This window comes from Takifugu flavidus, chromosome 14 (assembly GCF_003711565.1).
Source record: "Takifugu flavidus isolate HTHZ2018 chromosome 14, ASM371156v2, whole genome shotgun sequence".
NCBI lineage: Eukaryota > Metazoa > Chordata > Actinopteri > Tetraodontiformes > Tetraodontidae > Takifugu > Takifugu flavidus.
In genome coordinates this window covers 10,118,648-10,262,826 of record NC_079533.1, presented here as the reverse complement: position 1 = coordinate 10,262,826, position 144,179 = coordinate 10,118,648, and the positions used below count along the sequence as shown (strand labels likewise).

At 43.4% G+C, this 144,179-nt stretch overlaps 1 protein-coding gene and 1 long non-coding RNA gene across 2 annotated transcripts; one reads left to right on the top strand and one right to left on the bottom strand.

Annotated features, from left to right (window-relative positions):
- Window positions 1-38,588: 38,588 nt before the first annotated feature.
- On the bottom strand, window positions 38,589-41,446 carry LOC130538049 (uncharacterized). Its single transcript, XR_008953756.1, has 3 exons — window positions 41,305-41,446; window positions 40,932-41,117; window positions 38,589-40,062 (listed from the first exon to the last, which is right to left on the bottom strand). It is a non-coding gene; the product is annotated as an uncharacterized LOC130538049 (long non-coding RNA).
- A 26,854-nt stretch (window positions 41,447-68,300) lies between these two features.
- pcdh1a (protocadherin 1a) lies at window positions 68,301-138,179 on the top strand. The gene is made up of 5 exons (XM_057054317.1): window positions 68,301-69,227; window positions 74,686-75,506; window positions 76,175-78,358; window positions 119,480-119,699; window positions 134,367-138,179. The coding sequence occupies exons 2-5, from the start codon at window positions 74,706-74,708 to the stop codon at window positions 134,735-134,737; spliced, it is 3,576 nt and encodes a 1,191-aa protein (XP_056910297.1). The 5' UTR covers window positions 68,301-69,227; window positions 74,686-74,705; the 3' UTR covers window positions 134,738-138,179.
- The last annotated feature ends 6,000 nt before the right edge of the window (window positions 138,180-144,179 follow it).

The window sequence follows — 144,179 nt, the reverse complement described above, 5'->3', positions numbered from 1 at the left end:
GCAGCCGTCCTCATGAGACTGACGTGCAGCTCAGAAGTAAGATGGGATGGATGAGAACACATCCCGACCGGAGCTCCGAGCTTGCAGGGTTCAGCGCTGAGCAGTGGGCTGAGAGACGCAGCAGGCCGGGGGGCTGGCTGGCTGGGCGGACAGGTACCTGGAAGACAGACAGAGTCGGCACGGATGGAGGACGTCCACCTCCCACAAATCCTCCGACAGTGAATCGCCTGGGTGGGCAGTGTCGGAGCCAATCTCCCCTGCCCTGCTCTGAGCTCTTAGGTGACTGCTCTGCAGGCCGGGCGACCGCGGAGCGGTGACCCTTTCAGCTGGATGACACACTCCACTTCTTTCCCAGGCAGAGCTGGAGGACACAGAGCCGCGGCGGATGGCAGAGGATACAGGCACGCTCGCTGGCGGAGCGTTGTCTAGAGATGTGAAGCCTTCTCATAAGTTTATCCTCCGTATTTGGTGCAGATACAAAAACCGCCCTTCTTTATGAAGCTGAGACGATGGTCCACCACTGCACGTTGGGTTCCTCGCCGCAGGTTGGCTGGATAGCGCAGCTGCACGAGGACCAATCGGTGGACGAACCCACCTTCGTCGCCGCGTGCACACAAATGAAGCAACCCGTCATTTCCTGTGAGACGCCCCGAGAGCCGGAACTGATAGAAAAGGAGAAAGCGTGTCACCCATGTGCAATTATCACGTCATCACGTCTGACGGCGGAGGGGTTTCGGTGATCTAAGGACCGTCCAGCCGTGTCGAATTTGCCCCTCATCTGTCATGGTCGGAGGCCGAAGTGCGGCTGAGGAATCCCAACAAAGAAGAAAATCTAATCTGTGATCGGCCCTGAATAAACTCTGTTTTCGTCATTCCAGCAAGCTTACAAATTCCATTTTACCTCACAGCTTGTTGCGAGTTTATAGTGTTTTGCCACAATAAATCACAGTTTTGTTCTGAAGAGCCGACATTGTTTCAGTGGTTCCTTTTTTCTTTCTTATTCATCTGTTTATTAGGATCGTTCAGCTTATTTCACACTTTCTCACAAACACATTATTCAGTTTATTCAGATTTATTCCCACCTGCCAACAGTATGTTCGGTGCACTGTCATGATCCAAAGGTTGTGTTTTTTTGCCGAGTGCTTGCTTTTCTTTTATTTGCTTTTTCATTTCGAAAATGATTTGTCCTTGTCTGCGTCCAACGTAAATTGACATTAGCACGTAGCATTCCAGAGAGCTTTTGTAGGCAACCATAGGCATTTCAGGCATGGACCGAGATGGAGATTGAAACAGGAGAACAAGCGCAGGACGCCTGTCTCTTAAATTGGGGTATTTTTGCACATGGAGCCGTTTTTCTGTGTATGGTGCTGCTGTCCCATTTAATCCCCCTTCCTGCACACACGTTTATAAATTAGGCCCAAGAAGCGTTGCTAATTCTACTGGATATTTCTCTGTTTACAGTCTCAAAAGCTAATTCAGACAGAGGAGAAGTTCACACAACTTAAGTGAAGCTAATGATGCCTAATGAAAAAAATGCTGTAGATCTGTTCAAAACACAAAAGCAATAATTAGTATTCAATAAACCAGCTGAGAAGTTAGCGCAGGGAGCAGATTGGAGCCCTCCACGGTGCCGTTACGCAAACGTAATTTTTTGAAATGCAACGCGAAAACGTTATTCTGGAACTAATTTCTCCGCCGCTCAGCTACTCCAGCCAATTAAAACACAGCGCTGATGAGGAAAATCTCACACGCCCGGGACACTGAGATGCACTCTGGAATCAGCAATATTGTGCGGAATGTTTTGATCCATACCGCAAATATTTCTGGACCTGTGGGTATTCAGAGATTAGCGATCCAGCGCTAAGCTGTTGTGTCTGTTTTGGAGACACTGTAAGATAAATCCATTAAGATGTAGCTGGCATTATCATCTCTTGGCTGTTGCCACTGATTGGCGAGTAATTTGTTTTTAGTAGCTCATATAAAACACACACACACACACACACACACACACACACACACACACACACACACACACACACACAGAGGCCACTTTATTGGGTACACCTTACGAGTAAAAAGCTGGACCCCCTTTTGCCTTCAGAACTGGATTAATTCCTCATGGCATACCTTCATCAAGGTTTTGGAAACATTCCTAAGAGACTTTGGTCCATCCATTTTGGTCCTTCACATCCCATACCATCACACCACCAGCAGCCTGAAGCGTTGATCCAAGGCAGGATGGATCCATGCTTTCCTGTTCTTTACCCCAAATTCTGACCTGACCATCTTAAACGGCGCAGCTGGAACTTTAGACCAGGAAATGTTTGGCTCAATCTTCTGTTGTCCGGGTTTGGTGAGCCTCACTTTCCTGTTCGTAGCTGACAGGAGCAGCACCGTTGTGGTCTTCTGCTGCTGGAGCCCATCTTCTTCAAGGTCTGACGTGTTGCGGGGTGGTTTTCTGCATTTCTTGGTGGTAGCGAGAGGTTATTTGAGTTACTGTTGCCTTTCTATCATCTGGAACCAGTCTGCCCATTCTCCTCTGACTTCTCATATCAACAACACACTTTCATCCACACAACTGCTGCTCACTGGGTACTTTTCAGCTATTTCTCTGTGAACCCTGGAGATGGTTGAAATCCCAGTAGATCAGCAGTTTCTAAAATACTCAGACCAGCCCGTCTGGCACCACCAACCATGCCACATTCAAAGTCATTTAAATCCCCTTTAAATCCCCTCATTCTGAAATTCAGCACGTTGTCTTGACCACGGCTACATGCCCAAATACATTGAGTTGCTGTATATGATTTGTTGATTAGCTATTTGTGTTAACAAGCTATTGAACGGTACCCATCAAAGTGGCTGGTGAGTATTAATCTGTATATTAATATTAATCTGTAGTGTGCTTGTGTTTCACTAAAACCAAAAATAAAAGGCTTGCAAAGATGCTATTGTGCTAATTAGCATGTTCTCCATGATGCACAAATCAGCAGTGTTGCCCTCAGGCGTATTTGCCTCTTTTCCCTTGTTAGCTCATGCTAAAAAGCTCATGCTAACAAGGGAAACATAACAAATTAAGTGGCTTTTGTGGAAGCACTGATGTTCAGTTGTGCTGCTTTTAAATCTGCAATTATGATTGAATTTGTATTAAATGTCACCTCATGACAAATATTACATCTTCTTCTTAAAATAGCTTAAATATGAGCCACTGAACGGGAAACACCATGAAGGTAAGATCACTTAAGTGTATTTAAACATAGATATTACTTTTACATCGTATTAGTTGCATTACTGCGACTACATTTTCATGCGGGCACTTTGGATCTAAAGCTATCAAATCCACGTTTGACTTTCCCCCGCGCAAACGCGTGAGTGGGCCGCCGTTTGACAGCAGCTCGGAACTTAGTTCCTTCGATTCTCTGCGAAGGCGACGTGCGGAGGATTATCTACGGGCTCTTGATGAGATTAGAAGTCAACCTCTCCGTAACAGTCCTCATTTCAAATTACTCACTCTCCGTGTGCTTCGTTCCTAGCATTAAGTGACTTCATGGTAAGTCTCAGACAGACGAGCGCGACTCAAGTCTCGTGCTTCAAGTGTGCGTCTAACACTCGCAGTTTTATGGACCAAAGCTATTCTCTATCTCTCTCTCTCACATACACACACACACACACACATGCTGGTGCAGTTACAACTTGATCAACAGGTAAACAAACACAGTCATAGTAATGAGGCCTTCAGATAATGAGTTTAGCTTCTCCGCTAACCCGAAGGTTGAAATCAAAAGAAGCGGCTCCGAGGGCTGAATCAATACTTAACACTCACCCTGATTGGGCAATAATAAGGTGACCTATATTAAGGAGGGGGCAGGGGGGTTACCTCAATTTGTCTGCACCATTCATGCTGTAATTCCTGTTTATGAGGCGCATCTACGCCGAGCAAAAACCCCAGACAGGCAGCAGTGGAGTCAGTTGCCGTCTCTGAAACAGCGGCGACGCTGTCGTCAGGTGCGACTCGCTCTTGATGATGATCTCCGGCTTCTGTAAATGGCGCACAGCCCTCAGCCTTGAAGGCGCTATCAAGTAAGCGCCCATCTGTCGAATGGTGAACATCTGACAGCTCATCAATAGTGATGCATTAATAGTGCACGTGTTGCACAACAGCCCAGGGAGGGAGCCCGAGGGGTCGAAACGCTCATCTGCTAAAACAAGTGAGTCTGTGGTCTCACATGAAATAGGTAGATGCAATTAAAAGACATTATATTGAAGCAATGGGATTTTTTTGTGCTATAGGAGTGTGTATTTAATGGTTTTAAACCTAAACCCGGACTGTTATTAATTATTCAGAGGTATGAAACCCTCCCAAAGGTTTCCCTTGATTGCTATGATTTTGAGCCTGACCTTTATGTGGGTCTAAATCCCTCCATTTATTCGGTCGTCTTATTGCTTTTTCCTCAGTTGTCTGACTCAACGGTGATGTTAAGATAACGTTCAGTGTCTCAAGAAAGTGGTCAAAGAGGGGGTGAAGACAGCAACAAGAAGATGACCGGATCAAGGTTTTCTTTCATTCACAGCACCACAGAGACATGGATGGAGCAAATAGAGCAAAATCGGTGTGATAATTAGGTAAAAATAAACCTAAACAAGCAGAATAACTGAAAACAGAATCCAGAGTACATTCCATTTAAAGATGACTCTTCTCACCAGCTTCTCATCAACGTTCTTCCTAAATGCTTCTTGAAAGAGCCCAGCAATTAGAGCAGCATTAATGCATGTCAAGTTTTAAATAATGGCTAAACTGGAGCTGCTGTAAATGCACAGACGTCTCTCAGCGGGGGGGCGCTGGTTCCCGATTCTGCAGGGAACGCCGCAGCTAATATTATCCTCACTTGTGACATGTTAATTCATCATCTGCATGATTAACAGAATGATTGTTGTGACCCAGCATTTCCGAAACACCAGTTCATTTGCTGTGTACCTACCACTATCAGCACTGCCCATCAAACCTCAGCAGTCTCTCTCTCCCTCCCTCACTATGTCTCTCTCTCATTTGAGACTGATTATGATGACATCAGGCCTCCCCTAATGTTATTCTTGCAGTCTCGGTCTCGAAATAACAATAATTCAGAAGCCATTTTAAGGATGCACTCATGCAAAGTGAGAAAGGCTTCAAAATAAAAAGACGGAATGAAAGCTAAAGCTGAGAGCGGCTGCCGTACGCACCGACCGTGGCGCAGCCTCCTATTCGACTCCCCGTGCTTCTGTCTGGCTTGTAAATTGACTGGGTGGGCGATGATGTAATTCGCCACCACATTTGTTTGGAGCGTTTTGATGAGCTTTCCGCGTTTCCATCAAACCTCCTCCGCATGCAACCCATTCACTGAACCCGGGATCAGAACAAATTAAAATGTGGCGTCTCGTGTTGAAATTTTGCTGCCTATCAAAAAAGTGAAGTGTGCATCCCTCGCCAGGTGTGAGGTCCCTGTGTAATAAAAGGGGGGGGGGGGGGGGGGGGCACATTGTGCTCATAAAATACTGCTGTTTGAAAGTAATGAAGCAGAATTGAAATCCTAAAATGAAAACACAACTGTCTACTTCCCGCATTGATTCATCTTTATCTTGAAAATTGCTGCATTATCTGTCACCGCGGCACCTCGTGTCGGACTTTTCAGCCAAATTATGTCATGAAATCAAGATGAAACGATGGCGGTTCGCCTGGAACCAGCCTGTGTTCTTTGGAAGTATCAACGCCAAACTTCCACCAAACACCATATTACTTTTAGGAGATATTTTCCCGGCGGTATCTGCTGTGAAACAGACAGCTGGTGCTAATGCCTTCTTGACCCCTGGAGTCAACACTTTTTTTCTTAATGAATTCAGCAGCGTTGGTCTGCAACTTGTACAGAAACAGACCCTGACCCTGGCCCTGCCGTGCCTGGGGAACAGATTCATCCACAGATTGGAAACCTATCTAATATACATGGCTTACAGAGGGATCCAGTGCCTTTTTTGGCTGTGAGGAGTCAGTGTTTAATGAATAAGCTGACGATTTATCTGCATTTCCTGGTTTTAAAAATGGCCTAGCCGAACTTCTAATTGAATAGCCCTGCTCTCACAGACCAGGAGTTTAATGAGTTCCATCTCTAACAGGATAAAAAGGTAATCTTAAAAAAGGAAAGCCATTATATATTTGTTTTCAAAGTAGATGATTAAATTTGAAATCTTTGTACAACAGGCGGCACTCACGCATACATTTTTGGCAAATAGGAGTAGCTTTTTATCACAGCTAATGTATGCGCGATGCGGCCTGAAATGCTGCCCCAATAAAACTGCTGCGCATTTTTAATGGCCGCGGGTCAGTTTGCTCGGTTATAATCGAGGCTCTTACAGTAATTCGAAGCTAATTTAGCTAGGAAACGCAGCTCACTCCCGTATGTAGGCTCAAAGAGCCAAATACAAAACACACATGCTCAGATGAGCTTGAGCGCAGCCGTATTCCTCCGCATCCGAATATGTGATTTATGACCTCCTCGGATTTGACCTGCAATGTTTCTCTTTGCACTCGGATGCTTTTTTTTGCCTCCGCTCGGACTCGTATTTTTCACTTTAAGGAAGGAAAAGAGAATGCCGGCTTCCTGTGCTGATGTCATGTCAGAGTAACACGAGCTGGCTTCCTAACTGTTGTAAGGGTGCCTTTTCATGCCAACTGATCTGATGATATCGCCGGGTAACGCTGCTCTCTCTCCATTGTTTGCTTGAATGCGAGAATTGAATTCTCAAGTGATGCAATTCCCAGCAATGTCCTAAAACTGCTGCAAAAAATTATGTCAAAATGTGCTCACTGTTTTGTAGTACAAAGCTCGGATTTAAAATGCACTTTTAAGGCATTTCAAAGCGATTTGGCATTTCCCCCAAGTACACATCCGGTGGGACGTTTATAAAAATGATGAACACATATAAGCTAATCGGGTTTTCTGCCACCATTTAACCGTGCGCAGTCTTCACCTTTTGCCCCCTTCTGAGTTGGATTCTGATCATTTCTACAACAGGGCCAGTATGTACTAGCAAATAAACCAATACATTCCAATCCAAGTAATTGGTGTTGGAGGTCTTGCTTTTCATGTAGCCCTTGCCCCCTTGTTAATTGGAACTTTTGCATCATTCATGTGCGCGTGCACGTCTACCACTGGAGTTCCTGCGGTTGTGGTGAGTGTATGTTCACGTTCATGTAAAAAAATAAAATTCTTACAGTCACATATGTACAAGTATGATTAAAACATTTATCCTCCTAAAAAGCGGACACCCACAGAGGATGGGTGGAGGTTTCTGCGTGCCCACACCTCCGGCTTCGACCCAGAGGTCAGCCTACATAAATAAAAGAAGAAGAAAGCAGTGACAAAGGAACCTGCACGTCATAACTCATTCTGGCCACAGATGGAGTTTATGCAGTCCAAACTTGTTTGTCAGTTTCTTCCCCTCACACCCCATAATGCCTCTGACACGTAACTGAGGAATATAGAATACCGTGTGGAACATTGTCATCGAAAGCATCATCCCTTTCGCTGTTCCCACCCTTAACATGTAGCCCCCCCCCCCCCCCCCGCCTTTTTTTCTGAGTCAGAGGCATCATTTTGTGTTATCCCCTCAAAGAATATGTAAACTCTGACACAGGCTTTGATAGGAAGGCCATGTGAGCCGCTGTAGTCTGGGTAATTAAAGGGAAACACCAGTGGGCTTTGTTAGTCTGCAGATACGCAGGTTTTATCTCGCACACCAACGGCTGATATTTTTATCCTTAGCCTGAGGTATAAAAACAAAATAACAAGCCAGTATCCTTCAAAACCACAACAGATATGTATGCAGACACTTTGTTTCACCCCTAGAAGAATATGGACCGCATGTGTGTTTATTAGAATTGCTCAGATTTTAACAACAGCGCTGCCAGATGAAGGAGCGCTGTTTCTTTTTTATGCACTGGGCCCTTTTTGAAATGACCCTGAATGTGCTGGAGCAGGTATCCTCGCAGAAGTGTGACACTCGTGTTTGACGCCCCTGGGGAAATCCAGCCTAATGTCACCTACAAACGGGTAAATGCTCTTTCTCCTCGGGGCACTCCAGCATTCAGGAACTGTCAGCTATAGAGTATTAAATGGCAGTCAGTCAAATGTTGAGGGCACTTGATGCCTGATTGTCGAAGCAAATTGTCGACAGTTGTTCAATCACATTGCTGACAGTGAATAAATAAGAGAGTCGGTGAATCTCTGTTCTGAGTCAGGGGGAGCCTTTGACCCTCTGCTAAATTAATCCTACAGTTTCTCCTCTTAGATATGTTTTTTTTTGCCAATATTAGACTCAGTAGTATTATTTTTATGGTGTTTAAAGGCCCCACTGACAAGAGCTTTCCTGCCACATCTATTAGACGGGATTTACTCCTCTACAACGGACCTCGCGGCCTTACTTTATTTAATTGTGTCTTCGTGCGTTGGGATATAACTGAAGTTGAGAACAGAAGTGATACGGACATTATTCATCCCCCTTTGGAACAAACAGGGACAAAGATTTACCCATAAACAAAGAGTTCTTTGTGTGGCAGCAGTCACTGTTGTGGCAGAAGAACGATGTGGTCCATCAGCTAATGAAGCATTAATTAGCTGCATTGCGATAATAGGATTTGAGGATCCAGCAGCCTCTTTAAGTATACTTAATGCACAGTGTAAACTACGAAGTTTATTGAGGTAATTAGCTGATATTGTCTTCCTGTCAATATGTGTACTCAAATGTTTAATATATATTTAGTGAGTAAAGGTCACAGGAATTCATCATCTTGGTATTGGTTATTGGAAAATGGCCGAGTCGGTGATGAAAGGAGAGTCATTTGTTGTACTTGATAGCAGGATTAATGCAGTGATTGGTTTGATTAATTTACTTCTTTAACCGTCACAGCCCGGGACTCAACGGCGAGGAGACCTGTTTCCAATATTCAAAGAGGAGAATGTCCTCGCGATGCACCTATTAATCACAGAGATTTTGGCCGCACAGATGGATTGCGACGTCGGCTCTCTCGCCACAGACTCATTAGCTTCCTGCAGTCGCTCGAGCCAGAATAGACACGGAGGATAATCAGCGTCCGTAATGGACACGCTTCGTAATTGTCAGCCTTTCGGTTACGGTAAGCAGACCCACGCTGGAGACATCAGGAGAAACGACGGCAGCTCTGATTGAGGGAGCCGATGACGGGCCTATCGACTCATTATTTTACCTCAACGCTTGTATCTGAGGAACACAAAGGACTTTCAGCATTTAATCCCGCGCTATTTTTAAAAGTACAAATGTCATCCTATTCTTATACTTACTGAAGTGAAGTGAGTTCCCTAATTAAGGCAACTTTATAGGCGCCTTTCCCAGGCGAGCGTATGTACAAGTACCTGTGTTAGATGTTTCATCTTTATTAGCCAGTGCATGGTAAGCCGAGCTCTTCATGCGCTAATCCCCAGCTAAAGAAACAGCTTTCAAGGAATTAACATCAAAAGTAAAGCTTTGCGTGCCGGCGGGGGAGCTTTCAACAGAGCCTGCCTCAACTATCTCCTAAGTATTTTCAGAGCCTCGGGGATGAGGTGGAAGTTAAGTTTAACTTGCTCTGTCTTCCTGTGCAAGTCTTTGACCTTGTTCTCAGGTCTGTAAATAATCCCTGATATGTTAGAGGCTGTACAGAGTCCGGAACATTTCCGTGGGGCCATACCAGAGAGTGAAGGGGCTTTTTTTTCCAGCGTGCCCCGTTGGCCGTTCTTCACTCCACTGATTTCTGCGCTCGGCCGGCTGGTCCACATGATTTTCAGAAACACGGGCTTCCCGGGGTGCTCTGGAGCTGAATTCCTGGATTTCTGCGCTCGTCCGGCTGGTCTACATGATTTTCAGAAACACGGGCTTCCCAGGGTGCTCTGGAACTGAATTCCTCTTTTCCAACGGCTCAGTGTGTCATTCATCACATCAATGGGGCGCATCTGTCCAAAGAAATGTTTTTAAATGGCTCCTAAACGCTGCGCAGAGCTTACATCAAGATTTAATGTCTTCGTCTCCTCCAGGATGTTGCAACAGGTGCGCAAAGGCATCGATCGAGCCGTTCGTTACCCTCGATAATCTGTTGCCATCTCGCTTCATTCGCATGGTAACAATTCAGCCATCAAGCTGTGCTTCTTTAGCCAGCGATGATTGCTCTCCAGCGCGTGCCCTTGCTTATGTTCCAACAACTCATTTACTCTTTCATAGACAGTGACAGGTTGGAACGAGCTGAGGGACAGTGATGACTGATCCGCCATGTCTTTCGAGTGCAGATGGCGTAAACCACGGTGACAGGCACTTTTGCTTTGTAGCTAAGAGCAAAAACAAACTGTACGTCTCCCGTTCTGTGAGGTCTGGGACGAATTCTCAGCGGTACAATAAATCACTTGTCTACCTAATGTGAACGGCCCATCAGGCAATCATCAAACCATCTTCTCGCCCGTCTTTAAATCTATTTATATCCCTTTCACCGAAGAGGCGCCGTAAGATTTATTTGTCACGTGCTGCACGAGCTGTGGGATTCTGAGATGGGCTGAACTGGAGGCCACATCACAGTGTTTTCATTAAACATTCATGACAAGGTGAGCTTGTTGGACTGGGACGCTGCATTATGAATACCTTTGATAACATGCAAAAGTCTCAGACAAAGAGTTTTTGAGCCCGAACAAGAAAAAGAATTTTCACGGGGGGAAACACGATACTGCTGAATCCACAAATTATGTAATCTGCCACGGTGTTTTATTAATAGAAAATGCAGCACTCGGGGAAAACGTAAAGGAACTCACCAGGCCTGTGCATCTGAAAGTCCCACACTCGGATCTACAAACAGATAAAATGTGATAAGACTGGACTCAATTTTTAATGGGCTTGCATCTGGATGCGACGGCGGCGAGGAAGCACGACCTGGAACGCTCGCTTCTGCTTCGACACGCACCAGAGTGACGGTTCAAAATGGGGGGAACAACCTCACTGGAGAACCTGGAGCTTTGGCGGCGGTTCAAGTTCCTTACTGTCGTCAAGAGTTTTAGAACCACAAACGTATATTTCAAGGCTATTTGCAACAGCACTTGGATACTTCTAATATCCTGTATTTGCACTTAATACAACTCATCACAATTTGTTCCACTGCTAATCCATTTGTCTGCAGTACAAATGCACGAGTGCATTAATTCCAGACTGAGGATCAAATAACCCAGGCTGTCCTCCCTGCAATCAATATAGCTGCTGTGAAAAGGTCTTTTACTCTGTAGGCTGTCTTAATCCTGCTCTCATACTCAAGCCTAATGAAAAAAAGGAAATAAAAGAAAGAAAATAAATAAATTAATACGATCCAATTAGGTGATTGCGATTGAATAACATTGCCCTGAATATGGGAGCAACCTGTAACTGGTGGATGCGCCTTTCCTCTTCAGGCCGGAGGTGGTCTGGCTGGTTTAAAGCTCACACCCAAATGCTTTTCCTGCAAAGACTCTTGCTGAATGGACTCTTGAAACAGAGCCTGGTAATCCATGACAGATGCACCGCCGACGTCATATCCCATCCAATACACCAGTCACCGCACTCTATAAAACTCAATCTGGGTTGAGCACCTTGCTGTGTGATTGACAGGCATATTGCTTTGACCTTGTGCCCTTTTGCTGTTGTGCAGACATGGAGGAGGATTGATTTTTTTTTTTGGGGGGGGGGCACTATTACTGAAGTGGGCAAAGGGTGAGTGCCCACTGGGCTCACAATGAGATAATTTGGAATGACTCTCAATGATCATAGTTAGGGCTTCTTTGTCCTCCGTCACTGTGCTCCACAGGTGGGAGGATGTGACTACTAACAAGCTGAGTGTGAGTATTGCGTCATCATAATCTGCCTTCAAATTGTATTTTTTTATTGGTGTGTCCGCTCCCAGAAAATTTGGAAGTTTGTCTTTTTCCATTTTTTTCCCCCCACGTGTCCGTCTGTAGATAGAGTTCACGTTGAATGGGAATGACCTCATGACCTTCCCCAGATTGATGGGAGATTGAAAATGACGGAAGATAATTTCTGATGCTTTCTTCCTATTTTGCCGCTGCATCGGAACATCTGAAGGCTCAGAATCCACACGCCGCTAAAACGTGGACTCGGTCCCACCCACTGATAAACAAGATTATTTGCAGTAATGGGTTAGCAGCGCCTAGCGACGGATGGTGTGTTCTGGATAATTTCCTCATCCGTGTGTCTAAGCCTTTGTCCTTGATTATAGATAGATTATTTTAGATCTAAGGAAGGAGATCTATTGGGCCTGATCTTTATATAAATGACACAAGCTCGCCAGTCCGGTCCATGTTGTGCCCTGCCTCTCGCCTGGAGGCAGCTGGGAAAGTCTCCACTCTGCTCATAAAAGGAACCGATGGATGGATGATGGATGGATGGGTGGATGATGGATGGATGGATGATGGATGCACGCGTCAGCTTTGCCTCTGCTATCAATCAGTTAGAAATGTCCCTATTTTTTCTCCTGTGATTACAATGTTGATGTGATTGTTTAATGACTGCACTGGGACTGAATGTATGTTGGATATTTATTGCATGCGTGACAAGACTCGTCTAAGCTGCTGCACCCTCCTCCTCCCCCCCCCCCCCCCCACCGCTAATTATTGATTTTTATTGAGATCTCGTTTCATGACTGTGCACTGTCTCATCATTACCACTTCAAGGAAAAGTGAGGCACAAATATATCTAATGATCTCTCCATCCCCACATCTGTCAGCTGGGGTTGGGGGGGGGCTGTTTGATACGGCTGCGCTTGATTTCGGATTTAAGAAGTCGCGGCACCAAAAGTATAATCCACGTGCAGTTTAAGATGATGACAAGTGAGTCAAGGAAACTTTTCTTTCCCCATCTGCTTTGCTGGATTTTGAGAGAGAGAGAGGAAAATACAAATTGTGATTTGAAATAGGACACTGAGGAATTTCATGATGTCTCGGTTCTTTTGGTTTTGTTTCAGAAAGGAACACAGGGACCAAAGGTTGCTTTTATTGCTCCACAGCATAGCAGAGAAAATAATGGCGTAAAGAGTGTGAGGAGAGTGTTCGGAGAAAGCTGTCCTCAAAGTCATCTTTTGAAAGCTCAGAGGTCCGACTGTTTTCACAGGGAAGACTGAGAACTTATCGGCCTCTTCTCGCAGGACACAAGCCTAATGGGGACTTTTGCTGGTTTTGGTGTTGATCATTCAAAAGTTGGCCATTTGTGTAAAAAATCTCCTTAAATCTTGCAAATTTCCGTACAATTCGAAATGAATTGTCAACTGAAGCTGCAAAAATGTACTTGCATTCAATGATTCTTAGTCCCATCAACTATTACCTAACTAGTTGGTCCCCGGCTGGTCAGAGTGAAAAAAACCAACCCGTTGGAAGTCTTGTACAAACAAGCAATTAAGGTTATGGATAAAAAACCTAGACACTATCATCACTGTGCAATTTCTAAAAACTACAGTCTTTTCAACTGGAACAGTCTTCACATATTTGCAGATTTCAGCTTTGATTTCTAAAGTACTGCATCATTTGGCTCCAGAGCCTCTGGCAGAGTTCCTCAGCCAAAGAAAGAGCTCTGAGCGGGTCACCCGAGGCTCTGTCAGAGGTGACTGTTTCATCCCTCTGCGGAGGAGCACTTTCAGTAAGTCGGCTTGGTCGGTCAGGAGCGCTTGTGAGTGGAACTCAGTACCCGAGGAGGTTAAACTCCTCACAACATACAAGGCCTTCACCCAAATATCAAAATGTGGCTTATCAACAACTATATCTGCCAACACTGATAGACAGGCCTGCTGCAATGTTTTGATATTGTGATGGAGTGATATGTCGTGTTGTCTTATTTGCATAGTGAGTGTTTGAATGTGTGTTGTATTGTGTGTGTCGTATATTCTGTGCTCCTTTAGCAGTTTGTTGTGTCTATGTTGTTTGTTGTATTGGTGCCGTATCAGCTGTCGAACCATGTTTTCCCCCTGTAGTTGCATTTTATTGGTTTTAACATCATGGCTAGGGGACTGCAGATGAAAACTAGCCTTTTGGCTAATTCTGGCTTTTTTTTTAAAACCATGTGAATTCATGTGTTTTATGAAATTGTACTGTCCCCTTTCAAATAAATAAAGACAAAGTCAGACAGTTTCTTTTTTTCTCAGGTTAAGCGGTCCCAAACTTAAAGCAGCAAAAGCAAACTGTCAAATTGAACAGTGGTGAAAGCTTTGAGATTCCTCTTTCTATCCCACATTGAATTCCATATAACAGATAACGTGGGCTTTATGATGCTGTTTTTGTGCATTTGTTGGATTGAAACCTTGTAATATTGTGCAGGAAATGGCATCCATGGGAGCCGACATCACACACAGAAGCAGCGTCATTTGCGGCGCTTCAGTGTTGTTGATTTAGCATTATGGCCCATTGGGCAGATGGAATCCATTAAAGACTAAACTGCTCTTCCAGCATGGCCATGGTATCCTAGTAGAGGCGGTAAACATTGATGTGGCTGTTGCATTTATTTATTTATTTATTTATTTACCGAGCCGGTCAAATCCATTTGAATTAACTCATGTGGTAGCTCCGGAGACTTTTTTTAATTTTTTTTTGGGTGGATTGTGACTCCGCATGTTCATTAGTTTATGATGTTGGGCGAACCTGTCGTTGCTGTGGTTTATGGGAATGAGGGTTAAACGTGCACCTCCAGATAAAAACCAGGTAAAAAGGAGCGAATGACTCATCCTGCGAGTGTCTCGGGGACCGATTCAGACCCTCTCTTCCCGCAGCCCTTTTCCCCCTCTGTAAGTAATTTATTTATAATGACACTAGTGAAAATTTAAACAATTCAATCCGCCACATGTTCCATTGCTCTTCCGTGGCCGGACAGTGTGCCCACTTTTCAAATGCCATATTTTTACAGCCATTTCTTATTCACCCATCCTTGCTCGCAGTCATTCAGTGCTCCCATTTGTCTTCTCTACTGTCTAAACAGGGCTGGTGAAGCAGAGCACTGGCATTTCAAGTCGCTGACGGCTGCTTGATGATTCCACATTGGGATTTAATGCATAATGAGCTGATTTTTTTTAAACATGAAAGTTGGATATTCAGTGTATGACCCATATGATGGCTCAATATAGTCCTGTCTCCATAATCTCTTTAACAACCTGTCAGAAAATTTGTTTCAATCCCCCTCTCCTGAGTTTCTTATATCGCTGCCATGCCAGCAGCTGTCTTCACCCTGTCTTAACATGCATCTTATTGCTGCTCTTTCCACTCTGCCACTCTGGTCTTCTCATCTCAGCTGTGCTTTACCTGCTTTTGTTGAGGGGTGGCGGCTTTTCTGCTGAAAACGCACCTCTTCAACAGACGCCGCTGCTGTATTGATCTCGTGGGGGAAATATAGCAGATTGCGGGTTCGGCGGCTGATGTGTGATTCTTTGTCAAAGCAAGTATACATATTCTATTTGAAAAGCATCCTGAAAGCAGCGAGCTGACTGAAGCAAGGAGGAGAGCGAGGGGAAACTTCTTTTTTTAGGGTGTGCCTTTTCAGCACGATAACATCACACACTTCCATACCTAGACCGATTTTCTGAACCATTTAATTACCTTTAGCGACAGTGTTGCTTAAGTAATATGTGCCATGTGCAATATAAACAATTCTCTTTCACATTCTTACTTATTTCCCATTTTTTGGGAGAATATTTTCAAAATTCTAATCTTTTTAGAGTCTCTGACACAAGTGGTCCAAATACCCTCCAAGTGACATTTGTGATTGGCTGCTCCAACGGAGCAGAAATGAAATGTGTTGCCTTCAAAGTTCCAGGCCTGATACTGATTATCAGAGTATTGATGTTTGTGTTTAACGGGGTTCCTAAGGTCCTGTTTACATCCTCATTAAGGTTTGCCAACTGTGAAGGAAATCTAGCATTTCAAGCTGCCACGATACATTTTCTAGCTATCTGCAGTTGTGGGGGAAGACAGAGAACTTTCTGGGAGAGTGCTGAGAACAAACAAGAGCAAGCGGGAGAGTTTTTTAAGAGCAGCACATATCAGAGAGATGCTCTCGTACCTTCGTGCTGAGGGGAATAAAAGCGGGCCCAAAACACTGATTTATTGAGTGTGCGGCGGGTCCTGATGGCCGCAGTTCTTATTAGACAGACTTTTAATGAGCGGAAGCACGGCAGCAATGCAGGTGTTTATATTTTGCTACAAAAACTATGCCAAGAGCACGGGGGCCGACGCTATCAAAGATAGAAGAGCATTGGAGGGATCCCACCAGATGCTGTCTTGTTCTGTCACGCATGCTGCCTCAGTTCCCAACAGCAGCTTTTCCGGAGCACAACATTCGTGATTTCGGATGGATTTAGTCTTGATTTTTCCACTCCCACAGCAAAGTGAACAGTCAGTATAAAAAGTTTGTGGTCTTTGTGAGTTTTAATTGTGTTTGTCAATCTTACAGGCTGTTGAAACAGTCAGGGACTTCCTGTCTGCTCTCTGCAGCCAGACACAACTTCCATCACATCTAAACGCGGTGCACAGGATGCCAGGCAGCTTCGGCGCTGCACCTGGAGCGCACCTGAAGCCTCCTGCAGCATTATTGTTTGAAACATCGTGTCAGATGGCTGGAAAATCCTCTCAGTAGCAACAGCTCCTCCATCTACACTGCAGTACAACTCTGGTCTGGTCTGATCACAGTTAGGTGGTCTCTGTTGCTACTTCCTGGTTCCCTGTTTTCTGTGCTTAGAAGTGATTGTGAATAAATAAATGGAATTAAAATAAACTCTAAATATATAAATGTTGTACGGCTCCCTTCATTCTTTTCCTTCTCCTACTTGGCAACAGTGGCCGTGGACCAGTCAGTCCACTGGTACGCTGATGACGTCTGAGTTTACATAAAATCATAGATATGATCAAACCTCCTTCGACTAAACTACAAAAACAAGCAGACTTAATGCCTATTTCCCCCAAACCTCTCAGAAGAACCACCCACAACAGCCTCTCTTCCAACAGCACCTCCCTCACCTTGTCTTCACACCTCCGCAACCTGAGTATAATTTTGGATTCTCGCCTCTTCCTGGAACACCACACCAAAAGCATCACCACAAAGATCCTCTTTCACTTAAAAACGTCACCAGTCTTGAGCCCTCTCTATTTATTTCCACCAGTGAAATTGACACATTTGTCACGTCCAGACTGGACTACTGCAACAACATCTCTACCACATCACCCCCCTCACACAACCACCAGAACCTCCTCTGGCTCCAAAATCTTCCTCCTTACTCACAAAGGCCTCTTAATTTTAATCTGCGACTGCCCTTTGTCTTCTGTTATTCATGTTTTTATTCACTGTTCTTTTGTTTTTAGAAAAGCTTTATATTATTTCCTTTTCTGGCTCTGTCCCAGTGTGGACCAGTCAATCCCCCTTAATTTTAGCTCCATGTCAGACCGTCAGCTTATTTAGTTACAAGATTTTGTAGTGTAGACGCGACTGAAAAGGCTGTAAAATGCTGATTTGCTAAGAGCTAATTCTCTTTCTCAAGGTCGAGACCAGGGGAGTCAAACTCATCTTAACCCAGGGGCCACGTACACAACAACTTGATCTCACACGGGTCGGAACCTTAAGTGAAACGCTTACTAACAGGGCGGAAAAACTTTGCTGACCAGGGAAAATTATATTTATTGCTGTAACACTAAATAAGCCAGGGCCAATGGGTTGTGGAAAGGAGATCAGAACCGGTCTGATTGACTCTCCTGGAAGGGCATGGAAAGAGACAAAGAGCAGTTTAGACGAGGCTGCAGCGCAAAGTTCATAATCCAAACTCCTACTCCAAAAAAATAGCAAAACAGAACCAAAATAGAGCAGAAAAAAATATTTCTGTTTTAGAGGGCCTAGTACAGAATGACCAGAAAGGCTCAACAACACACTGGCGAGGAGGACCATATTTTAATACTGCAGCTAATTAGATTTGATGTGAGAGCTGAAGACAGACAGGGCAGGTGTGTCGAGCTCAGGGAACTGAAGAGAGCCGCACCCATCCAGGAACACACACACAAAAATCCATACTGACCCATAAATAACGCAAACAGATAGAGATAGAGAGATACAGAAATTTCAGATAGTAATAACCATTGCAAAAGAACATTTTGTGCGGTTCACTAGTCCTAATTTAACAAATAAACAAATACAGTTAATGTCTGTCATAACATTTTTCATAATTAGTTTGACACCCATGCCCTAGAGTGCCTGTAATTATCACAATTACTGTTGATTGAAACAGCCTAAATGAACGCCTGCTGAGAGGCTAAGGTGAGTTGATGAACACAAAGTGCATTGTATTTCTAATTTAGTTTAGTTTATTAAATCACATGACGTCTTCTACAAGGGGACCCTTTGTGAAAACCAGGTAATAAACAGTGAAAGATAATGGGAAGCATTTGTTTATGTATGGGACACAACCCTGACCTCGGCACAATAAGATGAAGACAAAAATAGAAATTCATGGTCAAAAGACTAGAGGTCAATAACTACTTGGTTCAGAATTATGTATTTCCTGGCCCAATGTGTTCTGGTGCTAATGTGAACATGAAGTGAGTCTCAACTCTTGTACAAGGAGCTGGTGCTTCCATTAGGTAGCGGGTAACAACAGGCTCCAGAATTACCACCCGAGCCATTAACTGTGACTATTGGTGAAGATATCTGGTGCTAATGGGGCAGAAAATATGGTTTTTAATGCAGGCAGGAGGTGATAAATGTAGTGGAGCAGAAGAAGAAGAGAACAGAGCAGACTGTCATTTCAGCAATAAGTGCACAGCAGGAATGTTCCCGCAAACAACGAATGAATCATCTGAATATCAAAATGGCATTGCGTTATGTTGTTTTGATGCTCTCGGGGGTCCTTAAGAGGCAACGACAGAGTGAGTGTTTTGAAAAAATGGATTCCGTTGACAACAGATCTTTAGTTTTGCTTTGATGGGGTGTATTTAGAAACTAGCAACGTAGTTACTTAATCACCTATCTTTTATATCACTCAAACCCACGTCCGCGCTATTCCGCCATCACCACCAAACCTTGAATTCATCATTTATTCTGACCACTTTCACCTCATATCTTTTCATAACTTATTTCAAAAAGGCAGAACTTATGCAGTTTTTTCTTTTCGCGGTTGCAAATAAAAGATTTGGATTTAATCGTAAAGAAGTAATCCGCAGACAAGATGGGGGGGGGGGGGGGGGGGGGGGGGGGGGGGGCAGGGAGAGAGCAGCCTGAGCCTGGCTGGTCTGTCTTTTTGAGTCTGCACATCACAGTTTTTAGAGTGGCTCAGGAGAAGCCTGCAACGGTGCATCTGCCAGCCCAAAGCACCTCACGCCTCAGTGCAGGACGGCGACATAAACCAAACCAAAATCTAATGGTTAATATCTGCTGCATCTCCTACACATGTCTGGATACTTGCTGCATTTTTGTGTGGAGGACATACACAACGAAGGAAACAAAGACAAAACACAGAGAAATGTGCAAAAGATGCTCCAGAGCGACTCCAGCTTTCTCACTAATGGTGTATTATTACTCTACTTAAAATTGTGGGAACCCAAAGTAAACCATCACGCTCTTGTTTGAGATATTGTGGCATCAGGTTCATCTGACATTCTGTAGTTTGGCCTGTAAGACCCAAAGAGGAGCATTTTGAAGTCTGCAGACAATAAAGATAAGCCATCTTTAGAGCGAGCTGCAACCTTCCAGATCATCTGGATGCTTTTCAAAGATTTCACCCGCTTTCATGAAGACGCCAGCTGCCATGAGTGAGAACAACGTGGCTGCCCTGTGTAATTGTGAGCACTCTTGTAGTACAGATGTGTAGCTAACAGTGTGCCTTTGTGTGCCCGACTGAAGTCTGTGGCTATGAGGAACAGTTTGGTGGTATCAAGTGTGGGTCAAGCTGTCCATCTGTCAACCCAAGATCAGCTCTTTGCTATACTTTAGCTTACATCTACTAGGTGTTCGTCCCTTTGAGGAATGTGCTGTGCATCAGAAATAAAGATAACATTACGAAGCACTTTCAGTGTCCAGATGTGTAGCTAACCTTTTGTGCAGGACCCAGGTTTTTAGTGGCAGGACCAGGGAAAAGAGCACTGGTTGCATCAGGTGTGCCTCAGAGGGAGCAGCTGGAGTTGGGTTCTGACAGGATTCAAAGAGAAGCAATTTTCTCATGCATCATTACATTTTTCCTTCATTTCCAGATGCTCTGGCTTGATATGAATGTGTCTGCTGTCACAAAGGCCCGCGCTGGCTCTCAAAGGGAACAAAGCAGCCAAACAGGCGGGCGTCACGTGTCTGAACACGACTGTGAGGACGGACATCTGACTGGTCTATTTTTAAAAGGAGTCCAGCACATCACAGGTCACCTGTGTCTTCACCTCTGCCTCCAACTCCGCCACCTTCATCCGGCACCTGGATGAATTTCTTCTTTTTTCAACGGTGGCCCAGAACCACTGAGTTGAATGATCTGGTTGCTTGTAGAAGCTTTCTTTATTTTTCTCTATAGCTATATTATATCAGAACCTTTACTTGTAACTTTACTTGTTTAAGTCATATTTTTCTAGCAGAAATACAGAAAACATCAATTCTTTTCATTATTTTATTTGGTGTGACCTTTATCAAAATACAAACCTGATTAAATAACGACGAGCTTTGTGTGTGCTGTTGGTTACTAATAGGAAACTATTCATATTTATGTGAGTCTGTGTGCTTAAATTATTGAATAATTTTGTTGAACAGAAGAAATGATGCACTTACTGTGCAGGGAAACGCTGTAAAAGAAGTAATTATCAGTAAATTTGAGAATGTGGGTGGAAGATGAGTGAAATTCTGAAACAGCCTCCCACAGATCATCTGCAGTCTCTACAGCCAGGTCATCCTTCTGTCACCTCTGAAAACATGGAGGTCCACAGCAAAGAAACAAACTACAGGATATATATGGGATTGTTTTGTGATATATTGTGTAACCTTACACCTTTTGTGTCAAAAAAAAAAAGTTCACAGTTGTGGGTAAATTCATCATCTAAAGCAGGTTTCCAATATAAATTAGAGGAGTAAATGATGCACTTGTGCGTATATCTATATGGATTTCAGCTGCGTGTAGTCAGATCGGCCTCAGAGGACGAGTTCTGGGTTTTATTCATAAAATGATTTATTCAATTTCAGATCTTCAGAACTCTGGATGTATTTTAAAAATGTAAATGTTGTTCTGACACGATCAAATCCCAGTGAAATGAGTTTTCTAGAAGACCGTGGGAGGAAAGCACCCTCTGCTTTCTATCTATATGTTCTTTGAGCCTTATTGGGTCATGTCACTGGTAAGCAGAGAAAAGGAGCCGACATGTTTGATTAATGACTGACTGGCTGTTGGGAGCTGGACCACATTGATCTCCAGTTAAACCTGATACCGAGTATCCATGGCAGCAGACCCGGCTGCCGTGCACTCACACGTCGGACTGAGTGGTTGGAAACCACATTTGGCGTCACTAATCAGCCCCAGAAAACTCTGCAAAGATTCCAAGAATTGCTCTTGTTGTCTTCTCGGACGGTGTGTCAGGTATTGTTGCGCTAAAGCTGCGGCAGACAGGAAGGATTTGCATTGGAAATGGAGCATTTCATCTAGATTAACCCAGTTAGGGGGAAATTCAGAGACATTTTGTACTTTTCTGTGAGACGGCTTCATCATTTACATGATCTGTGTGACGACTGCATTAATATCGACACCGACAACGAGTGCGCGCGGCAGTTATCATCGCTGGGAAACAATAAAAGCTATTTTTATGGCTGCATATGCTTGTAATTAATGCATCTACCCTACAGAGACAGTAATGATATAAAGAATATTGCTATGAGGGAGGAAAGAGCATCCACTCTCCGTTCATGGGACTTTCTGACCATTATCAGCTGCACTGTGAAATGATGGAACTGAGCAGCTCCTAATGTGCATTAGGGCTTAATAATAACTACCTTATTACTCGATTACTCTATTATTCATGTCTTTCTCATTACAGCAGCACTTCTTAACTGATTTCTCTGCCGCTGACAGTGAACAGCCACCACTAAATTTTGGATTTACTCTACATGATGACTGGAGTCGACCAGAATCGTCAAAGTGGAAAGCAGATAAAGTCTCGACGGTCCGCAGATAACGCAGCCGACATTTGCAGATGTTCCCAGAGCTCACACCGCTTTTGATGGAGGGAAAATCAGCCGCAGCTTCAGAGTCCTTCACCTCGTTCTCACCGACATATCTGTTTAGAGTAGATCCTACAGACGTGTTCAATAGGCTTTGAGCAATTCAAGGATCCATCCATCTATTTGAAACAACAAGGTCCATCTGCTCCTCTTATTGTGTTGGCAGATCAGTTGAAGTCAGTTAATGGTAATATCTACGAATTAAGCCGCTTTGTGTTCAATCTGTGTTGAAACGGGAGAAAACAGAAAATAAAATGCTGGAATTGTTGATTTTTGTTTCCGGAGGATTTTATTTATTTTTTTTTTAACAAAACTTCAAATTTGTGGGAATCCAAGAAGACTTGATTGGCCATAACAGTCAGCGTTTCACCTCAGCATATTCCATAAATTTCGTCATTTTGTGCTGTGAATTCATGAAACAGCTTTCTAAAAGCCAAAGAGTTCAGCAGAATGTGTTTGCACATGTCTTCTTAAAACAGCAGCAGCAGATGCCACAATAAGAGAAAAATACGCTGTTTTTTCTTCCGCGTAATCTCTGTTGATTGCGACACTGATTGCCTCCACTGTAACTAATTGACATTCTGCTTTGCAGCAAGTTGATTACAATCACTCGTTTGCTTTTGTGTCTGTTATTTTCTCAGAAAGAGCGGCGCCATTCATCAATAGTCAAAACGGCCACACTTCAAAGTAAATATGTTTTATTTTAGAAACTTTCCTTTTACTTTTTGCCTTTTCAAAAATGTATCTGCTTTCACTTTGGACGGCTCAGATGAGCGACGTCATCTCTGTCCCCGTGGGGACGTTTTTTAAAAAATACATTTGAAGTCATTTTCTCCTTTCACTCGCATGGTTTTCAAACCCAGCTCAATGGAACAACTGATTCAAACAGAAGATTCCCTAAACACACTCTCAGCATCTTGTTTGCCACTGAATAAAATTTGCATTTCTCTCAAACTCTTGTTTTTCTGCTGCTGTTAGCTGAACTGTGTCTTGGTCCAAACTGACATTCTGGTGTAAACCTTCCCTCGCTTCGCTCTTGTGCTGGGATGACTAAACTAAATGTTTGCATGAGTAAAAGCTTCAACACAATGAGGTCATCATATTCTTGGGATTAATCTCCGCTATCCATTATGTTGATGGGTCCTGTTGCCGCTATCAACGGCAGCTTTCATCAACAATTAAGAAAACAGAATGAAAGGTAAAATATTAGTCGCAACAAAAAGAATCAAATAAAGTAACACAAAAGTAAAGATGCAAGAAAAGGAAAGAAAAAGTGAAGCAGACTCTTGTTTTTGTTGGTATAACTTATTGATATCATCAATAAAGTCAACGAACTGGGGAGAAGATTGCACTGCAGCTGCTAACGTAATAGCACAATTGTTAGTTTCTCACAAAGGCATATCAATATTGCAAGTAAACATCGCTGGAGGAAGGGAAATGGCCGTGGATAATGGGATACGTACAGGAATTTTCAATTATGGGAGCTGTTGGACCTTGTAGAATGTTTATCCTCTCTAAACGTTCACAGTTAAGGACTAGTTTGAGAAATTATTCAGTGTTCAATGTTGGCATGAGCCGTTGTTGTAGAAAGAAAAGAGTCAAACTGGTTCACACACACATGCGCACACACGCACACACACACACACACATTCATGCACACACGGGGCAGATACGTCTGGTCAGTGACAGTGAAGTGCCTTGAATGTGTCCTCTGACATTCTCAGAACAACATCTTACCATTACAGTTGCCCTCTTTGGTGCTTTATCAGACCCACAAAAATCCATCTTGTTGCCATGGTGAGGACAGAACGAACTTTTACTCTATTTACGAGTGACCTCTGTCAGTTTCTTGGTCACGTCCACACAGGGTTCTGGCACACTCGAACAGATGTGAATCGAAGCGGTGTGAGCAGTCAGGGTCGTTTTGGAGAAGGCGTTTTCATTTCATTAGACTCACAACATTTTTAATCTGGAGTGATTTCCATAATAAAGACAGCCTAACACATAGCCGGGGTGGACTTTAATTAAGAAAACACAACCCAAAACAATGTGGAGGGGAAAAAAAGAAATGAATGTGCCAGATTTAAGACAGCAAATCTTATTATGGGATTATCATCTTTGCCTAGCATGGTCCTCCGCACCCTTAGGTATGAATAAAGTGCAAGGTCTGCCATTAGAGGAGGATTAGATGTTGGTTTTGGTTGAAAAATATATTTTTGCTAAAGCCAAACTCTCTCTTAAGCCTGGAGTCACTGCAGGTTGGAAAGGGAGTCTTGATTTAGTTTAATTTAATAGTGATGTCATTGTTTATCCTGCAGTAGTGACAGCTTTTATTTTTTAGAGCTGCAATGCGCACGTATCGCAATGAAACAACAGCGCCTCCTGTGTCCCGCCGCGGTACTGTAAGTAAGGGGCGTGCGGGATAGTGTTGTTTGCACCTGAGACTCAGTAAGTGTGACACCTCCTGGGAACAAACTGCTGAGGTGATGTGTGACATCAGTCACAGAGGATGGGCTCAGGTACAGATAATATCTGGGCTGAACACAAGCGTTGACAGCCCTTCCTGACCCCTTTTCTCACTCCCAGCATCGTTCCTTCCTGTTTTCTCCTGCGTGCGTAGTGCAGCGGAAGTCTCCACAGCCGGAACGACGTGTTACAGGAGGCAAGAGCTGCATGCGTGCAACAACACACTGATGATAGTTGAGTATAAAGCCTTTGGTCTTCCTGGATGATTTGGCTTTGCCCCTTGAAATACCCAAATCTTAATAGTTTGAGGAAGCAGTGATTTGTTCCATCACCTCATAGTAAGAAGGTTCTGGGTTCGACTGGGCTTTTGCGAGAGGAAGTCAAGCCTGTTGTTTTTGTATATTTATAGCTATAAAACCTCCCATTTCTGAAGAAAAGGCAGTGAAATTCAAATGTTTTCCCCACAGCATGTAACTCAGATAATGTGACAATTTTGTCACTTTTCAGTCATTTTTTAATCATCCTTCACACTTCATTATGAAAGATGTGAATATGACACATTTAGAAATGTGATTTGAAGCAGCAGGAAACCTTTCTGCTAATAGTTATTCCTCAATTAAAGAGAACTCATTTATTTGCCTGCATATATACTCTGCGTATATGCAGTCATCGTCTATGGACAAAAGCCTGCACTGACATTTGATTTGAAATAAACTGCTCGTATACCTCCATCCCTGGAACCAAAAGATCCTCTTAGAGGGAAGAGAAGTGAGATAAACAAGGGTTACATATGGGACCTGCCATTTTCAAACCATTTAGTGCCCGAATGGTTCCAGTCGGTAGAGATGACATTTAATTTTTCCAAACTACAGACAGGAAACTCTCATTCATTACCTCCACCAAGGAGGTTATGTGATAGCGTCTGTCTGTCTGCGATGTTCCAAAGGTCAAGGCCAAAGGGCTTGATCATAAACAACCTACTGTTTGTATTACTAGCGCCTACTTATGTACCGTACAATGGTGTATGTCACGATATGTGTGGAAATGACCTGCTTGGAGGAGGTCAACACACTCCCAGTGCTTCTTTGTAGTTTTCCCTGTTATCACAAGGGTTAGTTACAGTAAAATAAACTCAGTTGGAAGATAAAGATGCTAAATATGTATATATGTATATACTTATAGCCCATATCAAAGCCTACTTTAGGGCCATGGAATGCTGCCGCATGTGAAATGGATAGCTGAGGAGGATATTTTGAATAAAACATGCAGTGTTCAATAGGCTGCATTTATGTTTCACGCTGAAGTTACCTCAATGACGTCCTCATTTATTTATTCAGCTTTTTAATCATCTCCCCGAGCCATTCATCTTCGCACATATGGGGAGAGGAGACCAAACTTGACAAAAGAAAGAGTGAATTCAAGGCCGTCGAGGTTTTAATGATATTTCTAACAGGCTTTGGTCAACCCTGTCAGAGTGGGTAGTTCGGGTGCTTGACACTTTAAATGCAAAGCTGCTTGTCACTTCATTCCTCCTGGGGTGTTAAAAAAAAAGCGACAGGTAAAAAACGAGGCTGACAGAGAGAAAACGGATATCTATGTCTGAACCTGAACCTGAAGAACTCTTCTGATTACGTTTAATAGGCAGATACGCAAACAGACTTTTAACAACGCTTTGCTTTAGCGTTGACACTTTGGACGTGGGCGAGGTCTTCCTGGTGGGATTATCTATCAAATACCTGACGATGTGTGATGCTATGGGAGTGGTATTAAAATTCCAAACGCTGTTAGATGTTCCCTTAAGTGACCTCAGCCAAATAAACATGGAAGTCTCAGCCTTGGACAGGTGAACTGTGAAACGTGCCAGTGAAGCAGGAGAAGGCCTGTTGTGGGGAGATACCACAGGTACTGTGGACGCTTGAGGAATTCAATTATAATTATTGGCTCTTGTTCTTATTTGCTTACAATTCGATACGAGACACCGAGACGACAACAGCTCTGGATTCAATAAGCAGGTGTGATGGAGTATCCCAGTGTTTAACTGGTGTCACAATAGAATACATTTAATAACTTTAAAGAGTCTGGGACTCATTTCCATTTTAAATGACTCCCATTTGACACATTATGCACCACTCATTCATTTATTTCAGCAGTGCTGTGCAGATATAATCACGATAGTGTAGCGGAAATGAAACTATACATATACATTTAAAAATAAAGCATTCAATGTCTCCGGTGGTGAATAATTATCAGACTTGTGAACTGATGTTTGTTCAACCCTTCATTACTGCTGAGCGATGTGAGCTTAATTGTCTCTATGTGGTAAATATATTCCTTATTTATAACGAATATCACAAGCTTTCCTACTTAACAACAGAATACATTCCTTCTTTTATTTGTTTTATGGTAATTTCTTTAGAAAATATGGTAACTCCCACTCTGAAATGATAAATAAACTTTACTACTATTATTATAAAACTTTGCAACTTATAAACATGTTTAAAGGTACTTTTAGTATAGAACTAAAAATATATCTTTTTTTTTAAGAAATTGAAGCTCCTTCCTACCCTTTTGAATACAGGAAATACAACCATTTTAGAAGTCATGTGACAGGCTGTCCCAGTCACATGACTGTTGTAGTTGTTTGGTGAGAGAGTTAGTGAGTGAAGGTCCAAAATCAAGCTAGAGGAGCTCTGGAGGCCAATGGAATTCTCCAAAGTTGGGAAGAATTTGGATGCATTGTTGTGAGGAAAGCACCACTGAAGCATCACCAAATCACAACCTCCCAACCGCAAAAAATCCAAAATAGCTGAAAGAGCAAAGGAATTCCATGTCAACGCAGGAAGACGCACGGAAAGGTCACACTTCAGTCCCTCCATCCATAAGACACCTTTTACTGATCTGCATAGAAGATACTGGACCAAAGGCTAAAAAAAGGAAATAAACCAATAAACAAAAGAAGGGACATCCAATGTATCTTCAAGCAACCCAGGACATGATAAAGACTCAGCACCTTCCTCATAGTTGCTGTAACAAAGATACTGGACTCTTGAAAGATGGTTGTGCTCGAGGCTTTTATGATAAGAATGAGCGAGTGGAAATGCTCGCGCATGCCTGGATTAATGTTCACTTCACATCCAACACAAGGTTTCTGGCAATGGAAACGGTGCAAATGTTAAAAGGTAGGGTGCAGTCATAATTGTGAAACGTCGGGATTTTAAGAAATCATAATTAATACTATGAAAACAGAAATGATTTCGACTCTGAGTGTTCCACTTATGTCAGTGCTTGTGCTGCGGAGGGAAATGACAATCGCATTCCAGCTGTTGAGGACCCGTTCCTCTCAGCAAAAGCTAGCTCGTCTTGCATTACCAGCGCCGTTTGCAAACTAATAATTTAATTACTCCTTGAGAACTGATAAAGGTGCGCTATCAGTAATCTGTGGTGCACGTTTTCCGTGACCCAAGTGTCTTCTGTTGAACAACCATGGAAATTACATTGGATGAGATAATGGGCTCTAATCCTATGTTTTGATTTATAACGCTGGCAACATAAGGTACGATGTTATCTCAGGAAAAATGGGCTCCATTAGCGTCTTTACAATAGCGGAGCAATGCTAAATATAAAGGTTTAAGCACGACTCACAGCAGGATGGAACAGGGCAGCGGTATCACTCATCCGTCATGATGGTGACTTTAATCATATTGATGACCACGATGGCACAATGGTATTATCGCAAGTTTAATTTTAGCTCGGGGCGTGAATGATTGTTTTGCTCCAGCTGAAGTCTGAGCTGGTCCCACTCTCCAGCAGAGGGCCCCACTTTAGTCACAGGGAGATACAGAATCGCACCCGAGTATGAATTTTGATGGATTTGAGTCATCAGCAGAGACTGGCAGGTGGTTTGACCGAGCTTCAGCATGAATTCATTATTGAACGCCCACATTATGGCGTCTCTCAGGACATTCTTTTCTGTCCAACTGTCACTTTCAACAGAAGTCTTTCAAAAGGGAAAAGAAACCCTGCATTTTTGAAGCTGCACACAGCTGGCATAATGGCTCAGCAGGTTTGCACTGTAACTAAAGCAGTGGAGGGCTAGAGAGGGCCTTTCTTTGCCTTTACATGGGTAAGATAGCTCACTGGTAGCTGGTTATGGTTATGCATACAGGTGATGTGAGGTTATCTATATGCCCACAGATACGAACGTGTAACTGCTTCATGAAATGTTTTTAACAAGTGTTTGCACCCTGTAGCCAATTTATGTTCGTACTCAGAAGGCCACATATTCGTGCCTACAGGTTCACGTCAATGTCACGACTGCAACCTATTTTGATTCTTTATTTGTCTCTTCACCAGCCTGTGGAAGTAAAAAGCATGATCCAGCATCCTTTTAAATGAGTATTCGAGAGAAGAGTCTGGAAATAAAAGTTTGGATACTTGCCTCAGAGTTCCAACTTGCCAGATTGGAGGAGACTGGTGTCAGCGGAGACGCTCAAGTGTCAGAACACATTTACCTAAGGGCAACAACTGTCATTGGCATTTACCCTGCTGGTGAAAAGCACCGGCAATTTTATTGCCGTGTGGAGAAGCACTGGAGACAGGCTGTACAAAAGACTGACCACTTTGTGCTCTACTCACTTGTCCCCCTTGAAGGTCCTGCGACTGACATGATGAAAGCAGCACTCTTGTATTAGATTCACAAGCTTGAAAGTCATGCCCCTTGTGCTGGAAATGCTCAATTTTGTTAAAAAAAAAAAAAAGATGGTGCAACCTCTATAACTCATGCCTCAGCCTGCAAGCTAGGTTACGGAAGAATTCAGATGAAAGTTCCCAATTTTTGCTTTTGTCACTTTGATTTAGTCAGGAGTTTAGGGCACAGGAGGTTACGTTATATTACACGCGTGTCCAAATCTAACTAAGACAGAGAAATGATGCAGGTCTGTTTAATGCAAAAATTAAAATAATACATGCTAGTCAATGCTAGCTGCGGACGGACAGGCAGACAGACAGGTAGACAGGCAGACAGACAGACAGACAGACAGACAGACAGACAGACAGACAGACAGACAGACAGACAGACAGACAGACAGACAGATAGATAGATAGATAGATAGATAGATAGATAGATAGATAGATAGATAGATAGATAGATAGATAGATAGATAGATAGATAGATAGATAGATAGATAGATAGATAGAATTAACATTGTTGCCTCTGTCATGTTAAAGTTGGAGAAGGGTGACGTGCATTTGGACGGTGTGACAGCGGTTTATATATTATTTATTCCAGGACCAACTTGCAAAGGTTAGCAGCCTCAAATAAAAGGCAGAACAGACACGCGATTTTGTTCAGCTGTCATGAGAAATCTCGGAAACCGACTCTATCAGGAAAGGCTATCATAGCGTTGCACTTTTCAGGCCTGTAGAATTACTCATATATGACACCATGTGGTATTTGGCTATCACTGGAGCAGGAGGCTGGCTCAAACCTGAATGGAAATCTATAAGAAATGCAGCAAAGTTAGAAATCGATGAGCAGTTTTAGCTCTTTTGTCCAACAGCAGCTGGAAGAGGCTCCACCCCCATTAAAGGGGAAAAACAGTAGGAAATGATGGATGGAATGTAACCTTAAATATATTGGATCCGTGCTATTTTTACTTTAAAAAAAAACAAAAAAAAACCTTTGATTAAATGTGCATTAGAGCAACAACCTTTCCTTCTGGAGGCTCTACCGCCAGCGTGCCGCCACCGAGCCATTGTTGACTTATGAATTTTCTCCTTGATTCAAACTGACATGGGATTTTATTTCATTAGTGATATTACATTATTAACTTTTTGGCATTTTACATAATTGAAATGTCATGTGTCATAAAATTAGCATTTAATTTTTAATGAAATATTCCTCTTGCAGCGAATTAATAAAGGGGAAGTCTATCAACAAGTCCAACAAAGTACGTTTGCGCTCATTTGGTCTCAAAGTTCAGGCATGCCGCTTGATAAATTAGCTATAAGCACGGGCCAGAATATACCTGACCTCATCTTGCAAAACCGCGCCTCCGGCTGCTTAAAATTCAATTTGTCATCTCTGTTTATTAGGAGCCTCTTTGCTCTGAAGCAGAGGACAGTTTCTTTTCTTTAAGTTTTCTCTTATTTTTGGGGACAAAATATAATTTACAATCCCCACATATCAAATCTGACCTTTTTAAAGACGGGGTCGTGTCAGGGATCAAAGCGGGGCCTTTCTTGAGGTTCGTCACTAATAGAAGTCTAACTTTAGGCCTGATTCTCAGATTATGATGCCGCCGTGTGCAGCGTGATTATGTTCGAGATGTCCGCAGGCGTTGGTCTGTAGTATTATTTATTCTACTTTATTATCTTGACATTTACAAATGTGCTACTTAAACCGCCGTTCTGTGACAGGGAGCGGAAAAAAATCAACCCAAAACTGACTGGCCTTTCAGTGTTCCGACAGGTGTGTCGCGCCAATTTGTTGACTGTCACATATTTTATAGAAAGGATACCCAAGGGATCTCTTATCTGATGGATGCTTTCCAGCAGCTTTGTGCCGACTAAAAAGCTTGCAAAAGTCAGCCATTTACCTCAGCCCAGAGGTTTGGGATGGGTCTTTGTTTGTGGGGGCTCAAAGGCTTACAAAGGCCAAATGCTTATCATAGACCACAAGACCTTTAAGGCTTTAAGGCCACCTGCTCGCAAAATATAATCTGTTTTGTGACTCTGCTGCTGGTGATTAATGCCGTTGTGAAGTGATGGAAGAGCGATCCGCTCACTTGTTCTGGGGGCATCTTGTTACCTGCCCCTTGTGGTGTTTTAAACAGAAGGGGGGGAAAAAGCCTGTAATTCGATATTTCTTTGCTTTCTTTTTCAATTAAAGCGGCGTAATCAGTCTGTGATTTGAGTGATTTCTGACATTTAAGTGTTTTTCCGTCTCCTTTCCTTTTATTGTAGATACAATTTGGCTCTTCTTCTCCGACGATGACCTAACGGATGTGATTGCAGCTTATTACATCTGCATAAAGAGCCACCGCGTGTCTGCCCACCCTCCCTGATTTCAAGGTTGCACGCTGGCATGTGTGGTATTTCTCCCTGATCAAAGAGATACCCAGACTGCCCTCCAACCTGGTTGTCATGGGAACGACAGTCACGTGACCCAAAGTGAGACAAACTTTGGATGAGAGAGGATTGGCTCTCTGGAGGGCGTCAGTCCCCCTCTCAATTTATCTGACACGGTTGCCAGGGAAACAAGGCAGGGAGACAGGAAGCTGAGAAGAGATGTGAACTCTTGTTTGTTTGGATAACAGAAAAGAAGCCGCCTGTACTTGAGGCACAGGCAGAGCGCTGTTAGCTCGGAAACTCCGAGTACACACTGGATTGCCTCCATTTTACGTGTTATTGATGTTTCTGTGGTTTTATTTCATTGGGATTCTGTCGTTTGTTGGCAGAAGTTTCATTTTAATTAAACTCATAGGTTATATATAAAAATGCTCACTGGAATTATTATTTTAATCAGTTTTTTTTAAATGTCGTTCAGCATAATAGACTAAAACCTTGAATTAATCCTTAGTCATTTAGTCTCTGCTCATTTCACCCATTAAGCAGTGACAAATGCAAACTCTTTAGTTAGTTAAGGTTTTACAACTTTATCTTACTTACTGTGGTCGAGATCACAGGATATCTTTGGATTCATTAAAACATAATCACAGATCCTAAATGTGGCCCCCAAAAACCTGAAATTGTATATAACTGCTACAGAAGTTAGCATTGTGATGGTCCCTGGAGCTCATAGAGCTATTAATGATCTATTAATGATTCCCTCTGTGTTCTCTTTTTTATACTCCACATTATGTAGGTTAGCAGGTTCTTCTGACCTTTTTATCTCCATCCAGCAGGGCAGGTTACGTGTGTTAATTGTGTTTTTTCATATTTTTTTTTCCAACTTTAAATATTAATCATCACGCTCTTTTTCACATGCACCAATATACTTTATTTATGATTTAACATTCAAGCAGAACTGTGGAATTTAGATTGGATCTGAGTGTATGCACCTAATTTCATGATAATATCTGGAGAAAGCAATCACGGTTGCCCACGACGACGCTCGTTGGAGATCATTGCGTGTGTCTGCCAGGTTTTGTGTCTTTTTACTGGTGTCCATGGGTCTTCTGAAAGACAGAAAAGTTGTCTTCCGTTCCTGAATGCAGCCGTTAAGCACTGATATTCTCACTACTATGAGGTCGCGATGGTGCCGTCAGCATGTTGGGGCTCAGCGCTAATGAAGTCACACCACACCACGCTGTGTGGAAACTCACACGCACATCAGTAGCTACAGCGGCTTTATTATCTCTGCTTTCACATGCTGGAATGATCCAAAATAGGCAACAACAAAAAGGAGATTCATTATCTCCATGATATTTATAAGACGATGACATAGTCCATTAGAAGATAGGAGCTGTGCTCAATTCTTATGACACCTTGGATTTTTCAGTTCCAACAAACGACTTCCTCGCTCGTGTTTCTGGGTAAAACAAATCAGTCCCCTAAAATAAGAAAATCAATATTTTTAAATCAAATATTTCCCACAATATGAGTTTGTGCTTCGGCTGGCTTCAGAAGCTTAGCGGGAACTTCTTTTTGTGGCTTCGACTCAACACTGGGAAAGACAACAAACAAAAACCGGTGGATCGCAAAGGTGGATCTGGTTTTCTGTAGTCCGATTCCCTCGGCATGAGAGATCATAACTATTTAACATCAAACAAACAAGGTTAATGGATTAATAATAGAGGATGATGGGCGCTCCTGGGAGTTCTGGCTGACTGATGATTGCTTTTGAATCAGACAGAGCTGAAAACCATCCTGACAGTATCGCATCCACTCCAACAAGCCGTGTACGGTTGTGGGGGGGGGATCAGTTTGCCTTGGGATGTTTTCACAGGCCCCGCTGCACGTCAGTCACTCCACGTCAAGTCACTTTTGGGGGCTCATGCGTTATTTATTCCACGCGAGCCCGTGGGTGCGATTATACAGTATGAATAATCAGAGTCGGAATTGCTCAATGACTGTTCGATGAGTCACCTTAACAAAACAGCTCACTCTGCATGCAAAGGAGACACCTCGACGAAGCTTTATTATTGGCAGGACAGCAGGCCACTGGCTGGCCTTTATTTCAGAGAAGCAGGGCGACCATCAGCACCTGCTCCTTTTATTGCTTTCCCATTCTTTCATCAAAAATTTGAAGGCTCCGCACGATAAGAAACATCCAATATTGTGTGATACCTATGTGCAGCTGCATGTAAGCACAAGTTTAGTAATCAGTGACCCAGTTATTTTAATTGCACGCAAACACAAAGCGGGAAAAATAGGATAAAATAAAGGATAAACACGCAGTGTTGTTCCTGCACCGGCATCCTGTTCCATAAATAAGGAGGTCCCCCCCTTAACTAGCATGTGATCAAGACGTTCTCCCACACAAAATCATGAAAGAGAATATGTAAAGAGTTTAATATCCAGAACTATGTAAGGGAGGAGGAAAAAAAGGCTGGATTCCAAGGAATAATTCAAACACTTCCTGACCTAATAAGGAGAGAAACAAAGCCATCTAGGATTCGCTGCAGTTTCAGACTGGTGTGTTTACGTTTAAAGCAAATTCATCCCCTGCATTTTTAAATAAAACAGAGCCAATCTAGGACGAGGGAGGTCTGTCGTGACGCGTCCCGCTTTCACAGTTAAATGTACTGTAACGCAATTTGCACCTAGCTCGGACGAAAACAAGGTGTTGCCGTAAACCGACGGGCACGGGGATTTTAACACGGGAAAATGGCCGAGCAGTGGCTGCAAAGTAATGAGCTCTGCTTTTAACTTTTGGAGCCGCTGCAGAAAAGCCTCACACTTACAGGTCTACAATCACTGCATTTAAACTAAGTTGACTCGGCGCCACCGGGTCTTTCTGCTGACAGTAATGGCATCTTTAGCTTCACGCAGCACTCGTCTCTTTTGGAATATAACAGGGAGCCGGTTTCTGCAGGACTCGGGGTCCGTTTTTGTGAACGCAGCTTTTCAGCGACGCATTTTAGGGAATTTCCTCGCATTTGGCACGAACCTTTGGATTTCAGCAAAGGCTAAACCAATTAGATTTTGTTGGATTAGTTTCCCTGCCACTGGTAAAGCCAGTTGGTGGATATTGTTGTCCCCAGTCTGCATGAAGGAAATCCTGCAACAAAGACACCGCTGCATGGATGTGAACTGAATTTTACATGCCCGTTGTTGTGGGTTTAGGACTCCCTCTGCATTGTGGGAGGGCTGTTCTGTGGTAATTGGAGGGCTCCAGAGAAGAGCCAGGGAAAAAAAAAAAAAAGTACCCAAAACAAAAACACACACGAAGCAGTCCAGCCTTGACACCCGTGTACATTTAGATGACCTTGACCCCCCTGACTTTAGGGCTGGAGCATCAAAGATTAGTATTCGTTCTTTACCAATGCTGCAGCAGGGAAGGATTTTCAAATGCTGAAGTTGACAGCAATAAATATACAGGAATTAATGATCATAATTACCTCAGGGACGCTTCAAACACCCCTCCATCATAAAAGAAAATAACATTTCCTTTAAGGTCCTGGTGGAGAAGATTTTTAATTGATATATTTTACCCTTGTGTAGTTGAGCTAATTTAGATGAATGAGCAGTTCAGGAGCATCAAGAGTGTGCATACATTTGCAAACTTTTAACACATTTAGCCTTGGCACACTCGAATTAGCACAGGAAAAACAACACAACGGCGTGAAGGCGAGATACATTCTAGATACATGCTGATGTTGATTCTCACTTTTTAATTGTTGAGAAGGATAACCGGGTTGTAGCACTAGGCATTGCTGATAAGTTATTCTTTTTGTAGAAAGCTGCGCTACTATTTTGGCTGGCTAGACAACGCGCGAGATTAGACCAAATGTTATCATTTAATATTTCATGCATTCATACATCCTCTGACAGAGCTGGGGCCGGAGTTTTGGCTGACTATTACAAACATTATTAAAACATAATGAAAGAACGTGTTTATATATTCAAGATGTTTAAAACTAAAACCTCAGTCAGGAAAGTGACTTTTTGTTTCACTCAGGAGACATTTAGGACAGACAGATCGCTCTTTTAAAAATGATTATATCTTAGCCGTCCATTTATAGTCTTATCCTACAGCAAGTGGGTTCATTATGGAAAATAGAAGCAAAACAAATGTACCCAATGAATTCAATAAATAAAAGATGGGACGTTTCAGTGTTCATTAATTATGAATACAAACTCCTGATTGAAGCAGAAGCCGTCATAAACACTGAAACTCCTGATCTGGCTCCTGACTGATTGATTAATTGACCCAGGCAATTGATAATTTGAAGCAGTTCCACACGCTGCTGCACGCACTGACAGGTAGATTACCAAATCAAGCTTACCGAATTGTTAATCATCTCTATAATTAGAATGTGAAGATATTTGTTGTTTGTTCACCTTGCTCAGTAGACTGCCGGATACGTACGTTTCTATTAAATCTATGGCAACCATCCTCGTCACATACAGGAAGGGCTGAAAGTTCTGTTCATCTCAGCGCTTTGTGACCAGCTTCTGCTACATGAGTCCGCTGAGCTCTGCACAGGTGGGACTACCAAGATGTGCGAACAGAACATGTTTGCCTCATTAAACTGTAAATGTTTCTGTCCCAAGCACCATGGGAGTCGATCTCTCTGACTGGAATCACCTGACGGACAATAAAGGGGAAGAAATCCATCAGGTCATTCATGTGTAAATGATGTCATCAGGATGCATCACATGCTGTGGGACCACTGCATTGTCTAAGACGGGGTTTTGAAACTTTCTTGCCCGGACTAAACAGCTTTGGCTGAGGCGTGCTCTCCTTTACGTGTTGCTAGTTTCTGCTAATTGGCACATCTGTAGTGTTTCAGATAATGATGAAGTCTCCCATCACAAACTTAAGGCATAATTGACATTTGCAACCTTTACCATGCTCCGCCAGGCTTTATGTGAATGAGTCAGCACCTGGATTGTGTCCTTTGGCATTTAGACCAATTTCAGTGGCCATTAAAGCATCTGTACCGGCTATAAAACCTTCCTATTTTTTTCTTATTTAAAGCAAACGTTCATTTATCAGGTAAAGCCCTCATAGTGATGTTAAACTGTAGATATAACATAATTTCTGGTTTAGAAAACGCCAGGTAAATTTGTTCCACTCTTGTTTAATAAAACCCACAGCTTTAGAAAACTGATTCTGATCGTCAAGCGTGACCCGTCGGGACAATTTGCCAAATAGCTGCTCGTTGGTGTAATGATCTGATGAGTGGTTTGGCTGCCTGCTGCATAGACCGCTCACTCTAAAATCAATTGCAGAAAACACACCAAATGTAACAGGCACCACATTATGTAGCTCCCATGCTCAGTTATGCCTCTACAAAGTTTTACCAAAACAAAAACACACACTTCTCTCGCAGACCTTTATTTATTAGGGGGGACGATATTTCAGTGTGTGCTGACATGCATTTGATGGGACTATATAATCAATTTCACCAGTGCATGCCATAGAAATAATAACATCATCAAGTGCATGGTAATTATAGCTGCAAGCTCTTTATTGATCTGCGGGCAAATAGGGTGATCCCCTTTCGGCTGGAGAATAATAGCTAAACCTTTAACATGCTCTGGGATCGATAGCCTACACCTGCAGGATTTCCTCCCTCATTGTGAATGAGCACCTCCATCAGGACCCCCATTAGGCATAATGCTCACGGAATTCGGTTTTTGTTTGTTTTCCCTTCCTGAAAGCAGATTAGACTGTTTGATTTGTGACGGTTTGACATTTAATACATTCATAGAAAAATGAATGAATTAATAATTCAAGTCTGTTTTTGAATCAGCCTCGCGAAGTCGGCGTTCGTTAAATAATGTATGACTGCGTGTCTTTGATAATATAGGCTTTGCATTAGAAGGGACATGTTTCCCTTATTCCGCGAGGCCAGGGAGGCTTATCATGCAAGAATCGATTATCCTAAAAAGTGCTCGCCAAAAGGTGTTTGTCAGCGCCGTCACGGTGTCGAGGTTTCGTGTGTGGTTTACAACCGAATCACATGGGCAGCCTTGGTGAATCCGATTATTCCCATAATCAGGAGAAATTGCTGAGCACACGGATCGATAGCCTTTTAAATATACTGGTGTACGCAACGTGGGGAAATCTGTATTCTGAAATGATATCAGGACCTCAGAGAATGAGGTCCTGAGCATCCAGATGAGATTTTATCTCTTTTAAAAAAAAAATAATTTAAGCATAAAACATTTTTTTCTACAATTAATATTTAAGATATCACCCTCTGCTTGTTGGGGTGTAACAGCAAAGCAGAAATGAATATTTGCTGTAATAACTATTCAAACAATGCTGCGGATTCATTTAATATGCCTGCTTCAGATTCTCAGAGGGAATCTCACCTGGTTGCTGTGAATATAGAAACAAGCCCACTAATCACCGTGGAAACGACATGATTTGCAGATTTTAAAAGATCGATTTCAGAATTTTCCTCACGCGAGCGCGTTCTGTCCCTCATTTCCAAAGTCGCTCATATCGTGGAGTCTGAAACTCCGGGAGAATAGTTTGGTTTCAACCTGACATTTGTCGGCTTGGCGGTATTTTTAGCTCCACTGATGCAAACAACAACATGTCAAAGCATTGATCATTGTATTTGTCAGCCACACAGAGGAGTTGGGAGGAGAAAGTGACAGAAACAGATCCCTGTCAAAACTCCGTTTCCTCATATGTCACGCTCAAATTCACAATTACAAATGCACCAACATAAAACCGCTTCGATTTGCCCATTTATTATTTCAAACCCAAGATTAATCACATCGGAGGCAAATAATGACTAACTCTAATCACAGACTTCAGCTTCTTTCTCTGTAATAATTAGAGTCAGACTGACTGACTGGCTCCACTGTGTGATTAAGAACAGAACATGATGGATATTAATGGATTTTGTAATTGTTGGATGTGTTTATGAAGATTGCTGACTCATGGGATGTCAGGTGAAGTTAGAGAAACTGGCTCGCCAGCAACTGCACAAAGAGTATTTCAGTCCTGCTTATGGAGCTAAATACCCATTATTAAAGCACAATTTGATATTTTACTATGGTCTGTGTCGGGGGGAATCAAGAAATGTTCTAAAATATACCAAAAAACATAATTTGTACTGATTTGTCTTGACTGTGTTGTGGTCACTATGCTTTTGTAATAGCAAGAGGTCTGTTGTGAGACTCAGGGAGGCAAGATAATGCTCAGCATCTAGACACAGATGGCCGCAAACATTGACTAAATAGAAACGGCTCTTGCATTGGCAACCGCTCTGTGTACGTGGTGATTGCAGCTCCAAAGATAGCTGCAATCTTTGACACACCTGTGTTCTGACTACCTACAGAGACAACATAAAGCCAGAAAGGTTGCCAGGTGCTGTAGCGGTGACATACTGATTGTTTCCTGTCATTAGATCTGTTCAGTTACATCATGGGCGTCCTGACCCAGTCTTCGAGGGCCACAAACCATCCGGGTTTTCTGTCCCACCAGGTTGAAAAACACTTCCAATAAGGAAAATGGGATCCTGGTGGGACAGAAATCCCAGTTTTCAACCCAAAGAGACAGAAATGATCGAAGTCCAGCGACGGGCCAGCTAATGTGCAACAAAAAAATTAAAAAACCTTAAGTGGGCATGCTCCGCTGTAAAAAGTGGTCTGTTACATTATGTCTGCTTTTAAATCATTATCTCTAAAGTAGGATCTGCTGACTGCGGCGCTCCGCTTTGCTGTACTTTTAAACACACAAACACAGCCATGGCTCCAACATCATTGGGAGAGAGTGAGAGAGTGACAGATAGCTAATGAGTCGGAGTGGGCAAGTGGATTTCTGTGAGAGAGGTTTTTTATGTGTGTGACAGGCAGTCAAGATAGACTGAGATAGAAGTCGAGACAAACTGACCAGAAACAGATAAAAGAGCAAAGTTGGCGGGCTGAAAAGCAGTCAGACTCTTCCTACGGGCAAAACAGATCTGGCAGAAGTGTCAGAGGTCCAGAGTTTAAAGCCCATGAACCACCACTCGGAGATAGAACACCTGTATGATGATAGCTGCACTTCTGAGTGGAGACCTGGACTTCCCTGAAGCCGCTATAGTAGAAACTGGGTCCAGCAGCAGATGATTACATCTGTTGAAATTTGCAATGACAAGTGGCTGTAGCATCGTGAGCCTTAAAACTCTTTAGAGGACTGGTGTGTTGGTTCATGGTTCCAACCTGTCAGGCAAAAAAGAAAAAAAAGGATTTTTAACATATAAAACCTCTTCTATACAACCAGTGCAATTTTGTTCACATCCTGAGCACAAGATGTTAATAATTTATAAGTGCAATTTGACATATAATTAAAATCGATCAATTATGTGGTATTCCACATCATGGGAGTCCACACACTCCTTTAATCAACTTTCTTTTGTTGAAATATAGCTGTGAAAAATGTAGATCAAAAATTACACGGCCCTGAACCATCAAACAAGCCCAACGTCTGTTAATAACATTACAATAACACGTCTGAATGCATTCAGCCTAAATAGGAGTGAATTTTCAGAAAGCGTTGTCCAATTCGAAGGAAAACACATGAAAATGAGCTTTTTTCCTTCTTAAAATAAATACTTAATGCTTGTTTTACTTTGCACTGGCCTGGAAAGCATCTTAAAATTTAATGTCAAATATAACTTTGGGCCCCCTTTTTTTTAGTAGAAGTAACTGAGGGTGATTAAAATTACAAGAGCAAATGTTTGCTGCTTTGATTCATTTAACCTCCCCCTGACAGTTAAACGTTCAAACCCGAAGGAAGTCGAATGCAGATAGTTTAGGAGACACGGCTTATTAATATTTGTGAGACAGAACATTGCAGTTGTATTTTTAATTTACTTGCAGGATCAACTTGCCATGCAGGAATAGAGCAGCGATACATACTGCAAGGTATAACTGCTCCAACCCAAAGGCAATTATGTAGCGTTCAAGAAGTGACTGAATGGATAATAATGGAAACCTAATTATTGTTTCAAGTTGGAGAGGGGGAAAAAGGAGCGTGATTAGTAGCTGTCATGTTTCTGTCAGTGCCAGGTGGAGCTAAATCTGTATACCTGCGACAACTTTCCTGTCACTTGAGCCTGGATTGAACGTCTGTTGAACCTTTTCTCGACGACAAGAGAGGCTAACTTTTAGCACCTGCTGTGTGACTGTGAAAGGCTTTGTGCCTCCCTCTGATTGATTAATGTTAGCACAACCGCTGTATATGTACTGAATAGGGTTCAGTCCTACATTGAGATCTGCAATATAAAAACACAAAGATGTGAACCAAAGAAAAAAAAGGTAGACAGATTGTGCATTTTCTCCTAAGTGCATGTTAATTTCCATTAAAACCAGAAACATTATAACTCAAGTGTCACATGAACCTACATATTAGCTATAGCAACACTAGCACACTTTCAAATTCCATTGAAACAAATAACATACAAAATACGGGCAACAACCCTCATTGGCTCCATTAGGGACACACGAATGGTACTGGCTTCCATTGCATCATTCACTGACTTTAAAAAAGAGTTTTACAATTTAATTATTTGACTAACGATCGCTTTTTTAACAGCTATGTCCGTGAATATAATGGGTCCCCCTGGAAACCCTAATAATATACAGTAAACATGTAGTTCCGCCTCAGTTCTTATATTTTTAGCGGGTAGGAACCAAAAAACAAAGGTGTTTACACAAAAAACATGCACTGCCCACGTAGGCAGTTACAGGTTTTATAGATTTTCTAGACATAGATACGTTGACAAACATTTTCAGGAGTTGTTGGCTTTAAGACAGTTTACCCGTTTTTGTGGTTATCGTCTCCTCCAGCGAACATGGGCGGTGATATTTGCATTGTCAGGACAACGACTTGTCTATAGGTGGAGGTGGCATGATCCTTATCACAATGACATGTTTGGTCACACGTGTGTAAATGTGAAAACACCGGATTATGTAGTGCGTTTGTTCCACCCACATCTGGCAGAATCCACAACACATGATGCACATCTGGTTCCACATTTTCATCGTGTCATGTGTGTTAGTCAATTCAAAGCAATTTTACACATCAACAATCAGTGCCGTGCCCAACAGCCTGTCACCTAGTGATCGGCCCAAACCCAATCATGTTAAATAAAGCTTAGTCCCTCAGTAACCATGGGGACAGCTTCCAAATGGTAGGAGCACAATGATTAATCAAATTTGGCGCAAAATTGAGTGTAACAAAGTGTGAAAAACACATATTTTCTACAACCCAAAAGTTATTTTGGATGTTCTTACCTTGTTCGTCTTTCTCTTTCTACAATAGTTCGTGGTTCTTTGAATATTTGCTCAGAAACCTCTCAGCGGTGGAGCTTACAAAATCCAATATATTAGTAGTTTAATGATTTATGATTTTCAGCATCATTATAAGCATCGTCATGCATAATATGTTTGTCATTGTTTTTGAATGATGTCCTCTTATGGCTACGCTGCGGGTCATGAGGTGGAATTCCAATGTTCCCAACTGTTCGTGAAGTATCGGTGACTTTTTAAAAAGGACGGGAGAAGAAGCAAGGAATGGCTTTTGCATTTCAAGTTGGAATTTCTTCCTTTTGTTTGCAGCCGACATGCAGATTTTCAAAGCTATTATGTTATGTTTGTATGCTGCAAACTTGTCTGGAGTGGAGTAATAGGTTATATAAAATAATGGAGCAGCAGCCAACCCCAACATTACTATGAGAGTTTGTTTGTTTGTTTGTTTGTTTGTTTGTTTGTTTGTTTGTTTGTTTGTTTGTTTGTTTGTTTGTTTGACTTCAGTCTGGATCTGCTTTGAGTGGAAAAATAAAGGCAGCCTCAACAATATTCGTAGGTCACTGACCAGACTCCATGTTGTCTGGATTTCTCTGCTATATTTGTATTTTCGGTGCTTTTTTCATTCTCCCTGGGTCGTCATTAGGCTGCTTTCCACCGAAGGAGCTGCTCCACATTAGCTAAACTATGCACATTTCTGCGAGGCGTTTATAACTCAGTTGTAGTGTTTAACAAACTTGGAAATGGAGAGTAATATCACACTTTTAGGAGTTATGTCAACAAGTTAAATATGCGTATGTTTTCACAGAGGTGAGCAGTTTATTTCCTGTTTACTAATTGGTACTAATTATATCACTATTCTCTATTATGATAGAGTACTATATGCAAAATACCAAACTAAAAATTGGTGAGATATTCTCAATAAAATCTTTGCTGTAGAAAAAAAATGAATAGATAGAGTTTTGATATTCCCCTGACCTACTTCCAAAAGTAGCCAACAGGACTGAGTTCTGATCTCCGGGTGCGCTCTGGCAGTGTTCCCGAGCAAAACACAAATTCTTTCTGAGTCCTTCGACGTTTGCTAAAAACTTCAAGCAGGTTGAGTCGAGCCGGATCGCTAATATCCAGCATCGTCTTTAAACATTCATTTCTAAAAATGCAGCTCGTTCTCTGCAGCGTAGCAACTGTACAATAGAACATTTGAAGAAAAACACAGAATTCATAGAACACACACTCCCCCCCTGCAATAAGGAAGTGCACAGAACCATGATAGGACCTGTGTGATGCTGCAGACTCATATTTCTCTGTTACGTCAGACATCAGGGAGTTATTGCTGCCCCCCAAAACTGACCTTCCCAATCTGCAGCTAAACACAGTTAATTGAAGTATTATTGATTGGATGCAGTATTGCACTCTCATTTCCCCTCCACGCTCCCTTCTTATTGTGTTGTTTCCTCCAGTGATGGGAAGGGGAGGCCCAGCCAGTCATGCCAGACCAGGGCTGTTTCCGTGGTAATGAGCTGTCAAGGATATAAAGAAGGCTGTTCGTTTTTCTTTTTTTTTTGCCTTTGAATATCTCTTCCTCCCAAATAGGAAGTGCAGACGAGAGCGCTCTGGCAGCAGCATCTGTGGCGAGGGCGCCATGGGGATTCTGGTGTCACAGATGCAGTTGGAGAAGCATGTGAATGGAGTGGCTCTCCCCGACTGTAGGCCCGGGGACTGGCCCGATTAGACCTTTAGATGTTCTCTGGTAAATGAGAGCAGGGTTCTGAGGAATTCAGAAGGACCGGTCTTGAGCAGTGATTTAATTTCACCAGCTTCTAATGAGAATAAATACATTCTCCAATCAGTCTCTGCTGTTTTGGGCTCGCTGATGTGTTTCCCCTTGATTATGTCAGCGCTAATTGTCTCTTTTATCATGCATTACAGCTTGCCTCAAAGCAGCACTCTTGTTCACCAGTAATGTGCAGAGCAAAATGGCGAAGATGGAATTTAATTATTGTGGCCATCATTCTTGCTGTCAGTCTTTACTGGTGTCACACAGACGCACTAATTACTATGATTTCATCAGGGCCATTTTTAAGACGCAAACTCAATGTCTAATTTTTTTGGTGAACAAAGATGGGTGAAAAAAACAAAAACAAAATGCCTTTTTCACACATGCTTTAAAACTGGCAACAGATGCCCCTGCAGGTCCTCAGATAAAACACAGCATTGGGTGGATTTTTATGTTTTTTCCACATTTAATTCATATTACCCCTGGTGTGTTTTGCAACTACAGCGTTAAGTATCACCTTTATTTTGGCGGATCTTTTGAGCCTTCTCATAACACCCTGAGTTCAAGGCCAATCAGTCTGAGGAAGGACAGAGTGCGGTTCAAGAAGCCGACCAGAGAGTAAAATCAAGGATCCCTGTTGTCTCCACAGGAACACGCAAGAGGCTCCTCCAAGACCGTCTGTCCTCCAGTGCACTCTCCTGGAGTCACGAGGGTCCGCCGTTTTGTGGCACTGCAGCCGTGGAGACCAAGACAAGCCGCAGGAAGAGGGAGGAAACAAATAAACCCGAATAAGATTTATTTGCAGCCGCAGGAGCGGTGTAGAGGTTATCGGCCTGGTTTGGGGCTGTGCGCTGTTGTTTTGCCTTAACAAATGTTGACTTCACAGCGAGCTTTGTGAGCACCTAACGCACACCCGTGCACGCAGAGAAGCTTTATTTTTCGTTTTTCTCATCAGGTCTTTGCAGAAGCACAGAAGATGGTTTTTGTATGCCTGGTGCCTCCTACTGTATTTACAAAGACACACAAAATCTATGAGCATTGGCACTGTAATGATTAACATTAGCAGAAGATGCAGAAGCCCCCCTGCTGCTCATCTTACAGTGTCAGGCTGCAATGGGAATCTAATTAATTTTCCACCAGGGACTGCTGGATTGTTACATGGACGGGGATGATGTATTGCACTTGATATTCATTTTTCATCATCTTTGGCAATCTTTGCACTTTTTGGCGGGCTAATAGAGGTCCGTTAAGAGCAGGGACGTCATCCATTTCAAATTCAAGATAACCACTTGTGGTTCATAATGACTGTGTCACTGCCGGACCACTTCTTCTCCAGCATCGCAGCGGTTGCCAGGCGCATGATTTATAATGTGTATAAACACTAACAGTACTGTGCTTTATTAAGGAATTCAGCAGCAGAAAAATCTGCATGTATTTGGACTAGGGGAGGTAGCCGGAGCACCTGGAGAGCATCCATGCCGCGAGGCAGCTGAGCCAACCGCTGTAACCCCGTGCTGCCCTGCAGAAGAAGAAGGTTTTATTCCTATTCCTAGATGAGAAATTACTGTGTTTTAATAGACACTGTAGAACACGCAAAGACGTGGAATCATTGAGGGAGGGCTGTCAGAGTGAACACGCTGCCCTGGACAGGCGCTCGGAGCATTTGGGGGCTCGGCACCTTGCTCAAGGGCACCTCGGCAGTGCTTTCAAAGTGTCAGCTCTCCTGCTGCCAGCCGCTTCCCAATTGTTTGGTGCACAACCAGGACATGAACCAGAAACTGTCCAGTCCCCTACAGACTGAGCCGCTGTGGTGAATACAGTCCAAGAAAACCACCTTAACCGTGTATTTCTGCACCCTCCTCGCGTGTTGGATTCTGCCAGCCTGATTGTTGAGCTGATAGTTGAATAAGGAGATTATCAGTTATCTTTTGAGAGAACAATAAAGCAGGAACATGTTCCAAATGCCATATCCTACCTCCTCCCCCCCCCCCCCCCCCCCCCTTTTTTTTCTGATGATACGAGCCTTTGATGTGTTGCTAAGAGTCGATGTCTGGACAAAATGAACAGATGGTCTCCTCCGTGAAATAACCCAGAGAGACTCAGGCGACAGGCATATCTGCAGCAGTTGGAGCACACAGCCCTCCACTATGTAAATACACAGAACGGATGGCCTGATATGATATGATACTCCCACTGGGAGGACGTGTACAGCCATGGAACAAACCAGTGAGGCTCGACTGTCAAATCTTCCTCAGTCATTACCACTCATTCCTACACTTTGTTCTGTAATCCAAGTGTTAGTGGTTAATTGTGTTCCTTTCAACATGAGTAGGGATGCTATTTCGATTTGAAATCTTTTGTGGTAAATTTGGTCGGGCAACCTGGCAGTTGAGCTGCACAAAAGCTTTGGTGAATGGAAGCCTACAAACCAGGATGAAACCATTGAATTCCATTATGCATTAATGTTGACTTGCAACTAATACTTGAGTGAAAGTTAAGAAGTCGTCACTCCCAAACTGGCTGGCCTCTGGGTCATTGTGGGATAGAATTTCATTTTCATGCCTGCTAATATGAACCTGCATCCTTTTGTCTCCCTTTCCTTAAAGGAAGGTCCAGCAGTAAGCCAGAGAATTAAGTTGAACTTCGCTCTTGCCACCCTTGATCTGAGTCGTTTTTTATTCAGAGGGGCAGTGTCCTTAAAATAACTGGCAAATAAGTTCATCAGTTTGGTCTGCCCGTTTTTCCATGACCCAAGTCGGCATTGATTCCAAAGCCTTGGTTTTAAGCTGGTAAAGAGTCTGTAGAAATAAATGTATGAGACTACAGAAAATGATGTGCTCAAAGTTACAATTTAGCAGGAAAAACATTTTGAAGGAATATATCTGCTTCCTCAAATTCACAGCCAACTAAAATGGAGTTAAAATGTGTCTGATTGCTGGGGAATCATGTTTTAATTAAATTAAAAAGCCCTATCTGAAGAAAAGTGACTATGGAGATGAACATTTTAGATTAGTCAGACAGGACATTAAGCGGTATTTGGAGCTCCAATGTTGTATCTCCATGTTTAATTGACTTCTTCTTTTGACATTTAGATATTTTCATTTTCATTTCGCCACATTAAATAAATGTATGTTCTTTCTTGCTGAAAGTGAAACAGGAGAGCACCAGGTGACATACTGGCAATAATAAGATTTTAACTTAACTGATTAGTGACTGGAGTACCACGCAACACTGCTGCAGTTCTTCTAGGTCCGGTAGGGGGCAGCATAGATGGACGTAATTATACATGTCAGTATATGTCGGAAGAAGATTACGCGTGTTGGGTATTCATATCTGCTGTAATTGTACATTAAGGCTACCAAATTGTGCAGAACTTTTCTTTTCGCAGGCAGCAATTTTGTATCTATCTATCTATCTATCTATCTATCTATCTATCTATCTATATATATATATATATATATAAAACCCAAACAGAAAAAAACAAGCAGACAATCAAATATCAGAGCTGCCACCAGACCACTGCAATAACTGAAAACTGACCTTTATAGAAATGAGGAAGAAAAACTGCGGGGGTTTGATGGACCAAGCTGGCGGTGTGTCTGTGCCGAGTTTGCTTTGTGGCCTAAAAGCACGCAGACGACAAACAAATTCTGCTTATCTTATCTGATAGTTTGCCGCCGTGTGTATGGATTGGTCCACGGGGCTGCCATCAATTACTTACAGGCTTGTTAGCTGGTGCTGCAGCCGTAATGTTCACCTTCCCTCCAGACACACAAGGATCCTCAGGAACGTTGGCTATTATCTGCAGTTATGTTGTCAGACACCCGCCCGTGTGCTCGGGTGGCTGAACAGCCTGAAGTGATGCTTTTAGCCGAATTGTTGGGTTAATTTTGAAGTGGTAAGTAAAGAACCGCGTTGTTTTCCGTCTGGATGTGTTTTTCGTGTTTGGCTGCTGGTGTTTTCTGTCCGGGATTTTATTCCCTTGAGTGATTGCTATCAGTAGCAAGTAAATCAAGATTGTCTAATCTTATATTTCTATTCAGTTAAATGAGTGTTTTTGATGCAAGGTTCTGATATTATAAAGCCTGTATGACATTATATTAAAACATTTTGTTTCCTGGTATAAATGCATTAGCCAAACACGTGACATATTGATTATAAGTGACACTCAGTGTGCCAACTTACCCAAAATAGTTTTTGCACTTGTTTATGTGCCAGGATAAAGCTCAATGGGCTCATCTTTAAGCTTTTGGCCACTTTCTAATCTATTGTTCAGCCCACGCACTGCCCGCCTCCACTCAACAGCTCTCTCCGAGTCGTCCTGTCTGTAGAACGCTCATCTTGGTTGAATCCAAATTTAATTTAATTGTGTCGACTCCAAACTCTGTCGCGCGTCCATAAACAAAACTCTTCTGACCATATGAGAATTTCCCGGGCAGCTTCTTCCCTCATGGCTTCGTAGACTCTTTCATTGGCCTCACGAATCGGAACGTTTGGAAAAAGTCAGATTTTCACAAATAAGCCCACTTAAGTAAATGAAGAAAACGCCGCTTTTCCTCCTCCTCCCTGCATTTGGTGCTTTAGCTGTAAAGGAACATATGTTCTTGCCCTTGATCAGAGCAGAAGGGACACATTTTATGTCAGCTGGTTTTATCACTTGTTGAGTCTCTTTTCCAGCTTGTCAAATCGCCGACATTTTACACGGGCGGCCCGACACGCTGTGCTGTTTAATTAATATGCATCTGAGTCCTGCAATAAAGGCTGATCAATTGAGCGTTCCTTCTAAATCCACCTCTAGTTGACGCCACATACATTCATGTGCTCCAAAACTAATAAATTTAAAGGGATTAAACTCTAATTAGTTTAGCTGCCAGTCAAGAGCTTGCACGGAGATTGACTGTATGTTAGTGGCTTTAATAAATATGTGTGCATGTGGTGTTGCAAAACTTCCCTCTCAGGGATTCAGTTCCCTTGCAGAGTTTAGTATAATGGAGCTAAAATATGCAGTGGGTTGCTGACAGTACTATAACGTGCTAATCATGTAGCGTCGGAGCAGCTGGGCAGCAAAGACGTGGATGAAATGGGCCTGTGTTCCTTAGATCGCTGAAAATCTTCACCACAGCCTGTAAACCGCCAGTGTGAGTCGACTGCTTCAAAAGCTCCGCTCCTGTGTTTCCCCTGCACTGTTTTAAGGATAAAATGTTATAAAGTTGGAAACGGGGGAAAGGTGGGAGGAGATGGACTGAGAGGACGGCGAAGGAAAGGCCGGATTAGGGAACGTCGTAATGAACACAAAGAGAGCTGAGGGACAGGATGGAAAATGAGAGGAACAAGACTAAGAGGCACAAAAGGAGGGACAGCATGGAGAATTACAAGAGGAACCTCTAATGAGGAAAGATAGGAGGTGATGAACAAAAGAGGCAGAAACAAAAGAAAGGAGGGGGGTAAGTGTGTGGAAGGAGAGGAAGAGAACGTTACAATAATGGAAGAGGAGAGAGCCGGGGATGACATACGTGGGAATACGAAGAGGTGAAAATTAGAGGGGAAGGAGGCGATCCGGATTTAAGCAGTTAAGGGTTTCAGAGAATTTGGAAGGCAGGGATTCAACTAAAACTTTCCGAAACTTTCCATTTTGGTGTCAAAATCTCATCCGGTTGTGCCTTTACATCGATAAGTAAGCACAAAAAGCCCAAAATGAGTTTAAAGTCCGAATTCTCCCACTATTTTCATCGAATCTCTGATTTTTTCATCAAATCACAGCAGCTGATGTCATTTTAATCGGCTCAATGCGTTAAAACGCGGTGGCATACGTGATCATGCCGTTCCACACCACGTGTAAATGGCTAGCCTCCATCCTCCTCTCTGTACGACTGCTTTTCTTTTTGTTGAGTCTCAGGAAGCAAACATCCTCTGAAAACATGTTTGTGCGCCTCGCGTTGCACCAGGAAGTCTTTGGAGCGCGCTCAGATCATTCAGACCACAGACGGCCTCTCGCCTCTGCTCCTTTTTTGGCCGTCGCATCTGTGGATGTTTCATCCTCAGTGTGCATTCGTATATTCATTCATCAGACTTGGATGTTTCCTCCCATTAAAGCTTGCTTTGGCCCAAGTATTCCAGATTTTATCCGTGGGTGTAACTCGCAGTTAGCGCCGCCACTCTAATGCATCTGTCCTGGCTGGAAGTTCTTAATTACTGGCTTCAGAGATCACCGGCAGGCAAAAAAAAGGGACTCTCTCTCTTCTATCTTCTCTAAAGCTGGCGGCCACGTCTGCTGGTCAAATTAATGATTTGGCTCACGCATGAAAACGAATCAGGCTTACCCGAAGGGTTTACTGACCTGTCAGCTGGAATAATGAGCGGAGCATCGCACATCGCTAATGAGAACAGTAAACAGTCAATTGTTCTATGGAATTGCCAGGAGATAAAAGAAGTGCTGCAGCCTGCATGGAGCGTAATACAGCCCTAACAAGATAGAGGAGGCCAGGTTAAGGCTGCTGCCCAAAAGCAAATTACATCGCGTTGGGGGGGGGTACATCCAGAACAGTCCGCCGAATCATTGATGCCATTAGTGGTGGTTTAAGGCTGATGGGGTTGAAGAACCTCACCGACCATCCAGCTAAGGTTTGATACAAACAGATGTCTCGGTTTTCTAAACTCGCAGGATATCAAACAGCTTTTTGGAAACAAATGTGAATGAAATATAGAATAAACAAGAAGTTAGCCACCGGGAAATGAAGCCCGTTCCTGGCATGGGTGGGTGGGTGGGTGGAGATTAACGGGACGTGACCGCTATAGCATCCAGGTCGTTTCAGAAAACTCCCTCAAATATCCGGCAGTTTAGCGCGATTAACTTCAGAAGTCACCGTGGAGTCCTGGTTGTTTGATCTTAGATGATTTAAACATGTCCCCCTGCCTCTTCGCTGGTGTCAGCCGCTGCTGCAGGAATTCTAATTTCTCTCCTCTCCCCATATGTGAGCACATTATGCCTTGAATGAGTGATTTCATATTTGGCAAAAGGGTTCTTGGTGATTTGTTGTTCTTATTTCGTGTTTTTTAAGCTAACTGGAAGATTTAAGATGAAGACAGAAGCCTGGCCGACACCCTTCCTTCATTTTCGACTCCAGCTGTGAACAAGAGCTCGGTTCCGTCTCAACAACATGATCCCTCACTGCCTGAACGGGCCTAAACTGAGACAGACTGCTCTAGTTGGGACTGACTGGAATCATTTGGATTTGACACATGACTCCACAGACTCCCAGTGCAACGATGAGTTCAGGGTTTTCGGTCAGGCCCACCACCTAGCTTGATAACATTTGCTAAATTCCAAATTGAATGACTTTAGCGAACGAGCCTTGAATACGATCAGACGATGTCACAATCGCTACCGTTAGCTTTCAAGTCGTGTCCGTGACCCAGATGGAGAAACCGTCATGACGCATATCTTAAAGTCATGTCACTAATTTTACAGCGCTGGATCCTCTGCAGGCTACAGCTACAGTACGATGTTTGCATGACTAATCAATGCGGAGAGATTCTACTAAAAATACTGCGTTAATGCAAAGTCGGGTTTAGACGTCAGGATAATTGGTCCAAGATTTGATGTTTGTCATCTCATGGCTGCTCAGGATGGTTTATCCACCAAGATTATCTTCGTCAGTGGTATCAAGATCTCAACATCCCCAGTCTGTTACATAAAACCACGCGTCCACTCTGATTTGTCTCAACGTTCCGACATGCTTGATTTCTAGGATCTCAAATCTTAATGATTACATCATCAACGCAGGAAATGGTATTCTTTTAATGCCTAATTCATTACCTTTTAGCTTGATGTAGCTTCCGAGAATATAAAATCTCATAAACAGATGCCAGCTTTACTTAGCCTTTGTCATAGGAGCCATTGTTGCTGACTGTGAGTATTATTCCAGTGTGCAACACTATTAAACCTTCACAGTCGACCAACTTGTGCTTCGCCGGGAGATGCAACATTTGTTAATTAGACGGTAATTAGCGCGGTATCCTCGGCCCGCCAATTTAAGTTTGTCTCAAGGTTTCCGTTTCGGATGAGCTGGGTTAGCTTGGTAGAGTTGTGTTGGAAAAACAGCGAAGCACACTGTAAAAAAAATAGCGCAATGTCATAAATGCTGTACTCTTTTTACAGTGAGATCCTTTCCAATTATTTCGTACGGTTGGATCTAAAAAAGGGAGTATCCTCCATGGTGCTGCCATATTTGTTGAACCTCCCTCATCTGTTTATAAATCGTCTTTACTGGTTCGGAAAAAAAACAAAACAGAAAGATGCAGCGTGACAATGCAATTTTGCCGCGTCATGTTCGATATTTACCGGCGTTTCTGAGATAGCGCGGTAATAACCGCACAGATCAGGTGCACCTGTCATTTTCGCAGAGCAGCTACAACCAAAGCAAACAATCGGCATCAACACATCTGTAGATGTTTTCCGGCAAACGGGAGGCAGCTAATTAGCTTTCTGTGAAGTAGCACTGAACGCTGTGGAGGAAAATTGAGAGCAATCAAATAAAACGATCTGAGGAAAAAAAAGGGAGGGGTTAAAGTACAAAGCCTTGTCAGATGGAGAAGCATCTTAATTGTGAATACTTAACGTGGTATATTTACAACGCAGGAGAAACACCTGGATTAAACATTTATGTTCCATTAGATGGAAACTGTTGCTAGTTCAAAGGCTTACAAGGAGGAATAAATAGCCTTTTAAACTATTGAACAGTCTAAATGTTGGGAATTCAGCCAGGAACAGGTATGCAGAGGGGAATTGTAGGTGACCACTACATGCAAACCGTGTTCCTTTTTTGGGAGGGGGGCTGTTTTTGTGTCATTTGCATTTGCAAAGCAGCCGAATTTGTTTCCCAATGACTTCCACAAGGCAGAGACGGGGTTGCTGTGATGCTATGTGGTGATTAAACGGCCCTGTTTCGGAGCTGCCTAATTCTGCCTGTGGTGGGTGTATTTCTTGGTGCAGAAATGATGAGAATGTTGGAGTTGAATTTCAACACCGTGACAACCAATACTGAAGCAGCATTTCTAAATATTCCTTCAATAATACTAATTCCAGCACCAGATCAAACCATTGAACCGTTAAGGGGCCTAAAACAAACAAACATCCCCCGTCAGGAACATCTTACGTCCCTTTCCTGCTGGATGGAGGATAAAGCTTTCCTGATTGCGTTGCAGTACTTGCACTTTCACGCCAGGAGTTGCTGGTTTGGCTGGAGAAATGATGACTGCATCCGTGCGGCCAGGATGCATTTCTGATTGCTTTTGGGCTGCGTGGATGCTGGCGCACTGCTGCCTTCTACGGCCATTTCTTTAAAATGCTGAGAGAGAGCGAGAGAAGAGATCGCATTACAATTCCTCGTGGCAGTATCATTACCCTCGGTGGGTTCATTCTCTCACTTAATGCCCCTCCACCCTCCCTGTTTGTATCAGATGCACCAGTGAAAATATATATTGTGAAACGCTTTTCTCGTTTTTGGTACATGACCTTATTTTGGAAACTTGACTTGAGAAGAAATGTCCAATTTTTGCTGACAATTATCACATATGTGCTGCAAATCCTTCACAAAAATACTGATGAGTCAAAGGGCAGTAAAAATGTGCTCTGAGGGACTAAATTGTAATTGTTTGTGTTGTGATATAGCCAGGCGACAATATAGATTTTGATCCACGGAAAAACTTGCAAGCGTGGCTGCGTTGAGGAAGCATATGATGTGAGATGCTGTGAGATGCTAAAAGAAAGCTCCTCATTTTGTCTTTCCTTAAGAGACCCGTCCTGTTAGGCAAACCTTGCTGCTCTTTCATGCCTCGCTCATATCACCATGGCAACACACCAGCCCCTGCAAGCGTCTGCCAAATTGACAGTGTAAAACAGAGCGCACACATCCACCCATTCATCCAAGCCCGTCTCTTTCTTCAGCACAGAGACGCGGCTATGTAGTTAATTAGCTTATATGTACGGTTCATACTGATCATTCATCTGCCATAAATTGGTGTCTGTTCGGGTCCAATGCGCCACGATTTAACACGAGTAAATTGCAATAGGTGTGTTGGACTGAAAGCCTCCAAGGTTCTGAGTCAGGCGTAGGAGCAGGATCACATGTGTAGGAGGACTTAACAGACCCCAACCTGCGGGGCATACAGACGTTTTCAACGATGAGAGAAGGCTGTTAGGAAGCTGGAGATGACACATACTGTGGCAGCCAAGCAGCGCCTCTATCCGATATTGGTAAAAGCATCAGTACACATTTACAAGGAAAATAAGGGAAAAAACGCGGCAGCTTTTAAGGCAAAACGTCTACTTTTGGAAGTTTTCGCATCGACGGGAAGGTAATCAGAAGGTTAATTTGGATAATTGACATGTTAACAAGGAAAATGAAGGGGGGGAGGCAGCAAACGTGCATGTCTGATGAGGCAGAATTAGATGGAATTCATCAAGGATCAAATAAGGAGCAAGATCTAAAAAAAAGAGGAAGTGACAGCCTGCAGCCCGTAAGGTCTTCTGAATATCGCGTCCCAAAGGACCGGAGAACGCCTGAGTGCTCTGAAGCTGCCCATGATGCATTTGTCAGCCTCAACGCGTTTATCGTCGCAGGAAATCTCATTGTCATCGCAGCGAAAATACATCACAGCACAGGCCCGAGTCAAGCGGAAAAGGGAAAATAATGACAGTTTGTCAGCTCGAGTATTAAACATCGCATACAATAAGAGCAGCAACACACAAAGGCATCAGGAAGGATAACCCAAACCCTCCACCCTGTTCGCTGCCTCGCTCTTTACCAGGTCGTTCGGATCCTCCCGACTTATTAGCGTTTAACAGGTTCTGATGGGCATTACTGGATGCAAACATAAATGTTTAGTCAGCTACATGTTCACGTTTTGTTGGGAACGTAAAACATCACAGCAGCATTTGGAAACATCCCGTGCTGCAGGAGCAAACAGCTGCACGCGTGTGGACGTGGCCGTAAATGTTGGGTGGGGGCCCTGCTGTGCCAAAGATTGGAATGATCTTTGCTCATTAATGGTCCCTGGTGCATGCTAATTAGCATGTAATAGGACACCAAATCCTGCACAGGAGGCTTGTTATTTAAGGATAAAGCTCATCTCTCATTTGAATGCATTTTTCATAAGCAGCTCTAATTAACTTTCATTAGCATTATTAATTAAACATGAAAAGCTTCTCATTTCCTCTGTATCTTGGCATCTACTTCAAAACAGAGTGACAGTCCTGGTGATAATGGCATCTATCATGATATCTGAGTTCTGTAGGAAACAGCAGCGTTCTGTCCTACTGACCTAAATGAGCTCGGACCTGCGTCCGCTGTGACCCTGGAGAGTGGACCGGAGCGTTAAAAGAACCCATTGGAATGTACCAAACCAGACGTTTAGGACTCCGGTGCTCGATTACCGTCTGCTGCTCTCGGAAATGTTAATCCCTGAAGCTCCCCTTGAATAGCCCTGAAACGGTCCGTCTCTCACAGGCCACCCACAGAACCTTTTCAACGAGAGCCACTTGAAACCTGCCTTCTGTAATTCACTTTCTCTATCTTGGACTCATCTGTGCGGCGCGGTGAAAGCACAGGTCACGAAGGTTCATATTATATTGAAGCATTATCCAAATCCAACTTTGCCAGAGGCGGCGGGGGCGGGGGTGGGGTTGCTGTGCCGCCACGTCTCCACCCCCCCCATGCTCCTGGCGTCGGCTTCACTAATTCATGGGCGGAGGGGGGTTTTTGGGATGAATATGCACGTGCAACATGCATCTTTGAGAAGAAGTGGAGCTGCGGTGCGAACACAAGTGGAGCGACGGCAGAATTTCCAGGGGTGAAATAGCAAACCTGCAACGGCGGATGTTCAGAAAGCCCGTTTAATGGTGGATCCACAGGGCTGAAATCTATACCAGGAAGGGTTCAGGAAAAATTCTGAACTTGATTTCAGCAAAAATCAAATAAAAGTACAAAGAGAGGCACCTTCAGATACTTCTGTGTTCTGTCTGTGTCGCCATGGCAAATGTACAGGTGACTCCTGGCATTTGTTACAGTATGGGGGCATCTTTTTCATCCTGTCGGGGTGTTTGAGGCACTAAATACATTCTCTCACTGGACCTGCACATTTCTGTGTGCACGTAGAACCTAATGTTCAGTTGGCTTACTTGGAAATGGTTTAAATACAGGTTTTCTGAATTCCATATAAGAAAAAAACAGCATTTGGTCCATCAGACAGAGACAAAAGTCTTATTCTGACAGCTGCCAACTATTATAATTCACTGATTTATGACTATAATCATCCATCCATCCCTTTTCTGAGATACTGGCGTTGAGCCCAGCGGTCACCTGTCACATGGGAGCAACACACCCTGGACACACACACACACACACACACACACACACACACAAACACTGGTGACTTCCGTCTTTGATCCGGGTAATTTGCATGTTGAAACCAGTGTTCAGAAACAACAATACTCCCATGGAGGACAGGGAGACCATGCAAATGCAGCGAAGCCGGAATGCCAAACAGATCGGGATGATTGGATATCGGAGCCTGTTTATTTATGAAGTTTATTACCCACCATCTTTGTCACCAGTGTCGAACTAGACCTTAAGATCTAATTCAATGTGCTTATTGTAGCAAACACGTTAAGAGGATCGCTCGCATGCTGTTGCTTTTCTCGGTCGTGATCTATTAGAGCAAATCCAGTCCTCGAGGGCCGTATTCAAGCCAGACTTTCTCTCCTACAGGTAAACACTTTCACCCGGGGTTCCATTTACCTTGGTGAAGGCATTTCCTGCCTGGTAGGATGTAAATCCCGGCTTGAATTCAACCCCCGAGGACTGGATTTGACCTCCTCTGATGGGCAAGTCCAATCCATGAAGGCTGGATTCCAGCCAGGTTTTGCATCCTACCAGGGAGAAACCGCTTTCACCAAGGTAAATGGAACCCCAGGTGAACGTGTTTACCTGTAGGAGAGAAAGTCTGGCTTGGATACGGCCCTCGAGGACTGGATTTGCCCACCCCTGTTAGAAGATCCAGCTGTGTTAAACAAAGATTTGCAGCAAATACAATATGATGTGTTTTTCTCTGTCCAGTGAAGTTGGTGTGGACAGTTTTTATTGTTTCAGTCATCAAAAGCCTCCTCTCTTTTTTTTCCCCCCTGATTTGAGGTTTGGGATGCCCGTACAAACAGAGGTTGGTCTGTGATATGCAAATTAATTTGTCAGCGATTTCGCTCGAGTGAGCCATCTGCTTCCTTGTTCTGCCTAATCATTTTCAAAATTGCTCGCAGTGATCGTGGCGCAGACACATCTCCAACACACGGTTGTAGGATTAACCAGTGATTCTGATCTGGATTGTTTCCATTTAAAACTTGAAACATGATATTCTCGGGCTCAGCTGACCCCCGTTGCGACCCTTGGTGGAACCTGGTTGTAAAAAAAACAAGCCCAAAGCAGACAGGGTCCGGAGGAACCGCCGATGGTCGTTGCTTCGTCTCTATTCATCAAGAAGACAAGAACGAGACCAAGTGTTAATCTTAAACCATCCATTATTCAGCACATTCTTACATTTATTACCTCCAGAATTACAAATGGAAACACACAACTCCGAGTCTCATCACGTGTCAGGAATCAATCATGAGAGGCGTTAATGATAAGAATCACATGTCCTATGGAGGCTGCTTCAATCACAGCACAGGAGATTTCGTGATGATCAATAATAAGGCAACCAATGATGATCACAATTGTCGAGCTGCTGCTTCCTCCCATCCAGTGGAGCCGACCACAGCGAACAAATGTCTGCAAAAAGCCTTTCACAAACCTCTGTGTACTCACATATGTTTGTTTGGAACGCCATCCTATATTATTTTAATGCCTATTTCCCCCCATTAATCTCTACTCATGTTTCATTGAACGAGTCAGTTGGTGGTCAGAGTTGTGTGTATACACTTTCCTTTGAATGCTTCTCTGCTCTATTTCCACAGCTCTCTTCCAGTGGGCTGCTGATCCCTGCCCCCCCCCTTCCTTGGCCTTTTACTGCCCGTGTTTTGAGTCGGACGTGTGATAAACCACAGTGGTTTACGTTTGCATTCAATGCAAAGTGGAAATGAGCTGGACAGAGCGGCGACCTCGTCCCTTTTAATGTGACGTGCTGCAGTTGTTCGGGCTGAAATTTTTGTTTTCATTTTCTAATTACCTTTTCTTTTTTCCCCCCAACATAATCCGATAATGACTTTCTTTTTAAATGAAATTGAAGGACATCCTGCTGTAATTCAGGTTTAGAAAGACTTTCTGCAATAAAGTTTAAAGGCTTAAATAACAGAAAAGAGAAAATAATTTCCCTTCTTTTATGTCTGACCTTAAGTATCCAAGCGAAAGCTTGTCATCCTTTAGCAGTGATCAGCAGCATTATAGCTCCATATTCAGGCTTAAACACTGCCTTTATACGTTAAATGCATGGCCTGCTTGACCTCCTGCAAGGGTAAGGTTGGCTGGTTTCTGCAATACAATGGTGATGGAGAAAATGCCCGAAGAAGGCTTGGAGAGAGATTAGTCCTTCAAACAAACCTGGTTAAAGCATGAGGCGGCAGTTTCCATCCTGCGTGATCTCAAGTGACTCCGGGCTATTTCTCATAGATAACAGAATGCCTCAGCCGACATTAGTGGAACTTGTAATTTGAATATAGAAACTGTCGAGTCAAAGAGGGAAATAAAAGTTATTTGTAGAGTGGCTTCCCAGTCCTTCGTATGAAGCCATCTTACATCTTAAAATTCCCCCGAATCACTGAATAGAAGCTCATTCACTTGAAATGACTACTTTATGCATTTTTAATTTTTGTATTTCACACCATGCTGTCAAGTATTCCTGTTTTTTTTAAAAAAAAAAAAAAAAAGAAAAAGAAATACTCTAGCATATAAAATGCAAGAATTCCCAGCGGTGTGTCTAATTAAAATTTGGAGGCCAGCTGTTTTGCCTTCCCTTTCCCCACAGTGTGCTGTTGGCAGCCTCCAGCCTCTGTATTTTTCACGAAGCTATTTGGATGCAGAAAAAAAAGCGAAAAACAGAAAGAAAGAGAGCGAGAGAGAGAGAAAGAGACAGAATTCTTTCATTCCCAGCCAGCGGATATTCTTGTATGCATGTGATCCCCCGAATGTTGTTGTTTTTGTTTTTTTAATTCTTTTAAAATGGCCTAAATTCTCTGGTTTTATTTCTTTCTGTGGTCAGCTGGTTTCATGCCCACGCCCATCCATCTCAGCTCCCGCGGGACGCCCGATAATAATTGTGGTAAATATTATAGTCATAAGTGACAGGAGAGTACAACAAAGCTTCTGTTCACTGAGCTCTGTGATTAAGGAACTGACGGAGCTTTAACACAACATCTCTTGAGCTTTTGCGAAACGTACGGGAGTGCCACACTAATTGCAGTGGCGTTATCAGCCTCATAGTCCTTCATAATCTTCACAGAGCTGCTGAACTGCACATTTGTTTTTTTTAATATAGGTTATTCAATTAAATTAGTGTGCTCAAGTAAAATCTGTCACATAAATGACATCCTTCTAAATAGTCTGCTTAATGTGTCTAAAATGATGTGTGCAGCAGCCCTGTAAGCGTTGAGTTGCTTCATGAAGCTAATTTGAGCTTAAACCCATGTTCGATGGAATCAAATGTTGGCTTGCTTTGTCTCCCACCATTTTATTTTATTGCATTTGATCTGGTGGTGCACGTGATTGGGATTTAAAGAGTCCGATCCTCCACCTCCTCATCATTAAGGAATAATGTAAGTAATCATTGTTAAAAAAAGGTTGCTGGAAATTAAACAACTTGCTCTGTGAAAGAAATTCAGCCCTGGCTGACTGAGCATGAATATATCGACCTTTGCTGGAGATGTGTTTTCAATTCATACCAAGCAAAGATTTAAAAAAAAAACTGCAGACATCAATGTCCTGAACTTTATCTTCAGAACAAAATGCAATCATTTCTTAAGTTCTCTTTAAGTGAGCTCAGTCAAGACACGAATCAAAGCAAAAACTCCTGAGAGAAAAACATCCCAAAGTATCTTCACTTTTTGGTTTTTTAACATTCTAAAAAAATAATGTTGACAAAATCACCATCATACATGTTCTGATCAGCGCATCGCTACAGTAGTGTGGTGCTAATGCTAACCAAGTGTTTCTTCGGTTTGGGTCTCACCAAAAGCCGAGCTGGGTCCGAAATCTCACACTCGCTCACTATTCTGCTCTCACTATATAGGGAGCAGGTTGGAGCGCTGCCTGGTTCAAAACCTGCTTTCTTATTTAGGCCTTCACATTGAGCGCTCCAAGAAGGGTACGGTGATCCTCACATTCTGACACCTCTACAAACTAGTGCACTAACTAGTGTATAGTGCACTAGTTAGTGCACTATAAAGGGAATAGGGGGTTAGTTCATACACAGGTTCTTTTAAAACAAGAATTGATGGTGATGCTGATTTGTTGACCTGACCCCCTCTTATGTCGTATGTAGCTCCTGAAAAAGTTGTTCCTTTGACTGGAAATCTTAAAACCCAACATTAAAGCACGAGGAAAAGGCAAAGGGGGGAAATCTGATTCAAGGACTTAACACCACTAAGACCTGAAACACGTCTTCAATAAATGAGTTATGAACTTGCCTTTTCAACCAGGTCACAGCAAATTCTTCAAAACCTGACCAAGACCGGCCGGCGGAGGGAAGAGAGAATGTGGGATAAATAATCCCACTGAAGATGTGAGCAGGAAGGAGAGCAGCTGAGCCAGTTAGAGACAGGAGGGAGCAGACGGGTTAACGCCGGAGCATTAATCAAGACTGGCGCCTTGGAAAACATCGGCTACCAAAGCTAAGCGTGTTTCATGAGTGCAACTTAACCCACAAAGCAATCCGATGCTGCAGAAGCGGTTCAAGGGCAGATGGGAGCTTTTAAAAACCGGTCTTTGCCTGTAAAGTCTTTGAATGAAGCTGCGTGGGCGGGCGGGCGGCCCTCATCAGGTCGCTTGTGTTCCCTCAGTGTCCACAATGAGAGAACGCTCAGATGTGACACTCTCACACACCTCTGAGGTTCTGCAGGGTGTGTGTGGCACAAAAAGACTCTTGTCTCATATTTATAAACACCCAGTCCCTCAACTGTAATCATTTGAAAATGATAAAAAGAAAAAGAAAAAGAGGGAAAAAGTGATTTCCGGCTGAAGGCTTTGCCTAAATTCTCTCTGGGGCAGAATCTGATCCTGAACATTAATAAACTCCTGGAAATGAGAAGCCGTTTTTTTGCTTCCAACATTTGATAATGAAATTACATTCTGGTCATGTTATCCCTCTTCTATTCACTTTCACTTTGTGACCCCCGTCATTTTAATTATGAGTCTGGCTGCGTGGACCTTCTGCCCATCAAATATTTCTCCAATATTTCGGATTTATGGACTAATACGGCTGAAAATGTGAGAGAATGCAACATTCGCTCACCTGCCTCCAACAAAAAGGAACGTTGGAGGCTTTTAAGGAAACAAAGGTCAGTCTCCATCAGTGGCGTCTCCTTGGTTCTAGGTAGCCAATCAGAATCAAGGCAGGTGGACGAAAGCGTGTCCAAAGCTGACGAGGACCCTGTCATTGATCACAATTACATTAACCAGATGGCAGAAATCGAATTTGAACCCTTCCCACTGCTATTAAGGGGCCTCTGTAATCAGCAGAATGGTTTGGCTCAAAGCGCCACAATTGGAATAAATATATGAATAAAACTTTGGAAAATAAGACAACACAGCATCCACAATGTAATTAGGCAGCCAGCTCTCGGCTCTAACCGTAGAATTTAGATGAACGTCTGCCATTTGCTAATCCAATTAATTCTATAGGATTCATTGAGGACTTTGTTCATGATTTAATCTTTTTAAAATGGCAGAATGTTGGGTAGCTTCATTTATCTGTTCGGTTGGGGGCTGAAGGCTTGCACGCGCGGCTACGTGGCTGCCGTATACTTCCTGTATCGCTGCTCCCACAGGCGGCAAACAGAAATAATTTGAAAAAAGCGAGAAACACAAACTAATTTAGCTTCCGGCGTGGCTGCCCCGCTACCCTCCCTAACCCCAAATGGTGGGGAACCTCCCAGTGCTGTGTATTATGAGCACAAACGCACCGAGTATTAGCCGCTGAGACGTGTTTACATGACAGTAACAGGATTACTCACCCCGACAGTGGGAGACACTCATCGCACTGGCTAACGTGTTCCAACGATAATCCGGCGCGTTCACCGACGGCACAGGACTCCCTGATGATAAAACACCTTGTTTTCACAAATTCGGGTCATCTCTGCAACTTGGAGGAGTCCTGCACATCCCGGCATCTCTGCGCTGCTCGCCGTGCCACGCGAGCCGGCTCTGTTAATTAACCAAACCACATGAGGCCAAACACAAGCCCGAATGCTTCCTCTTGTTTTGATTTAAAGCCGTTGTATAATTGCGCAACGAAGAACGTGGGCTGAAAGCAGAAGGGTGTGATGAACCTGTACCTGGGAATAAAGGAAGAGACGTCACACCGGGCAGGAAGCGTGCTGCTCCGTTCCCCACCTTATTATCCGCCATTTCTCAGCATTCAGTTCCTGTTTTACCATAAACCTATGAAGCCGGAGCACGAGCGGAAGCCATAACCAGATCGGCAGCTGCTGGTTGAATTATTAATAGGTAAATCGTCCGGCCTTTGTAAGTGCCAGGCGGAAACACTCGTGCGCGCGCCATGTCAGGGAGTGAGAGTGAGCTCATACGCCGCTGACAGCTTTATAAATACACCGCTTTGAAAGCTGCTCAGTTCTTCCTGAAAGCGCAAGTGTCAGAGAATGAGCTTTTAATCTTTTTTGTGACCTAATGATACCATACAGTATAAATAAAACATCTGTCTATATGCATGCATTATGCACAACAAGGGGGGGGAATAAAGGGACTAAAGAGGAATCTCTCCATGCAGGCGCTCCTCAGTCGCTCTCCTGATCAAACCCGCTACTATCAAGTCCAGGACCGGGTTGCGTTTTGACTTGTCACAGCAGGAAAACAGGGGGCGAGGGCTCAGTTCTATTAAGTGTTCCAGTAATGTGGAGCCAGTAAACACCGCAGCCGCTCTTCCTCTAAATGGAATGCAGCAGCCATCAATACACCTGCAGCTTTCCCGCCACGATATGTCAGCGCGGCTGCTGCGCAAGCCGGCCTATTAACGCCAAGATGATGAAGAGACGTCCATCCTCCAGATTCAACTGGTGCTCCACTGCCAGGGCGTCACGATCTCCTAGATGGGCGCAGCAGCGTCGGCCCGGGTCACGTTGGAGCGCATCTCAAAACACTGGATCAGCTGAATTATTCAACGCAAGAAAAGTCTTTTTTGTTTCCAATGAAATGCTAAATTAGCATCTGCAGTTTGGCAGAAGCCAGATGGACTTTAATCAACAGCACATAAATTTGAGCTAATTATTGTCAAGTGGCTGTTTTAATTATTTATACCTTTTTTCTTCTTTCTTTAAGAAAACAAAAGATAATTATTATAAACTGCGGCCCAGTTCTCTTTAATAAACATCCAACTCCAAAACTATTTAATGCCCTCTGTTGCACTAGTCTTACACATTTATTTGTTTTACCTGTACTGTGTTACAGAATAAGCCATTTTGTCTCAAATAATGTGACATATATAAGAAAATGCTGACTTCCTGTTATTAACTGTAATGTGTTCCATTACCCATCCCAGTAAAGGCTGTTTCTGGGTGAGTTACTGCTGCCGTCGTGACCACATTCTGAGCTCTGTAAACTCTTTTATACCCACTAATGAAGACGCGCGGCTAACGCTCATCACCGGCCCCCTTCATGTAAACATCAGTCGGCTGAGGAATCTAATAAATACTTTAAATGGTCATTTTAAACTGCATCAAGAGTTGGCTGTATTAGATGGAAAGATGCATCTGTTGAACAGATACCTTAGTTGAGTCAAGCTTAGTTTTGGATGTTTTTGACTACGTTCAAGGGAAAAAAACTCACTCATCTTCGTAACATTTAACATTGATTCCAGCAGCTAATTTGATCACGTTGCTACAGAACTGAAGGATTGAAACTGTTTTTGCTAGTGTTTTCTCCTCCCCCTCTCCTTCTGTTCCTTGTCTGTGTTTCCAGGCTGGGCGGGGCTGCTTCCTGGTTCACTCCCATTCCGGGGATCTACACACCTGGAACTCGTCTCCAGTTTATCATCCGCACCTGCCTGCTGCTTTAAAAGGACTGCTCCCAATCCCATCTTTGCCAGTTTGTTGCTTGACCCTCTGTGGCTGTTTGTTCAGGTGTCTGTTTGTGCCGTCCAGCCTGCTCCAATGAAACGTTTTGCCAACTTTGGAATTCTACGGCCACGTCTCCGTAAGGTCAGGCCTGGTCAAATCTACTCAGTCCTGTGTGTGTCTGCTTTTTGGGGTTCAGTTCGTGTCTGCTGCTCTTAACAGAAAGATTCTATATCCTTCTACCAATTTTCTAACCTCATTTAAGGCTGAATCTAGTAACTTGAACCATCCAAATGTTCTATTTTTATTTACATTAATATGCAAAACTGTGATGCCCTCTATATTTGTTCCACATGATGAAGCTCCAATTCATCTATTCAAGTGTTCATTATATATTTATCTTTTAAAAATTCCACTCTTGTAACCAAGCATGTATAGAAATTCTACAGCTGAGGCATGCCTGAGGCTTTTTCTGTACTGTTGTAGTAATATTAATGAAAAAATATGGAAGCAGCAAGGGGCATGGCCTAATCTCCCAATCCAGCTTGATGTAACTGGGTCCTCCATCCATCCATCCATCCATCCATCCATCCAAAACTCCATCTAGCAATCCAACCATACATCCATCCATCCCACCAACCATCCACGCTTCCATCCATCTATCATCCAACATCCATCATCAATCATTTGTCATCCATCCTACCAACCATCCATCCATCCCACCAACCATTCATCCATCCATCCCACAAACCACCCATCCATCCGTCCCACCGCCAACAATCTATCATCCAACATCCATCCATCCCACCAACCAACCATCCATCTATCATCCAACATCCATCCATCATTTGTCATCCATCCATCCCACCATCCATCCATCCTACCATCTATCCATCCATCCCACCAACCATCCATCCATCCATCCCACCATCAATCCATCCATCCCATCATCCATCCATCACTTATTTCTAATCTTTGCTACAGCTGGAGCTGCATTTCCAAGCATTCACTGGGTGAAAGGTCATCAGTTCATCAAAGGACACACACACCTAGAACTCACAAACACAAGAGTCTCTTTTGTGGCAGGAAGCTGGAGAACATTGGCAGGAACACGGAGAACATGCGAAGGACACAGGATCAGACACGGAAGCGTCTTGCTTTGAGGAGGCGGCAGCGACGCTGTGCTGCTGCCGTTGTTTCCAGGCATGTAAAAAGAGCTTCCGTTAAGCGTGTAGCTGTATAATCTCCACGGTAACATTTTTCTTTCAACAATCATTCCGTCTTGATGTGGATCTTTGAACACCCGGGAATGCCATTCAAATAACTCCGACTCCACATGTAAGAGCAAACAGAAAGGAGAAATTGTCAAGCAGACACAAAGACACAAAAAGATAAAAAAGGGAAAAAAACTGCAAATACACAAGGATCAATGTATACAACATAACAAGATGGCGCCAATGTGTTCTAAAATGACTCTTGTTTGATCGTGCATGAGTTCACATCATCTGCTGTCTAAATCTCCATCATTGATCTCTGCTGCCACTGTGGGACCCCCCCACAATGCACCTGGTGGTCAATGTGTGACATGCAACCCCTCCTGACCAGTTCTTTCAGTTCCTCTCATGCGTCAGCCACACCTGTGAGCTGCTGTCTGTATGAAATACGAGCAGATATGAAAGGCTTCATAATAAATTGAGCCTTATCTGCGTTTCAGATGCTATTATGCCGGTTTTGTTTTTTTTGGCTGCTACATCCTCTGCTTCTCTTTCATTAGCCACCTCTGAATCAGTATTCTAAAGGAAGGCAGCGCCGAGGCAACTCGGGATCCAAGGCGCTGCCTCTTCGCATCAATGCTCCTTAAACTATTTCTGCTTCAAAAGTGCAACAAATTTCCACATAATGGCGTTCAGGCGAGCGTCCGCGCGGGGAGATTTAGCAAAAATATAAGGGACGTTAAGGGATGTTCTTCCTTTTGTTGTTGCCATGCCACTTAAAGCCTATGGGAAATTACACGTGACATGAAGACACTTCCTGAACTGACGCCTGTAAAGAATGGCAGTTGTACACATGAACCTTATGTTTTTACGAGCTCAACAAAAGCAAAATACCTACACTGATGCTACAGACAGCATCTTTTCATCCCGGTGCCCCCCCGAGGGAACTGCATTGTTCCCGTGTTCTCTTTGTTTCCATTATGTTTTAATCCCTGTAGATGCATCTCAAGGCCTATATATGAATGCATACTATGGCTATACGGGTGCAAAAGTATGCTGCGTGGTAAGACTGATTGTAAACTAACTCAGTTTTGCCGTTGGCTTCGACTCTGTCTGTCTGTGGAGGATGCAGCCCGGCTTCAAGGTTTTCCACTTCAATAGACGTACTGTAAATAGCAATAACTTTTCTAAAAAAAAAACCTGTTTAGAAAGAGGGGGTAAAACAACTCTCCAAACTTGCATTTGATGTCTTTCGCATGTGTTTCTAGTGTAAGATTTGGGGGGACAGAAAGGAAAATCATTATCTGATGAGATTTAATATTGAGATACATAAGAAATGCTTTTGAAGGGAATTAGGGAGGGTTTTGGGGACATTTTCTGCCTTGTATTTATTATCACTCAACTGACTTATTAAAACTGTGATCCCAAGGAAAAAAGGTGAGTGGGAATTAAAACAGAGCTGTGCCTTCTTGGCTAATTAAAAAAAAGACATCAAATGGCGCCCACACTGAAATGTTTTTTACCGTTTGCCCTTGGTCACCCTCTGATGTAGACAATACACTGAGTCTGGCTAATGATCTTAAACTGCTAATATTTGAACTTTACTGGAGTCCTCCTTAAACGGAAATGTTTAAATAAACGGCAAAAGATCAAAAATAATGTGTGTGAACTGACAAGAGCCATTGATTTAAATGCGCCGCCATTCTAAATGAGCCTTTACTTACAGAAATTAAACGAAAATGGCTTTTCGTCGGCATGTTTTACCACTTCAGTTTGATAATTCAGCGGTTCGCTGGTTTGTCGTGTTTTTTTTTCCTGGGTCTCTTGTGAGTTGAGACTACCATTAATTTCCTCCCTTGCTGCTTCTCTTTCCTCAAGACAACACAGGCCACCTGTGACTGTACTTAAACGTTATTAGCATGGCTGTGTGTGGGTGGGAGCTCTAATCTGATTGGCTTAGAGACACCACGAGTGGCGGCCTTTAATGGAAGCCCTGGAGAGCTAACCCAACAGATATGCGTTTGTGGCGAACGTCTTTGCCTCGGAATGGATGGGCCAGACAGGAAGTCGGGGGTTTCCTTTGGAAGACGGCGCTCAAGGCTGTCCTCCATGGCAGCAACCATGTTTTGACTCGTGGTCTCTTATTTATTTATTCTGCTGAAGCAGATCTGATCACTGGCATCACATCAGACAGGGGTGAGGCTTGCTGTGACCGCTCGCTGAGACATGCTAATTCATAACCCGGAGCAAGGAAAAACATTTGCATTTGGGGAAAAAAAGAGAGCAAGAGTATAATGTCAGACATTATAGACAATATATGATGTATAAAATGAATAAAACTCACTCTACATACATACATGTAGAGCGAGTATGTGTGTGTATGTACATATGGACATATAAATGCATAGGTCTATGTATGTATGTATGTATGTATGTGGAAAGGTAAATAACTACTTGCACATATGTCAATCTTAAGGCTGCTTATGGTGTTGGATATCTATCTATCTATCTATCTATCTATCTATCTATCTATCTATCTATCTATCTATCTATCTATCTATCTATCTATCTAAGCTACAGAACCATATTTTGCCTTTAAACATGTGACACTGCAGCTATTCTCTGTGAGGGTTGATATGTATGATCTAAAGTAATTGAGCCCATTAAGTGGGCTACCTGCAGGACTTTTCCTCGTTTTTTAAACTGATATTTTCACGCTACCTCGCATTTAGGATCCTAAATTTCCTCCTCTTTCGTGTGCGACTCTTCCTCAGTCCAGCCGCCTGAGGGTGGCGCCAAATGAATAAATTGTGGTCCGTGGGATTCTATTTAGGGCAGTTCATTTCGCTCCATGGGACGCATATCAACAAGTAAACGGCTCATGCAGACTACCTGTTACATGAAATTCAGAGCCCTTTCCCTCCTTTTGAAGAGTGACTTGATGTAACCCTGACAGATGCTGTCGGGAGTGAGGAAAGAGCGCAGAGCAGGCGCATTAAGACGCTTATAAAGAGTGACCCAGTTTGATGAGATCTCCTTAAACTGTAGGAATCACACAATTTCCTGGTCGGCAGCGCGAGCATAATTTGATGTGGAGTGTGAAGTTGCTGTGCGCTGCTGCGGTGGATGGGAGCCCCACCTCCTCCCACGCTCGGATGAGAGGAAGAGAGAAAGGGAGAGAGGGGAGCAACTAGCCTACCCACGGCATCTCACCACTTGCTCTCTGGAAAAGGCTTCAGATGGGCTTCTTGTTTATCATCCCTCCGACGCGCAGTTTGCTCAGCTTGTCCTGAAAAAGAAATGACATTTCGGTCGCTGCTGCTCAGCTATCCGGTGCGTCCTGGCCGTGCGCTCTAGGCTACGTCGGGGAAAGCGCTCGGGAAAACTTGGAGCGGAGGGATGCGCCGGAGAGTGCATATCACGACAGGGATCTGTTTTCAGAGGACTGGACATGGAACACTGTAGGCTCTCCTCCCGGAAGGAAACCCCACGTTTCGCCGCGCTATCCTAAGACACCGCAACGTTCAGCCAACTTAGGGCAATTTTCTGGGGCAGCGATCTGTCATCTGTTTGAAGGAAAAAAAAAAAAAAAAAAAAGAGTGACGGGCGGGCGATGGACGCCATGTCCTGAATTTTGATGCAGAAAGTTCTCGACTCGGAGGAAATTCTCGGCTGTTGAAGTTTAATTTTTTATTTTGGTTTGACATCAAGGCTCCGGCGGAGGTTTGAGGGTGAGACACCTGCCTCTGGGATCAGCGGCGGACGCATCTGCGGGGCTTGATAACGCGCCACCCAAGCCAAACTCTCTCTGGCACAGGTACTGTGATGATTGCAGAATTCCACGGGGAAGTTGCTGTTGTGTGTCTGTGTGTGTGTTTGGGGTTGGGACTTTAAGCAGACTTTGCTTGAAGTGAGGCTCAATAACGCAGGCCACGGTCCGATTGTGCTGTCTGCACAAGTTATCCGGCGCAAATTAGGCAACAGCGGCCGCTTCGGTGTTACAGGTTGATGGGACACAGCAGTCCAGATCTGCCCCCCCTTCCCCCACAAGTGCGCTTTAAAAGAAATAACGCAACTAACGATCACCCTAACGCGTCCGTCCAACGGCATTAACCCTCACCCTCAGCTTCATTGCACTTAACAATATGAGTTCATTGCGTTTAGTGGTCTAATTGCAGCTTTACGATTCTGCGAGGTAGCAAATGTGATCCGTTTATATCACATCCCCCTCGCCTCCATTTGGCCCCGGCAGCGAGCATCGCACTAATTGTTGCCTCTGTTTGGGGCTGTTCAGCCACGAGAGACGTGTCCGTCCGGTCATTCGTCTGTTTGATTTATTTCCCCTCATAATTCCTGGCTGTCACGCAACCGACTGTCCGACAGTTTTGCTGTCTTTGAAGAAATCCGTGCGTAAAATAGGTGGGGGGTGGCATAAGTCTTTGATCAGTGCAGCTGAAAGGGTAATCTCCTCTGCACCCTCCACTGGGAGTCAGGGGTGCTGTTTCCTCTAAGTCGACCACAAGACGCATTTTAAGGCTGCTTATGGTGTTGCACTAACTTCTATCTATCTATCTATCTATCTATCTATCTATCTATCTATCTATCTATCTATCCTGAAGTCATTCTGACCGATGAATATCAAGTAGTGGATACAGCCTCTTAATGTCTAAAGGTCTTTTCAGTAGGAGTGAACCTACTAAGTGTGTGTGTGTGTGTGTGTGTGTGTGTGTGCGTGCGTGCGTGTGTGCACGTGCGCATGTGTGCAAGGCCTCCCACACAAATAGTTAAATCAAACGTCCATGCCCCGAGCAAGTGTTTCTGAGCAAAGGCCGGCGCTTTCTCATTACCGACGGCAAAGTTTTACAGTGTCTAGCAGTGTGCAGGGAGACCTAAACTGTGATACCAGCCATCATAAATCACGTTGGTGGGAGGATAATGGATTTTACCTGTTATACTTGCTAAAGGCGCAGAGTCAGCCAATATATCAAATCACATCAGTTGAGAAAATCATTAAATCATCCTTTATCTTTCCAGACTGGAGCAAAGCGGGGATGCGCTTCTTACATTATAGGAATTAATGAGCTTGATCTGTACCCAAGTGAAAATTAAAGCTGCTGCATGGACTGCTGGGGTGGCCGAGTCATTATGAGCTCTGCGGGATTTTGCAAAAGTCTGTAAAAATAATGATTTCATCATATGACTCCAGTGACCACCCCCCCACCCCACTGACACACCCTGACCCTCTGATATACAATATCAATGACCAACAATCCCCCCTCTGTTGATATGCTGGAGCCCTTCCTGCCGAATCTGTCGAGTGGCCGACTTAAAGAGTAAATGTCACCCAGTCAGCCACTGAGTTGACTCAGCCACAAGATAGTCTGTCACTATGGTAACCAGGAGGGGCTTGCATGCTCCGCAACACAATTATATTGTTCGTTGTGGGTCCCCCCCCCACCATACCTGTCTGTTAAATGCAACGTGACAGCGCACATACTGCGCGGTCACATGTTTGAAATGTGAAATCTCGTAATTGGAAAGGAAGCGTAGGCTGAGGTCCTCGTAGTGGAAAGGTTCTTGAAGACATTTTAACGGCCGCTCGGAGGAGTAAAAGGTTTTTGCCAAAAAGCTTGTGGAGCCTTTTTAGACAGTTTCTTCTCTGAGTAATTGGAAAGGATATCTCATGCATGTAAACCTGGCTGTGGGGAAGCACCAGCGGCGCCACAAAAGATATTGTTGTATCTGGAGTCAGCTGCGCCCGGGCTTCATTATGGCACAAAACTCTGTCCCTCTCGAGAACTGGACCCGACTGCGCGCCGTTTGTCATAGGTGGTGTCATTGATTGCAGGCATGTACGGTAGCTGCTGTTCTTTTGAGCAGTGTGTGCAGCGGGGGTGATAAACGGCGCAAGGGCTCTGTGTGGGTTTCAATATTGCTTTGCAGTTAGTCTGATGTTTAGCCGCTAGTGAGGTCTCTTTTCCCTCGCGCTCTGTGAGGAGTCGTACAGCGGCACCGGCACTCATCACCGAGCCTTTAAGAAGTGGGGTGGGGTGGGGGGGGGGGGGGAGTGTGGGCGTTAGCTAGAAGGAATATGCCATCGTTCAAAATGGCTTTGGAATAGTGAAATGGAAGGCTAAAAGAGACTAGTACGCATGTGGCGGCGGGATTTCCACATAAGCGACAACATCAACACGCTCCCAGGTGGCAGACTGGGGGGGGGAGCTCCTGCTCTAATCTTTACATCTGGGGAGGTTGCTGACAGGTGAAAGGGGACCTGTATGTCAGGACCACCTGCAGCACCAGAGTGTGGAGTGATAATTGTCTCGCCGTGTTTATACCACCAGGCGCTCATCTTCTGGTCGGGTTTTGTATTCTGCTTGATGTTGTTAAAAAGCTGGATTTAGGCCAGGCAGGGGCGACCTCCGCCTGTGATGTTCCTGGTGGGGGTTTAAGCTCAGCTGATAAGCAGTTTTGCCCTGTCGTCCCCATCTCAAAAGTTAAACAGCTATGCAGGAGACAGAGTAAATAGCAAACCCATCAGGCAGTTTGAGGCAGTCTTTGAGGTCTTCCTCCATCCCGCACCACAGCCTGCCTTCACTACGCGGAACCATCTGGACCATTGCGTGATCACAGCATGAGGTGTTTTTGCAGAACGCGGCTTCAGTGGCGGAGTTAGGTTTCTTTCCTTCATCAGTGATTGTGTTTGGAAAGATTTTTTTTTTCCTCCTCTGAAGCACCTCCGTAAGACTTTGGTTCGCTTATTTGCAGAGAGAAGTGCTTTAGGGAATTAAAGCATAAGCCGTCTAGGTTTCGTGGAGCCATAACAGCTTTATGTGGAGGAAGTGCAGCGTACTCACACAACTAGTCGCACCACAAGGTTACCCGAGTCTGAGCCGTTTCTCGGTAAAGCAACCGCAAAGTACGTCTGGGATTTAGTGCCGATAACAGACATATTATTGCGTGATTGGAGAAAAATCCCAACACAAACATCTCTGCTGGCACAGCTGTTCAAAGCTGACATTTCCAGGCAGAGGGAACATCACGTTTCCAGCCGTGCGCCTCTGACGCAGGGCCCTCTTCAAGCACCTGGAACTCAAACCTCCAATCACGCCTAAAAGGTGGTGCCGTTGCAGACGTTTTTCTAGCTCTTTGAACCAAAAGAGGTATCTCGATTGTCCCTGTGATTAGATATGCTGACTTACGTATCAGGATCTGCCTGAATCAGCCTGTGGTCTTCCAAGTCTAACACACCATCTGGGTTTGACAGACAACAACCAGGTTTTCTTTTCTCTTTTTTTGGAACAAAAGTGCTGAAAAATGTGAAAAGTCACCCCTGCAGTTATGTTTGGCAGTTCTAATTAATCCATTTAGCACCTCAGGTATTGCTCTTTTGTGAGACTGCGGACCAGATCTGGGAAAGAAAGAATGAAAACAAATTCTCAACACCTTCTCAATCACCATAAGATGATGATAAAATATTTGCAAGATAGCTGAGATATGTAAGGCTAAAAAGGGGTGCAGCGGTATCTAACTGGTGAGCGATTTCTACCGAACGCTGTCAAAGCTCCTGTTCCACAAACAACATGAATTTTAATGTAAATACACAGAATGAAAAAAGCAACAGCGAATCGCTGTGGCCGCCAGGCATGGTGCCATCTGGAAAACAGGCACGAGGCCAACTGGAAGACATTAAGTCATGAGTGTCATCAACCATAACAATCATGTCACTATAAAAGCATGCCTGTTCATTCTATAAGTGGCTACAAAGCTGGAGCAGTTACACTGGAACAAAAGGCTATGTATTATTATTTACTTGTAAAAAAACATTCAAAACCAGGAAAAAGTGCTGATGACCTACATTTACACTGTAGATGCACGTAAACAACACCATCATTGTTTAAAATGAGGGTTAATTAGAACCAGCTGCATGACAACTGATGCTTTGATGCTATTTTTGTGGTTATATTATGAATTGTTTTTACTTTGGCTTTTTTTAAATGTTATTTTATGACAAACAACACCCCATTCTGGCCACTTTGACAGGTTTGTAAAAAGGGACTAATCAATAACTGCGCTATTAGCATGTAATTTAGCAGCATTCTTGTTTTTAGCATATTCAAAAGAAATCTTTTTTTTGATACATGTTTTCAGATACAATTCTTCCCTGCACAGCTTTTAGGAAAACAAGAGATGCACCCAACAGATAGTTAAACTTAATTCTTCTGCATTTTTCACACTGAATAAAGTGACACAATGCCTCTGCTAAATGTCAGTTTTCTGTAAATGACCAGCAAACTGCAAACCGATCCAAAATATCCACTGATGAGCAAATTGCAATAACAATGGGCCCTTTATACCGTATCTGCTCCCATTTCAATTACTAATGGGACACACACACACCATTTTGCACACAAGAAACAATTAAAGTCTCAAATCGTGGCATGGAAAAGATGAAATTCTCTGGCTTGAGGGACCGCAGATCAAAGAGGACACTAAAATAATGGGTCGTAATTACAGAGTTGAAAGGTTCAAAATCAAACATGATTACGTTGTTTGAGCTTGCCCGTAGCAACGGAGAGAAGATAGAAAGTTCTCCATTGTGCATTGTTGCAAGCTGCATGCGGAGATAATAGCCATGTCCTTTAATCTGAATGGGACGATGTCACCATGTCCTCCAAGCATTGGTTATTAAAGGCCTGCCTGGCTAGACTGAAGAGTTTAACATAGTTTTTAGGGTATGTCTGACAGTGTTAGATTCAGGCTACACTGCTACACTACTCCTCAGTGTCTGTTAGCATAATACTGAAATAATGAGTCTCTTAGGCTGTGCAGAATTGGATTTTCTATTTCATTTTTATTTGATTATACAGATGAAACAATCTGTGCTGGCCCTCAAGATTATTTTGTGCATAAGATTACAATTTCTTCTTCCCAGACTCTTTTCTGTGTGGTATTTGTAAAGAGGAACTGTACGCCAAAGCACCGATACAGGAAAAGTAACCACGTGGGCATACGGTGATTAGGTTTTCAAAGAAAAGCATCTTTTCCTTTTGTTGTTCTGCTTGGAGGCATGGTCTTTATAGCTTCCATTCATTTCAAAGCTGCAGCGTTGTTCAGAAGTACAAACCTGCTAACTAAAATGTACTGTATTAATATAGGTTCTCAAATTTTCCTTTATAATCGGACATTATCACCGTTTGGTCCAGCTGGTAAACATTGAAGCTAAACCTTTATATTTGTGTCCATTAATTTTCTTTTTTATTCTTTGTTTGCAGGCAGATCTTCTGTTGAACTAATGGACCGGACTTCGAACGCAGTGCTGCTTTGGGTGCTGCTGCTGCTGCCGCTCGGTGGTTCTGTCGATGGCAGCATCCTGTACCGGGTCCAGGAGGAGCAGCCTCCGAACACTCTTATTGGTAGCCTAGCGGCAGATCAGGGCTTGCCTGACTCGGGTCACCTTTATAAGCTGGAAGTAGGTTCCCCTTATCTCCGAGTTGATGGAAAGACGGGAGACATTTTCACCACCGAGATTCCCATAGACAGAGAGACTCTCAGAGACTGTCGGTCACTTGTTAAAGGTAAACCCTGCTATCTGGAATTCGAGGTGTCAGTGACAGATTTGATCCAAAACCAGAGCCCGCGACTTATTGAAGGACGTATTGAGGTGCAAGACATCAACGACAACACGCCACAGTTCCCCTCTTCCGTCCTCACCATCTCTGTCCCCGAGAACACAATCATGGGGGCGCTATTCTCCATCCCTTTGGCTATGGACAGAGACTCCGACAGGAATGGCGTGGCAGACTACGCGCTGACTGCAGGGCCAGATGCAGCAACCCTTTTTGGCTTACAAGTGGCTGATGACAGAGGAGGGAAGCTGCCGCAGCTCATTGTCCTCGGCAACCTGGACCGTGAGTTGAAGGACTCCTATGACCTGACCATCAAAGCAGTGGACGGAGGGAACCCTCAGCGCTATAGCAGCGCCTTGCTAAGAGTTGTTGTGACCGACGCCAATGACAACGCTCCTAGATTTGAAAAGTCCATGTATGAAGCTGAAGTGTCAGAAAATAGTCCCATTGGACACTCCGTGTTGCAGGTAAGACCTCAGAACAAATCTCGTCCCTTTAAAGAACATGAGGTGGATATTCAAGAGCACACAGAGGATGTAAATTAAAAACAAAATGAACTTGTAAAGCTTTGTGCAATATTTTCACTTCATAGCCACAAAGAATAAGGCAGTTTTCATTTTGCTACGTTAATTTATCAAGACATATTTGACAAAATGGATGGATGCATTATAGTTGTACAACATAGCTGTTGGGTGTTATCGAAAAGACAATGGACACACACATAAAACTTACAGAAAAGGAGCAAGAGCTTCACATTATGAGAGTGTAGGAGTGTGTTTTGTTTTCTGTCTTTCCCTGTGAAATTGCAGCAGATGTCATGAAAGAAATGGCACTATTGATATTTTGACGTGTTTTCTCGGGATGTTCTCTTGCCAAAGCGCAGGGATAAAAGAAGGGGGTTCAAAGAGGGGGAAAAAAGCTTCTCACGTAATCATCACAAGCAAAAAGAAATGTTAAAAAAAATGTTCAAATGATTTTACCTACGGTGCTTTGAAATGGTGGGTTACTCACTGAGCGCATTCCTTTTAACTTAAACAACAAATTCTTCTGTGTCTGCGTCTGTCTCTATGTATGTATCTCCATAAGAATATATATATAGAGCATGACTTTAACCATGAAAATGTCTTCTTTCCAGGTCAAAGCAAATGACTCGGACATGGGCCCGAATGGAGAAATTGAGTACACCCTTCACCAAGCAGTGGACCCAGTCCCAAAACTATTAAGAATAGATCGTTCAACTGGCACTATCTATGTCAAAGGACCACTGGACAGGGAGGACATTAGTAGCTTGTCATTTTATGTGGTAGCCAGGGATAAGGGTCCTCAACCTAAAAGCTCCAAAACATTTGTAACCATTGAGGTGACAGACCAGAATGACAATGCTCCGGCCGTTGAGATCCGTGGGATTGGCCTCGTGACACACAGTGAAGGCGTGGCTAATATTTCTGAGGACATGCCGGTGGGAACGGCTGTTGCTTTGGTCCAAGTGTCTGATAAGGATGAGGGAGAGAATGCCGTTGTCACCTGTGTAGTTGCGGGGGACGTTCCCTTCCAGCTCCGCTCAGCCAGCGACTCATCCAGCGACAACAAGAGGAAGTATTTCCTCCAGACCACCACTCCCCTCGACTATGAAAGAGTTAGGGATTACAGAGTCGAGATTGTGGCAGTGGATTCTGGGAATCCAGCACTCTCTAGCACAAACTCCCTGAAGGTCCAAGTCACTGATGTCAACGATAACTCCCCAATATTTTCTCCAACCTTGTTCGAAGTAGATTTTGCTGAAGAAAACCAACCAGGGGAGAGGGTTCTGGACGTTACCGCTTCAGATGCTGACACCGGCACTAACGCGGAGCTGCTCTATAATATTTTGGGAGACTCGGCCATCAAGGGCCTGTTTGAAATTGACCCAAATACAGGCGAAGTGAGAGCAAGAAGCCCACTTGATCGAGAGCATAAAGAACATTATGAGTTTCGGGTCACTGCAGCAGACAAAGGATCACCTGTTCATAAAGGAACTGCAACTGTTGTGATAAAAGTGCTGGATCGCAATGATAATGATCCAAAGTTCATGCTCAGTGGGTACAGCTTTTCAGTTTTGGAAAACATGCCCCCCCTCAGTCCAGTTGGCATGGTGACAGTGTTAGATATGGACAAAGGCGAGAATGCTCGAGTTCACCTCGCTGTTGAGTCTGACGGAGGGAAGTTTGTTATTCAAAATGGAACCGGCACTATTCTATCAAGTATTTCCTTCGACAGAGAGAAGGAAAGCAGCTACACATTCCGTCTGAAAGCGGTGGATGGTGGGGAGCCACCCAGATCTTCATATGTGGGCGTTACCATCAATGTACTGGACGAAAATGACAATGACCCCGTCGTCACTAAGCCATCCAATTCTTCCTTCAGACATCTGTCACCTTCTGCTGCCCCAGACAGCCATGTTGAGGTAGTGGAAGCTGAAGACTTGGATAGCGGGCCTAATGCAGAGCTTGTCTTTAGTATTGCTGGTGGAAACCCTTACCAGTTATTCCATATATCCCCTTCCAGTGGACAGATTACACTGGCAAAAGAAATGACTCGTAAACATGGTGGACTGCATCGGCTTGTGGTGCGAGTGAGTGACAGAGGGAAGCCTGCACGCCACGCCACTGCCCTGGTCCACATCTATGTCAATGAAACCATTTCAAATGTCAGCTTAGTGGAGGCTCTCGTTGGACACAGTCTTTACACTCCACTGGACAGAGACATCGCCGGTGATCCTGACAACGGTTTCGCTGCGCACCGCAGCAATATATTGTTCGGAAGCCTAGCCGGTGTGGCAGGAGTCGTTCTATTGATCTTGGTGGTGGTATTTATTCGCCACCGCATCCAAAGAGAGACAAAGAGCGGCTACCAGGCTGGCAAAAAGGAAACAAAGGACTTATACGCACCAAAACAGACACCAAAGAATGCCAAAGGCAAACGAGGAAGGAAAGGTAAACCCCAGAAACCCCCGAAAGCTCTAGGAGAAGATGAAGAGGTCAGTCTTCAAAAGAGCCTCAAGTTCAACCTCGATGGTGTCAGCGATAGTCCTCGAATACACCTGCCTCTAACCTATTCGCCCGGAAGCCCTGACATAGGCCGACACTACCGCTCCAATTCTCCCTTACCCTCCATCCAACTCCAGGCACAGTCCCCCTCAGCCTCCCAAAAGCATCAAGTGGTCCAGGACCTTCCTGCCACCAACACCTTTGTAGGAACAGGCGGGGATGACAACTCCACCGGCTCAGACCAGTACTCAGATTACAGCTACAAAACCAGCCAGCCGAAGTACAACAAACAGGTACGTTTCTGCTGTAAGATAAAACATCCTTGTATACAGGCCTGGAAAACCTATTATTTTTCTTCTTTGCAATTTTTCCTATTAGCACTTAAATACGGATTGCAGTCCATTATCGTCATTATCACATAGATTTCAGATGGAGTGATTATTTTTTTAATTGATTTTGACGCCAGTTAGTTTATTTGTTTATTGCGGCTTTGTAGATGTTGCTTTGCAGTAAAAACCATCACCACCTGTCACATGATCCAGATTTCCACTACTGGAAAAACTTGGGTGTCAGTTTATGTTTTTGACTTTTCTTTTTCATTCACTGGCGTTGGGCAGGGCTGGTCCATTTTCCAGCGGCTCACTCCTCTCTGCTGCCTAACCCCTCATGCTCTGATCTTTGCAGGTCACTTGCTCTTATCTGGTGGCTCCTTATGCTCTTATCTCCTCTTATCTCTACAACATTTGGCAAAGCTTTAATCGCCATGGAAACAGAAATATTAATGGCCTCAGAGGGGATTACAAATGGAGAATTTGTGGGTCGTAGGGATAGAAAGCTGGTGTTTCTCGAGGATTTCGTGTCATCTGTGAGTTTGAGAATGCTTCTTGGAATAAACAAGTGCAGATGTGTGTTTCTGTTCATGTGTGTGTCTGCGTGTGTGTGTGTGTGTGAGAGAGAAACAGATGTTTAAATCATCCAGATTTCAGAATTTGTGGTTTAGGAAGAGAACTGCCTGGAAAAAATATGGATTATTTTGACAGGAACGTGTTTCGATAGACCTTTTTCACACTTTTTTGACATGAGATACACAGATGGAATTAAAGTGAAGTTACTTCCGCTCCCCATGTCAGTAAATGTTCCCAGTTGTCTTAGCGGCTTCGGGTGTTGAGAATGTTCTCTCTACTGTGCTAACTTGAATATGGTAAAAGTGAGGAATGAGACTTTTGCTACCGGAGTGTTCTTCAACACATCCTCATCTGTCTTTTAATTATTTTCCAGTTGACAGCGATGGTAGAAGAAAATAAATCCAGTGGGATCTGATGGGAAGAGAGGGTGCATTTGGTTATAAAGAAGGGCAGCACATACGTCTGCAGCAGGCATTTCATATCAGCGGATTATATTTTGGGCTGCAGTAAAAGCTGCTTGAACCCTGGGGGCTGTTCCCAGTCTCAGAAATGGAAGTCTGTTTACGAGCAATCGAACAAATGGCGATCTTTGCTGTCTTTGGTGAGCCAGCACTCCCTGATCAAACCCCTAGCTTCTGATGCTCCCAAATTCTTCATGGATTAGAAGCATCAAGCTCTCACAATCACCTGTCTATTACATTTTATGCTACCAAACGTAAGATCTGAAAAAATACCATGTAGGATAATCAGGTTATTATAGACAGTAAAGCAATGCTCTAACCAAGGAAAACTCCTGAAAAACATCAAAATGTCAATTTCTCCCCCCCAAGCCAGCCAATAAGCCTGACTTTGGCTTTATGTATACAAAAAAACTTTGACATTCTTCAAGTATTTGCAGATAACACTTGCCACATTAAATGGATGAAATATGCTGAGACAGATCATGCGCAGGTGACACATTTCCTGCAAAGATATGGTTGGAGCTGCTATCACAGCGGGCTGGTTGGTACTTTTCAACAGATGCTTGCTGACAGTTTATGTGATCACAAGCCTTTGTGGGTGGAGTCTGATACGGAGAACAGTCGCCACTGTCTCAGTGATGGACACCAAAAGGGACCGGAATGACTGGAAGCCACAGGGCATGGCTGGTTATTTGTGTGCGCTGCCAGTCTGTCTTTGTGTGTTGATTTGTGGCTTCCGAGTATTAATTGTAGCGATGGCACAGATGTAAGCGCTCAGTGGTTGACAGCGTTGCTGCTTTCCCGATACGAGAACATAACCAGGGATGAGGCGCGACTCAAGTGATTGGCAGACTGTGCAAAAACACGGACAGATGCGGAAGCTCATATGACATACCCCCAGCAGATGTTGTCTCATGTACAGCCTCCCCTTTCACATCAGGAAGAACAGATTGACCAAAATATATAATTAAACTAACTGCCAACTGATGTGACAGATGTAGAGTGATACCCTTGCTTTAATTAGCTGAGCGACAATTGCTTGTCACTGCAATCTCCTTCACATTATATCCGAGGTTACAAGGTCTCGTTTTAGGAACATGATCGCTTGAATGGTTTATTTATTTGTTGTGGCGATCAATTCATTAGGTAGTTTAAAGGTGTCTTTGCTTTAACGTCCTGTATCAACGTCCTTGTTTGAGAGGTTTGACTCAAAAATGCTCGACTTATAAAAGCAACATCAGTAGTTAACAGAAAATAATTAAGAGTTGTGTGTTTGCTTTCTCTTTATTGGTGGAGTTTTAAGCTATTTCCTTTCTAGATTTCTAATCATTTCTAAATAAGAAATGAGAAAATAGCTTTTAATAATAAATCCAGTCAGATCCTTTTACGTCAGATCCTTTTATGTTCCCGAAGGAATCAGTAAGTTATAATAGCCTCCGAGGCTACTGGTAGATCCCAAATATTCACATATTGCTAATAAATAAAACCTTGATATAGTCTAATCTGTTCTATGATCACAGGTAGGAATGTTTTGGTGAAAGAGCAAGGAAAACCTACCTTCAGAATTTAAAAATTCAGAAATTCAGGGCTTTTCAGACATTGGAAGCTAAACAAATGTGTGTAAAACATGGACAAGGATGTCCTCCATGACAAACATTTACGCATTCATGAAAGCACTTCATTGAGGACCTACCTTTTTGATATTTTATTAAACTCCAGATGCGCAATGACACGTCGCTGATTATAATGTCTTCCTTAAACTACAATCAATTCATACAGCAGCATTTCTTTTTATTTTAGCTGAAACTAAAAACTGTTTCTGACACTGTTTCTGTGTTGGGTTGTATGTAATCATTTTCTATACCCCACTTATTTTCTTCCGACACCGATTTTACATCCTGCTATATTTATCCACACCATCCATTCACAGATGATTGCCAATGATGTATAGCAAAACAAATCTACAGAAACATTTTCTGGTGGTAAATTTCTACCATCTTAAGATTCTGAGTACCTCTGGTGGGTGTGAGGTCCTTCTGTGACACATTTTAGAATACACAATGAAACATGTAGCACTCCTGCCGTTTCCACATGGATTTCTGGTGGATTCCGCGGCGGGAGATGGCCAGATGTCCTGGTTTGACGAACGCATTTGCCGCGCTTATGCTAGCTCACAAAATTCTCAGAAGCATTGTGATGTTTTCCTCAATTCATTGTTGGCAGCTTATTTCACATCTAATTGCTTTAAATTAACCCACTTTGGAACAAAATTCGAGAAATACTGTTTGTAAGCCACAATGTATTACATCAGACATATTGCCTCTAAACACTTTTAAATGGAGTGAGGACCCTATTTTATTAATTCCTTTGTTAGCCCTCTTTTACATTATTTCTAAAAACTGTTTTATCCTGTAATAAACACTGATCGAATATTTCAAAAGCTAACAAAAACAAAAAGAAAAAAAAAGGCTTGCATGCCTTTTTGAATATTTGTCTGGCAAATTCATTTGGCAGGAAAGGAAAAAAAAAGCATTCACAAAAAGTTCAAATCCAATAACCGCATTCCAACAGTGCTCTTAAACAAACAGGATCAGCTGTCTGTAGCATCCTAGCTGAAGTGCTCAGGGGCTCTTTTAACTGCTTCCATACTGCCTGCATCTGTTCGGTAATTAACGTGTAAACTGGGAAGTTTCTGAAGAATCTTGGCGGGTGCGATCCGTTTGGAATGGACTTTATGAGCCAAAAAATATGATGTAACTCAAAAATTTGAAAGGTCAGTTGTAGGAGAAATTCTTGAACATTACAATCAGCCAGTATATAATATAATTGTTAAAAAAGTGGAATATGTTTCCAAGTTTAAGAAGTAGAAAAAGGAGACACCGAAAAATGCACCAGCACCTTTCAATTCAGGCCATTTTAAGTCATTTGTTTACTCTTTGGTCAATCTTTGTTTGTCACTAACCTACATTTTGTCATGCTAGTCATGCTAGCATGACAATCCTAATCAACCCAGCTCAGAGTTTTTGGGATGTGCTGGCAAAATGAAACACACACCAAATTAGATATAAGGCATTAGTTATAGATGGTAATCAAAAATATCTCATATTGGATGTTAACATTGTGATGAGTATAGTTTTACTTGGCTGATGCTATTGCTAGCACTGAGGGGCTGTGTAAGATCTATCAATCCTTTTATTCACTATCATTCCCAAACGTGTTTGTTTTTTTGACTGATTAAAAAATGGAGCCATATGATATATTTTTATGACATTCACATTTTATGAACAAAGTCCTAAAGATAATGGAACAGAACAGAATGGCTATTTTAGAAAAATTGTCTTTGACCCAGGTTGAGTCATTTATAGTACAAGTGCCACCTTAATTTTTCCACCTCAGAAGTTGCCACTCTTGAATGTGTGATATTGCGTGATGGTTTCTGCAGAAACCAGCGAGTCCTAAGAAGCATTAGAACTGATAATTAGCCCTTTTGGGTCCAACTGCTAGCACCTTTTTTCACACTTCTGATAATGAGTGTGCCACCTTTGAATGAACCACAGTACGTGTGATATCAAACACAGGATATGTTGCACAGCAGTCCAAGCTCCTAGAGGGGCTGCAAATTTATCCTGAACATACAGCCGTGCAGTTAAAAGTGAGTTATTTATCAAAAAAGCATTTTCCTCTGAGTTAGTCATTCATCTCTGATTCTTTCTGCGAAAATCTCTCATGTGGATTGTAGTGCGGGAGGAGAAGCACGTTGACTCAGTGTGAGTCTTAATTAACCTGCTTTTTTGTTAAGCAGGGCCCACAGTTTGTGAACTTTAGGCATTCCTTTGAGCTGGGATTAGCCCAATTTAGACCGATACTGCCGTTTGAACTCAGCAGAGGTGTATTACTGACAAGGCCGGAGGGAAAATGTGCACTTGTTCCCCGAGACTGTGACACACTCCGCTCTCTTCCCTGCGCCCATGACTGGTGAAACCTAGAAACCATCAAGAAAACACACCATCTGAATTTCAGCCACCTTATAACTGCTATCCTTTCCTATCTCGGTTTCCAATCTGCCTTCCAGTCTTTTCAAACAGGCACAGCCTCACACACATACACACAAAGACACACACACACACACACACACACACACACACACACACACACTTGGATCTATGTGCAGTGAATATTTGCCCTGGCTGATTACCCAGAAAAGTAAGGCTACGGGGGAAAAGGAGCTATAAAGCAAGCTGGATGCAGAAATAATAAAGACTCCGTGTTCTCCACATTATCCTTCCTGTTTTCTGCAGTATTTCACACTAAAGATACATCTGTTCAAATATTCGCTCCTGATTTCTCGTAAATTTGCATTATTTGGTTGGCAGCACCTAAATTGAGATGAGTGACCTCAGGTCGTAATTTGTTATGTGCAGCACTCGACAGACTTTTCTAATTGGAGCATAATAACCTCTGAGAATAGTCGTGAGTACAGTTACATAACTGAACTTACGAGCATACACCTACAACACTTCCCATTTTTTGCTATACACACACCCACACAACATCCGCTAGATTAACCGGTGACCCTCAATCTTACCATTTTATTTCCTTTACGACTGTGTATTACTGTGTGCTTTTCAAGAAACAGAAAATCTGTTGTTGCTCCCGAATCATTTAGAGACTAATTCAACTAAGACATCAAACTGCGTTTTTTGCAAACACTAAATCTCAATATTACACATTACTAATGGCAAAATGCACATACAATTCTGTAGTATAAGACATAATCCTCATCCTGGCCAATTATATTTAGGTTCGCCTCCATTAAGAAAGGAACTAAAATCTATTAAACTGTTTACAAGCGAGTTTACCGGACATTTAATGATTGTAATTTTTGGAGTGAAGAGAAAAACAACAAAAACCCTGAGTATTAGTTTGGGCTTTGATAAGGTGGTCTTCTTGGCACGAGAGCAGATGGGTTCGAACGGCAGAAGCCATTAACTTTGATCCACACTCGATGGAGCCGAGGTGCCGGATCAAACAGCCATGAAGATGACAAGAGCAGATCAGGAGGAAGATTTCTTAGGCTTCAGTATATCCTCCATGGAAATCTTGCACCATTAGAGACAGCCGAGAACACAGGGGTGCAGAACAATGTGCGGCGAAGCCGCTCGCTACAGCGCCTCCTTTGTAAATAATGGGTTTAGTCGCTGCTAAAGTTTTGCCACATCGGGCTGAGACGTAAACTCAAATGGGAGAGTAAAGGCTTCCTGCTCGATCCACGCCGCCATCGTCTGAAGAAACGCCTCATATGTTTTGTGAAGAAGAAGAATCGAATCAAATGAGTGCGTGAAGTCGAGGGAAACTCAGGAGCAACAAGTGCCACGTTGTAGTGTCGGTGTTCTGCACATGTATGTCTGCCGGCCCCCGCGTTTGCCCCGTCCAAAAGGAATTTTCAGTACCTTCACCTAATGAAGCTAAAATCTCCAGTGCCGTTTTTAGCATTTTCTGCTGAAGCCGTGCCTTTAAATACTGCGAGCTCCTAACTCGATTTTCTTTAGGATGGCTCGATAGGAAGCCTGAATCGGCGCCTCCCCCTGGGACAATAATTGAGTAATAAAATATTCGTTGCACATTCTAGAACAATTTGAGCTATTCATCACATAGGAACATTATAAAAAAAAATCCCTAATTCACATTTCTTTGGGGGAAGTTAACATTTTGGAGACAATTACCTTGATCCCAGAGAGTTTGTTTTATTCCTAAATTGACACCCACATAAACAAAACTCAACTTTTAATGGGTGCAACTGGCCAAGTGAGGTTACTGTTGCCCGAACACCCGTTCAAAGAGCTTCTCTTGAACCCTTCAGGTATGTCAATAAGTCCCTCAGGTGGTTTAAGCAACAGGTTTCTGTCTTTTCCTGAATGAACACAGTAATATATATGCATCCAAACTCACATCACTCCTGACGTTTTCATGCGTTTGAAGATCTTAAAACCTTAATTAACACTAGCATCAGGTCCTTACAGCTTGACAGTATGTTGGGTGATATAAATAATTAATGGAATGGCTTCGCTGTGCATTATCTGACTGTCTCTCTTAACATATTCTCGCCTTTATACCAAAACAGACTACAAATCTATTTTTACCTGGTTGTCATGTCGGCACCATTCTTCTCGCTGCGGAGCGTAAAATGTGCTCTCATTTGGTTCTGCTTGTCGACACCAGACAAGCAGGTCTGAAGAAAGCGGAACTCAATATTATTTCCGACAATCAGCTCAGACTTCTTTCCCGAGTCATTTTGCTGTGAGGTGGAGCCTTAAACTCTGTGTCGCCTGATTAAAAGTTGTGCCTCTGGAGGCCGAGGACCGAAATACTCACATATCATTTTCAGATGTGCTTTGAAGGCTCTTGCAGTGGTGGTGGGGGCGGGGTGGGGGGAGTGCACCTTAGCTTGACTCAGTCAACTGTGATGGATGTCAGCCATGTGATCTGGTTCTTCCGTGGTTTAGGACACGCTCCCGCTCAATAATCGAGGCTTACGCGGGAACATCTTCAGCATTTAAACGTCCTCCACGTCTTTTGTCTCCGTGTTGACATATAAAGACTTACTCAGAGGGCCATCGACTAATGGGGCGATTTCAATTGCTACAACGTGTCGCGCCGAAATCCTGTCTGACGTCGGACACACATTAGTTGCAGACTGGGCGCCTGCAGACCGGTGGAAGAGCCGGACGATGGTGGGCTGCAGGTAGTTGAGAAGATTAAAAATTCACCTCACTCAAAGTGAGAGTCCGTGGGTTTGCATATTCAGCGGCTGAAGTGTGCTTCTGGGAGGAGACTTCCCATCACGGGGGCTTAAATTAAAGTGGAAATCGGGCCTGGACCATGAAACAAAATTGCTACAGGATCGAAAAATTAGCGACATATTATGCCGCACATTAGCAATCTTGAAGTTAGTTTCCAAAACTCTGCATGTGTAATGTAGAGTGACTCCATTTGTTGCTACTTTATCCACATAAATGTCAAATTCCAATCCATGCCCTCGATTTACTGGAACTGTTTGCCACAGATTATTAATTTTTTTTAATGTATTTGCAACATTCAGTCGGTGACAGAAGAGGTTTTGCTTCACATACCTTCCATTGGCTACAAAGACATGGTGAGGGTAGGAGAGACAGCAGAGGTAAACGACTTCAATTAGCAGGCCCGCGCTAATGAAAGGAGCCTTCTTTGAACCGAGGCGTCAGGATTGATTTCATTTAAATCACGCTGAATAATTGTGTCCGCTGAGATCAGCAAGCCCAGCCTCGCCCACGCTACGTTTTTAACAGCGCTTTCGGGTCAAACATTTTAGCGTTCTAGTCAAGAAGAACAATAAAATAAAAATAATCTCAGTCGACTTTATCCCCCCTTCATTCATTTCACTTTTAAACCAGCCAGAGAGACTCAGTATGTTCGGTTCTCAGATAGTTGCCTTGGTGCTGTGGTTTCATTATGAACCAGGACCAGTAAGACTTGACAGGATGATTGGAGATATAGAGCTTATCTGTTTCAAGAGCATTTTTTTATTAAAGTTCAATATGCATCTGCTGAGGCTTTTATATTTCCTCTTTCATCAGCAAAAGTGTATTAAACTAAAACTCACATTTCACCCATCTTCATTCCGCCCAAAACCAGAACCTGATTTCCAGCAATCACACTCAACCATGGGGATCGCAGCGGCCACTGTAATGGTGTGATTTGTCAGATGTTGCAGTTCAGCCTATACTGCACTAATAGTCGCGCGCGCCCACTTGGAAACAGTCGAGACGCGCTTCGGTTAGAGATCGCACATTAGAGAAGCTGACAAAAGCTTCGGAAGTTGTTTGTGCATGATTAGATTGAATTATTCACGGCTGATCCTGACAATGTTTGTGTCATCTTATTCCGCTAAACCAGCAATTATTGTCAACATGCTAGCCGCGTGGAAAGGCGTGGTTTTGCTGGATGTTGTGGGGATTAATCAGTCACCCAACATTTCATTGGGTTCAAACACACAAAGCAACCAAGAGATTATCACAATTGTTGTATTTAAAATTATCGTCGGAATGTGATACTCAAGAATCTGTAACTTGGTGTGACCTTTTCTTCGGCGTTTCCTCACAGAGCCGTAGAACTTTCTTTGATCTAACAGCGTATTGATCCAGTGATAAATGACTCTCGCCAACGATCCTGATGAATAGCGGCTATAACTGAACTTTCTGTGCGGTTGCCCCGGCTGCCAAATGGAGGCCATCTTCAAGTCGTCTCAAATGCCAACCAAGCGGTGCCGATTCGTTCACGAAAAGCTGTTCTTGGCTTTCTCATCATCATGTGTTTCCCCGGCAAAAGGCACGAGATGTGATAGCGGAATTCATAATAAATAAATAAATGTGGCGCGCAACCAAGCCGGAGGGCTCTTGCAGGTAAAGCATTGTGGAGGCTCAGCTCCCTGATGGCATTGCCTTTAGCTTAGCTATAATATCAGCACGTATCCCAGCCTCCTCACCTTCTGCCAGGCAGATTAGTGCTTTTATCAATAAGCAGCTTAGCACCAAAGTGTCCCTCAATAATATGCCATGATATATATATATATATATATTTTTTTTTTTTTTTTTTTTTCTCCCTTGCAGCTTCTTTAACTCCCAGGATTCTCTTCCTTTTACTCTTGCACATTCCCAACAACCCATGTATTCTTCTTTCTTCACACACCCCAAATATTCCCTGGTTTGAGCATTAACCTTTGAGAGAAAGTGTGATACATTATGTAGATACTCGTGTCTTCAGGCCACATTAGGAGCCCAGACAGAGTCCTGGAGGGCCAAAAAAGCAGCATCCCCATCAGACCTACAGTTCCATTATAGAAGCCTACAGCGTACCATAAAAGCCATTAACATCCATTAGGGAAGTGCTGTGGCCCAAAGACACCTTAAAGCACGGCAGCCCCGGAGGCACACAGTTACAGCGGGTGTAAAACTTCTTTCATTTGTCTTTAAAGCCTCCTGTTTTCCACAGGACATCCCCTCAAAAAGCATCCCTTCATTAGTCACTGTGACTGGAACTTAACGACAACAGTCACCTGTGTTTTGAACAGTTGTCCTGATGTTTGCTAGCTGTTTTAACCAGGCAGTAAACCAGGACCAGGTGATAGAGATGATGAATTAGCATAACCATTAAATAACAAATAAATCCGTGTCGAGATTTCGCACGCCTGAACACACTCCTTTAAATGGGACAATCAGCCACTGCCAAGAGGGTCCAGAATGCCGCCTCTCATGTGGTCAGAGCGCCACTTATTATGTCTGATGAGCCTGACCTAAATCCTCCTGTTAGCAGACACTTTTTTCATTTTCATTGCAACTCTTAAACCCCACAGGAGATCAAGTCTAAGCGGAAACCTCCCATCCACTAGAGATGCTGGGGAAAAAAAAGTCCAATTTGTTTCTTTATTTCTGTAATGAGGCAATTCTTTTAGTGTGTGAGCAGTATTAAAGTGCTAAAAATAATTGTTGTACATGCAGGAAATGCTGGAGCTCTCTTGCTTTGATTTGTATGGTAATAAAGTTACGCTGTGGAAATATTCTCCTTGCGTTACTGGTGCCCATATTGGAAAAGTTTGCCCCTAAAGGGTTTTGTAGCACCCATTCATACTCCCGTAAAGAATTTATGTACTGATAAATGCTTGTATTTATTTGAAAATTATTGTTCCAGGATTAGAAGAAATGAGGGGAACCGGTTGAAAGTCATTGCCTTATGTGCTGCATGCTCTCTTCATCTTTTTCCCTTTTTTCATCCCAACATTCCTTCCCACACTTACAGACACATATTGCAAGTTGGGAGCCTTTAAATTGCCCGAGCATTTCACTTCAAAGAAATTATGTAAATGAAAATCAGTTTGGATCTGCATTGTGGCGCGATGCGACGGGGTCTTCGCTGCAAAATGTTTGCCTGGGTAATTGAAATAAAACTGAGGAAGGGCACTTTTTTTTTCCTCACACATTTGACTTCATAATAACATTTAATTTAAAAATAATAAGTACTCAATGATGTAAATGAGATTCAGAGTTGGGCTGCATGGAAATAAATACCAATTGAAGGAGGTTAAGGCTAAAAAAACCCCTAAAAGTGGCCATGGTGTTTACTAATTAGAGCGCTGACTGCTCTTATGTCTTTCAAGTGAAGGAAGAAAGGGGGGGGGGGGCAGTAAAAGACTGTCAGGAGAAAATAATCTCATTCATTTCAATGTGTTCAACATATTCAATGTGAATGAAAAGATGAAAAGAGTCCAGGAAAAAAAAGAACTTATTAGCTTGTTTACTCCTTTACAATTGTGTCTCTTTTACACAATAATGGTAGTATCAGGTAAATAGAGAGGACTGATCAAGCATTTAGTTTCGGTCCATTCCACACACCTGTAAGTAGGACGGATCAACACAGTGAGTTAGCAGCATTGGCTTGTGTTCTCTAAAACAATGCAGATATTTCGCCCAGCCAAGACTCTTCACTCATATATCTATTATACACCCATAATAAATGTTTGTTTGGAAAATTTCTTGTTGAATTGTTGCAGATAATTGCTGTCATTTGTTCTTTTCAGTAATGCTAAAGTAGATAAGAGCGGTAAAAATAAGGCAAAGACGGTCGAACAATTTCAGGTCCCACATCAAGGGGATTTGTGAAAAGACAGCAAAGTAATAAATAGCGACATTTGTCGGATGCCGAATGCGGCATCAGCAGTGCGGCTTTTAAAATCCCAGCATTCAATCAGAAACCATTGAAAACGCCAAAATTACACTTCACATCACTCGAAGGCTGAATGGCTTGTTAGGCAAATGCCTGAGCAGTGGACAGCATTCCATACTTCATGGACAATTCCGGTTAATTATCCCAGAGGAGGATACGTAAATACAGTGTCCACCGAGGAATCAACCCCTGCACTGTGATTTCCCAATTTCTTTTTTACAAGACTTTTTTTTCCTAATGGACGAAGCCCCAGCACACTTCTCAATAAAGGGCTCCTCGGGTCGGGGCAGACGTTCACCAGTAAAACTTGGCGGAATTATGTGTGTGAAGCACACAGGAGTGCGTTATCAGCATTTTGCCTCCCGATTCATCGCAGGGGGCAGAAAAGAAAGAGCATTTTCTGCACTTTCGTTCTCGATGTTCTCCTGAGCTTTGGAAAAGAAAAATAGCTCGCGTGGAAATGTTGCCCCTCAGTTTATCCACTGATTTGACGAGCTGATCATTTAAAACATGGCTTCAGATCTGACTCCAGGCTATAGGTTGCTTGTTTTACTGGGACAGGCGTTGGGTAAGGGAAGCCAGTGAGCACGGCCACGCAGGCAGACATAATAGCATGTGTACAGAGTGAAGCGTAGCATGGGCTGCATCCTCATCTCCAGAGATCAGAGCAAGGGCAGGTGTTGGCAGAGGTCGGTGGATAGATGGTGATGGGTGGTCGGCTTGACGCAGGGGAATGGGGGGGGGGGCTGGTTTGGGGATCTCGTCCTCTTTGTTACGGAGGAGAAACAAACTGATCTGACGGTGACAAATGAACCGTCTCTTCTTCCTCCGCTGACTGTTTCATCCCTTTTGAAACTCCTTTACGCGCCTTCCGTCTCGCGCCGTGTTCTCAGAACCGTCCGCACGCCTCTTCCCTTCGCTCCCACCATGATTCCGCACCTGTCCAAATGCACCTTCTTTTCAACTTTGCCTTTTAACTTCTTGGCCTCCCAATTATCCGACTTGCGGTCCATTTGAAACAGTATCTGGTCACGTGGTAATTACCTTCTGCGGCCTGTCAAAAACCTCGACATTTCCTTGCATGCCAGAGTCTCTCTCCTCTACCCTTTGAGTGGAATCGTCATAGCTGGGCGCCATTAAAGCAGGAAACACTGAAGTAGCACAAAGGATGAAGGCATAGCTCAGCAGTGATTATTGTTGAGGTTTAATGACTGTCTTGCTCCTGTAATAGACCTTCTGGGGTGCTGAAATGAGATGCCAAGCAGAGACAATTAATTGCTTGGCTTCCCTTTGTCCCCACCCCCATCCCCAGTGTATTCGACACAACCTGATAAGAGGAAGGCTTAAAGGCACCCTAATACCTTAAGAGACTTGCATGATGAACATGCATGTGTAGTGGGCGCTTAGTGTGAACGGAGCTGCATGGTGGGTAATTTTACCTCGGGCTAATCACTGCAGGGGCACTTGATTAAAAAAAATAAAGAAGTTTTGAATCAGAGAAAGTCAGCTCATTGCAGCTGAATCAACATTCAGATATAATATTTGCCGTGGTAACATTAACCAAGAACGGACTCAACACACACATCGGGAATAAATCATGCATGACCATTCTCCTTCTGTCTCAAGGACTCTTTGCTGGCTTCACAGGTTTTTAAGGCCAACTACCTACCACCTATATCTAAATAATAACCTTTCAATCTAAAATAACTCTTCTCGTGGCACGGTAATGACTGACATATCTTTTCTCCCCAAGATATTCAGACACAGTTGTTGTTGTTTCCTAGCCAGCATCCTCTGGGAATGCATTTACATGCCCAGCAACACTCTCTCGTATTAGCAGCCTACTCCAAATAAAACGCTGCTATGTAAACACTGTTTTCTGATTATCTTCCTCCAAATAAAGACTTAATCAGAGTCAGCCGTAATTGCATTACGACACTAGGATTATGCTCTGGGAAGCATCATGTCAGTGCCTCGTCACAACAGCATTTCACAGTTTCTGCCCTGTCATTATTGAGCAAGTGAATGTGTGTTTAAATATGAACATTCCAGTGACTGCAAACACCCCAGTAGATGCCTTACCTTAAACAGTGACCTTAATTGTAATACACGATGCATGTAAACATTGTTAATGTTCGAGTGGCAAAATGACTCACGTCCGTTTGCGTGCGTGTGGAGGTGTTTGTTTTGCTGTCATTTTCTCTCTAATAAAGCTGGTATAACATCACCCCAGCATACTAATTGCATGTTCATGTACATAAGTCAGAAATAGTTCAGGTTTGATAGTGGAATCGTCATTGACTACCATGTCAGAGTCATCGTTATCTTCTTTTCTTTTTTAAACATGCTTGTTAAAATTAGCCAGGTTTATAGCAGATGTATGGCTACTGCTGAGAAAGCAGTGAATCTTTGAACTGCTGGTCTGAAATCTGTTGTCTTGAAGGTGTATTATTAAGATGGCAGCCACCTGTCCAGCACATGGTTCTAACAAGCTGTGAATGAAGCACGGGCTGCAAAAGATTCGACATTTGCAACTGAAACCCGACTGCATCGACCTCGTGCATCAACAGTGATTTAAGTTAAAATAAATCATTCTTTAATGCAATTCACCTAAGGGAGACACATATCTGACTGGTTTATTGCTTATTATGCCCAGAACATACCCAAGAGCAACCACGAAGAAGCAAAACAACCTGATGTTGGCCAACAATGCAAAAAGCAACAACGCATTTAAACACAACACAACTGTGATAGATGGTGCCCAAAATGCTGGGAGAAGTAATTAAAAATCCTCTCAAGCTAATCAGCATAATTTAAAAAATGGTGGCACAGATCCTTTATCTGGATCTGATGTCTCCAAAATGATGATGAAAAAGCCCAGGACCAATTAAAGGCAAGCTTACAGCCTTTTGTTTAATGGCACACAGATACCGTGCTTGAAGTTCAGCATTCCTTTAAATGTCACACGCACACGTACAATTACATGGTGGAGTAAACATATTCCGTGTGTGTGTGTGTGTGTGTGTGTTTGTTGGGGGGACACTCCTGCTTATGAGCATTAAAAATGCATTGGTCTTCTAAATCATTATAATGCAAATTCGGAGCGTGTTAAGCAGCGGTACGCACACATTCGCTGAGTGCAAATCCATCAGGCTGAGCTAAAAAATACTGTGGACTAAATGTAACTGGAATAACAAACAGGGGGCTGTATTATTCAGCATATGGTCAATAACACAGATTGGAGAATGGGTGGAGTTAAAAAAAAGAAAACGCGCGCATGTTTGCCACACTGGGCCGACACAACGGACCCTAACAGGAACAATCCTGCTGTCTGTGAATCACACTCATTAAAAACTGTGAATAATACAATCCTAAACTAAACGCTGTCAGTCACTCCACCTCTAAAGTTTAATTGCTAACAAGGCAGGGACTGCACAATTCCACTTCTATTGTGTCGCCGTATTAATGCAATATTTGCCTTTTCCTCAAGGCAGCCCTGTAAACAACATTGATTCGAAAATCCGATGGCTGTCTCCTCTTTTCTGTTAATTGTCAGCGCAAACAAAGCTCTCTGAGTGAGGACTTAAGCGTCGCAGTGTGGAATCGCAGCTCTCGACATAATGAATCTCCGGGGCTGCTGCGGCGGCTCACGTGGGGAGGGATTGTTTCTGGTTTTGCAGTCATGTGAAATGTCATCTGGAATTTGACAAGATATGAAGACGCAATCCCCTTTGAAAGCTCCACTGAGCAGCACATTTTCTTATATTGTTCTCTTGTTATAATCGAGCCCTTTTGGGTGACCCATATCATTGTGTGATAAAAACTAATTATTTTCCACAAGAATTATTGTCGGCACTGCTGTCTGGAGGTCAGAATAACTGGCAGCCTCCTTATACTATTAAACTGATTATACCCCAGCACTGGCCAAGAATGATGATACCACTTTGTCATTACCAGTTTTGATTTGTCAACAGTTTTTTTTTTAAAGAAACACACAGGATCAGCATTTTTCCCCTAATGTGATGCATGTTTGTTATAGCTATAGCTTAATCTAGACATTGTAATACTGAAAAGTTGCTTTTCTGCCTCCTTTGAAGTCTTGATTTCAAATCCATTGGAGGCATCAAAAAAGAGAATTTTTCCTCATTTCTGTGATGGAACCACCGGGCTCTTGACCGGGTACCTGCCGTTTTCAGAGCTGATTTCTTTACTTTTTAAATTGCCATCAATAATTCATATATTCGCAAACTATCCTGGCTCTATCTAAGGGATCCCTCCCCCAGCACCAGGTAAGGAAAAGAGGCCAGCCAAGGTTTGAGCGAAGCGGCCCAGCTGTTTGGAGGTCCAATGCCACAGCTGGATTGGGTTTGCATCAAAGGCTTACTTTGCACAGCGCGTCGATACAGCCACGGCTGCACAGTTTGAGCTTGAGGGCATCCGAGGACTTTGGTCCAGGCCCCACTTCCAGTTGAACAATGTTCTTCTCCCTGCAGCTGCACCCACTCTTGCATACGTAAGCACACAAGTTTCATTCTTTCAGTTGTCATAGAAATGGTGGCTCTTCAACCCAGATTCCCTCAGAAATCAAGGCCATTGTGCGTCAGTCTGACCGTCATTTGGATCGTAATCACCATAACTCACAAAAAACCCTTTAAACCAACTCACAAAATCACTTTTATTAATTAAGATTTTTTAATGAAATGGAGCTGCTTCATCCTAAAGTTCTCCTCCAAGGAGATATTTATCAATTTTTCTTCTCCTATACCCATAAGTGAAGTCCTTGTTTCACTGATATCTTTTGTATGAAAAAGAGCTAATTAGTGTTAATATATAAGTCCAGTATATAAGTCCAGATATTTAACCTTGGCAGATGAAAACACTGTATTTACTGGTATACGTTCCAAACTGGCTGAACGATGGTTCGCAGGAAACATTTTGCAGCACTTGGCGAGGCCGCACTGGGGCGTGACCAAGTTGCAGTGTAATTATCTCTTCCATTAATCAAAAGAAAAAGACAGAGACATTAAACTTAAAATGCTATTCCTTAGGTCTGTTGGGGCTGCATCAGCGGGCAGAGGCTAATGTGGTGGGAATTAGCCAGAAAAATGTAGACTGGAGATGGGTAGCATACTGTATGTTTCTGTAAGCTGTTTTTAATAATTAAAAATTCAACTTGTAATACAGACCTTCAAAGGTTAGGTGTTGTAGTTGCAAATAGCAAGACGACTAATTGTATCTTCTTTTGGTGGCTTGGAGCCTGCGACACTTCTGTGCTCGTGTAAGTGGGGCTGGATTAGTTTGAATCCATTTTAATACATAATAACTGTGTTTGTACAGGTTTGTTAAGGTCTATAACAAGTGTGGTCAATCACATTGGCTCCATTATCCCCTATAATGCAGAGCTCCCCCACCATGACAGTCTGGTACTGGAGTGGAGAGGAAGTGAAGTACCTTCACCTAATATAGAACATCCAGCGTTACATTTGTAGCTCTTTAGAATCCGCGACCTGTCGGGGCTATATGACATTTTAAAAGTTCTCCAGGCCCACTTTTCTCAAGAGTAATAGCTCTGCTCTATGCACGGTTAAAGCCGATCAGGTGGCAGAAAAGTGAACTGTTGTAGAAACCCTTCCTGTATTGGGTGCCTCGTGGATAAGAGGCAACCCAATGCTGAGCAAGGCAGAGAGCCCTTGTGTCACCTCTGCACTGACAGATGGAGCAAATTCAGGTATAAATGAATAAAATCCCATTCTCAAAGGGGTGTTAGTGGAGGATTGACCAAGTTACAGGTGGAAGCTGCAGACTGTGATTGGAGCCAAGAAGCACAGTTACAATTAAGGCTTGGAGGCATCTCAGTTCTTGGGGTATTAGGTTACAGCACCCCATTAGGGGTAGTTTCAGATGATTACAAAAGTTATTGAAAGATTCCTCTACCACTAGGAGAGCCAGCACTGAGGTATTGCTGCTATTCCCATGCGGCATGTTGAAGCTAGAACTGCTTACGACGGAAGAAATGTCAGTAATTTGTTTCTGAACTTGCGGTGAGTCCCGGGGAAACAGATCTATGACTACTTGATTTGCACAGGTGATATAACCTGCCACAGCACGCCAGCTTGTAATGGTATATGTTATCTGACAGAAGCTCCTTATATCATCGCTCAAATGTGCGCCTCCTTTGACTACTTCAACCTTGTTAACTGGCAGCAGACGGTCTGCGGAGATGGATAAGCTCAAATATAATATATCACAAACCCCCAACAATCCCGGGCCCATTTGAGAAAGCCCCAAACCCGAGACTGTTCAGTCTGTGCATTAAGCTGTGTTTCTGCACGTGTTCGATAAGCATACGTCTTAAATCAATGTGCTGCAAGTGTGTGATAAGCCTCACATTTGACTAGCGTCTGCTATAAAGCCCCTGCCTTTTGTGGTGCCTGTGCATTTAGCAGTAGCTTTTTGATCCTCGCTCTGTATATTTTCCTTTTTCCCCCTTTACATTATACAGTTTTTGTACTGTCTCATATGCTGCCTTTTCTGTAGCAAGCAGGGGCCTAATTGCATTTTGGGAGACCTTGTAAGAGAACTTTTCCTCCCCGTGGCATATAGGTGTATCTGCCCAGCGATGAGCCGTGTGAATCATGTTTTTAAAGCGGGATACCACCTGCGAGGCCTCAGCGGCGAGCCTTTTTAATTGAAGGCAGCATAATCCTTATGTTTAATTCCCTCAGAGGAAAAGGGCTGTGACAGTAGCGTCTCTTTTATTCTTCATTTTTATGGCTTCTTAACCCAAAATGTCATCTTTCAAAACGTGTCCGCCACGTCTGCTGGCAACAATGGAGCCGGGATTAAGGTTCCAACGCTGTCGGTTTGATTCCAGCTCTCAGTGCAATTATGATGGATGTGTAAATTTGTGCACGTATCTCTCCAGCTGAGGGTTTGTTTGTGTGATTTTTGTTTTTTTTGCCATTTGTCTGCCTTACTGCCGGCGCTGAATTAGAAACAATTACGCTCGTGTCTTGAATAGAATTCAATTAATTTCCTTCATTTCACGAGTAATAATGCATAACTGAGTTGGCCCCTTTTTAATCCTATGGAAACTATAAGTTTTCACAAGAGAATACCACCGCCTCTAGCTTCACAGATTATTCTTCCAGAGGTTGAAGTCGGTCTAATCCAGTCATTTGAGAGGATTTATGAGTCTGTGGTAAAAGCTCGCGGTGTTTATCAACTTGACGGAGAAGAGGGCGACAAACCCGGCGCGCCCTGAATCTTTGCACGTTGTTGTCGTCTTTCAGGCGTCTGCGGCTCACGGTGTTTTCCTCCTGCCACTCTCACTAGTGAAGATTGAATATGCTGGGAAAGAGAATGCAGCGTACGCATTGGGCTTGCATTTGACTGGTGTTTTAACAATGCACCACAACTTTACTGCAGACAACTTGACGGCTCTAATCTGCAGCCGGGTGGTATTCGCTGTCAGGCGTCAAGATGCGGAATGGAAGGAGTCCATTGCGTCAAATGTTAAAAAGGAGGGGGGGAAATAATGTTACTCATATCAAAGTGGTTCTTTAATAACGTTTTCAACAGGATAATATCAGAGGTTAGGTGGCATCACCTGCAGATCTCACAGTTTTGTTTTAATGAAGCTCATCCTCGCTGTCTTAATTGTTTTGCCACGAGTGTCTCAGGGCTTCCTTGGACTTCTTTGGCCCTTTCTGTGATAATGAAGGCTGGCTGTAAATGTTTTTATCAGTAATGTCAAATCTTACCATACTTGGGAATTCAGCAGATGAAAGAAATTCACAGATTTAATGAAAAAAATAAATCCAAAAGGTGATTTTTATTCCCCTTTTATATCCTCTTCACCTAAAGGACAACAGACCACTGTGGCAACTTAAACAAGTCTGACATTTTGGAGCAAGTGCGACCCAGTTAGCCCACACGAGAATATGACAGCCAATTTATACCAGCAGGAACATTTAATGTCGTTAAAAGCCGGCAGGAGCAGAAGCAAAAGTTATACTGGCTTTTCAGTGATATTTTACCAAGAAAGTTTTTTTAACTGAAGTCCCCCAAATGCTGCTTTGCATGCATTCCAGGAGTAGATATAGCCTACTAAAGTCAATATTGACTCAATAGTTGGCCATCTAACATCATGAGCTGGCAGCAGTGACATGGCGTGTGTGTTTTTTTTGAGTCATTACGGCTAATGAGCAAATGACTCAAATCATCTGTTTTCCATCTGTCGGACTCTGTTTGGAGCTGCAAAGGTAGCCTACATTTCCTGAATGTCTCTGCTCACTCCTGTTCACACGCAGGGAAGGATCTAATCCACTCAGACTGGCTCATTTGGTATTAGCCTTATTGATCCAATTTGAAAAGTACTTTTTGGATGGAAATCTTTGTCTCTGGCCATTGTATAATTAACATTTCCATAATTAAACCCACTGATTGAATGACTCGTTTTACATGTATCTGACATTACAGAGATTAGAGTTTATAATATATGTATGTAATTGCCTGTCAAATCAGTATGATATTGATATGTATTTGTTGATTTGCCATTGGATTTAATTCAGTATAATTTAAAGTGTTAACCGGTTATTTAGCAATGCTAATGAACAAATTAGCAAGATTGATTTATTCAACATTAAGAGTGACAATCTTTCTTCCATTTAAAGGCATATAATTTAGGCAAAAAACAAAATAAAAAAGGGTTACTGACATCTTTTCATTTTCTCCTTAAATAGTATTGGTTAAATGAAGCTGTACATCTAATATACCGGTATAATCTTCTGAAATTGAAGGCATTTTAACCAAATACTCAAATGTTGTAGTAACACAGGTTACTTTATTCATATTCACTTGTACCGTTATTATACCTGCTTTTTTTTTTTCTTCAATTTCAAGTCAAAATGGCTATTCGGTTTGAGCCTGGATTCAAAGCAAAAATTTGGTAATTCTTATTCATTAGCCTAATCTATTGCCCATTTAGATTGCTTTTTGAGAGCTGGGATTCAATCAAGAGATTGAGTTTGACTCAGCAGTCACTGAAAGTTTTGAGGTGAAAAAAATCCCCAAAAATCAGCTTTTCAGAGGTTCTTTCTAGCTTTGCCAATGCCCTGAGTGCTTTTTTCTTTTTGATATTAGTTCTTTTTGTCGTTTTGACTCCCAAATTGTGTCCCATCAATGGGCAGTTTCTGAATCAATTTTTTAGGATTCCTTCAGTCTGAGGGAATGAAACAGGTTGCGCGAGGGGCTGCGTAACGTGCAGGAGCTTGGAACACACGGGGACTGGTGTTTATCACGTTGGGATTGTGTTCATGGTGAAACGGAGGGGAAAAAAGACCCAAATATCTGTAGTTGATGAGATGTTCACCTTATGAACGGGTCAGGTGAGTAGAGCTATCAGTGTGGCTTTTGAATGGAGGTTTCAGTTGCTAGGATACCAGAATGAATGCAAATTGTTGACATTAATGGGTATGAAAATGGTTTTTGCTTCCCACTTATGTATATTGTTCACATTAAATAACTAAAAGAACGGAAGGTTTCGGTCTTTTTACAGGAGAAGAGTCACAGAAGTGAAGTGGGTGTCAGAAGGAGAAATCACGACACAAAACCTTATCAGCACAGAGTATGCATTATTCAAAGGGGGATGTTCAGTAATTGGCAAGGTTTAAATATCATGAGCATTGGTAATTGAATAGTCTTCCCACTAATGGAAATGTGTCAGACATGCTCCAACGTCTACCAGACCTCAGACAGTGAGTGACGGAGCGCCAGGGCAAGAGCCTAACGGGAAGGGGGAGAGAAAGGGGAAAAATTTGTTCTTATTATTTGCTCGTCTGCAGAGGAGTCGTGATAAGAGCCACTGACTGGATGGTGTTGTTCTGCTGTCATCCAGCAACTTGGAAATATTCCAGTTTCTCCTAATATTTATCTTATGATAAAACCCCTGTTAACCAGAGGGCTATCTGAGTGCTGTCGGTTGTCTTTCCCTGTAACCCTCCTGGCTATTTACGGGTTACCGCTTTACCAGAGGGAGTTATTGTTCCTGGAGAGGGAAATTTGTTTTAAAAGATAGTTGCATTCCAGTCCATATCTGGTGTTTGAACTATTACAGAGAGCATTTTTTATACCACCATATTTATTCATTTCTTAACTTTAGCCGAATTACGTGTGTATGCATTTATTAAGCATTAATACATAGTGCATACTTGTCAACATATATGAAATATCATGTATTTTTCCTTTTGATACTAACATGTTTGATCTCATTTGTGTGAGGGATTTGTAAAAAAGCTTCTGATCATTTTTGTTGTTGCCTTGTATTGCACAGATTTTATATAATATACTAGACTGTTAAGTCCGCCGCCCTTGTACTCTTCTGTTGAACATACCGTAAATTCTGGACTACAGAGCGCACCTGATTAAAAGCTGCATAATCAATTTTAGAAAGAAAATCACTTTTGTACTTATACAAGCTGCACCGGATTTTAAGCCGCAGGTATCCCACGTAGTAATATGAAAAATTAGATCGAAAACATTCAGTACCGGTAGATGTTTTTATTACCGTAAGAGACGAGTCACTGACGAGTGACAGACAGGTGAGAAACAACAGCCACTCTTTTCACTTGTATGTTTATACAGAGACCTTAAATCCAATTTTTATCACGTCAGGATTCTTTAACTTTTCTTTTAATTTAATCCGCTTAGCAACATAAACAAATATATTGTACCGGTAAATGCTTTTTTTTTTCTAACGGTGTCTGTAATGCAGCTACCTTGAAATATACGTTTGTATCAGCTACACACAAATTACGTTGTTTATGCTTTTTTACTCAAACATTGAACAATCTAAAACTCCCCAATGGCACACCTAAAATCTTCTAAAATCTTTTAACTTAAAAGTCGCATCATATGCTTTTCTTCTAGTAATTTCTATGTTGATGATTTACAATAGTTGCGACAGTGCGCCACGAAAAAAAAAAACATAAATAAGCCGCACCGTAGAATAAGCCGCAGTGTTTAAAGTGTAGAAAAAAAGTAGCGGCTTCTAGTCGTGAAAATACGGTAATCTAGATCCATTTTTTAGTGCGATGACATGAAAACAGCCGTAAAGATCAGTTGTTTTGGGTCATGTTGCTGCAGTTTATCTTAGATCGATCAATAGGTAGGTAGGTAGGTAGGTCGGTCGGTCGGTCGGTAGGTCGGTCAGTCGGTCGGTCCACCTATTGTAGTTCTTAAAACTTTCCTCTTCGATTTTGTTGTCGATTTTTAGCCTTAACTTACCTTCTTAGGCCCCATGCTGCTTTGTTGACTCATCGAATTAAAAAATAAAAAGACTGGCCGCCCTCCTCTCAGCCAGTGGTTGTCGGCCCCGGTTATCTTGCCAGTGGACTGAGAGTTCTGCCACTTGTTTGTGAAACAGTTTTTTTGGAAATGAGGGCCGTTCGATAGCGGATGTGTGCCTGCGCACACCACAGTGTGAGTACATGCCATCTGTATATATGTACGTCAATATTACAATGTAATGTTGATCCTTTGCATGCTGTCAGATATTGTGTGCAAAGAGAGGCCAAACTTCTTTTGCTGTGACTAGATCTGAGAAGATTTGACAGTGACTGTGGGAGAACAGACTGTGTTCCCAAATGTGAAGGACCTACTCAGCCCTGCATCTGTTTCCTCGCACGTTTACAGTATAGAAACAAATTGGGTTTCTCTGGATATGAGAGAGTCCCTGAAGTCACTTTATAGAGCCCTTAATAATTGTTAGGATCGATACTTCTTGTTCATTCTAAATCAGATGAACATATTGATCAGCCAGGAAGCCGTTATACCAACAACAAGGAGTGTGTCTAAACCAAATATTGTCATCGGTCCTTGAAAGTCTGCAGCACTTGTTATGGTTAAAGACCCACTCCGATGAGTACCTCAGCTCTGGCCTTGTTTTGCCACTTTTATTCCATTTATTGACAATTTCATGCGTGATAATATCTATCTTATACCTCTGAGGATAGGTGACACTGAAATCGGAGCAGTTTGAACACCCCCTGGTGGCAGGTTGCAGTAAATAAATGTGATTTATTTATTTATTTATTATTTATTTTTAACCTGCTCTCACCTTGACAACTACTTGGCACAAAAACAAGACAGGACAGGACAAATCTGTCCCTGAAATAAACTCCTCATTTTCTTTTTCTAACAGTCATTCAGCAAAGGTCTGGGGTCATTAATGGAAACCTAAAGGTAAATTGAGGAAAATGGATCAGCGACAGTTTGATCACGCAGGCCGTGCATCTCCAAATCCACAGAAGCTGTTTTTAGCCATTGCAAACAGAAACATTTGGCCAGGAGCCTGCACCAGCATTTTTCTAAATTATTTAGTTCAAGGATAAGATGTGCCAAAACTCAACGGACTATGCAGCATGCTGAGCAGACACACAACACTGATTATTACAATCTATTAAACGTGACATTAGTAAAAAGGTTGAAGCAAAGATAGACGATAAACAATTTGTCGCTGAGGCGAAACCCAAAATGTCACCAATCTCCCGTGTCAGACAACAGGAGCTGCTCCAGAGTTGTGAAGACGCCTCAGACTATTTCTGTTGTGATTGACTGACATGTCAGCAGCTGAGCAACCATCAACAGCTGCAGCGAGGGGGAGAAAAAAAAAGAAACCTCTCATGTGGGGATCTGGCTTGTTTGTTTTATGGGCTGATTTTTGTGGGTCACGATGCAGAAGGAACGCTACAGAGAAAGGAATTTTTAACAATCTGCCAAGGCGGACTGTCTGGAGACACATGCTATTGAAACGGGGACATATTCAACTCTTTCAAAGATTCCTCTGGACACCTACTGTGTCACTGAAAATGGAGTCTCGTGCTACTGTTCGAGTTAACTGTCTGGCTGATCCAAGTATGACAGGTTGTAGTCTGGTTTGCAAAGGGGTGTTTGATTTAATCACCTGGACAGGGCAGTTAAGTTAGTGAAGAACAAAATGCACAGATTCTACCCACCATTATGTCTGACACTTTAAAGCTAATTGTGGCACTGCAGGATGAGGCCCGCTTTTATTTTAGCCATGCTCTTGCTTTGCCACTAATGAAACCCTCCGCATTCAAAGAACGAGTTGGAATTTCAGTGGTGGCGGCGTAAATCACCGCCTCCACCCACAGCATTACGCGCACTCCAGAGGTTTGCTCCATCGTAATATTCCAGCCATTTGTCAGCCGGTGGACAAATAATTGTGCTTCACACTATTAAACTAAGAAATGGGAAAGTCGTTGCAGATACGGAGCTGGAGAAAGATGGATTTGATCGGGCTGGGAATAACAGTGTGACATGAAAGAAATTAATCCTCAATATCCAGTGCTCCCACTGCACCTCTACAATTGCAGGCTCACGCTGTCTAGTCCATTCATGAATCACCGGGCCTGGGAGACACACAGGAGCCAACCACCAGATCTTATAAATAAAGCAGGAACCTACTACTGTAGAGCCAGTGAATCATCAAGGAGTGTTCTTCAGTTTTGGAAGCATGACAAACCACCTTTAAACACCCCGTATTTACTCTCAAAATGAACCTCCGCTGCCTCCGCCGAGCAAACAGCGGTGTCAGCCGCTGGCACAGCGTGAGAGATCGCATTTTAGTTATGAGCGACAGAGATAAAGAGAGGGATGTCTTGAAGATTAGGTGAAGAACACACATCTAATTTCCTTTTATCGATTCAGGCTGGTCGCCGGGATTTTAGGCCTCTGCAATCGAACGGAGATAGATGATACAAGGTGGCTATCAGACGTGCACAATTTTTTTTATTTGAACTTATATATGAGATTTCTCCCCCTTACCTCACCCGAGACGCTTCACATAAAAATGTCACTAAAATGCCACCAGGGAAATAGAGCTACCCCCCTCCCCTCCCAATCTGCCTCTAATGTCTGAAGGAAGAAAACAGAGCTGAAATCCAGAAGTGGTTGTTCATTACCTCCATCAAACAAGAACTCGGAAGATCAACGCGCCGCAGTGGCGCTAAGTGGGTTTAGATTTAAATAAGCAAAGAGTAGCCGCATCCTTCTGAGCTCCATACCACCGCGACAAGCTCTTCAGTTGAGGTAGACCTCATGCGACGATCCGAAAGGGACAGGCAGCGTGAAAAAAAGGGAAAACGGTAATCTAAAAAATGGTGGGTGCTCCAAGTGCTGCCTCAGGATCAAAGGTAGATATTATAGCTGTTGAGGTCCGTGGACGAGCAGTTATCACAGCGCAGGGGCGCTAATAGCGCCTCACCCACACCGACACCGATCAAGTCCTGTTGACAACAGTTGCTGCGCCAACTACAACCGCACCGAGCTGAACGTGGAACACTTTCAGGAGTGACACAGACCAAAGAGAAGCAGCGAGGGAGCACCGGGCCGGCGAGGGAGGCCGCAGCTCCGAGAAGCCCAGCGAAAAAAAGAGAAGTGAAAATGCCACAGCGATATTCTCTGCCCCCCCGACACGTCAGACATCGATAAAAGAAGCGTATTAAAAAGTTGCCGCGCACGACTTTGATGGATTGTTATTTATATTAGGATGTGTTGCCAGGTTGCTGCTTCACGCGTTTCACTTCGCCTCCCCGTGATTCCTTAAAGCCGATTCGGATTCCACGTTGGCTGCGTAGCTGCAGAACACCTTGACACAACTCACGCTGTTAAAAGGAGCGTGAGGGCAAATGTAAATTGAATTCCGGGGGGGTTACATGGCGGGAAACTCTTAGATGTGGCTACTCGATGACACATTTGTTTCATAATGTATCTCGTTTTTTTGGCGTAGCAGCAACACCGTAATCATAATGCTGACTATGTCTCATCTTACAGTTTTTGTTTGTTTGTTTGTTTTGTGTTGTCTCAGCTCGCTTGGAACCAAATTTAGGGAGGCGGAAAGTGCCTCTAAAAGCTTTCAATCCGGGGTTAAAAAAACAGGAAGGGTTGATACAACATGTGTCACCTTTGGATCGTTGCGTGAGGAAAGACAAAACTTTTTTTTTTTCCAACTAATTTATTTGCATCATGTTTTTTGGAACACATATTCTTCCTTGTCACAATAAAGTGGAGGTTGTTCCATACTAATCATACAGTTGTCATCATATCTGTGTTAATATAGTAAATCCCCATTGTTCCCTCATGAAGGTCATGGGCTTATCTCTAGCTTCCCAATAAGATGTAGGTGGCTATAGGTTATTGGTTTATGCGCTAACAACACCGCAGTCGTGTCCCGGCTGTCGCTGGATTCATGTAATCTAGCACAGTTAATTCATTTCAGGTAGCGCCGAAAATGTCTAGCAGATGGTGATCAGGATTGACATTTAAGGTTGTTGTTGTCGAAGGAACAAATATGGCATCTGGGAAGCCCATCGATCTCCCCTACCGCTGGGTTTGCAACAAGCTCGGCCTTCTGTCTGTCTGGAAAGGCGAAGGCAAGGGTTCATATGAAGGCTGAACCGCTTCATTTAAAAGATGAAATGAAAGGTAAACACCTGAACGTTAATGCTGCCAAAGGTCAGAGTTTGCTAACGTATCAGTACCCGACAGAGGCTGGCGGGAGGCCGGAGAGCATGAGCCCATGTGCCTGAGCGGCAGGGTCTTACACTATGATCTGTATTTATCTGCAGGACATTGCTGCTGTGCTTTAAATGATTGTAAAGCCTCTCTATCTTCTTTACGGGGATTTGCAGTATGGCAGACCGCATGTGAATCTCTGCACTTAAGCTACACTATCAGCAGCATCAGCAGGCTCTCTAAAACACACGTAACCTCCTTTTATAACCCTCATCAGATGCTGTTCCAAATCATGGTGTCCTCATAGAGCTATTTTCTTCTAATCCATCTGCATTTCTGTGGAAACTGTCGTTGATTAAGAACTCCAAAGGAGGGAAAGAAATCAGATTTTATTATAGAGGAAGAACACTTCAGAAAACAGCACAGAGGTGTTTACTTTGTTAAATATTTGGGTTTAAATAGGCTTTTTTTGGTCTGTTTTTGTGTTGACACTGTGGGGGAACCAGATGGAGACTGGAGAGAGCCGCATGTTTATTCATTTCACGTTGGAAAAGGCATCACAAAAACTGACAGGTTTTTCCAGCCACACTGCGACTAAAGCAGCCATTCTCGTCGAGGTTTGGTTTGACTAATTAGCTAGAAAGACAATTGCTCAGATCCTCAGAACTAGGCCGAATGTAATATACAATGGGAGGTAGCATAAAAATCAAATGCAGATCATATGCAGGGTTGTATTATGTAAGATAAGAGCTGCCTGTGGTAATTACAGGGCAATTTATGTTAAGAATATACAAATGCATGTCCATTTTATTAACGGCAGTAGGCCACCTGCTTGCTTTATTCGGTGAATCATTGATTTTATACTCCAAATCTCCCGTGAAAAGAGGGCATATTTGAATTGTAAAGGTAGGATTTGAATACATTTGATGGCCTTGTGGATTTTATGCTGATCTAGGATGTGAACCGATGGTACGAAAGCCCCTCGCCGACTTCTGTGGTTAAAAATACCCGCTACTGTCGACAAACGTCGGGAAACATAGCTTGTTGATCAGGACTCGCGGATGTTATTGCTCCATCTCCAGCGAACCTCTAAAGCTCCACAGCAGCGTCGTCTCATTGTAGCAATGACTTCCCAACATGACATTATACAAGCTTACAAAAAGCAAAAGGTAATATGTGAGGGAATCTATTTTGGCAGCGTGTTCTGTAACCGCCCAGGCAGACTTCATCGGGAATAAAGAAAAGTGGGGAAGCTGGTGGGGGGGGGGCGGTGGGGGTGTGCGCATCCAGAGAGGAATCATAGCTGTCAGAACCGTGTCTGTCTAAGCTTCAGGAATCCAGGAAGCTAATGCGTTTTGATGTATTAACCATGATGGAGGGTGGGGGGGCAGCGTCTCTGTGCTTGTGCGCAGCCCTGTATGGATTTGGGTACATTGTGCCTGGGTACGTGCGTGGGAGGGCCTACGCGGTGTAAGTTCATGCGTGAGCGCGCGCACATAGACGAGTGGAGCAGGAAGGAGAATTGATGTTGTTTGATGTATTAATCATGCATGTGCGGGCCTGAGAGGCTCGGCGAGGGGCTGCCGAGTCTATCTGCAATCAGGGGCTCATTTGAGTCCCTTTGTGTAAATGCTAAATATTGTTTAGCGGAAAATCGGCCTGCTTGGAAGGCGCCAATATTTGTTTGTGTAGGTTTGCGGGGACACAGATGAGGAGAGTTTTTATTGAGGAGATGTTGCGTGCCATTTGTGCATCAAAGGTATGAGAGCGGCTGGCCATGAACTTCCTCCTGACATGGTATTTGTCAGGCGGCCTTTATAGGCTGGATTCCGGCAGGAAATGTGTTTTCTAACAGCAGCTCTGACTATGAGCTAATCAATAATTCAGAGGGAAAAGGTATGACACTGATCTATATGCTATCATGATTTGTCAGCTCCGCGTCCACCCATGTGATATTTCAGAGATTCCAGCTGCAGGCAGATGAATTACTGCCTCCATTAAGACAGCCCGTTTTAAAGCGACACAGCTAATTAGCCGTGTTTACGTTGTATTCACTCGGGCATCCATATTCAGATGCAAATCACTTTTTAAAGTTATAGAGGTGCATTAAATAGTTTTTTTGTCTTCTGCAAAGCACTTTTCCCAATACAAGTTATTGAGATTTTGTCCGAGAGGCACTCCCTCCGTCTGAAACCTAATCTATGTTGCCTTTGGATTACAAATATATTTCATCTGACACTTAAATGTACTGCAGAGCCACGGTTCTGTTGCCAAGCAACTTAGCAAAGGTACAAGCACAGGATCATTATAGATTTCTTGAAAGCATCTTGGAGTTCTCTTAAAGACACTGTGCCACTCTGTCGGCAGACGAGGACGGCGTGTTTGCATATGCCTCCGCTATCTCTGGCCCTCATGAATTTCATTCAACATAAAACTGACAATTTTCCATTTAAATAAACAAGCAAAAAAAAGAACCCTCCAAGATGGAGCTTTTTCTGCAAGAGGAGTCAAGTTAAGTGCCTCCTCTTATGCATCTATCAGACGTATGTTACTAAGTGGAGACGACAGCATGGCCCAAAGTATTTAAATGGTTCGTGGTGCTTCGGCTGTGATGGCTACGATATGACATGATGAGCCATAAATATGTCAGATATGACTCAAGTGATCTCTGAGAGGGCATGGCAGTAGAGCTTTGCGACCAGATCGCCTACCTCGGGGGGCTCTGCCTAAAACCCATTGTGGTGCGCTCCACCGAAATTCCATCAGTGGATTAATCAAATCTGTCATTGATATCGCACCAAATCTTTATCAGTTGTATGTTGAATTCCCTCTCCGTCTGACCACAGCTGCAGAGAGAGGCTGCTCCTTTGTTTTCTAGTAATTTAATGAGACAGAGTTGCTCCAGTTGAGGCCATTTGTTTACCACATAAAAAGATGGGGTTTTTTTTGGTTTTTATGTGTGCGGTTTAGCTAAAACTTTTAAGTATGCAACGGATACAAGAATGCCTTCATGTTGAAATGATGCCCCGGGAAATGGAAGATCGCTCTGTCCCGATTTCCTCGGCAGAACATTCATTTATTTATTTGTTCATTTATTTACTTTCCTCGGGTGGATGTTGGACGTTGTGAAGCCTGCAGGAAGAGCAACGCTCAGCGATTATCAGCTGAGAGTGGACGTGGGGCGGAGGAGCAATCAGGGGTGGAATCTGGGAGCGGGACGTTTGCGTGGATTACCCATGCGTTTGGGAAGTGGGCGATCAAGCCGAGGGCAGAGGAAAATGCTGGCATTTGTTTGCAAAAAGGAGGATGATTATAGAGCTCCCAAACATCCCTCCCAAACATGCTAACGCTTAGCAGCCTGGCTTAAACCGAGTCATCTCTTCATCTGATGATTTCGGACGTGCTGTTTTTCTGATTTATTACAACACGTCAAGCTCCTCTCAAACCCCGAGTCTGCAGGAAGATCAATGTCCACAACGCATCCTGTTTCTGCAATGACTTGGCGCCGCGAAAAAGGTCACTATGAATCTAATTAAGGACGACTTTTCAGTTCTCTCGTTAAGGCGGACGAGCGCAAAGACTCGCCATCAAGTTGCACTGAAAGGATTACTTTGAGCACAAAGAATGAGATGCAGATACACTTCCAAACGCATCCCAGCTCTGGGAATACTGTGCCAATCGGGACATCTTGGATGCACAGTAACAAATCAAGACAAGCAAGACCACCAGAGATGCTATTTATAGCACCGCACAGTTGCGTGCACATTGGCACATATCACGGAAAGGCCAGATCGCACACCCTCATGCACGTAGCCAGGAAAAAGCAAGAAAAAAACTTTTAAGTATGGTTGAAGGCATTTTCACGCCTCTTCCCAATCCAATTATGTTCCAGTTCAGACAAATGGAACTATATGCACGCTTCTCAGCCAGATGCTGCAGCAATAAAGATATTAACTCTCTAGATGGGAAGTTTGAGAGGCAATAAGGTGCCCAGCAGGGAGGGATACTGGGATTAATTTCTCTCAAGTCTACCTTTTTTGTATTCATCTACCCATTCTCTGACTATTTTATCTTCATGGAGATGGAAACTAAGAGTGCTTTTTGCTTTTTATTTTTTATTTTTTGCTCACCAAGGAACAGAGGGACGAGATAAATAAAACGGGCTAATTGACCATCAGCACTAAAGTGGGTTCTTGATGTAAATCTAATTTGACTGAGCTCATCGTTCCTTGCAGGAAGTCAGAGAAAGTGTATGCAAGGTGCGTCGAGTGCGCAACAACACCGCAGCGCTGAAAAGGCTAATTATCGACACTGATGTGAGACTAAACAAATCAAATAAGTTGGTCAGCCACAAGAGTCCACGTCCGCGAGGCTGATATATGATCCTCACAACGGGGCTCTCATTAGAGCACAGTGGGAAGATGGTCATCTGACTTTGCTCCACTTTTTGTTCATGTGACTCGCCTTTTATTCAGTTTTTTTAGGATCTCAGCTGCTGGAAATTGAATTGGAAATGTGCCCCAGGGACATTATGTAGATGGAAAAAAAAGCATTTTGCACTTTAGCCACAGGCTAAAGAGACACAGATATCTCCATTTGCCAAGCTGCCAAAGCATCCGCTTAGTGACATGACAGATCGTGGCCAGATGTGGTCTGACAAATTCCAGATATTTACACATGCGGAATTTGGACCTTTTTTTTTCTTAACAGCCAACACATTTCTATTCCAACACTTACGTGATGAAGGTTAGGATGACTCATGTCATGATTGTAAGAGCTTCTAACGCGTGATGCTAAAAGCTCTGAAATCTCCACTCCGCAGCGCCATTTTTCCCAAAGCTCCAGTCGGTGCAGAGCCTGATAGATACCACTGAAAATATCCCGGTGAGGTCACGCAGTGTCGGGATTTAAAGTGGCGAAAGTTCTCAAGGCATTAGAATCACTGTCACGTCGGGATTCCTGTGCACTGTCTTTGGAAGTGATGATGGGAAATATGGGAGGGATCAGACATTTCCTCCACAGCACTGGCGCTTCGTTAAGGCTGGTAAATCATTTATTATTGCGAGGCCGGTGTTATTTATACTTCACGCTCTTGTATGGTCATAGTTTGAAAAGCAACTCATGTTGGTTGGTCATGTTGCCATGGTTACCATATGGGTCATACATAGCATCAATAAGTACTTCATTAGGATGAATGCGCGCAGTGCAATTAAGTCATTGCCGCCTTTGGAAGAGCTGTGAAAATGTCAACCTCTTTTAGGTAAAGTGTCCAGAAGGAAGCAAATGAATCAAAACATCTGGTATTCAAATTCACTCAGCGCCTTGTGTGTTATTCAAAGGCAGCAAAGAGTTAAACAACATAGATAAATGCAGCAGAAGTTAACAGCCAGCCGGTGCTGAAATGATAAAGCATGTACGCATTAAAGAGGCTCAGCTACATTCAGGGGTCAGGAGGTCTTCCACTTAACAATGAAAAACATCATTTCTCAGATGTAGCAGACTGGTCAGAGGAGCCAACTATAAAGCTTCTCCTCTGTCATCCTAATCACATTTTGCCGGTTGGATTTCACCCTCCTGCTGTTATTTATCTGGGCTTATTCAAAACATCACTCTTCTTTGATCAAATCTGGCTCCAACTTCACATTTTTCCTGCCTCGCAGCTGTGACACGCTATCCTTTGTTTTCCGCTCGTTTGTCCTTTACGTGTTGCGCAGGAATGGCTGAGGCTCCTGCGTTCCTCCCTATTGTGACTCTTCCATGTGTGCCGTTGTTTATTAACCCCCAGTTTTGCCTGCGCTCACCTTTCGTTCCTGGGTGCGGCAAAAGATTCTCCTTTGAGAGTCTCCCATTGTCTCATTTTCGCGCTACACGTGGCTCCGCGTTAGCATATTTAGACCCTGCAGTGTCAGATAATGAGAGTGTCAGTGGAAAACTAACCATCTAAACCCAAAAACCAATCAAAAATTTTAATCCTGCGCCCATCCCAATTAGGTTTTTCTACTGATCCTTCCTCAACATTCGGAAAAGCTTATCCCAACCCCCCTCCGGAATCTGTGGAGAGACCAAAGGCTGCTCCATTCCTTTTTCCTGTGCCACCAGCGATTTCATTCTGGCAAGAATTACCAACTCTCACATGTTACTAATCAGTTCTGAGTCACCGTGTTCATTTTAAAAGCTGTTGCGTAGCAGAAATACATATCTGACAATGAATTGGTCAAAATAAGTAAAAATGAATATGATGCTGGCCGATGGGATGAATAATTGAACTTAAATATAATCAAATGACAATCTTTAGTAATAAAAGTGTATCATAACTTTGACTTTGATCAAAAGTGTAAAGATCTGTTGGTAAAATACCTCCGTAGGTGCCGAGAGTGGCTGATATATACTAATGTGTGCTTTTTTTGGGTTGTTTTTTTTTTCAAGAAAAGTTGTTCTACCAGAAAAAGGGATGCTTTATTTTGACACTTTGTTATGGGTGCATTCTTCTTTTTTATTTTTTATTTTATTTTTGAGTATCATTTAGCTGAAAGCAGGTCAGTGAAGGTGGGCGGTATATGTGTGGTAGCTGCAGCAGTGGGACGCGATCATTGTTGGACGATGCCCTGCAGCTGACAGCACCGGAGCGACCAGAATCAGTTTCATACCCTGACTTGAAATGTGTTCTGCAGTGAGAGGTCTTCATATAATGGCGGGCAGGAGCGTGTGTGCGTGTGTGTGTGTGTGTGGGGGGGGGCAGCCATAGCTCATCGTAGGACAGAATGGCTGACGGAGAGCTTTTTGTCAACAGCTGATGCGTTCACACCAGCGTTCCCACATCCTGTTGTATGGAACGGCGCGAACAGTCAGATTTGTCATCAGATGTGGCAGCTATATTCACACATGGTGGAGTCTTGCCGCGGCGGGGCTCGGCTTTACTGTGACAACATTATGGTATTTCAAGGCCGGTGCTCCCATTAAAATGAAAGGAGGAGGAAATAATAGTCCAGGAGAGGGGGCAACGCAGACAGAGAAGGATGCGAAGTCAGTCTTGCCTATCAAGACCACTGAAGTCTGTGTGATTGGTTCACTTTTTTCGCCCTCCCTCCATTTACCGCACATGAACACGGGGAGTCCTGCTCTTTATCCACCCCTCACCCCTGCCCCTCCTCTGTCTGATCGCTTCATACTCCACCCAAATCCAGGCTGACTCTCCAGCACTCCCCGCCACCCCCCCTCCATCTCCCGCTTATGTTCCTCCCTTCCTTCCTCCCTCCCCCCGTCTCTCCAGCGTGTCCCCTAGTTTTCTGGTAGCTGTGTCTCTTTGATAATCCAAGACTCTTTGAAGACTCCAATTCCACGCTGCTTGCCTTGGAGCTATTGCACCTACAAAAACAACTGTGTGTGGGGGTGTGTGTGAGCGTGCGCGCGTGTGCAGAACAACACAGAAGAGAGCAGGAGATGGGATGAGAATGGAGGACATAATGGCAGGATGGGAACTAAAAAACAGTTCCCTATGCATTTCCTGCGCAAGCGCTCCGCTCTTTATGGTTTCATGCTGGCCACGTACACCGAGAGGTGCACTTCTTCATTGTCATATTTGTTGGTGCGGCTCATTTTTCCCCCCCGCGCGCATTCAGAGGCAGCAGCCTCATTGATTCCCACACGCCGGGGCCAGGATGCGCTCCCAAACACAACGACTAAACAGAAATTATCGTTGAATTCTCAGGGTGCAATCAAAAGGGCTTTTCACGCACGCTCTGATGACGTTCCTCTCAGAGTAACAGAGAGCTAACGCATTCTGGACTTATTATACAGGCCTGAGCGGTAAAACGAGCCGGAGCAAACGCTTGGAGACAGTGAATTTCTCTGCAGATGCTGTGTCAGATGCCGCAAAGAGGCAATTAGAGAAAATGAGTTGGCTTTTCTTAAAATATCGGAGCGATCGGAATTAATCATCACAAAACCTTTTCTTTTTTTTTTAAAAAAAAGCCCATCCACTTTCACTCCACTCTAAAGCGCCGCTCCCACCTTTGACGGTACCTTCCAGGGAGCCAGCCGTGCGGTCTCCATTCCTCCATTGTTTCCCACTCAATCTTCAGGCCTTCTTCCTCCATCACTGTCTGGAGCCCTCCCCTCTTTGTCTCTGTCATTTCTGCCTCCGCTTGGCAGAGGCACTCGCCATTGGGATTTAGAAGAAATTGAATTGAATTATGAAGGAATTTCTCTGCAGTACGATTGGCATCATTTCCTGCACACAACAGAACATCATTCTCATATCTCCCAGTGTGGGGGAATGAAAATAGGCCATGCACCATTCTTTCTCTCATCCTTTTAAATTGAATTTTTCATATCACAGGGGCACTGAGACATCAGCCGTCTCCTTTAACATGGGCAGAAAACCCATTTCGTAATATCTGAGACACATAACTGTGATTCGGTTGGCAAAGTCTGACTCCCAGCTCCAGTTCACATGGAAAATACCTCAGCTCAGATTGATAAACAGGGCCACATGGGTTCCCAACCAGTTACAGGGAGTCTCGTTGAGCATGGATGCCATCGTAGCATTGAAAGGCACTTTACAGTAAGTTCAGTATAGTGCATGGAGGTCCATTTCTGTCACGCGTCACTTAGTGAAACTGGCATTCTTTCACAATTGCAACCTCTTTTCTTCCTCCAGCCAGGTTGCTTTCATCGTCACCCGAACCAGATGTTCTGCGCTACAGCGCCGCGGCTTGATTGGCTGTTTCCAGATGAACGTCAGATGCGTCAGATTCCGCCTCCGTATCAAATTCTGAATAGTCAGCGTGACTCATTGGCCACGCCGCTACTTCTGCGTCGTGAAAATTTGCCCACAAAACAAAGCGAGCCGCGTCAACAGTCACCGAAAGTCTATTTTTCTGTTCGGCGCCGTCACTGATTATTTCGTCACATGCAAGGCAACGCGGCGTTGTATTTTTCAGAGGGAGGAGAGAATCTAATTATTTTGCTACAAATAGAGCATGGTGCATTTCCTGTCTACGCTACTTCAATCCAGTAGATGTCACTTGTCATTAAAAGTAAACAGATTAACGGATTAGACTTGTTTTGATTAATTCATCCAGATATGATGCACCTCCCTGCTTTGATAGAGTTATGTTTTATCAATTACATATCAGATGCTTTAAATCTCGGGACAAACATTAAAGGGCTGTTATAAAATCCAACCCCCCCCATCTCTGCAAGTAACCGCATCCCTCCGCACTAACAATCTGCGAGGCCCGGCTGGATGACAGCACACCTGACGGCAGAGTGGTGTCAGCTGGCTCCGGGGCTTTGACGACAGACCGGGAAGAGCCGCCATCCCGTCAGGGGATCAGCGGTGCAAATCAGCAATGGTAATAGAGATGCTGCACCCCGAACGCTGTCACCAAAAGCCCACAGTGTGATGCCTCAGCACAGCTCTCGGCCATTGTTCTCCCCCTGTGCTCTTTGATTCGAGCTGCAGCCGAACGCGCCTGCTCGACATCACATCCTGCCGCGGACCACCGAGGCTCCTCTTGCTCAGGCTCAGCCACCATCGGACGCTGCGGTCAGTCCGACGGCGTGATCTTCCCCACGCAGTTAGGCTGCAAGTTAGCTTCAGAGATGGTTGTAGATGTTTCCGTCATAATTCAATCATTGTTGCAGTCTTTATTTTATGTAGATGTATACACGCATGCATGTGTTACCCAACAGATGCTTCTAAATTCTGATAAATTAATCCCATAATATTCACCCGAGAATGCAGTTTGACTAGTTTGCAAATAGTTGGCATCCACAAGAGCCTAAAGAACATGTCCCTCCATGTTGAATTGCGAGCTTTCTTTTTATCGCGCAAACTTTGTCAAGAATTGTGTAGTTTTCTTTCTCCAGAGACGGAGCCTCTGTCGAAATAATGTTTGTTTTTTTCAAAATAAGACCTCAATCAATGTGATTATTTTCCTTTTTAATCTGACTAATTTAGAGTGTTTGTGAAGTCGGGGATAGGACATAAACGAAAGCCGGCCATTTCATTTAAATCTAAGTCTTTGTTTTTTTTAAACTGCCGCAGCACAAATGGCCTTTCTTTCCACATCTGCTCCAAAGTGCTATTTTATCTGAGCTACGGTCCAATAGCACAGCAGCAGCCTTGTAAGGAATGTGCCAGGGCAGCAATTGTGGTGTCCGTTGAGGAGAACTTTGATCTCAAACCATTTCAAACTGCAGGCCGTCGCAGCTTTACCCTCCCACACCACATAAAATCATCTTGTTTTCATTTTTGTATCTCTTTTCAATCAACTATAACTGCTCCTAAATTAAAATACAAGAGGGCTCGTGATTGCGGCGCCAATGCCAAGCCGTGCGTGACGCCAACATCGATGCACAATTGCTCAGCCCGTGGAAATTATTTATTTAACACAGTATCCTTGACATGAGCGAGTTCCTCGACATCAGCATTCTTATTCCAGGCGCTGATATCAGTGTATCAGGTGAGTGTTCACTGTTCACTCTTGCATTTAATTAACGAATAGCAAATAGATTCAAGAGCTACATTATCCACATTTCCCAACAGCCTGCAGGAGGTGAGCTGCCTTGTGCATGCAGAGCACCACCATGGATGAGAGCGACTGGTCTAATTGGCTGCGACTAAACTTTGCTGCGCGGCACCTTCTAATTGTCTATTCCTCAAACTTTATCCACGCCAGGTTATGCCAGGGGTGCACCCGTGTGTTCAGCATAACGCAGCAGAGCACTGTTGTTCCTACTGATGCTCTACTCACGTAGACCGCCGTAAAAATAGATCCAGAGAGTGAAGACAGCCTTAGGTGTCATTCTCCAGAGATGTGTTGGGGTGCAGGTTTTTTTTATCATCTGCACTATCTCTTGCTTTCTTTTTTATCACTGAAAGCGTACGACCGTGACTCTTTATGTCCTGTCTGTGGTGGCGTGGGGCATGGGGTGCTCTTCTCCCATAATGCATTGGAAGACAGTCGAGGGACTAAACTATACAACACACAGGAGGAAATGACCACGCATCGGATAACCACAGGCCTCTCTCCGGCTTCCGAAACATTCACCTGAAACCATGTGACGCTTGGGATCATTCAGACTTCGCAGTCGATGTAATGTTTCTGCCAGAATGAGAAGAGGAGGTCTCCAAAGGGCTGAGGGAGGTCTGTGTAGGCAGCGGATGATGGCTGTTTATTATTACATTAAAATGTGGCTCGGTCCCCTTGTAAAGGCAGAATCCTGTGGTTTCTTTCCATCTGCGTTGGGTCTGTAACATTAGGGCTCTAAATGAGACCATTTTTGCCCAGTCCAACCGGGGTTATGGATTCATATGTCATCGCAAATGTCCCCTCTTTCGTACTCAACCCCACAGCTTCTTACTCCTACAACAATGCCCAGACAATCACGCTCTCCCGCCTCCAGTCTCCCGGAATCTAATCCTTCTGTTTGTCCCCTCAAGCACCGTCCGTGTCTGCCTGACCAACTCCGCGCTCCCGCTCATCCTCCCCGCCCCTCCGTACCACATCCCGGCACCCACCCCCCCAAGGCCTGGCAAAGGATTTGTGCTCTGACAAAAAGGAGAATCTCTTTCCCATCTCTGTAGCCTCAGCTAGTTATCATGCCCAGGAAACATGCTGACTCTCTGGAGTGACGCCTCGAGGTGAAGTCTAAGTAAGAATCCATATTTTAACTGCTAAATGCCCCCTCACTTTTAAATACAGGCAATGCCTCCAGGAACTCCCATCATATTTTAAGAATACACTCTTTAACTCTATCGTTGCTCTCATCCAGCAGAGAAACAATTGCAGATTAATCCGGGAGGTTTGGAGCAGCTCTCCAGTCAGACTTCCAGACAGCTTTTTTTTTATTGTCCAGGCTCTTTTATTATTCTTAAGAAAACTGGGATCTGCTGATTGAAGCTCAGGATTCAGCTCAGGATTCACCTTTTCAGACATTTTCACAGCCTCCTTTGCTTTTGATTGACAGACTCCTTCAAAACACGCATTAAAAGAGGATACGATGTTTGCACAGTGATATAATAGCACTGGCAGGGGGAAATACGTTAATGCATACGCTGTACATCTAAGGGAAATAACCAAGAGCGAGAAAAGTTCTCAATCTAGAGAGAAAAAAATATGGCAAGTTGGGAAATGGGGAGATTAGCAGGTTTAGAATGCCCAATAACAATATTAAGGAAGCAGCGTTGATATCACTTACCTGAGCTCTAAAAGCTTTTCTCACTATCAGATGCGGACGCAGTGAAAAAGGCCGATGCCAGGAACGATTCGGCTCTCTGCTTTGTTTGCTGGAGAGAGTTAAAAAAAATAAAAAAAGAGAGCGGCGGAACGGTGGAAAAGCAGCAGCCCCGCGGTATCGATCCGGGCGGACTGGTGCAGCGCAGGCCGGGCCTGTTCTGCTGTATCAGTGCTTTGCCGACTTTTACGAGGGGCGCTCGCGAGAGCCGGGGTGGCGGGGCGAGGGGGTGGAGGAGAAGCGTGGCCACACGCCTGCTTCAAGGAGTCATCTTTCTGTTGTATAGGTGAGAAGCCATTAGTAAACTGATCTTTTTCAGCAGGAAATTTAATGGTCTACTAACTGTATTTACAAGCTATTCAATTTGATCAAGGCTGTGATCTTAAATCATTTATTATACACCGCTGGGCTTTCCGTCACATATAAGGTTTCATCCGCATTTTCATTCATTAATTTCCTTTCTGCTTCTTATATAATCCCATCAGTGTATAATAGGGGAAGGGGTGGTCTAATCATATATTTTAATGCGGGGAACGCATTGACCCGGCCTGGGTTCAGCCCTTCTGTGTGTCCCTTTAGCAAAAATATTGTCTCGTCTTTCCAGTCGGTTAAACATCAAAAGCCAGGGAAAGGGGAAATGTTAAAATATGGAGATAGGAAGCATCTCACTGGGGCTATACTGATTAGTGTACCAATCATTGTCATCAGAATTAATTTGCCGGTGGCAGATTGAGAAAATGAAACTTTTGTCTGACTAATGGCGATGCTCTTGCACACTCCCGTTCTCCGAGACCCCCCCCGACTCTTGTTATTAGCCTTTCCCTCCACTTGCACGGGCAATGTGGGGAATCTCTTTGTGTGTCTCTGCACACCGCCAAGCCAGGTTGTGAGCTTAATTGAGGAAATGACAATGACAGTAATGCACATGCCGTTGACATTCTTGTCTTATATTCATTAGTCATTTTTTTTCTTCCATCTGGAAGTCGTGATAAGGTTGACCGCCGGTGTCATAAAATCCATAGATTGAGCCCTGGATCACGGCTTTCTGACTTTAGCCGAGTTACACAGAATCATTGTTTCTATCCACATGTGTATCATACAGCATCTTTAAACACATGTCCCAGTTGTTACGACCCAGTCTTGCTGCTTCGCTGGGGACGTTCTTACATCCTGTGTAATTCAGTCCCTTCTGCTGTGTTGCTATTATCGCTGAAGTCCACAACCTCCCTCTGTTTATGTATCTTATATAATCTTCGGAATAATGATTCTGCAAAAGGCTGTTAAATATTTAGGCGTGTTTAATATTTAATAGTATTTTCTGACTTTGGGGAGTGAACTTTATAAGGTCAGAAAAACCTCCCTCACTCGCCGTAAATGATGGAGTCTGGAGATGTAACAGTTGCCGATGGTCCCGCTGAGCACCTACAGAGCGCTGTCATGCCACAGGAAAGTAAAAGAGATGAAAAACTTGCTCCGTATCAAAGGTGTTCATTTGTTGTCTCTCTGTTTGCAGCACCCCCATCGGCGCGTGACCTTCTCCACCGCCAACCCCGTGCAGGACCTGCAGGATGCTTCTCAGCACAGCTATTATGACAGCGGCTTGGAGGAGTCAGAAACTCCGAGCAGCAAGTCGTCGTCTGGTCCTCGCATTGGGCCTCTGACCCTGCCCGAGGACCACTATGAGAGAACCACCCCAGACGGCAGCATTGGCGAGACCGAGCACCCCGAAAACGGTACGGTGTCGATGTCGTAAGGGGCGAACGCTGGCTCCAGGCTGGCGTTGCCAGGTTTCGAAGTTGTATTTTTCAGTGGGCGGCATCAGAGCTGGTTTTTGCAACGTCTCCTTGCTCCTCATCAGCGGGGCCCCTGTCAGACACCGTTAATGACCCTCGCTCACAAGTGTGCTAATTAAAAAGCCCAACTAATGGAGCGTTTGCCCTCTAAATAAATCTGAACCGTGGCATCTGCCCCGGCATCGCTTTGTTTACTCAAAGCCTTTCCTCGCCATTAGCTGGACCCATGTTGCACTGCAGCTTAGGCATGCAGCAGCCATAATTTCTGGTGCAGAAATCAATCCGCAGTATTGACCTGTGAGGCATAATAGTCATTTATCTGTCGCATGGTACAAACACAACCTATTACCAGTTTCAAAAGGCAATATGATGGCTGATCCACGCGGTGCATTTTTCAGTCAATACAGCTGCACCTCAGTGAGGATCCGTTAGGACGCCCAGTTGATTTATATGGATGTATTTGCTTGTTTTTGGTTTTCACTGCATGAAATGGAATTAATCTCTGCATTTCTTTAGATACAGTTTAGTTCTTTCAAAATAAGGCACCTGTGGATCTGTAACCTTGCTATAATTAGCAAAAAATACTGAAACTAGAACTTTTAATCCTAAGTGAAGCTAACAACAAGCAAAAACAATTAGCTCATAGTTTATCCCATCTCAAAAGTGATGGGCTGCATTTTCTCCATATAACCATGTTAAAACAAGGCATATTCAGCCTATATACATCGTTACTTCACCGAGGAGGGACTTTTAGAATATTATTCTTGTCTTTTATTCTTGTCTTCAGCCATAAAAACTTCTTCTTTTACATTAATTAACATTAAGTGCTTGCACCATAAAGCAAGCACTGGAAGCGTTTAGAGGTGTGCAAAAGAAAATCACCATTTTGTCTGTTGCTACTCCATTTTGTCAAAAGTGTTATTGTACTTCACATAAAAGTGAGTCTCTTTCCAAGTCATTAATTCTTTTATATATGTTTGAATAAGGCTGAGAATATGAGGGCTGAAAAAAAACTACAATTTAAAAGAGAATATTTTGTTCATAAACCAGGAAAGAGGAAAATCTTCAAATAAACATGATCCTCCTTGACGCAACCAGTTGACTGTAACGGTGTAACGAGTTTGGCTCTCGTTATCTTAACAAAACCAGTCCATCCACCCCCTCTCCCAGCATAGACCAGTTACCCTCTGCCCCTGTCTCATTCCAGTCTTTCTGACGTGCCTTCCAGTAGTACTGGTGGAGCTAAACCAGCTCAGGTTTAAACACTATGAGATTACATTGTGGTTTTTTTCATCACATTAAAACTATGCATATATTTTGCCATCATCGTTAAATCTTGTAGTTCCATTATCATTTGGTTTTCCAGCAGCAAAAAGTGGCTTCCTGCTCTTTGTTGTCAACAGCAGGAGCGCAAGATTGTGAGGGAAGCCGCAGTTAAAGAATGAAAGGACGGCACAACATGGGGGAGATGTTAGCAGTGATGATAGTGGGGACTCCGAGTGTCTGACAAGGACGCCAAGCCCACGAGCGCACGTGCGCTGGGAGATGCACAGATGAACCACTAACCAAGGATAGACCTCATTAAAACGTGATTCTCCCTGCAGGGAGATAACAAAGAGCCCACGTAAACTGAAGGATTAGACGGAGAAATCAAAGGAGATGGAGGAATTCCTCCCTGGTTCCACCTGAATAGAGATGAAAAGTCTTTTTCTTTTCTTATTTTCCTGTAAGCATTTGAGTGGCAGAGTGACAGGTCGCACTGATGGGAGGCTTTATTCATGACAGGCGAGATGACTGACAGGCAAAAAAATTGGAAGGTGAGCACGACGTGTCCCTCCATTTGAGATGGATAAAACACAATATACGAGGGCCTCGCTGTCAGCCCGTGCATCACTGGGCCCCGGAAATATCGACACAGACGTGATTTGTTCTACAATTTGAACTCCGACTTTGCTAAATGTACATTTACATACGGCGCGTCAGTGGCCTGCAAAGGGGACTTCGACACCCCCTCCCCAGCTGCCCATTGGAATTAAAGTCACTCCGACTGCATTGGTCTTGTCTGACATGAGGCGAACACGTGAAGCTTCTGCTCTGATCTCGCGCAACTCGATTCAAGCCAAGCTAATGTTAATTAGCGCCAGAGCGATCGGTGGCGTCTGATAGCTTTACTTGAAGTGTCCAGAATCTCACAGACGTCATGTGATCTGGTTTTATTGGATCGGATGGTGGAGAGGCTCGCTGGTTCACTAAAGCAGACATCAGCATATTCCCCACGGTGCTTGTCTTTGGAATTCAGAGGAGACTCGGTCCAGAGCGGCAACATTTCTGATATATGTCATGTATGCTGCCTGATCTGCAGCAATTAATTTCTGCAGATCTTCTTTCCGTACGCCTGAGCAGCTGCTCCCCCACTTCTAATTCCTGTCTTTAGGCTGTGTTAAAGCACACTCCATTTCAGTTCCCCCCCGTGTGTGTTTTACACTTCTGTTCGTCTGTGCTGGGTGCAGATTGCCCAGCTCTCAGCTAATCCCAGCAAATTTATTTATCACACGCGCTGCTGCGTAGGTTATTGGAATTCCATACGTTTAAATTCAAAACGCCAATCCTCAATACATTTTAAGCGGTTTTAATAGACTAGTGATAATCACTTAGCTTCCTGGCAACGACGCCAATCGACTGTTACTGTAGTTTTGTGACATCATTCATTTAACGTTTAGTCTGCATTTTAACAAAATCCTCCTGCTGGACATTATATGAATATAGGAAGGTGATTTAGGTGCACGTGACTCCTCCCTCTCATCCTCCCCCCTCCTTTCTAGTCTTTTATAATAAACACAATTTTCAGTACGTGATGGTAGGCATCGTGTTCCAGACCACCTTGAGCGGCAGCCTTGAACGCCTCCTGCACGCTTGTTTTGACAGTGCTGAGCTCATCAATAAGCCACACTAATGATGTAAAACCTGTGTTTGCATCAGGGCCCAGATGCCCACTGTGAAATCTTTAGCACTTGAAGCTTTAAATGACCCAATCATGGCCACTTGCAGCTATTTGAGACATCCGTTTCAGGTAGGCGTTGCTGTTGTGCAGCACAATAAGCAAGTTCAGAATAAATTCCCCACATAATATATACACAGTGGTTTCCAGGCAATTTAAAGGCAATGTGTGTTTTATGAAATAAATGGTTTAATCAATGTCTGAAGCAGCACTAAAAGCCAAAAATAGACCACAGGGATCGTTTTCATTTGATATAACACTCGCATGCTTTGTTGTGGGTTGTTTATGGGCTCTATAGGGAAAGCTTTCTCCATTCTATATGACACACAACTAGAAGAATGGGTATCATTCCAGTATTTGTATTTCTTGAATACCGGTTTGATACGAGAGGAAAGCTGTAAATGTGATCTGAAGGGATGGGGGGGGGGGGGGTCCCGCCATAGACCTGGAGCAAGCCTGTAGATGGAGCAGACATTTTACCAATGCTGGCTGCAATCACGCACGCTTTCAGTGCTTCTCCATCAGGGCTACGCTATGAAAGCAGGCATTAACAGAGTGCACCGTATGCACAGATACCAGTATCTGCACGCGCACACGCATACACACACACTCATGTTACACACTCCTCAATTGACCACAGATGGAGGAATTTTGCTGTGGCCGGTTGCCCAGTGTCAGGTGTCTTCCCTCCTGCAGACTCACAGCCATATGGCCTATTAAGGAGGGTGAGGTGAAATTGAATAAATGGCAACTCGATGGTAATGGAATTCTTTAATAGTCCTGTCTGATCCGGCAGTTTTGGAGACTTCTGCAGAAGAGTGGCGTTAGAAACGATCGGCCAGGCCACATTATTGAATATAGGAGGAGTGTGCATATTAATATGCTCATAATCTCGGGTACATTGCTCAGGCCATGCTCACAGGGCTGCTGTGTGTTGCCCTCCACTCCACCGCTTCTATTGATTTCATTTTTTTTCTGTTGTTTTCAGATAAATAGGTCACTATAAGAGCCTAACTGGAGCAGAATTAAAGGTGTCAACCCTGGATTAGGCTTTGACACCACCGACAATGCAGCAACCGTGCCCCTTTCAGTAATAACTTTATGGAACGCTGCAGCTGAATCCAAAACGGGACTGATGATGTGTCAGCGTCTCACGGTTAGCAATGCGTCTGGGTTTCCCTTCGCCTAATTTGAGCGTGGCCGATAACAATGGCAGTGGCGATCATCCGTCCCCAAATTTGGCCTGCACACACTGTAGCGTAGACGAGATGCGTATCATTACTCAGACCAGTAGCTGTAAAGAAGTGCCTTATTTTCTCGCAGAGTAAACTGGCACACCGTGATTTCTACGCATTTGCAGCTACATTTAATTTAGAAGGAACCTGAATAGTGCTCTATTATCCCACATATAAATCCACCTCTTTCATTCACTTTCATACTACCCGTCTTTTCAACATAAAAGAGATTTCTCTGTAGTTTCATCATTGTGTCCAACTGACTCCGAGGCTTCGGTAACACTGGTGAAAACACTGTGCTTTTATCATAGCCTGAGACCTATTCGGTGCAGTAGTCTAACCGGGGGTCATTTAGCATGTCAGGATGAAGAAAAAAGGGGAAAATGCCTAAAAGAAATGTGCTATTTTACACTGAAACATCTGTTGAATAGCAGAGAAATGGTCATATCAAGTCATATGAGTTATGTCCTAACTGATTTAGTGGTAGATTTGTGGAACGTTTTTTCCAAACACTGTATATCTAAGTCCGATCTATGCTAGCTCTCCAGGTCTTAGCCACCATAAATATAACATGGACAAAAACCCAGATGAGTGTTTTTGAATTATGCCTCTAGTGACACATTTAAGCCCACATTAGAGACCATAAATAGTGCTTTTAACACCACCATGCCACAAAAACTGTCTGGTTTTAGCTCTAAGCTTGTAAAATGAATGAGTGAGCCAGTATGCCTATACGCTTTAGATGTTTCACTTTAACAAATGTAGATGACTCTGTACTTGGGATGCAAAGAAAAAGGTTTTCTAGCAGCCTGCTCTCACCGCGCCACGTGAGTCTGGCCGACATCACTCTGAAGCAGCAGGTCCGAAGGTGGTAATGTACATGTAGACGATGGTATAGCAGGAATTAGAAAAGCCAAGTTCCAATGAATGCTTTGTCCATGTAGCTGGTGGTTGGGTTGGATTATATTTGTGGAAGACAAATAAGGAAAGGAGATTGTTCCTCTAAGTGGCTCTTACCCAGGCACCCCGGCTCTGACTCACAGAGCAGGTGAAGAACCCAGCTTTGGGGAGGGCTGCCAAACTTCCCTCTAACTAGTGTTGCGCCCCGATGATGGGTGGCACTTGAGGGACTGGAATTGTACCAAGCAATGCTGATGAATTCCTGACTTCCAGGGAGTCAGAGGAGTGGCTCCACTCAGTCCGGCATATTTCTGAGTTCCCTCTTAATGAAGATGGCTACACTCCGTAGCAGCTCTCGCTGCACCATGTTATTTATTTATATATAGTGGAATTGTCCTCCTGGCATATGGATCAATGCTTAATTTGCAGTTTTGTGTTAACATGGTATATCACACAGTCGATATTTCACATGCCTTCAGCTAAGTGGAAATGACTTGAATTATTCTTGCTCAACCCCACGGCCCAGCATATTACAGTGTCATGCATAAAATGTGACTTAACAAACATTTTACTGCTCTATTGGCCACAAAAGCGTGGCTGCCGGAGCCTCGGATGCATCTCCCACGCTGGTCCCAGGAATTTGGGTGCACTTTAAAACCTCATCTTTGGCTCAGAGTACGTTTGTTCTCAAACCTAAAATGGTGTAATTTAGAAAGACTTTGACGTTTGGGCACTCTGTAGCTAGCACGTGTACATGTCATATGTGCTTTTTGTTGTCTGCCTTTTGCTCAAATTAAAGAGCAAACTTGTTTGAGTCCATATGTTTGTGGGCCACTTCCCAGTTTTCCCCCTTTTGTGTATTTACCTCTCGCATGGTTTTCTCCCGAGGCCACAAACACTTGTCACTCATCTTGACAAGCTGTCTCGCCTAAAGATGAGCTTCCGTCAAACTCAGCCACCGCCAGAGCTGGAAAATAGATGGCAAAAGCAGCCACAGGTGCTTTTATTATTCCATACATCCATATGTATTTGTGTTTGTTTTCCCATATTATGCAATTTCCATGGTTCTTGAGACAAAACCATGATGAATATGTTCAATATTGAACAATATTGTGCTGCATTCAGGGTCACAAACAGATCCGTTTAAACGTGCATGACCCAATTCGTCCATTAGTGCATTCATTTTTAATGCGTCTCTCACACTGCAGTGGATGTCCTGTCCATTTATGTTACACTGATATGCTAAAACATTTATATTATTCTCTTTTAATGTAGACAAAAGATGGTGTATTTTAAAAACACGGTCCTCTTCCAATGACCCAGAACCTTCCCATAATGAAGCGTTAATCCCTCATCCGCCTTCTCATTCACACATTAGGTCAACTGTATTTTTAGGCTGGATTTAGCTGGTTCGGGTGTGAATGGAAACAGCAATTTATTTGTCGTATTTTTACAGGCTGGAGCTCAAACTCTGTCAAACAGTAGGAAATGATCTGATGATCACCCGAGGAAGGCGAATTGTGGCTGGAACCACTGCGCTGACCTCAAAGCCCGGGACGACGGACCCCTTTCCATCGTGTTTTGCATTTCTGTCTACATGCAGAGACCAGGAGTTGGTTTTTCTCTAATATTCTATAGGTTCAGTATAGATGAATATGCCCCGTTTCTTTAATGAAAACCTCTTCAGGAAAGCAATCATCTGGTTCGGGATATGGAGGGCTACAGCAATATTGTAAATTCACTGCCGTGGCCTCTCTGTTGCTCAAAAAGGCAATTTTCATATTTCATCACATCATAAATTTGAATTGTCCTGCTCCAAATGCAGCGCTTTTCTGTTTCGGGCATTGTGGGAACAGAGCTTTCCGTCTGGCCGCATTAGTATGCTGACTTTCCCGGAGAATTGTCAGTCATGCAGCAAGTCTCCATCTATCGTAAATGGTCAAATAAAGCTTTGCCTCTCCGGAGCCGTTATTTAGCTGCCGCATGGGCTGCTTACATGATTCCAAAAGATCAGATTTGGCGAGATTATGCGGCCGGTTTAACCATATTCTAAACACGACGCACCTGCTGCGGCTGCATTATTTAAATCTGGGCGTATTAAAGTTTATCTCTTTATCACTTGTGCTGATGTTTTGCCTGGAAAGCATCCAAGCGGCACGTTGCTCCAGTAGCAACCACGGCCGCCTCGTTTCCCTTTTTGGGTTGGATGTGATTTACGTTCACACGAGCGGCGGCGGCAGCCAAAGGCCGACCTAAGTCGCCCCAGATGGCTCAGGAAATTGTTGAGAATACGTCACCATGGCGATAGCTCTTAACACATTTATTTTTTCCCGCTTTTCCACGTACATTTGGGCTTATTCGGACCGTCTGTGGTCCCGCAGGCCGCGAAAATCAAAGGAATTAACAAAACAAAAAGAGAGGGGCGCTTTTGAACTTTATCCATTTAGTATGTCAGTGAGATCAATGAGTGAAAGATAGCGGGCATAAAAGGGTGCACAGGACTTAACATCAGGGGAAATCATCCGAGAAGAAAAATCACATCCTTTTTAAATAATTAGAGCTGTAGATCACATATAAATGAAAGACTTTGATTTTCACATTGATGAAAATTACCCATGCCTACGTTATTTGCCATGGCCGTTCCTGCCCTCCACTCCTTTAAATCAAGACTGTGAAATCAGTAATGGATTAAATTGAGGCTCTCCCATGCAGGTTAGGACGTGGGCAGCAGGGAAAAATATCAAAAATAGAGAAAAGATGAGAGCAGATCAGCAACGCAGCACGGCCTGAACACAACATGTCCATTACTTTAAGTGTTTCCTCCTTAATGCGCGCGGGGGACAGGGAAGTTAGAGCCACATTAAAAAGTCAGTCTGAATGTTTTCTGCAAAATGAATCATCTTCTTTCGGCTAATATGAAGCCGTGGAACGCCGCCACTGCGAGGGGAGCGGGAGGAAGGCCTCAAAGGCAGGGACCAGGAAATGGTTCTTTTCATGTGGAGAAGAAAGAAAAGTTGAGCGTCAGACAGAAATAGACGACTCCTCACCTTGGTGTCAAACACGGCGAAGGGTCCCGTGATCAAACCGTCCGTCTAATTACGATGACATCATTGACTAATTACCAGATTTCAGCCCGGACCTAAAAAAAAAGGGTGTTTTTCCTTCTGATTTTTCTTTCCCCACCATTTCTACCCTGAGCAGCACCACTAATTATTACTTTTTCATGGCTCGAAACGTGGCAGAAACAGACCTCTGGAGCTCATCCCAGATGTTCAAAAGCTTTGGTGTCTGTGAAGTTACCTTCCTCACTCTTGACCTACGTCGTTATACTTTAATAGAGTTATACTTTCTGGCAAAGGGGGTGGGTGTGTGTGTGTGTGGGAGGGTGGGAATTAAAGGAGAGATAAAATGAGAAAAAAAAACAGTCGGTCTATTGGGTGTCCAGTCACAGCCTCTTGCTGCAGGGATTTAGTCTACATGGCTTTGAGCTTTTCTAATTAAATTACACAGAAAACTGAATGGGAAATGTGCGATTTCTCATTTCAGGAGAGCGAGAAAAGGAAACAAGGAAAAGGAGGATGAGAGAGAAATTGAGTTTGATAATGCCAGCAGATTACTACATTTCTGCTTTGGATACATGAGCAATGTGCTGCTGTACTCCAAAAAGAAATTAGTTTTTGCTAATTTAGCTAAGGAAAATATATAGAAACTGCAGATCACTTATATAACTACTAATCAACATGTTAAAAAAGCAGTCATTAATTGGGAAACGAGCAGCAGGGAGCCAACCTGCTGTGAAAAACTGTCAAAGAAAGCAGTCCTAAAAAAACAACTTAGCTTTATGAATCAGTTATCACCTGCAAAAGACACTAAGCCTAAGCATGCTAACTTTGGTGAGTGCTGTAAAACATTAAAAATGTTATTGGAAGTAATGGGGCAACATTCTGTGCACTTTATTGTCGTTAGCTTTTAGTCTTATTACATTAAATCATCATCATGTTTTAGCAATGTCAAGCAATTAGCTTTGTTCTTACTTCTGAGTGAGGAGCAGCATTCAAATCGAGATCAGTGCATCTGTGCTTGCAGCATGATGCATCAGCTCCAGATCGGCCACATTAAAGATAAAAAAGAGAAGCGCGTTAATAAAAGACCTGCCTGGGTTAAAGAACAAATGCAAATTTCTAAATTTGGCACTGATGTCACCGTTGCTTTTCAAACTCAAGATCCTCATTTTATTCCGCCTCCCCGAAGGGTTCCCCGCATGAATATAAGATGGAATTCAGCATATAGAGTGATGCTGTTTATCATCCAGGCTGACTGCTCTAATAAAAGATTTAGACACAAGCATGGAGGCATCTTTTCTTCTGGAGTTAACCCGGTGGGTTGGCAGTCGACTGCAATCTGTTAAGTCGCAGATTAATCAAAACATTTTGGGAAATACAACAAAACACAAAATTCCAGTACAAAATAATATTCAAGTTCCCCCTTGGGCTTCTGTATAGAGGAAAGCTGATGACGTTAGAGCCTCAGCAATATGTGCATCCATTTAAAAGCCTGGATATAAACTAGGCTTTGGTTCTGAGGGTCATTACTGTAAAACAACATCATCAGGCAGGAACTGGTCCAGGTGACCCTGCAGGTGTAGCTATAGCATCATTATTTGGACTGGTCAATACTGTTGGTGGGCAGATTGGTTTTCTATTGTTTTTTAATATGGATGTGATTTTCAGCCAGTATTTGACTAACATCGCGTGCATTCTTCAAGCATGCTAAGAACGCCGTCAGGGGTTTATTGCATCGTCGGCGAAAGCAGCTGTATTATCATTGAGAAATGTTGATGTCCTCCACTGGTGTTCGGAATCCGTTTTATCATATCGCGTCCTGACAAAACCCCACTAGCGGCTGACATTTCACATCGCATATCAACTTCTCAGCTGAAGGAGCTGGTGCATAGCGTGATCTGTCAGCAGGTGCTTAAGCTTTGTCAAACCCAGCGACACAAAAGGCAGCCTTCACATAAACAAACCCAAAGGCAAAAGCGGAGCGGATGGGAAGGGGAACCGTCACCCACTGGACCGACCATGGGGGCCTCGCCCGGCCTCCTGCTGGAGGACGCGGCCGCTCATTGGCCTTCGATGACCCGGTCCGCTCCGTAAGCTGTGACTCAACAATGAATCGGTGAAGGAGACTGACATCTTCGGTGTCGACAGCAGGTTCTGTGCAGCGTGACGGAGAATTGATCGCATCACTTCCACCAAGCGATGAACTCCTGCTGCTTGAGGACCAGCGGCGATAGAATTATCTCTGCGGCTGTGATTGAGTTGATCGGTTAAAGAACCAAACACAAGAATGATGAATATGTGTTATATATTATATATGGTGAGCTGCAGATGTATCTCCAGTGTCACTCGCTGTACAGCAAAGGTAGCGAAGCCTCCAGGCCTCCACAATCGAATTTTGGCCAAGAAATTTGAAAGAGCCCGCCCGGGGTTAAAAAACCCCCCGACCCTCTACCACCCTTCTTTTGTTTTCCTTTTCAATGAGCAAGGAATGTGAGCATGTCAACACTGTTTCTGTGCTTGTAGCAAGTTTTCCTCCCCCCTAAAAAAAAAAAATGCACCCTCTGGAGGGAAAACAAGACCTGTTTTTGGTAACTTGTGCTTACAGCGAGAAACTGTACCGAGCACCTGAATAACAAGGCTCGGGATGTCGCTGCTAAAGAAATACAAAACCATTCTTTCGTTTTTTCGTCCCCTTTTTTCGAGAAGTTGGGTGCATTCGTAGCTATGTGCCATCACATCCATGCAGATCTGACATCTTTCTTCTCCTTCCCATTTGTTTCTTGGATCCATGCAGTCATTTCCCTCATAAAGTGGTTGTAGAGACCACAAATGTACCATTAAAATCCCTCCTTCCATCCCTCTGCGAGCACCGGGTCTCTCATATTTGTTCGCCATCGATCATAGCGGTGTGGCGCACATGCTTGAAAGCTGCCGATGGGGAGAGGCACCATTTGCAATCAAACAGTGAGGAGCAGTGTGAAATCTCAGGAAGAGGCAGCCCCCCCCCCAATGCCCGTGGGCTGGGGATCAGATGATGAGGAAGCCTGCTTTAGACACTCAACACCTCCCACTGGCGCCCTGATGCAAGCAGCATGCAAACCCAGCCCTCACATATATCTGTCAGCCGGGGGTTAAGCTCTGTGTGCCCCCACTCCGTAACTGTGAAGCACATGTTATGCCACTGCAGTGGAGGTGTGTTTGGAAGGCACGCTATGATTCACTTTAAGGCGCCGGTGTGGTACCGAAGGTGGAGAAAGGTGGAAATAACTGCTTTTCTCCTTACCCCCTCCCCCTTTTTTGTGGTATTGCTTTAAGCAAGCAGATGGGACTGACTCAATATACAGAAAGACAGCGACAGGTGCAATCCATCTCAAAGTGTAGAGGAAGAAAAAGTCTGCGCCGAGTAAGAAATGTCATTGCTCCTCAAAACCAAATCACAAGCTCTCTAAATCCAGCCAGTCTGTTCCAGTCACTGGCATAATAGAGCTCTGCTTTGCCCATCTGTTCTCCATTGTCCACCTTAGCTCTCCATCCATGACATACAAGACTATAAACTCTAAAAGGTTTGTTCCAGAGTGTGAGCAGATTTATTTCAGGTATAGGTGCTGGAGAAAACAGGCTTGAGTGGGTGAGAAAATACCAATTTTCTCGCTGAGTCCTCTGGTCGGCTCTTTAGCTGTGACTCATTTGCCTCATTCATCGCGTCCACCAAAAATCCAAAGAGTGAGGGTTTCGGTCGTGTGGGAGGATGTTTTGGGTGGTGCAAAAGTACAAATACAAGTATTCATTGAAGGATATTACAGCGACCCGGTGAGCAAACATTCTCTGTTCATAGGGCACTGTCATACCAATGGATTATTAGTAGTAGTAATAATACTAAGCCTACCCCAACCTGCGGTGCCAAATTGACTTTAAAAATAAAGGCATATAAAATCTAAATGTGAACTTAATAGACGGGGTAATGGGCTACTAAAATATTTGGCATTAGAGCAGCCATGTTCTCCTATGACGACGTGTGTCATGAGCTCTGGCGTTGTCAGAAGAAAAGGACACAGTCTGCCAAGCTCCGCGATGCTTTTAGTTGTCAGCGCCGATTTTATGGTCCTTGACGGAGACGAGCCCGGCGCGGCGTTAATTCCGGCTGCCAGTGCATGGTTTAATTTTACACAAGATGTTTTGTTTTAGCCGCAAAAGGTTCAAATTATGTATTTGCGAAAAATACGCTTGCCATAAATCCATTACTGACCTTTGGGTCAGCATTGATGTGCTGTTGAATGGTTCTGAGGGGAAGCAATGCGCTTACCAGGGAAATGTGAGGTGTGTCGACTCTCTGCATGACACTGAGTCATTAGGAGCGAACATGTAATGCCGGGTTTAGACTCCCATAGAAACAAACATGACCCCCCCCCACCCCACCCCCTACACTTGCATTGATTTTCATACGTGCGGCAGCACTGTGAAGTTTGCATGAAGCTGCTTGGTGTAGCATATAACCCTCCTGGAAGCTGTGCTGAGGCTTTAATCAAGTGTGAAATCCTTTTGGAGGAGATGCCTACACATCTGCGCTTGTGCTCGGGAGCAAACTCCTCATCCCAACTCTCTTCCCAGCAGAGATCTTTTGTAGCTTGAGCCCATTTCTCACCGCGCATCACACTCCTGATGCACACACACACACGTGCGCAAACACCTTGTACCAGTCGCCTCTCAGAGCTGTGAACTCCTCCTTTTAATCAGGCATACGTAATAATGTGAAGTTTATTCATTTGAGAAGACAGCGAAGTGTAAGAATTGAGTCATAAACAGAGGGAACAATTTGCTTGAATCACAATGATGTAATTACTCATGAATAAGGCAGGACATTGTTCATTTCTAAGGTAAACGTGTCAAATACCCTAAACATGCAGAAATATGGGATTATTGGAACAATGAGATTAAAAATCACAATAGGACAATAGATCAAGCTGTGCCTTTTTCGCTTCTTGAGTGGGCTAATTATCTTTGGATTACTCCTGAGAAATAAATATTTTAGGCCCCAGAAAGAAAAATAAGGACAAAGACCTTTCGTTTATTCAATAGTTACTTTGGCTCTCAATTGACTGAAGCCTTGTTGCAGTTTTTCCATGCTCAGCATTCTGATGCATTGTGGGATAATTACCTCACCACTGGTCACGAGCACACGGCACCTTTCCCAAGCTCAGCGACAACCCTGCCCCCCCCCCCCCCTCAGCGCCGAACCCTCGTCACAGCCTTTGAAAACAGCATCTCCTGCGGTTGCGTCACTCACTCCGAGCGGGGGTCTGAATCGCGGGCGCATGCTCCAAATCCTCCGCTTGCTTGTTGAATGCGTTCACAGCTCCCCATGCGTTGTCCTGCAGCCCACAGAACAAGACGGAGCGGCATTGACGGACGCGCTCATTAATGGCCCAGACGGCTTCGAGGTGTTGCCGCGGTGAATTTATCACAGCAATCAAAACATTGCATGTGGGTGACGCCACAGACAGCGCTTCGTCTGTCAGCTCCTCACTTCAGGGACATTGATTCGCTCGCCCTCTCTGGGTGGATAACTAAGATAAATCGAGTGGTATTTCCATGAAATGTTGGATGCATGGATTTCAACAGGTGGGTCGGCCGACTTCTCTTTGAGATGCCAGCTGTGCAGTTCTCCGAAAAAATAAATAAATTTGCGGGGCCGTCGGACGGCAGCTTCACATTCAGCTCTTGTGCCGATAAGTGAAGCCAACTTATTTTGAGACACTCACAGCTTGCATGTTAAAATGAGGTCACTGGGTCATGGATCCATTATTTAATTAGGAACTGTTAAAAAGAAAATGGATGATAATCAAGGGCAGGGAACTCATTTCGGCACTGTCAATCAATAGCTCATTCGATGCCGCTTTTGCCCAAAGGGGACCAGCCATTTACCAACCCTTGCCTACATTATGTGTCTGTAGGCTTTTATCCATTTTGCGGGGTGGGAGGGAATGAACATTTCTGAGACATTTATTCAACATAAAAGAGACCATTCATACAACAATGGTCAGAAATACTGCGTGTGACACGTCCAGATCCAACAGTTCAGTTTGGAGCTTCAACAATACAGAGATCCATCTTAAAGGTACCGGAACTGCTTTTGGACACTTCTAAATGACACAGATGCCGCGTGCCATCTCCTGAATGCAACACATCAGTTTGTGGACGGCACACATGGTTGTTCTCATTACACACTGCATAGCAACTGCTACATAGCAACTGCTGTCGACTGCTTAGTGCTTAGCAACAGCTGCAAAGACATCGGGGGGGCGGGGGCGCTTGAGATGACACAATTTCTGTTCAGAAATGCCTCTTTTTTTCCTAATGTTCAGATCAATGTAAACCTTTCTGATGGAACAGTTTGTTTCTCTCTCGCCCACAGATATCCGTTCCATCCCTGACGTGGCAATGACAGGAAATTGCACAAACGAGTGCAGCGAGCTGGGCCACTCGGACGCCTGCTGGATGCCTGGCCATCCCTCCCCGGTACGCAAAACCAGGAACCCCCCGAAACTCTCCACCTTCGTGCCTTACCAGGAGAGGGGGAGCCTGGGACGCCTGGCGAACGGGAGCGCCAGGCTGGGTGGCGAGGAGCACCGGTCGCGCCTCCCGCCGTCGCGCAGTGCCTATTCCAACAGCGGTCTCGATGCCAGTCAGGACTGCCCTTTGGAGGAGATGCCCCTCAGCGTCGCCTCTGAGTTTCCGCCCACCTCCCCCACCGTCCACACCCCGAAACGAGAAATATACCTGTGAGGGAAAGATCATTGTCTTGTTGGTGCACAAATGAGGAAAAGATACACACACTGGGAAAGAGAAACAGGCCGTCCACACACTAATGCCAACACCCGTTTTGTAGGTAACAGGCTGTGACTCGGGACACTGGCATGAACACTTGCTCTTCTTTATCGTTTCCTTAAATGATTAATTTATTAACCTATTTATGAAGAGTTTCACAAAAGTTAATTGGTGCACTCAATCATGTATTCATGTGATTCAAACTGATCTAAAGGAAATGCAGATGGCAATTGCTACTTAAGTAGTGAGTAATTATCGATGTAGTTAGCCAAGTCCCATTCTGTGAAGTGATCTCTTGAATTTGAAAGTTGTGATCAGTGCTGTGGTGCCATTATTAGCTATCATTAAATAGGGAGCCATCCAGCGCCTATCAGAAGGCAGAACTCTTTGAACCAACAATCAAATGAATTGGTTTATCTTAATGTACAGAGCTGTAAATACATGAATGGCGTGTTCAACATATATTTTTTGTCTGGCAAAGGCTGGAAAAGAAACGGTCTCAGAGTTTGAGAATATTTGAGCCTTTTTTTTGTTTTCTTTAGCTGCTGCTGTCTATGACTTGATTGAGACCATTTTCAATTCGAGCTTGATTTGGAGGTAGGCATTTATCTGCTCCATTCAATCACCGACCCACACCCACACACACCTTTGACCCCTAATCATAGCAGAATGGCCTTTAGCCCCACTCCCCGCAGAGCTGCACCACCAGCAGAGAAAGCTGTGTGGCAACATTTAAACTGACATTATGTTTCACTGACTCTCAGCACTGTGACCTATTGCTTCTCATGAAAGCGGTTGACTTGGCCACAGAAACCCCAGAGCCATAATGACCAAACGCAGACGACTCACTTGACACATTCTGATTGGCCTCCTTTGAAAGAAGTGGTTCATCGTGATGATGGAATCCCACCAGTGCATCACTTTAAACTCTATCATGGCGATCTGGCGTGCTCTATAAACCTTTTCCCTTAAAGCCCATCATTCTTTCTCCCTCACAATCTTTGCGCGTCTCTGACAAGATATTTACATGAAAGGGCACTTGAGTGTGAAGAGCCTCCGCCGATATTATGGAAATTCCGTCCCTGCGATGTAAACTGCATCGGAGACTTTTTTTTTCCTTTCAATTCTCACAAAGTGGTCGGATGTGTCTGTTTGCTGAAGAAACATTGTTCTGGAAAACACATGGGACTTCAGAATAAATATTTAGATTGAGAGCATTAGCACCGCAACGCAGACAGGAAAAAAGGTTGAACTTTAGATTGTAGAAGTCAGTTTGTTTTACTCCTGCTATGATTCTGATCTTGGTTGTTTGGAGGGCAGCACGCTTCATAAATTATTAGGCATTTTCCCTCCTCTGGCTATTGAAAAGAAGAGGGGTGGGGGTGGGGGGGTAAATAGGACATGCCCATGGGCTTCATTTATCTTTACAAAGATTTTTCAAGTGAATCTGAAGGATATGTCTGAAGGACACTGTACTAGACAGTAATTGGATGGTAATGATGACAACACTAGCCTGCCTTACGCTGTTGGTGAGCTTAGCAGGTGTCTTTGATTTAAACATTGATTTGATTAGATTTGTAGATACCTTTGGCCTCTGCAGCTTGTTTCCATAGTGAGATTCAGTCTGTGAGTGAGGGTGAGAGAACCCATAATGGACGTTTCCTAATTATGGTGAGTAATGAGTCCTGAGCCAGGGGCATGTGTGAACACACCCCCAGGACAAGGCACCCACCAGATAATGCAAATCCACCCGCAAAGCTACAATCAGTTTAAGGGGGTATTTTTATCTGCACTCGCCTGATCGTGGCGTCGTAGAAAGCCACGTTCAGAATAATTAAAGTGGAAGCATATGGAAATTGCTGGACATGGCCATGATTAAATAAGATGGGTGATTATCCTGCCTTGAAGGGGAGAAAGCACATTATGCCATTTTCAAAGCCATTTAGCAACTGGAATAAAATTTAAACAACAGCCATGATACACTGTGATTAAACCCCTCCCCCTAACAGCTTCCCTATTTGCACCATTCCCAGAGCCGTGGACAGCCGTTCATGAATATGAAGTGCAGATAGGATCACTGACCTGGAATTAACAAAGTGAAAAGTCGGGAATGAGTGCTAAAACCAGTGTCACGCGGCTCCAATCAAAATGTTATCTTTTCAAAGGCTTTGACTCGATTACAATTCACGTCTGCTTTGCATCAAGATTCATCTGTGGGGGTTAAACCTTAGTGAATCTAGAATGTATCCTTCCTTCTCTGAGCTTACGGGGTGACTCGGAAGGAACTGCAGGAGTTTGATCTGTCTGGGCTGCTTTTAGCCCTCTCCTAACGGGTGGGACTCCAGTCAATAACGGCCTCCTGCTCGGCAGCCCCGGAACAATGTACCACCGGGTTTGACCCTCTGTTTGAACTCACACTGAATGAACTGTGTTTCCTACTCCGTCAAACACAGACCGGTTCCCCCTCGATCAAAGAGGACAACACGAAGCACCTAACGGCACCCAAAAGTCTGTTGGATAATGTTTGATTTGTACTTAACCTTGATTTTAATGTTGACTTCACTTGAGTATCTTTTGCCTCTCTGTGGTGTGTATTGTATGGTGATCATTTCCGTGGACAGATGGACAAATTATTGTAAAGAATTTGGCGAGCAAATTCCCTTTTTTTTTCCTGTGCTGATCAAAACTGGTTGTGTCGGAGGGGAAAAAAAATATAGAAATCTTTCAGTGGTGTAGTGTACATAGATCACAACCCCAGAGTCCGTTGAGAAGGTGAATATATGAGCATGGATTCCAAAGATGATCGGTAGAAGGTGTTTACTGGCTTTTTCTTTTTTAAAACATTCTCAAGCGTCAGCGCTGGCTCATGATCAAAATGCCCTCTTCAAAATGAACTGAAAGTTAACTGAGCTTTTCTTTCTCCACAGTTCATCTAGAACAAGATAATTGCCTTGAAAATGTCTTTGCAAGAGAGAATCTAGTTATCTTAATTGTTGGTATATTTATATAGGATAAAATGCTTGTGATGCCATGTTTTTGTACAGTTTTATGTACATACAAGTGAAGCTTTCTAAAAGTTCTGAGAAAAGCCGATGGCATATAAAAATTGTAACATGTTTTCTTGAGATGTGCACATCTTGCCTTGGTTGGATTGACCTTTGCTGAGTCAGTGTGAATGTGGCCGTTCTATGCCTGCACCGTAGTCATTCACCGGCTCCCACCTCCTGAGGACTTAATCAGTTTTTATGTTTATCGTGAACAGTGGATTGTCTTATCTTACCAGTTTGTTAAACTCCTGTGTTCTGCTTCGTTCTGTTTTCGCATGTAGACAAATTCTCTTGTAATACTGTAAGTCCTCATGAAATTTGTAATAAAATCACTGCAGGGAAAAAAAAAAGAATGATGTCAGTGTTTTCTGTGTTTATAATTATTATGCATCACTTTTGGTGTTGAACAAGGCTTCGGTTGTTGCATTTTCATAACTTGTTTTGCAGCCTTGGAGCTATATTGTGTAAAATTCGTCTCACTCTAGAACCCAGGCTCATTAAGGAGAACTAGTATTCTTGTCATGTGGGGAACAGCACCTCATTTCTGAGTCAGGGAGACCCAGAATGTTGAGAGAAAAGCATTCTAGTGCTTGAAGTAGGAGAGTCCCAGGACCTTGCTTCACCACTTTAACCAGAAAAACAATACACCAGGGGTAAACACACTTACCACCATGCACTCGTCTTAATCTAGAACCTTCTTTAAAGCATTTTGAAACATTGATGAGCTGCCAGTTCCGATGTATTTAACGGGAAGAGTATAAAGATGCTGTGTTCTGATGCTGAATCTCTTTTAATGGACAATGAGCATTCGGTAAAACAAGACCTCTTTCTCATGTACCCACTCTGTCACAGGAACCATATTAGACACTTATAAGAACTATGATGCAGCAGGAGACAACTTCCAGCCTTCTTCACAAAGTTTCAAAGCCAGGGCCACTCAGCTGCAGCCTGGCCGACATTTTTGAGCACACATTGCTTTTATACCTGCAGTCTTCTAATTTCAGACCATGCGCGTTTCAAAACTTCCAGCTGAACCACAGAGAATAACATCATCCTTGATAATCACTTTGAAATGTATTGCCTTATATTTCCCTTCAAAACAGCATGAAAACGAAAAAAGGTCAAGATGGAAAATCACAGTAAATATTCAGTCACTGGAATAAAAATGAAAAATCACTCAAAGCGCATAGCTCAAATCACAGCCCTCAGATATTTGGACTTTACTTTTTAATAGAATTCTTATTTAAAAGGAGGAAAAATTGGACTTGTGAATATAAAAGACAAATAAAACAAATCGTATGTATCCCTATTTATCAGGTCCATATTATGGACTTTAACAAAGGCTTTGAACTTCATTTTCCATACAAATAAATAATTTAACAGTCTTAACTTGTTCAAATAGTCAAAAATGGCCCAGTCAAGAAAAAGCTGAGGACAGTACATCTAGACCTGCACTTTATGAAAGCCTTGTGATGCTTCAGAAATGTCTCTTTAAACTGCAAATGTGAAGAATAAATTGCTCAACCACTTTATACTAATTAGACAGAAGGACAGAGTTGGAGCCTGACAAAGGAGGCAATGCTCCAGATGCATGAATGGGCAGAGAGGAACTCACAGCATTATAGAATTAGTCTCATTCTAATTAATTTCAGAGATACATAATCAATTTTAGAAGCTGTTTTAGAAGGTTTAATGAATGTCTGGGATTGGACATTAATAAAACAATGCTTTCGAACGCATAATTGCCAAAAGTGCACTAGTTTGCAGAGCTGAGCTGCAGGTATGAGCTCTTCTGGAAATAAATAAAAGCAGCACTGTGTCTGCATGAGCCTGTTAATCTGCGCTCATTAGACACTAGTCATTAGTCAGAGCTGCTATTGAGCCTCATGGCTCAGACTTAAGTCAATGCAGGGCTTTGTTGGAAAGATTTATGTGCTGTCAATAACTGTATGTTTTCTCTGCCAAAAAATGATGTTGAGTACCGCACATACTTTATATGGTGCATCAGACCTAAGTGGTTCTTGTCAGTGAAAATGCAGTCTGTTTTTGTATTACATTATGAATCTTCAGAAATATGAGGCCAGATTCCAATAGAAGCAGAGGAGAGAGGGGCAGTTAATACAGGAGAAGAGACATATAACCTCTATAAGCAAAGGCCATCAGATCTCTTGGGATGTCTTCTTAAGATAAGGGTATTTTATATTACAGCCTTTTTGCCTGTGCTAGGCCCATGCTAAGGCGGACAAGCTGCTGAAAACAATGCACTCTCGGAAATGGAGCAAAATACTAATAGAGAACAAGCCAGGTCTTATGGATTACCCAGGTCAAAGTTCAAAATAAACCATTCTTTAACAAAAACCAGAAGCTGTAGGGTTCTAACTCCAATCTCCTCCACACAGACTTGTCACAATCCATTTCCCAGCCAATTTACAAGCGCTTCTGACAGCAGCAGAGACCGAGCGCTGCGGTGAGCAGTGTGGTGCACCAGTTCATTGTGCATAACAAGCTATGGCATGCACCCAGTGTGAACCATTCTGGAAAATTCACCGCTTTTGGGTGTCAAAGATGAAATCCCCTGCTGCGAGGTGCAACTTCAGTGCAGCAGGTTGAGCCCGTGACTTGAGAGAGCAAAGGTCTGTCTTAACTGATGTTAAAGCAAGCAGAATAAGCTGTGTCTTAATAAACGGCACCTTGAGTGGAATTCAATTGATGGATTCGAAAGACTTCCCTCCCAAATGAGTGTCTGGAGACCGAATGCACAGCGCTATACATCATATGTTTTTGTTTGTTTGTTTGTTTTTTGACACCAAACACAGGATTTGTGCATATGATGTTTAAAAATGGAAGCAATTAAAACATGAGCTTTGCTATTAGGTCATGGATTATGAAAATGGAATTAATAAACCATTTAAATCAATAGGATCTGAGCGTAAATGCGCAATAGAACTGCATCGCTTGAGAGATGTAAACTCATTTGGAAACGCTTGCGCCAAAGTGCAGCTCATTAGATGCATCTTTAGAAAGCTTACGCGGCTATTTAAAGACCCAACACCCCGAGGTGAGATCCATTATGGCAGCACCTTATCACTGACTGGGAACAAAAGTTCAACAGGGCAGCTCTCCTTATTGGGCGGGTTAAATCAGTCGTGTTTCCTCGAGGTCACTGTCGTAGTTCGTGTCTGAAGGATAAATTGCCAATTTGCAACCGATCAAAGATTTAATACAAGAGCAAATGTTTCTTGAAGCAGATTAACACAAACTCTTTGGTTAGTATTATATAAATGGGGAACTGAGAAATGAAATGTGCACTTTGATAAGTAGACAAATCCTACTCCTTGTCAATAATAGAAAACGGTAATTGAGTCTTCTACATCTTTTGTCTCTCGACCACATACAGTAAGAAACACACACAAAAAATAACCCTACAGTAGCCTTTTATCACTCTACCCTCAACACTTCAGAATGCCAACAAGAACACAACACAAACTTTTGCTCTGAGAGCCTTCCTGTCTTCTTGACCATCGCGGAGACATCATAACAACTTACATTATAACTGGAGTCCACCTGAGGTATATGTGGACATGAAGGACACAAACCCATCTGTATCAGGTGGCACAATTATGAAGATTAGTGTCGTGAATGTAATGATTCCGAAGAGGATTCCATATATGGGCAGGTGTACGTGTTGTTATTATGGGACTATTATGAAATGTAAGATGTAAACCCTGAATTCCAACCATGATTATTCTGCACGCCATCATGAAGGGTGGCTTTTCGACACCCACCACTAACGAAGTTTTCCCTGTTTGCACACCCGTCCACCCTAATGTGCCGTGCACGTTTCCTGAATCATCTTCTGCCTCGTTGTAGACTGGCATCATTCTGGGCTTCTCTAGCATTTAGTTCCTTGATTGATTAATGGGATTGAACTCCAGGCAACTATTGATGGTTATTTTAATTGTTACCTTGCTTTAATTACGGCAGATTTGGTGGCTCGGACTGGACGATTTCCCCCGGTTCTGAACCCTTCATGTAATTGGACTGTCAGGTCAACTGCTGAACTGAACCTGTGGCACACAGAATACCTGAGACAGACAAAGAGTTAAGCAGCCAGCGTGTCCATTTATAGTTCAGATGGGTAATAAGAGAGATGGAACATCTGGAAGAATTTCTCTCAAAGTGGAAAAAGAATTATGGTGAGAAACGACACCACAGAGGTGGTGTTCTCATCAAATGGGGTGAGTGAAGGCAGAGGAGGGGTCGACTGAAGGCTCCTCGCAGGGTAGAGTCTGGGTTTAGGGTTGAGCTTTTGGGAGGAATTAAACGGTTCTTTATCCTTATTTCTAGTTTATTATTCAGTAGAGTTTTAAAAAAAAGCTGTGTGAATAACATTGATAATAATAAAAACTATGAAACAACTTGTCCTACGAAAGCTTGTACCAACTGTGGAAATGCTGAAGTCAGAGTGGAATTCGATGAAGAAACTGATATAACTGGCGTGTTTTTGTTTTTCCCCCAGAGACAACAGGGACTCCAGTTTTTAACTTATATGGTCTATTAGACCATATTTCACTTGCTGTTGCAGTAAAAGTTCACAGAACTGACACCCCGAAGACGTTTGCTGAGGCAGAATTCTCCTGTGGCAGATGCTGGATTCACAAAAATTGCAATAAAATGTTTGCTTCCCATTACTAATGTGATACTGGTGACCATCCTACTTCTGCTGTCTCAGTATTAAGCGTTTTATCTTTTCCCCCCAGGAGATTTACCTGAAAATGGGGCCTAAAGACCCATTAATGACCCTATGGTTAACTAGTCTAAAAATAAAGTTTGATTGTGCAAATGTGACAATAAAGGTCTACTAGATATTATTATACAAGGGCTAAAATCTGCAAAAAAGCAACAGATTTCATGAGATTTAACCATCAAACCACTTACCCGTCTGATATATATCATCTGAAGTGTCTGCTGTTAATGAACTATCCATGTAGACGGGACAGTGAGGTTCCTGGACTTCGTTAGTTACAAGTGGTTTCAAGTACACATTCAGGTTTCCTTCTGCAAATTGAAAATGAAAGACACATACAGCTCGCCATGGTCCAATTACCATCCTTTTTCAACATTTTGAAGAACTGGCTCATTTCATCATCAACTCGCACCTCTAATAATGTGTTATTTTTCTGTAGCATCATACATGTGAATGAATATAGATTCTAATAATACGGCTAAACATATACCACAGATGCTGTGCATGTTAAATATTGGTGGTTTTCTGGACATTGTTGGATGAAAAGTCCAGAAAACCACCAATATTTAACGAACAACTCCACAGCTTTATTGCTTTTTTGTTCTTGTTTTTACTCTTTACTGACCAATGTGCCCGACTATTGCCCGCATTGTGTTTCTCCTTCTTTCTTTCCTTCTCCTGCTGGGCATAGTGTGTCCTACTTGGAATACATGACACACATGGCTGCAGACCATTGGCAAAAAGGAAGGGGAGAGCAATTCCTTTACGAATGATATTTGAAAATAACCAAGTTTGAACAGGACCTGAGGCAGGAGTGCAACCAAGAGAGATGTGTGTGTGTGTGTGTGTGTGTGTGTGTGTGTGTGTGTGTGTGTGTGTGTGTGGGAGGGGGGATTCACTGTTGGAACATTTGGACTCGGGTCACTTACAGAACTGTACTGCAGGGGCAATGATGATCCATGTTGGACACCTCTAGTTGAAGAGCTGCAAATGCTAAAGCTTTTATATTAATATCGAGCTGTGAGATAAGAAAAAAGAAGAGACTTTGTTCAGATCTTAAACAGAAATCTTTCAACTTCCCTCGCAGTAGCTGCTGAGGCACTTTTAGAAGCTGCGCCGCTGCAGCGACATGCACATGATCCCAGCCTTTGGAGCAGAATTGCTCCTCTGGTGGATTGTAGAATCCTCCACTGGCTTGTGTACATTATTATTATCTTTTTTATTCCCTCAACAATTTCAACAAACATATCTTGTGACTGTATAGATATTCACTGTGCAGCCGCCGGAAGCACTGCAGGGAAACTGGGCTCTCCTGTAGCCTTTTCCTCAAGATGAAAACACTTCTCGACTGCCGCTGCTGTTGCCTTGGAAACCTGGTCACTCTCACTCTTTAATCCACAGTCTTCACTACTTGCTTCATTAAGTGTGTTGCTGCCGGCAATTAGAGTAAAACCAGCGGCGGGGCTGGCTGTCTAGAAATGCAGTCTCCAATTAAATACTTTCAAATGGCGATGTTTCTCCAGGCTACATCTGCTCTCTATATCATAAAGCTTGCACCTGGGAGCTGGGATTCTGAAAGCAGGCACCATGGTGGCCGGATGACTTC

Excerpts from the sequence above, each read along its gene's own strand:
- pcdh1a (XM_057054317.1), top strand. The coding sequence starts at position 74,706 with ATGGACCGGACTTCGAACGCAGTGCTGCTTTGGGTGCTGCTGCTGCTG. Across the intron at positions 75,507-76,174 it reads TTGGACACTCCGTGTTGCAG|GTCAAAGCAAATGACTCGGA; the intron begins GTAAGACCTCAG and ends TCTTCTTTCCAG. Across the intron at positions 78,359-119,479 it reads AGCCGAAGTACAACAAACAG|CACCCCCATCGGCGCGTGAC; the intron begins GTACGTTTCTGC and ends CTCTGTTTGCAG.